The sequence below is a fragment of the Phodopus roborovskii genome, unplaced genomic scaffold (assembly GCF_943737965.1).
Source record: "Phodopus roborovskii unplaced genomic scaffold, PHOROB, whole genome shotgun sequence".
Taxonomy (NCBI): Eukaryota; Metazoa; Chordata; class Mammalia; order Rodentia; family Cricetidae; genus Phodopus; species Phodopus roborovskii.
In genome coordinates, this window is record NW_026126434.1 from 24,063,610 (window position 1) to 24,180,923 (window position 117,314).

The following is a 117,314-nucleotide window of genomic DNA, read 5'->3' on the forward strand; positions in this document are numbered from 1 at the left end:
TTGTGCCACTGTACTCCCATTCTACAGTGTTGAGACTCAAACCCAGGGCTTCACGTAAGCTAAACAGGCACCCTACCAACTGAGCCCCATCCCCAGCCACCAGCCAGTCATTTCTGCAAACATAACTGCATTATATAAAGCGAGTGTTCTGGGAGATCTTTCTGGAATGAGCACCGATGATGATGGAAGAGAGTTCTCCACTGGACCCAACCCGGGAGAGCTCCTGAAATGCTTTGGTCCTGGGTCTAGTTTGCTAGTTCTCATTTTATGCCCTAAAACCACAAGGTGGGGTGGGCAAGTAAGTGAGACTTTACAGACCCATATGTGGTGTCAGCCTTTTGTCTCCAAAGACACATGTCATAATGAGTTGATAGGTGTAGGCTTTTGTGGTCAGGTTGTTAAGGACCACTACCCATTGTTTCGTCTATTTCTCTAGGTTCCTGTCAAGGTATCAAGTGTTAAGTCACACTTGGAAATGAACTATCACAGCACCGCTTCAAGTAAATCAATCAATGAATAATAATTGGTCTTTTTTACCTTCTTCTACTTTATAAGTAGGTAAGGAAAGAGTGTTGTGTTGGGGCCATTGGCCTTCGTAGCTTCTTTGTGGGGGGGGAGGGGTGAGTGGTGGGGAGTGAGGGGGGGCTGAAGGTTGAAGTGAGGTTTTGGTGTGCCAAAGACCTAGGCTGCTGAGAGCAGTGGAGGGCTTATGCCCCATGACAAACTGTCTTCCAGCCTGGGTTCACAAGGCAAGTGCTGATCTTCAGGTTGCCATCCCAGACATTTGCTCTCAGAGGCCTTGCTGGGGGTGGGGAGCAATGTAGGACCATCATAATATTCCACCAATGGCAGTTGGGATACTTCCTAAAAGGTTAGGTTTTCTCTGAGGTAAGAAACAAGGAGAAGATTCTGGGCTTACCCGGAGCCTGTGTCCAAAGCAGCCCAAAGCAGCACACCCTTGCCAGAGCAAGGCCAGAGATCTGCGATTCCTCCTCTCCCTCCTGAGCTCAGGGTGTGCAAAGTGGCTTAGGCTCAGCCCAAGCCTTCCCTTGTCTGTGGTCAGGGGAAAAGGCTGCAATAGTGTTCTCTGAAAAGGTAATTCCGTCGTGCCAATGAGCATCCAGGGGCTTCCAGAATGTTTCACATAAAAGGAAACCTCTGGAAACTTTTGCAACAAGATGTGGGTTCATGGAGAAGCAAGCTAGCTGCAACTATTAGTCTTGGTTGTCAACCTGACACAGCTGGGAAAGAAAGGGGAGCTGCACCTGAAAAACTGTCTCCATCTGGCTGGCCTGTGGGCAAGTCTGGGCTGAACTGTCAAATTGCTAATTGATGTCAATTGCCCAGGCGGCCCATCCCTAGGCAGGTGGCCTGGGCTGCACAAGAAAGGTAGTTGAATGGGAGGCTGAGAGCAAGTAGGCAGCCTTGTCTGTGGCTCCCATTTCCATTCCTGCCCTGATGCCCTTCCTCAGTGATGGCCCGTGACCCGGAAGTCAGCCAAATAAACCCTTTCCTTCCCCCAATAGACTCCAGACAAACAGTCCCTCTACCACCTCTGGCTTCACCTGAAGCTGTACTGAACAAATATCATAAGTCACACACAGAGGGCTAGGCCACTGCAAGAATGGGGTAAGCGGCAGAGTTTAGTGCTGCGTTGGATATTTCAAAGGCCAAGCATCAGAGGCTGTAGAGATGGCTCAGCAGTTGAAAACACTTGCTGCTCTTCCAGAAGACCCAGGTTCAAGAGCCAGCACCCACATGGCAACTCACAGTGACATATTTCCTCCAACAAAGCCACACATCTACTGATATTACCACTCCTTTTGGGGCCATTTTCTTTCAAACCACTACATCTTGTCTTTAAAAAAAAAAAAAAAAAAAAAAAAAAAAAAAAAAGATAAAGAATTTTTAGTGAGCCAGACAGTGGTGGCATACACCTTTAGTCCCAGCATTTGGGAAGCAACGACAGGCAAATCTCTGAGTTCAGATACCAGCCTGGTGTACAGAGCTAGTTCCAGGACAGCCTCCAAAGCCACAGAGAAACCCTGTCTCAAAAAAACAAAAACAAAAACAAAACAAATGTTGCAGCATTTTGGCTTACCCTATTCCTATTCCCAATTCAACCTCTTGGACAGACCAAAATCCAGGCGTTGAGATCTACTGGAAGGGCAGAACAAACTCATTGTTGCCCAAAGGCCTCATCCTCAATGGCCAAGTGGTTGTCAATGTAGTCAACATTGGCAGAGTCCTACAGCCCCACAGCAGTGCCTAACTCAGACCTTGTTACTAGAAACAGCTTTTCCCTGGGGATCATCTTTTCTTTGCTTTGCTTGTTTTTCTCTAATCGTGGAACATGCGTGTGAGGTTGGAGGACAACCTCAGGCATCAGTTTCGGTCTCCCCCTTGTTTTGAGATGAGGTCTTTAGCTGTTTGCTGTGAGCTTTCCAGGGACTCTCCTGTCTCCATATCTCATTTCACCCCAGGGTTGTAGGCATGTGCTACCACACCCAACTTTATGTAGGGATCTAAACTTAGGCCCTCGTGTTTGAGGCAAGCAGTTAGTCCACAGAACTCTCCCCAGCACTTTCTGGGGAGGCAGAGGCGGGTGCATCTCTGAATTCCAGGTCAGCTTGGTCTACAGAACAAGTTCCAGGACAACTAGGGCTACTTAGTGAAACCCTGTCTCAAAAAACAAAGCCAAGATTTAGTGGAGAGACAGCAAAATAACAAATTTACTAACTCCTTAAAAGATTTGAATCTAAATTACACTCATGACACAATGTGTCTGATGTTGCTATCCACACAGGGCTAAACTATACAGTTTTTGTCTGGGGGGGGAGGGGGACTTGCACAGGTTTTAATGTCATCTATTAGAAAGGCTTTCACACATAATTCTGTTGGCTTCCCATGAGTTACAGAATGTTACATTCTAGCAAGGCCTGGATAGCTAGCTTTTCCAGGCCTTGAATGAGGAACTTATCTCAGCAAGAAAAGGCAAAAGGGACAGATAATACACAGAAAAACAAAAACAAACAAACAAAAAACCCCCCACAACTTTGTTAACTCTGTAATTGCCATTTTGGATACAAAGATACTTGATCTCTTGAAGAACTGGGGGATGGAGCAACAAATGATTACTTTCTCCTGAAAGGCCAAAGAGAAAGGAAGAATCCAATGGTACAAGCTGAGTAGGAGGCTCACTGGTGAGCCTGGTGGTGCAGGCTGAACCCACAACATCTATTTTTGAGACAGAGTGTCACTATGAATCTCTGGCTGAAATGCATAGAGATTCACATGCCTCTGCCTTCCAAGCACTGGGGTTATAGACAAGTGCACCACACCTGGCTCTAGAACCTCTGTTTTTATTTTTTATTATATGTGTGTGACTTGCCCATGTGCATGTCTGTGTGCCTGGCACCCACAAAGGCCAGAAAAGGGCACTGGATCATCTGGAACTGGAGTTACAGATGTTGAGAGTCATCAGGTAGGCCCTAGAATTGAACCCTGGTCCTCTGAAGATCAGCCAGTGCTCTTAACTACTGAGTCTCTCCAGGCCCCCACAATATATGTTTTTGTTTGTTTGTTTGGGATTTTTTGTTTTGTTTTGTTTTGAGATAGGGTTTCTCTGTATCAGAATATGTTTTTTAAAGTAAATGTGCACACACATACAAACATACACACAGACACACTTTTAAATTTTTCTATCAATGCCTAGCTAAGGACAATTGTAATATGTGAACTTCCCAGTCTTTCCCTTCCTCCTGGCATTGACAGTCCTGGAAATAGACCTCCCCTAGAATTTTAAAAGCCTGGACTGCAGCTGCTAGACTTGTCTATTTTCCCTCTGAGTAATCATATTCTTTAGCCAGAAGGAAGGAAAGGCTTGGGAGAGGGAGGAGGGCTTGAAGGCCACTCTCCAAGGAGCCATAGGGAAGTGAAAGTGAGGGACTGGGTCTCCTTTGGTCTTTCCAGGAACTTACTCAGCAGGATGAGTCTCTGGGCGTTAGGGGGAGCCCTCATAAGAGAGAAGTGGGCAGTCCTCAGTCAGGTTCAGTACCAACCCCAGAGATTGGAGAAGCAGCAGAGAGAGGCTTATCATTATATTTATGTATTTATTTACTTGCTTACCTAGTGTGTGTGTGTGTGTGTGTGTGTGTGTGTGTGTCTAAGGACAACCTGCTGGAGTCAGTTCTCCTTCCATATAGGCCCCAGAATCAAACTCAGGTTCTCAGGGTTGGTAGCAAATACTGCCAAGTTTAACATGACAATGTGTTAGGTATCTGAGTCAATGGGACTGTTTGGTGTCCTTGGCTTATTCCAGGAACAAGCTGGTATCTTATCTACTCATGTACCAAACAACACACAATTCCAGAAGCTTTTACAAGAGGTGTTGACAAAACAGCCTAACGGTTTGTCAGTTCTCTCCACTCCCAGCCTGCTGAGCATCAGCAGAGAATAGATAAGAATTATAGACAGGGGCAGAGGAGGAAGGGTAGAGAAGGGGCAGGGCCTGGGCCAGAGGAGAAGAAAACAGGGATCTCACACAGGTCTTTCTGGCAGAGAAAGTAGCCAGAAGGAAATGCACCCCAGGAAGTGTTGAGGGAACAGAAATGTCAGGCCCAGTGTGGGTCCTACCAAGATGTAATGTCAGCCCAAAAGATGCTCCTAGAGGGAGACCAGTCTCCTGAATGTCCACATGGGACCCAATGCAATGCCCCAAGCTGGGATGTTCCCTGAGAATAGAAGGACCCTAGTCATGAAAGTTAAACCTGGTTTTACTTAGACCTTTCCACGTCCATGAACCTAGAGGGTCAGTTTGGCCAAGCCAGACCAGTATCGAATGGAGACTCAGTCATAAGGGGAAGGGACTCAGCATCCTGCAGAAGCAAACACTGCTTATCTGTATCAGAAATAGGGAGCCAGGCCATAGTGGCACAGGTCTTCATTCCCAGAACTAGGGAGGCAGAGGCAGGTGAATCTCTGTGAGTTCAAGGCCACTCTGGTCTACAGAGAGAGTTCCAGGACAGCCTCCAAAGCTAGAGAAACCCTGTCTGAAAACAAACAAATGAAAACAAACAAACAAAAAACCCAGCCCATTTCAGTTAGTTTCCAGCAGGGGTATAAAGGACAGTCACACATGTTCTACTCCCTTCCTCTCCAGGATGCTTAGACAAGAAAGAAAGAATGGAAGGGAGGGAGGGAGGAAGAAAGGAAGGCAGGGAGGGGAGAGGGAGTCACAGACAGTCCTCACAAAATATGTGCATGAGCCCTAGACAAACTGCCGCTGTCAACCATGCCACAAGAGGAAGGACATGACACTTTGTCCTTACAAAGTACAGTGGGCTGCCCTCTTTCCTACTGCCTTCTGATTCCTGGAAAGAAGCCCTGGCCAGGGCCTATCAGTTTCAAAGATGAAGCAAGGCTTTCTAAAAAGGGATCAGCCATGGCCTGGAGGCCTTTGTACAACAGCTATAAGACCTTCAGCTGCCAAGGGGTGATCAGTCAATCACACAGGCACTGGGGAGAAGACAGGCCTGAGAGGCAGGGGAAGGACCCCTTGTTGGTCTCCACAAAGCTGTGGCAAACAGTGTCAGGCAGGGCACTGGTGCCGGAGGGAAAATGAGAGAGAGAGAATGCACCATGAGATCATGAGAGAGCAGCCAGTTCCCAGAGAGGGGACCGTGCTGCCACGAGGGGGTGGGTGTTCTTTTCCTGCATTTGAAGGGGGTGGAGGTGTTTGGTCTTTTCTGGGACTCCTGAGTAGGTTCCTGTCTGAGGGGGCAGGTGAGCCTCTCATTATCTTGCTGAGTAGTAAATTTTGCAGTGTGTTTTTCTAGAGACTGTCCATTTGTGTAATGCACCATGGGTCATCAACAGTCAGGCGCCAAATGTCCAAGTCCCTAAGGGTCAGTCTCTGAATAGCCTGATTCTCAAAGTGCAGGATTTTGCTTTGACTTTGGGTCTTTTGTCCCCACAGACAGGGTCCCTGGCAGTGACCTCAGCCTATTTCAAGTCTGTTTCAAGTGTCCTTGGGACTCAGTAGCTATATTTAAGGAGGGAGCAGAAGCAGACAGGCCTAGGGCAGCATGCAAACAGCCCAGCTCGTGAACCAATCGTTTCCTCAAAGGGGCAGTGTTTGGTACAGGCTACCTGCCATCCATCATCCTTCTTCAAACTTCCTCTTTCTGGCGTTTCTGCAGGGCTGCTGCCCATCCCCCCACCACTGAGGGGCTCAGCCAAGCTGGCTCCTGCTGCTCAGTCTAGAGCCAGGAGGGAGCAGGGCTATATCTTCCCCTGATACCAGTCTCAGCTTCCCAGTGTAACAGGCTCTTGCCCTCACTGTGACTCATGACTGCCTTCCCATGGGCCACATGGGAGGACCCCAGGCTGTTCAAACCACCTCCTGAATACACAGCAGGTTCGTATAGAAATAATTGCCCTCTTTGGGACCAGCTTCATCATCACCCCCTACCCCCATACAGCTCCATGGCCACTGGGCCATTAGCCAATGCCCATCACCCCGATGCCCCAGGAGGCCACCAGGAACCAAGGCACACCCTGACCCATCATCTGCCGGAGTCTAAATAATTCAGCATGTTAGTAGAGGACCAACAAATCTACAATTCAGCATGGGCCTCACCTGCAGGCAACCTTGAGCACAGCTGGCTGGTGAGCCCCCCCCCCCCACACACACACCTAATACCTCTACCTCTACAGCAGTGGGATCACTCTACCTACCTCTTCAGTGAACGGTTCAGAAGCTGACAAGCTAACGCCTAGCTTTCTGTAAATGTCCCCTTGGACTTCAGCAGCAATCTGCCACATTTGCTTTGACATGACCCGACAGACCCCATTGTCTGCCTCTCCTTTCCTCATTCCCTCATTAGCCTTAGCACCTTACAAAACTGATTTACACACCCGGATCTTCCAGAGCCTCCCCAAACTCACTCACCATGAAGACCAGGCTGGCCTCTGGGTCACAGATATTCACCTGCCTCTACCTCTGAGTACTGAGATTAAAGGTGTGTACCATAGGGCTGTAGAGATTGCTCAGTGGCTGTCAACGAGATGATGGGACAGACTTAGCAGACTTCCTAGGGGAGGCCTTGCCCTCTCAGGGGCAGATGGGAGGGAGGAGGGGAAGTGAGGGGAACAAGAGGAGAGGAGAGAGATGGAACTGGATTTGGAATGTAAATATAAATTAATAAAAAATGTTAAAAAAAAAAAAAAAAAAAAAGAGTACTGGCTACTCTTTCAGAGGTTCAATTCCCAGCAACCACATGGTGGCTCACAACTATATGTAATGAGATCTGGCACCCTCTTCTGGCATTCATGATAAATAAATAAATCTTAAAAATTAAGGTGTGATACACCCTTCCTGACACACTGACCATGTCAGGGTCACTCAGGCCAGGAAGACTGGTCCAAGACTGACTACATGTCCTAGGCACTGATGGAATTGACCGCCCTCTCCAGGGACAGCTGTCAGTGTGGCCGATGGCAGACATGTGCCATGCTCAACACTAACCATGGAGGCCAAAGACAGGGCAAGCCCCTCCTTGAGCACCAGGCTGCCATCCTGTGGTTACAGGGAGCAGAAACAAGAGGCCATGTGACCCTGATGTACAGAACTAGGGAAGGAACAGACTAAAGGGGCAGGGCTGGTCTTCAGTTGCCTCGCCCTGTCCCAGGACCCAGCTCCAAGCTCAATCATCACTTACAGGCACATGGCCCTTACGCACGGCCTGAGTCTAGGCTGGTCCAAGGTAGACTGAGCCAACTGTATACCCAGGCCCAGAATTCTCATGGGCTACTGAAAGCCCATGAGTAGGCATGTGCTCCTCAGGTCCTGAGGGCAGAGGAATCTCAACCTGCTCCTGCCAGGTGGTGACATCTTTAATCCCGGCACTCGGGAGGCAGAGGCAGGCAGCTCTCTGAGTTTGAGGCCTGCCTGGTCTACAGAGTGCCAGGACAGGCTTCAAAGCTACAGAGAAATCCTGTTGTGAAACACCAAAACAAAGCTAGGCTGGCCGTGGTGACTCACACCTTTAATCCCAGCACTCACCTGGGAGGCAGAGGCAGGTGGAGACCAGCCTGGTCTACAAGAGCTAGTTCTAGCCTCCAAAGCTTCAGAGAAACCCCTGTCTAAAAAAAGAAAGAAAAAGAAAGAAAAAGAAAAACCAGAACAAAGACAAAAAAAACGAAAACAAAAACCTGCCCCTGACAGTCTTGCTGTGGATGTTGAGGTTGCCCCATGGTTGACATTAGGATGATTCATGGCTCCCTGTAGGGATTAGGGATCCCATGGGGGTTTGGGGCTCTCTGTGGGAGCTGTGCTGCTAAGCCCAAGGCCCTGAGGGTCCCTGGGATTCTGGTCTTTGTAGTCCACCTGCTCGGGGGCACATGTTTCTGGAAGCAATGTCTGACCACCCACAGCTCCCTTGTTGTATTATTTCCCCATCTGAACTAACCTCTGAGGCTGAAGCCCACCTGAGCTGTCACAGGCCAGGAGCTGGCTCCTGAGGACATGGATTTTTTTGGGGGGGCATGGGTGTGTGTTCAGGACAGGGTTTCTGTAGCTCTGGCTATCCTGGAACTTGCTTTATAGACTAGGCTAGTCTCGAACACACTGAGATCTGTCTGCCTCTGGGATTAAGGGCATGCACCACCATGCCTGGTGACATGGGTATCTTAAAGGAAGGAGGGAGAGAGGAAAGTGTGGCACAGGCTGGAGTCGAGTGGAGATTGAGCCCTCAGCTTGTGGGGGCTGGTGCTTTTCTGTCCTACCATCTTTGTGCCCTGGCTGTCTATGCCTAGTAACACAAGGCCACATGGTTACCATTTGGCTCCTCAGGACCAGACAAGACAGGATGATCCAGGGCAGATTTGTACCCCTCCACACTAACCCAAGAGTGGGTGCCTGTGCCCGGGGGGGTGGAGAGGTTTCTGAGGCACAGCTTCTCCGTTTGCCAGGCTGGAACACTGCAGGCACCCACAAGGCTTGAGAGGGCCCCTCCTCTAGCTCCACTCTGTGCAGTCACTCAGCGCTAACGAACTTGCTTTCCAGGTACTTGCTATTCCCTGCACTTTCCACACTCCTTGCAGCTCCCAGCTCTGATTGCTCCACTATTTATAGTCCACTATTGAAGACCCAGATTACTACTGAAACACAGCCTTTAGGCTCCAGGAGAATATTGAAGACAACAATTAGCTGACCAGTTTGCTAATGAACTTCTCTCTGGTGACTTAACAGTAACTCTGCCTCCCTTTCCCACGCGATGACTGTACTTTCCTGTTCCAAGAGGCTGCTCCAAAAATATAACCTCCTTTAAATAAACTGTGCGATTGCACTTGCCTCAGGGAAGGCACATTTCTCCTCCCCCTGATCTGCCTGTCACCCAGGAAAGTAAGGTCGCTTCTCCACAAGCCTTAGAAAGCAAGCTGGGACTTCTGGGGTGGCTTTGTGTTTGCTGATGCCATGCTCACCTCCTGATGTCCCCTCACAGCCTGAGGCTGTTCCATGCTGCATGAGCAGAAAGAGAAAAGGGAGGTACAGAAACCCCTGAGTAGTGGCCCTTGCTTGCAGGGCTCTGTGCTAGGGAGCTTCTGTTAGAATTTGATTCTCAAATCCTCAAAAGACCCACAGAGGAGACAGCCTGTGCAGGGAAACTGAGGCTCAGCTCTGGGCTCCACACACTGCCCATCTGAAGGTGTCATGCAGACCAAAACCTCAGAAACCCTGTATTGAAAATCAAATAGGGGCTTTGGTGTCCAGAAGGGTACAGAAGAGGGAGTGTGGGATCTTCCTCCAGTTAAGAAGAGCCACTGAGGCCATGCTCATGGCAGGGGAGTCCCTGCATGGAGGCCTAGAGACACCAGCTACTTCACGAAGCTGTCAAGGTGAAGCCTGGATTGTCTTGGAGACATCAATAAGTTGGAGATGTCAGAGCTGTGGGATGCCTGTCAAAGAAAACTGTAGAATCAGCCCAAAAGAGAGAATACGTTGCAAGTGGCAAAGATGGAGGGGAGGGCGAGTCATCTAAGTCCTTTGCCATAGGACACAGATACAGGGTTTGGAGTTTACTCAGCTGATCCATTGTGCCCCCTCGCCTCCCTTGAAGAACAGTAATGTATATTCTATGCCATTAGGTGTAGTGAGATAGTTACTTGGTCTCCTTCTGTGGCGTTGACCCCGCCCATTGGGGGTGGAGCCATGGGCGGAAGTGACCTGTGGAAGGAGGTCTGAGAAAGAACCAGGAACGTGCTCTTGCTGGCCCAACTCGGACAGGAGAGCATCCGGTGGAACTTGCTGGTGTTCATTTGTCTAGGTTGTAAGTTATTTCTCCCTGAATAAACATCTATTCTGCCTATTTGTTTATCCTGATCCTTATTTAACCGCAATAATTGGGTGCTGGAGTATGTGATTTGCTTTTTGCTTTTATTACAGTTGGGTCTCTAGGGACATGGACTTTGGAAGACACAAAGACCATAGGGACTTTTGAAGCTGGACTGAATTGCATTTTGATATGGCTACAAGCCTTTGGAGGCCAGGGGCTGGGATGTGGTGGTTTTAATGAGAATGGCTCCCATAGGCTCATATATCTGAATGTCTAGTCCCCAGCTGGTAGACTGTTTTGGGGAGGGTTAGGAGGTGTGGTTTTGTTGGAGGAAGTGTGTCACTAGGGTGAAGGGTGAATTTTGAAGTTTCAAAAGCCCTTACTGGATTCAGCACAACCCTGAGGCCTGTGGATCAGGCTGTAAAGAGCTCAGCTACTTCTCCACCACCATGCCTGTCTACTTCCTGCCATGATGACTAACTCTCTAAAACTGTCAGGCAAGTCCCCTAATACATGCTTTCTCTTCTAAGAGTTGCTTTGGACATAGTGTCTCTTCAAAGTGAAAGAACCGTAACAAAGACTATTATTATATATAGTGATGGTTAGAGTTTTGATTTTGGAAGGTCCAATTTGTTGTTTTAAACTGACCACTAAAGAAACAAAGGATACCCATAAAGGATGACAGAGACCCTGGGAGTAAGCACTTTAGATGCAAAACCAAGAGCAGTGGTTGTGAAAGACAAAAGAGGGGCCATAAATGACATCAGAGGTTGAACCCAGGGCTTTGCACATGGTTTTGAGACAGGATCTCAAGTACTTTGGGGAAGGCCTGTCTGTCCTATCTCAGCCTCCTTGGCAACTAGGATTATAGTCACATACAATGTTTGTCTGGTATTTTATAATTGGTGCTACCACCAAACTCATTTCATATGGTTGGTGAATCTTGGATATTAGTGGTCCCCTTTTCAATGCTCTTCGATTATAATAGCAATTCAATGTATTTTAATTTCAATGTGATCAACATGAAATTATTAAATACAGTTCTGTTACTAAAAAGGAGAGAGGGGGAGAGAGAGAGAGAGGCTGTGCCTCAATAGATAAGTGAAGAATAATTAAGGAAGGCACTCTGGCCTCCACACATACACACATGCACTTGCACACATGTGTACCCACACATGTGAATACATGTCCCTTGCCTAATGTGTCCCGTGCCTAAGAAAAGACGTGTTTATGACACCATTCCAGGAAGCAGGGCCCTGGGACACCAATAGTTAGAGAGAAAAAATAGTTCCACTGAAATGGCCTCTCTGACCTTTGGCAGAATTACCTAACTCTACCTGCCCTCGGCATGCACTCTACCTCAGGGGATGGCATCTCCCAGAGGCAGGAGCATTGTCTTCAGAGTCCCTTCCCTACCCCATACTCTGCCCATCACAGGCTCCCAGGCACATTAAAACACATGAGGACCAGCTAGATGGCTCAGTGGGTAAAGGTGTTTGCCAACGAGACTTACAACCTACATTTGATACCCAGGACCCATGGCAAAAGTGAACTGACTTCTGAAAGTTGTCTGACCGCCATGTGTACACCATAGATATAACAGATACAATTAATACACACAGACACAGGCAAGTTGGTGATTCTCAAAGAAGCCAGGACAATGGACATCAAGGGCTCAGCAAAAGCCTGTTCATGCCCATTCACTCCTATCCACAGCAACACTATTCAGAACCACAAGGGGAATGAAAGGTAAGCCACTGTACTGTAGCGGGCTACGGAACTGCAGTTATACCATCTCATAAAGTAATCTTAAGAATACTTGAAGTGTGCCAGGCAGTGGTGGTGCATGCCTTTAATCCCAGCACTCAGGAGGCAGAGGCAGGTGGATTTCTGTGAATTCAAGGCGAGCCTAGTCTACAGAACAAGTTCCAGGACAGTCAGGACTGCATAGAGAAATCCTGTCTTGAAAAACCAAAGAAAACATAAACCCCGAACAAATTGGGAGTTGAGACTGCTTCCTGCTATTCTGACTGGGACAGCCCCTTCGGTGATGAATAAGTATTCCATATGACTTATTTATACATCTCAGGAGTTTTTCTCTTCAGGTACCCCATAAGAGTAGATTCGTCCTGGAGAATATTATACAATCTTTAGAAAGGGAATGGAGTTTGACACATGTCAACCTGGGTGAACCTTAAAGACCTTGTGTTCAAGTAACGACGAAACCAGGCAAAGGCCACCTATGAGATTCCAATTGTATGAGATGTCCAAGGGGCTGGAGAGATAACTCAGAGGCTAAGAGCACTAACTGCTCTTCCAAAAGTCCTGAGTTCATTCCCAGCGGCCACATGGTGGCTCACAACCATCTGTAATGATATCTGGTGCTCTCCTCTGACCTGCAGGGATACATGCAGACAGAACACTGTATACATAATAAATAAATCTTTTAAAAATGTTCAGAAGAGGACCATCCACAGAGATGGAAATCAAGTCTGTGGTTTTGGGGGCTGAGGAGAGGAATGAACATCCACTGCTGATGGGTGTGGTTCTCTTTGGTGAGAATGTCATGGTTATTCAATACTGAAAATGTGCTAACTGCACTGAAACACCAGGTGACTGTCCACTTGCAAAACTCAAATGAGAGCTTTTCTTTTTTTTTCTTTTTCTTTCTCCCCACCACCCACCAAGACAGGGTTTCTCTGTGGCTTTGGAGTCTCTCCTGGAACTTGCTCTGTAAACCAGGATGGCCTCAAACTCACTGAGATCCTCCTGCCTCTGCCTCCCGAGCGCTGGACATCCATACCATTCTTCCAGGGAGTCTCTGTCTACTGCCTAGCCTGCTGGATCTGCATCACAGTGTATGTAATTAACACCCTCCTTCTACCTCTGTCTTCCACTGCCCTTGTCACTGGCCTGTCACAGCTGTCCTGCAGGGCAGCTACTTCTGGTGAATTCTGCATTTGTGTGTCACCACAACAAAAGTGTTTAAACCTAGTAAGTGGACACTGTTGTTCTTAGACCATGCCTTCCCAATGAGAAATCACCCCCCCACACACACCCCACACACACTTGGAGATTAGGAAAGGAAAAAAAAAAGCTCTTTTATAAAATGGTTCATGTCTGACTCTGGCTAACACCCAAAGAGAATTCAATCTCAAATAAGGTTTTGCTAACTTATATACACCTGAGGTTTATGCATTTTTGTAATTTATTTTTAAATGCCATGAATAGAAGTCACCGCATGCAACAAGGCTCACATAGGAAGTTTATTTGAAGAGGAGAGAAGGAGCAGAGAAGGGAGCAGAGAGGGGGCAGAGACCTGTCCCTGGGACAAGAGTGGTGGAACAGAAAGAGAGAGAGGGAGACAGGAGGTGGGCAAGGCCCACCTTTAAAAAGCACAGGTGGTGCGCTTAGTGGCTGCAGCTGAGCATGTATCCTGTCAGGACCCCAAGGGCAGGCCAGTATAGATGCCTGAATACTAACATACATTCCACAAATGCAGTTAAATCATTTACAGGCCATGACCCCAGGTTACATTTTGAACAATTTAAACAGGGACAGGAGATTGCAAGTTTGGCCACTTAGGCAGACCAGAGATTGACACATTGACACAGTAAAGGTATTGCCAGAATTACTTAAGTTCATGATGGTGTTCATTTCTAACAGTTGTCACCGGGAGCCACTCCCCCCCACACTCCCTCTCTCCTGGACAGAATGATGCTTTTCCTGAGAGAGACACAGGGGACTTAAGGGAAGACCAGGGGTTATATATGGCTGTGACTCTACACTGTCCCCTTGAGCTGCTTGCTCATTAGAGGCATGTTCTCTGACACAGGATGGCACTGATGGCTGGCTGTAATTCAGTGTTGTCTTTCATTATGAGAATGGGGCTTAAATGGAGGTCAATCTTGATGAATAAACACTGGCAGAAACTTTCTCAGCAACCCTAAACTTCAGTTATGGTCCAGAATTTTCTTTCTCAGAATTTCTAGCAAACCGGGTTAGCTCACTACTGTCCAATCACCTAAATTCTACTTGTGTAACTTAGCATCTCCCAAGTAAGTTCCTTAGTAAAGTCTTCTTTCCTGTTTTTGAAGATGGGGTTTCTGTCTGTATAGCCCTGGCTGTCCTGGAACTCACAGAGATCCACCTGCCTCTCCTGGGATTAAAGGGGTTCCTCTGTGTTGATGGTCCCGGCTGTCTTGACACTCATTTGGTAGAACAGGCTTGCCTGAAATCACTGCACGTGTCTGCCTCCCATGTGCTGGGGTTACAGGACAGGCGTGTGATCCCAGGTGCTGAGACTGATCCAGTCCTAACATGAAACAGCTCACACAAAGATGGTGTGCGCCACCACTGCCCTGCCATCAGTAAATTCTTTATGGCATCGGTTTTACTACAAGTTTTCCCCCCTGCATCACTGTCACTTGAATGTTGCCTGCTCCGCAGAGGCTGGCCCCAGCAGAGGCTGGCCCCAGCTTGGCTGCATTGAGAAGTAGTTGAACCTTTTAGAGGAGGGTCCTAGTGGGAATTCCTCAGGTCACAGGAGGGACAGCCCTGAAGGGAACTGTGGGGCCTCAGCTTGTTTTTACATCGGGTGAACAGATAGATGAGCCTCGCTCTATGGCAGAGTAATGGAGCTGACCCCGGACTGCAACTTTCAAAGCACCCTTTCTCCTTTGTAAGTTCATTATCTTCCACACTTGTTCAAGTGACAAGTGTCAAGTAAATGGGCTGGAGTGAATCAGAGTGGGGATAACCCACCCACATACGTGTGCATGTGATCCACATCCAGGCTTCCTATGAGTGTCTGGACCTGGTTTCAAGCGCCTGAAGTGGCCTGGAAGCTGTGTATTCTGAACCTGCTCTCTGCCCACATGGAGCTCTTCACCAGCTGAATCAGCAGCACCCCCTTCTGGCCTCAGGTGGACTTTCCTACTGTGGCTGTTGTCTCCAGACAATTGCTTCCACATGGTCTCCAAGTACCAGATGCCTGCTGAAAGTTGAGCTGCAACTATTTGCAGTGATGCAGAGACGCCCATGGGAAGAAGAGGAAGGACCAAATCCCTGACTCCCTCCCTCTCCCTGTTCTTTGCTGTGAGCAAAACCTAAGAAGCCAGTGGATGAGGAAGCTGGGCTGTGTACACCGCATTTTCTAGCTTCTGTGGCTGATGCTACAACACCTAGGGCTGTGCTGGCCTGGAGGGACAGCTCAGCCAGCATTAGGCTTTCTAGAGTGTCCAACCAGAGCCCAGAGCCCACCTTTCACTCACACCTTAGGGTTTCTCTCTATAGCCCTGGCTGTCCTGGAACTCACTCTTGTAGACCAGGCTGGCCTCAGAGATCCACCTGCCTCTGCCTCCTGAGTGCTACAATTAAAGGGTTGTGCCACCACGACCAGCCCAAGGACAGCTGTTCAAACTTCTCAGAGTAAAGCAACCAGCTCACACCCACCTCCCTCTCCTGTACCTGTACCTGCTTGGCTTTCTGAATAAACCTCCAGAAATCAAAAAGGCTTCAACAGAAGGGAAACTTTAGAGTAGGAAGTGTAGGGCAGACAGGACGGGAGGCAGGCTGGGAAAGTCACATACGGCCCCGCTGCTCTGGGTGGGCACCGTATGTCTCCACTTGGATCAGGGCACTGACCTGTCATGGTGGAAACCTGGAATTGCCACCACGACTGTACCTGGTAGAGCCCCAGAAACGCCTCTCCAACCCAGTGGGCTTCCAGAGGCTCCAGGCACCACTGTGACAGGGCAGGGCTATGGTCCCTGTCTCACCCTTGTTGGGGTCTGGGCTACAGGAACCCAGAGTGGTCTCCACTTTAGTGCAGGTGTCCAGCTGGCTATTGATTCCCTTTCCTGTTTGAGCCAGTAGAAGCCTGACTTGGTCCCTGAAGCTTTCTGAGTCATACCTCCTCTATTTTGTACTCAGGCACCCCTTCAATTCCTGTCAAGTCAGAACTTGGTGAAATAGTGACTGGAAACACTGGTTAGGATCAGGGATGGGAAGGAGACTGACAGCCAGAACACAGGTAACGGGCAGCACACACTTCAGATGCTCAGAGGCACTGGCAGCCCCGTTTCCTTGGAAACCACAACCTGCATTCAAGAAACTAGAGAGGCTGGGCTGGTCTGGCTGCTGCCTCCAGAGAACGAAGCAGAACCCAGGCTGCCCGTAGATACAAATGCTGCAATTCCACCTAGGAACTTCGAGGTGACACAAGGCTTTCCCTCCACCCTGTCCCTCCCCCAGGGTGCAGGCCAAGGCTCCCTGCCAACAGTGATTTCAGCTTTGAGGGGATGACACCATGGGGAGATGCCACAGTGGGGCGTCACCTTTGGGAGAACTTTATAAGGCTGGATGGTTGTTTTGTGCACAAAATTGTGACAGTCACCTGTCTTCTTAATTCATAGATAAACAGATGGACCGGACAGCAGACAGAGGGATAAAAACATGGGGACAGAGGGATGGTGGGAGGGCAGACAGGTGGGTGATAGGAGATACACACTAGATGTTAGGAGAGGTAGTCTTTTAGCTTGTGTCCCTCTCCTGGGGACACTAATGACTCAGGAGGGGTGAAAACAGAAGGCAAAGGCATCCAGGAGGCCCATGGACCTGGTACCCCAAGAAATGACTACACTGTGTGGGCCAGGTCTCCATAGCCCAGGCTGGCCAGGAATCCCCATGTAAGATGGCCCTATGTGGGGGCCCAGGTCTGCCATTTGGCATGAGTCAAGACAGATGTGCTGGCCACCAAGCCATGACCCTCCAACCTCTGCATATTCTACTGGTGCCCATAGTTGAGAGGCTTTCAACTTTTAAAGACATTTTGGAGTTTGGCAATCTTTGGATTCCCCCCTCCCCTTTTTCTCCTGAGACAGCCATTTCTCTGTGCAGTAGTCCTGGAACTCATTTTTAGCCCAGGCTGGCCTCAAACTCACTGAGATCTACCTGTCTCTGACTCCCAAGCGCTGGGATTGAAGGTGCCCTCAACCACCACCCAGCCACTAGACTCCCCTGAGAGTGTGGTAGATGGTGTCCATGACTTTTTGTCTCATCAGCTGAAGACCTTAAGAGAAAAACCAGTGGTCCCCAGGAAGGCCTTCAGGTCCAACCCAAGCCATAAGGTCCCCTTCTTCCCGCCCTGCTGTCTCACCACAAACTATTTGATATGAAAGAACTTGGGCTGCACTGAACATGCACCTGCCTTTCCTCCATGTGTCCCACTTCATCAGTACCGTATGGCATCTGTGTACCAGGGGTGGATACACAGTACTCAGGAAGGTGTGCACAGGCTCTGTGCAGCTTTTGAAGAGGGTTTGGGGAGGGGCCTGTTTTCTGGCTGAGGTACACACTCAGAGAGGCTGACCCAAATCTACTGGTCCATCACCTCCTGAGATCAACTGGCCGAGCCAGAAGGACAGGGCAGAACAGGTGAGCCTCCACACGAGCTGCCACCTCCAGCAGGGCATGGCATTGCCCCACACTGTGAATAAAGGTACTGCTGGGCTACGCAGTCCACTCCCACGTCCCAGGGCTGTGTGCAGGTGGCCAAGCCATGGACTGACAGGTGAGGTGACAGTCTTCTTTGAAGCTGCATCCCTATGCAGGGTCCCACAGGGCACAGGGGCTGTCAACCCCAAGGCTGCTATAGAAGAGCCTGGTGGTTCTTAAAAAACTACCCTGGCAACTCACTCCTGGGTGTCCCCCCCTCCACACACACCCCACGCCCCAGCAGTGAGGACACATGCACACTACGAACTGTGTGCATCCGAGAAGCATGACTCCCTCACAGCCCAAAGTGTCCATGGGCATAAATGAGCCACTACACCAGTCTACTTACCTCAAGAAGCTCCAGCACATGCTACAGGCATGAGCCCTGAGAACATAAGTGAAACCTGCCAGATGCAGAGATATGTACTACACGATCCCAAGCACACAACACATGCAGAGCAGGGAGCTGGCAGACGCGACACAGACCAGAGGCTGCCAGCGCAGGGAGGACTGCACGCCAAAGCACACCAGGCAGGCGTAGCTGGTGTGGGGACAGAGAGCAGGCGCCCAGTTCTGAGAATATGCTAATAACTCGTGGATGACACTGAGTGGGTGGATGGTGTGCACTGTGACTGCTCTCAAAGCCATTCACAGACAGGGGATTAAAGATGACCACTTTCACAGACACCGCTGTCCTCGGGGGTGCGTGACACTGCCTGGTCTCCATCAAGAAGGAGCCAGCGTCAACAGCAGGGGACACGGTGACTCATGTCTGGAGTCAGGCAGTTATTAGAGGGAATCTGGAGGCACAGACATGTTCACAGGTGGTGCTGGCTGCACGCCTTCCCCAGGACACAGGCCGGGGACCCAGGGCCTCACTTGATAGCAGGAACTCTACTACTGAGCACTGACTTTAGCACCAAAGAAACAACACTTCCAGAGTATCACCATAGCCAGTGAATGCCCTAAGCATGGCAGCTCTTCCCTTAGAACAGTGAGCCACAATGCTCAATAGTAACTCCAGAGCAATCTGGAACACGGGCTTAAGTCACCACAACCTGCAGGAGCAGACAGATGGCTTTGGTACTGTCCTTCCTCCCATGGCCCCTCACCTGGACCCCTGTAACCCTGGCTGCCCCAGTGGTGACCCCCTGGGAAGGGAGTAGCCCGTAGTAGCAAGTCTGAGTCTACCCTGCTATGAGGAAAGAGCCCAGTTGAGTCATGCCCAGGCCCCCAGCCACAGACACATTATAGTGTCCCAGAGAAAGGTGATGGTAACAACCAGGCCTCTCTGCCATGGCCCTGTCACCTCAGTCACAGGAACCCCTGAAAACCCTCAATAGTGCAAGTTCACACACGAGATGGGAGTACATGGCCACAACCCACAGCTGCCCGGAAGGCTTTTGCATGGGTTCTCAGATGCATGTAAACACAAAAGTAGGTAGGTAAAATACACATATCACCAAGAAAGTATCACCTACCACCCCCACACTGATGTCCATACAAAGGGCAGAGGCAGGCGCGCACTGTGAGGACCCGTAGTTTATTGTGGACAAGCCCCGCCAGAGGTGACAGTACTCACACAGGTGGAGTTATTTGGTTTGTTTTTTCTTATTTGAGGAAGGGAGGGCTCTGGACTCAAACTCTAGCTCCTCTGGCCTCTGGCTAGGATCAAGCGAGGCCTCCACTGCGCACAGGACAGGTGAAGTTTTGAGTCTTGGGAGTGAGTTTCCGGTATGCAGCAGTGGCTCTGAGGCAGGGTGTTCTTGAAGGCCAGCACTAGACAGAGCCTCCTTCACTCTGCTCCTGTCCCTCCCCTACAGGAAGCTCAGAGCCTCGGCATTCGGAGGTTACAGGCGCATGCCCCAGTACCCTGCCCCAACAACCAGGTGTCTACAAGGATGGCAGGCTTAGGCCACGCACCTCACTTCTCATTTGGCAATGGCTGTTTCCTCTTCCTCGCTGGCTGCTGGACACCAGCCCCTTTTGCTCTAGCACCAGGCTTCCTCCGCTTCCCAGGAGGCCCTCTCTGGCCAGCCTTCTCATCCCTCCTCCTGCTCCTCTTCCTCTTTATCCCCGGGCTCGGATCTGCACTTGAGGTTTCTGTCTCGTTTCTCCCTGAGGACACAGTGAGGTCTGTGAACAAGCTGCTGGGACAGCCGGGTGTGCTTCATTCACCTGATTCTTTAACTGCAATGCCAGCACCAGGGACAGCACCAGCCATGGCTATTGACCATGTTGAGTGACAGTAAGCTTCATCCTGAGTGTCAGGATACTAAGGAGGGTTGAGCTCAGGAACTGATCCAAGGGCCAGGGTTTGTGCCCCAAGGCCAGCAACCCACTGTGTCAGAGCTGAAAGACATATCCAGCCGTCGTCTGAATCCAGGCCAAGGGCAGGCAGGCTGATGGAAGACACTGCCCAGCTGGGAACAATATGGATGGGCCTCAATGTGGAGATAGCTGGGTGGAGGCAGGATGACCCTTCACAGGACAGGTGTGAGGTTAGCACACGAGACTGTCAGCTCAGGGCAGGGCCACCAACAACGTACAGTGGGATCCCTTAGCCTGTAGGGCTTCCGACTGAAAAAGGGAAGACTACCAGGGTCCCCAGGCAGTCGCACGGCAGGCATTGCAGGACTTGTGTGTGAAGGGAAGCCGTAAGCAAAGGCAGGACCACAGCACGGGAGAGGGAGTGGGTGGGGCAGTCCATGCTAATCACCGCCCAGGGTCCTACCTTTCTTATTCTGTGACTGCAATGTGGGCAAACGTTTCTTTTTCTTCTTCTTCCGCTCCCGCCTCCCTTCCAGCAGCTTCTTGTAGGCCTTTTCAGGGACATCATCATCAGGGAAAGTGCCTGAGGACCAGGGTGACAGTCAGGTGCTGAGTGCATGTAGCACCTCCACTCCGCTCTCACACCAGACTCGACGTGTTTGGCAATGACCAAGCTGCTGAGACCCACACTCCAGGTCCACACAATCCAGCTCAGAAGCAGGAAAATCCAGAAAGGCGATCTGTGGCACGTGTACAGTGCCATGGTCTAGTCCTCAAACAGGCTTATGCTGTGTAGTGATGACTGATGTTGTGTAGTGTGGGGGTTCCAGGGCACTGGGGAAAACATACCACACACATGCACAATACACACGCTCTCCAAATGTGAACTTCGTCTAGAAACACTGGATGTGAGTTCAAGCCCCGCATGAAGCATCAAGGCACATTCTGGTGAATGAAGAGATGCTGGCACCACAAGCAAGACCGAACAGGATAGTTAAAGGTTGCAAGACCTCCAGGGGCCAGGAAAGGCAATGAAGTCTGAGCAGCACACACAAGCACAGAGGAGCGACTAAGTGCAATTGAGTCTGTGTGTCTACCCCTTCTCCCACCAAGACACAGACCTCTGCAGAGACCACTCATGCCCAAGGGACCGCTGGAGCTGCTCCATTCCCAAGCATGTCCTAAGGGTGTGTGTGTGTGTGTGTGTGTGTGTATGTGTGTGTGTGTGTCCGTCCGTGTGTCCGTGTATCCGTGTCCCCATCCATTTCAGTGCCCCCCAGATCCTCACCTCCAGCCAGGTCCCGCAACCTGAAAGAGAAGACAGACAATGTCAACATGCAGCTGTGGCTCTGCCAGACCACATCAGTCCTGCCTACAGTCCTCATGGGGGACAATCTCAGTGAGACACCTTCCCACCTGGCTCAGGCCACTTCACAGGACAGCACAAGGCAAAGGCAGTGGGGGCAGGGCCTCGCGGTAAGGAAATGGCTGACCACCATGACAGACAGCAGCAGGAATAAGGCCAGACCTCTTGACTCACTTCTGGATGACTTTGTAGAGGCGCTTCCTGTTCTCAGAAGGGGTGCTCTGTCTGCTGGCAAGCTTGAATAGTCTGTTAGCGACTGCCTCATAGTCGAACTGTTTCAAAAAGATGCAAGAGATACAAGGGTCAGTCAGTGTCCACACACCCGAACACACAACCCACCTCCCCGGGCTGACGAGACACTTGGTCAAAGCAGCATCCTCTGCTCAGCCACCACAACAGAGCCGACCCACTCGACACTCTTCCAGCAAGGACTGCAGACAGACCACATCACCCCTGCGCCAGGGCCACACAGTCAAAAGCTGCATCATAGTTAAGAAGGCAGCCTGCTCTCCAACTTTATTTCACTTTCTTTTTGAGACAAGGTCTTACTGTGTGCCTGGCCTAGAGCCCACCTCCGCAGTGCAAGGACTAAAGTCCTCTCTAAATACCCTACTAGCCACAGTAGATAGTTAAATGCAGACCACTAAGTCTGTGCACCCTGTTCAAAGTCAGCACCCCAATGATAAGGTCAGACCTGAGGGTGCAGTCACCTGCTCAAAGCAAAAGGAATGCCATGGGGTGCAGCAGGGATGGCTCAGCCTTGCATCAACCTCTCAGCACCTACCAAGAGCTGCCCAATTGTCCATCACCCACCCTTTCCCCAAAGCCAGCCTCCGCAAAGGCTATCTGTATATCCGTTACCATCCTCTCTACCAGAGGATGAAGGTCAACCTCATGTCCCAGACATGGATGCCTACCTGGAGCACAGGGCCAGTGTTTTCCTCATCATCCCACACTTGCTCCTTGTCTACCTCAGGGTTAGCTCTATGGGAGCCTGAAAACAAAATGGAGCCTCAACTCAAGGTACCAAACCTGATGTAAGGGTGTCCCAATACCAACACCAACACACCGAGGACCCTCTTGGTCATGCCCTGGCACAGGATGGAGAGGGCACAAACAGCTGGTCTCCAGGGAGTGCAGAGATGAGGAACAGCATCCCAAGAGAGGGACACAGAGATGAGGAACGACATCCCAGGAGAGGGGTGCAAGCTCAGTAGGCACCGTGGGCAGCAATGGCAGACCCAGGTGTCCCAGCAGTAGGGGTGGCCAGGGACACTGGAACCATGCTTAGCTCAGCTCAGGACACTGAGCTGGATTGTGTGCTAAGAACTTTGACAGCACTGCCTTTGGGAAGGAACAAAGTTGAGACAGGGCCTTGTTTAGCTCTAGCTGGCCTGATACTCCCCTTAAGGTGCAACCCTTCAAGGGTTGGCCTTGAACTGGGGCAATTCTTCTGTCTCAGCCTCCCAAGTGCTGAGATTAAAGGCATGCGCTCCCACAACACACTCAGCAGTGTCTTTAGGTGAAGGACTTCTGGACAACCATGCTGGGGACACTTTGGCAAGAAGGACGACAGTTGCAGGATGGTTTGTTGTACAGGGAATGACTGCTGAGCCACAAGCAGGCACCAATGGGACTCGCCAGGAAACTTTCAGGATGACTGGACTACCAAGGCAGGGAAGACACACATGGGATGGCCATGTATCTGCTGAGCCACAAGAAGGGGGCGCCAGCGCCGACACCAAAGCTAAAAGAGGGCACCAGCAGTGCAGAGTCCATGACCACAGCATCAAGACAAAGCTGGGCTAGAGCCAGGGCTACCAGAAGCCTGGTCCAAACCCAAAGCCCTTCAGGGGCCATTTACAAGCAGAATGTACAGTGTAGTCAGACACAGACTGACTGGAAGGCAGGGGCAGGGACGGGAAAAGGGACCACAAAGGAAACGCAACTGAAGGAGGTAGAGAATCCCAGGTGAGAGCACAGAGAGGGCTTGGGCAGGACTCAAGGTTAGGACAGCTGCCTAGTGCAGGAGACCTCAAGCTCCAGCCCAACACCACCCAGATCAGAAAGAAAACCAGAGCAGATATTGCCTGGTAAACAGGGAGGTTAAGGTGCCACCCAGGACCCAGGGAGCATTATGGCCTTAGATAGCATTCCAGAACTAAGCTGGTAGCTGGGAATCAAGTGCTAAGACAGACTTAAGAGACAAACATGTATTTTATGCCATGTTCCAAGGGACTCTGGAGAGGACGGCAGGATGCAGAACAATGAGGTATGAATCCTGGGCTCAGCCTGGGACAGGCCTGGGCTCCTCACCTGCAGGCAGCCTCCTGGGTGGTGTGTCATGCAGGTCCTGCTCACCCTCTGAGGACTCCTCATCACCATCTGATGCTTCTTCCTCCTCTTCACTCTGTGTATCCAGTTCATTCATGAGGTCTTCAATGGCCAAGGGAGCCTGCTCCACAATCGTCTCAAAGATGCTCCGAATGATCTTATGCAAAACCAGGGAGCTGAGGGTGAAGCAGAGACCAGAGCCTAATGGAATGTGTGCTCTCAGATACATGCCAACTCTCAGGGCATGGAGAGCCAAAGGCCCCTGGAGCCTGAGAGGGAAAGAGGGAAAGAGGTCAGACCCCAGGAGCGCCCACCACTCACTCCTTAGTGCGGGCTGCTATCTGGCAGAAGGGATCAATGAACTGCATATTCTGGTCTGCCGTGAGCTGTGGGAAAACAAGAGAGGTGGGAGGTGTGTTCTATGCTGGGCACACGCACCACACCACACAGCCCTCACCTGAGCCCACCTTACCTCTGCAGCGCCCACTTTGGTCAGCTCCTCCAGGAAGATCTCGAGGAAGTGGCTCTTCACCCCATTGGGAGCCTGGCTGTCGGGGTGCAGTATCTCGGTGGTGAGCAACTCCAGCAGTTGCTCAATCTGTCTGAGGAAGAGAGAGAAAAAATAGTGGTAGCCATGTGGTCACAGGCCAGCAGAGTCCCTGCTCCTTCCACAAGGGTTCTGGAGGAACTACCACCTACAAGCACAACTGACCACACACACCCAAAGGCAAAGACCAATCTGGGTCTGAGCAGCACAACAGAGGCTCCCTGGCACATGTTTGTGAGGCCACAGTTAGCACCAGAACACATGGCTCTTGGCCATATGGCATGGCCTTTCCTGTCTTCAAGACACAAATTGGAATATGGTCACCTAGATGCTCAGCAGGCTACTCCTTTCGACTAGGAAAAATGTGTCAGGTCAGAACAAACCAGAGGCCAAGAGGAATATGCACCCAACAAGGCCTGGGGGCCACAAGCCATCTACTGGCTTCCCAGGCCTTGTCATAAGGCTAGTTGGTTGACCACATGAGGAATTTGTGCAGTGGCTGTCACTCTCCCTGGCATACAGGTTAGACTAGTGATTCTCAACATGTGGGTCATGACCACCTTGGGGGTTGAACCACCCTTTCACAGGTGTCACCTAAGATCACTGGAAAACACAGATTCATAAGAGCAACAAAATTAAATTTATGAACAACAAAAATAATCTTATGGTTGGGGGAGAGTCACCAAAACATGAGGAAGCGTATTAAAGGATCACAGCATTAGGAAGGGTGAGAACTACTGGGCTAGACTGTCTAAGAACCCTGGACCTGGTATGAGCAATCTTCAGCAGCCTGGGAGCACATGAAACTCCTGTAGACCCTCCATCAACCTAAAACTGCCACATGCAAAGGGCTGCCCGGATAGCTCCACTGAACAGCCACTGACCACAGGAAGGAAAAGTGATTTACCAAGCTCCAGAGGAAAGAAAGCCAATTGTTATGGAATACTACTTTAACTAGGCAAAGAAAGATGTATTACATTTGTTTATACTGAAGAATATTACTTTAACAATATAAAGATTTGCCGGGAGGTAGTGGTGCATGTCTTTAGTCCTAGCACTCAGGAGGCAGAGGCAGACGGATCTTAGAGTTCTAGTCCAGCCTGGTCTACAGACTCCAAACCACAGAGAAAATCTGTCTTGAAAAACAAAAACAAAAACAAACAAAAAAAACAAACAAAAATAAAAAAAATGTAACAATGTGTTACATCTGCTGCCTTTGTTAATGATGTAAAGATGTGTTACATTTGTTTCTGCTGCCTTTATTAACAATGTAAAGGTGTGTTACATTGTTTCTGTTGCCTTTGTTAATCATGTAAAGATGTGTTGCTATTTCATCTTGTCTGACTAAGACACCTGATTGATCTAATAAAAAGCTGAACCACAAACAGCTAGGCAGGAGAGGGATAGGCAGGTCAGGCAGGCAGAGAAAATAAGGAGGAGGAGAAATCTAGGCTCAAGAAAAGAGAACAAAGAACAAGGGAGAAAGAGAGAACACTTCAGGAGCCAGAAGCCAAGCAGCTGCCAGCCAGCCAGTCATGGGGACAACAGGAAAGTAAGATACAGGAAAAAAAGGAAGGAAAGAAAAAAGAAAAGTAAAAAGCCCCAAAGCAAAACATAAAAAAAGAGATTAAGTTATAACAGCTAGCAAGAAATGAGTTTAAGCTAAGGTTGAGCACTCATAACTAATAACAAGTGTCTGGTTATGATTTGGGAACTGGCTAGTGGCCTAAAAGAAAACCTGATACAGCTGATGACAAGAAGAATCACAAAGCCCAATGAGAGACTAAAGACAGGCAAGCTCCAGGAAACACATATCACATGTGGCAAACACCAGAGACACTTAAGCCAGGCTGTGCCACACTAAACACACAGCATGGGTTCCTGCCAGGCCAGAGAGGGAGCAGGACCCTTCAGGGTGCTCTCCAATATTGCAACAGAAATCAAAGAACATTACTAAAACAAAATGCCATAATGAGCTCTGTGTAAGTCACTAATAACCCACAACTGAGCCCTAGAAAGACGAAGAGCCACAGGTCTTGAAGGGACTAAAAAAAGGAACTGCTCTAAACCAGAGGCAAGAGGGTCCTGAAGTAGGGAAGCTCAGAAAACCACAGCAGAGCAAGTGGGCTGGGGCCAATAGCTTTAGCCCTTACAGCAGATGTCTGATCTTGCATGGTGCTTCAAGCCCAGCTCCCTGCTTGCAGCTGCTGACAACTGGTGCTACTTTGGGTACTCAAGTATTTGAAGCCAACTTCTCTAATACAGACTTTTGCAATCCCACACAAGTTTTTCCTCTAGGCCTTTCTCCTCTTGCTGCCCTCACCACAACAGAACAGAAGAAAGAGGAAGAAGCTGGTGCAATACCACGTAGAGGCCTCTGCTGACGGACACAGCTGCACTGCTTTGCAGAACCAAAGCAACTACATGTTGGAGTTAGGATTCCTCTTCAGGTTGCTGGGCATGGTGACATAAACCTTTAATCCCAGCACTCAGGAGACAGAGGCAGATCTCTGTGAGCAGCCTGGCCTACATAGTAAGTTACAAGCCAACCACAGCTACATAGAGACACTGTCTCATAAAAATAAATAAATAAATAAATGAGCCACCGCCACCACCACAACAACAAATGGAGTTTTAGATGATGTGTAAGAGGTAGAAAAAGAGTAGAAATATTTATTACTTTAGGAAATGTTAAATGGTTGGATGGGCAGTGGTGGCACACGCCTTTAATCCCAGGGCTTGGGGGGGGGGGCAGAGGAAAAAGAATGAAACTCTAAATTCAAGGCCAGCCTGGTCTACAGAGAGTTCCAGGACAGCCAGGGCTACACAGAGAAACCCTGTCTCAAAAAACCAAAAGAAGAAGAAAGGCCTTTAGTTGTACGCCTGTTATGACCAGTGCACACAATTCTGCCTGACTTCAGACATACAGGATACTGGGATAGCACAGTTCAGAGAAGACAGCATCATCTGAACCATTTAACTTTATAACAATTCAGCACCACTGTGGCACCAAGTGACACGGAGACCACCCCCCCACACAACAATCACAAGAGAAACTCAGGATTCCTGAGATGAGCCAGAGGCTACAGGCCCCCTCCCTAACCAGCCTGTAAGATCCGACTCTCAATGTGGACCCACCTTTCTTCCCATCCCTGCGTTTTCACAACCTTCAGTGACTCTTGCAGGACCAGCCTCATGAGCTTGGACACAAAAGAAACTCATGTTAGTGAGAGGTCACTCAGCTTCCCCATGTCCCAGAAGCCTCCCATCCCAAAATGCACGCCTGGGTGGAATGCCTTGGACAGGACTGACACTGGTTGTCCTGACACTACACCCTCAGGACAAGGAGATCAAAGCTCTGCACACTTGGCCTTGTGAGCATCAGGAAGCCAGGCCCACCTGAGTGAGTGAGAACTACAAACTATAGCTGACCAGAACAGTCAGGGCAGGCGGTGGGCTCTTCCTAAGGCAGGCAGAAAACTATGAAACCAAGTCTGAAGCTGGACCTAACTCCCCAAACCTTCCTTTCCCCAAAGAGAACAGGACACAGACAAAACCCTGCTCTGAACCACTGCAACATTAGTCAAGGCTCAGCATTGTTCCCATGATGCCCCTTGACATGGCTTGATGTTTTCTGCAGTTTTCCTGCCTTTAGATCTTAACATATGTCCACTGTGGATCCAGGTCACAGTAAAGACAACCAACCACACATGGGACCTAAGAGCCTTGGTGCACAGAGCACAGCAAAGGTCTGATGTCACACCTGGGGATACTGAAGGCCTGACTCTTGTGCCTGCCCACACTAACTGTGAGAAAGTCAACCACGCTGCATGTCTCGGTCATGCATGGAGACTGGAAAGATGGCTAAGTGGTTGAGAGCACTTGCTACTCTTACAGAGGCCCCTGATTCAACTCTAAGTACCTACATGGTGGTTCACAACTATCCATAGTCCCAGAGGATCTGACGTCTTCTTCTGACCTTTGAAGGCATCAGGCATGCATGCCGTGCACATATACACAGGCCAAACCCACACACGCACACACAAAAAAAAATATACTTAAAAATACAGCTCATCTTCCTTCTGTTTCTATGGACAGGCTCCAGCACTACAGGGAAGGACATCTGATTAGTGACAAGTCTGTGGTTCTACCAGAGCATGGTTCAGCATGGAACAAGGCATGCCCACCAAACTCGGTTTTATATTCCTATGCAACTCCTTGGCAGAGAGGAGCATGACACGGAAGAAGGAAAATAGGAACCATGCCCTGAGCCAGAAGAGGATCTTCACAGCCAGGGGACTCTGTCCCCTTCCTGCCATCTGCTGGGGCCAGGGTTTACTGGCAGTCACAATGGCTGACTCCTTTAGGAGGCCTGAGGCGAGCCTCCTTCTTTGAACTCCTATTGGCCCTGAAGATGGGAAGGCTTCAAGCTACAGTAACATTGCCAAGAACATTCCAAACCAGCTCTTGCTGGCTCCTCCTCCAGGACGCAGGGTCCCTGGCTCTGTGTCTCACCATGTAGAACTTGTCCAGGCGAAGTAGGTCGATGCCCACCCACTCCCGGATCATGGTCTGCCAGAATGCCCGCAGGAACAGGTACTCTAGAGAGAGAGAGAGCATACATATCAACACCAGAGCCGAGGGGAGGGGCAGCACGCCCGCAGAAGTCTCTCGTGGGCAGCAGCCCTGCAATGCCCTGCAACTCCCTGCCTGTGCATTCATTCACAGGACTCAGAACAAAGAGTTTCCAGGCTCCACAGAGAAAACACAAAACACAGTTCACATCAAGCTGTCACTCTGTTGTCTAAACAAATGCACAAAGGGAAGCAAGGTACAGGGAAAGGCAGTGAATACTGGGATCACATCCTCCCCAGGCCTCTCTGCCCCTGCCTTGGCTTGGACTGAGGACCTCCTGACACCCAAGCTGGACTTGAGCAAGGAGTCACCAAAGTAAAACTATAGGCAGAGGCCTGGCGCTTGCCCAACTATATCCATCAGTCCTGAAGGTAACAGATGAGACAAGTACAAGATGAAGAGCTGTGCCCCCAAAATCTTAGGGTAAGCTCTAAGCACTGGGCACATTAAAACGTAGCCAGAGTAAACAGAGGGGCTGTGCTGGTGTGCGTTGGTAGCTCTGCACCTCAGCGACTCTGGTGTGACAGGAATAGGACTGGCTTTGGTATTGTACTCACGTGTCTCTGTAGTCTGAAAGGCATGGATCAGCTGGGAAATGGTCCTTCCTAGTTCTTCCTGTGAGGAAAACAGAAAGCACACCCTCAGGCCCTGAAGCACGCTGCTCTGATGCAAACACTACCAATGCCCACTCACACCTCACAAAGAACAAGCTGCCAGCTGGCTTCTATCCAGGGGCCTCCAAATTTTGCATGTCTCCTTGCTGTGAAAGGCCTACTCTTTATAGGGAAGCCATCAGACTCTCCCTATAAAACGCAGGAGTCAGTGCTGGCCTCACTAAGGCAGTGACAGCCCCAGACATCATGGCAAGACAGAAAGGAGCCTTGAGACACAGCTGTATTTCTAGCAGGAAATGGGGCCAAGCAGACACATGAATCACTCACTATCTTTCTGTCTCTCACTGCTGAGCACTACCCAGTACACTGGCTAAGATTTCAGAACCTCCCCGCTAAGAGATGGTTGTTCTAGCAGGCACAAAATATGGGTCAGGAAAGGCCCCTCCAATTGTGTAAACAATTCACAAGCTGAGAGCAGCTGTTCTAAAAGGCCTGCAGGTAAAATGCTCTTACAGGAGACCTGGATTCTGCCCTTACTTTTCACCATGTCAGTACTGCGTTTCCAACAACTTCAGCCTGCCCTGGCCTACCCTGTTTGCTACCATGTCACTAAGATGCTCTGGTCAGCCAACCATTCCTGTCCTTCCTAAGTGCTTGGACCTTCCTACCAAAGGCCCCATCCTGCCAGCCACACAGAACAAAGGACATAGCTGGGTCAATCTATCCAAGTCTCTGGCCATGTTAAAGGAGGATACACATGTGTCTGTCCATCAGTCCACCATCCATTCCTGTCCAGTTTCTAAGCTACCTTCCCATGCACTCACCTGCTGCAGAGGCTTGTCCTGCATCCACATGCAGTAAAACAGTCCTTTCCATATCTTCAGCAGCTCATCTGGGGTAAAACCACCTAAATCACAAGGGCAACAGTCAGTGCACTCAGTGGACCCTGGAACCTGCCTTGCAGAGCTGGAAGGAAGTATGACTGCCCGAATGACTCCAGAATCATATATTGTACAGGAATGGGCCCTCCCGAAAACATTCTGCAACAGAACTGCCATACCTGTGACTAGAGAAGCTTCCCCAGTTAGCTTCATGCACCAGCTAAATGACGGGTATCAGTCCCACAGGGTTAAAACTAGAACCTCAACACATTCCCATAGTTAATGCAGTGATAATTAAGCCACCTGGATTCTGCCCTTACTTTCCATCGTGAGTTGTTCTATCACACCTCAGAGATTAAACGGTTAAAGTTACTCATTCAGGCTAGCAAAGGGCACAACCTCACTCAGTGAGGCTCATCCCACAAGTTGCGGTTCTCTGGTTGCAGCATGGGAAACTGCCGTGTGGCGCTTCCTAAAACATAGGGCCGTGACCTCAGCCAAAACACTGGTCAGGTACTCTACAATTTGCATCTGTGAAAGGATGTCCAAGAGAAGCTGAAGTTGCTAGCAGGAAGTTACTGTTCGGTGACCAGAAGCATAGAAACTATTCTACAAAAGGATATTGTAGGAAGCCCAGGACACTCCGTTAAGCACACAGAACGCTGGTAATGGCCAAACAGCACGAGCGAACTACGTAGGAAAAAAAAGCGTGCACGGCCTGAGCCAGGAGAACCCAGCCCGTGGGGCCCACGCGGCGGAGGTTCCGAGCCTGCCCGCCCGCATACCTGCGGCCCGCTGCGTCCTGGCCATGATGTACTTCCGCAGCTTCCGCACCGCGCGGTCCCGCGTCACTTGCTCATTGCCCGCCAGGCGCTGCGCCAGCTGTATCTCTGGCGGGAGCGGCACTCCCGGAGCCATGATGAGATCCTTGAGACCACGCACTCAGCGCTTCCGCCGCGGCGCTCGAGTGACGATAATCGTTGCATCACACTTACGCGACAGAGCTGTGACGCCACACTGCCGCGACATGGCACTGCTAAACGTCAAACTTCCCGGACGATGCCGACGCACGCTGCTGCCCCTCGGTGGACGGAAGGCGCAACTGCAGCCTGCTGGCGAGATGGAAGCCTGGTGTCTGGCTGGGGCAGCTCTGATTCTTGGAAGGGTTAGTGCGTTGTCTTGGGCTCGCCCTCCTCTTTACTGAAAAACGTGCATAGTGCTCAGAAGGAGCAGCTCCATTACAAGAAAGTCTTGATTTGGCCCTGCCTGCCCTTAACTGAAACGCCCATCCCTGGAGAGCTGCGTGAAGCTGTCCCTTGCTCAGCATCCTGTTCCTAAACTGCAGAGAACTGTGGCCTTTACCCAAAAGGCCTTTTCCAGAGCCTAAATACATCCGGATCCCCAGGGAAGTCCACCCCTCCAAGCCTCTTGAAGAGCATGCTCTTTCCAAGGACAGAGAGAAAAGCAAGAAAGCTATCATGACCCAGGTTTGGGGCAAGGTGCAGAACACCTTGTGGGCAGGTGAATACATATACTAGAGAGGGCAGAGAGAGCGTGCAAAACTTGAGTGTGCAGCCAGGCTGTGGTGGCGTATGCCACCAGCACTTTGATCCCAGCACTTGGGAGGCAGAGGCAGAGGCTGGCAGAGCTCTATGAGTTCGAAATCAGCTTGGTCTACAAGAGCTAGTTCCAGGACAGCCTCCAAAGCCACAGAGAAACCCTGTCTTGGAAAACAAAAACAAAAAACCCTGAGTGTGCCCTGGTTCAGGAAGTGCATGAAGACAGTCATTTGGGACACAATTACAAAAGCTTCCACATATTCCAATGTCTGAAATGACAGATTAGAATACAGAATAATTGCAGATTTCTTTGGTGTGACCATGGTGTTTTCCCAAGACCACCACAAGTCTGAGGACTTGCTGGGAAGATTCACAAGACCAACATTCCCAGTTGGTTGCCATACCACAGACCAGCTAAGCATCAGAGTGACAGGCAAGGAAGGTGGCTTTATTTGGAAAAATTTAGATGCTGGAGAAGATGGAGGGACTGTTGTCCAACATCTGAAGAGGAAATGGAGCAACAGGAGGAGGAGAGGGCATATCTAAGCACTATGACAGGAACATAGACACGTCTGTACTTTCCACAGCGTCACAATTTACTGAATTGAAAAACCACACCAGTGTCATTGGCAGCAATTTCCCCAAGTCGTCCCAGCAATCTTAAACCCCTAATATTAACTGTCAGATCATGCATTACATATCACCCAGTAAATATATCTACCCATATACATACCCATATGCCAAGTCCTGCTTGACTTGGGTCCCGAAACCTGACTAGGGGTGGTGAGGAAATAAAGAAAGGATGGACACACAGACACATGTACAGAGAAGTGGAATCAGAAGAGGTGTGTGCACTCTGATAGAGATAACTACTACCATTGCAACCTGGAACCTCAGCTCATTTATTGTATACAACACAGGGAGAGGAAGTAGCTAGTCTCCGTAGGAGTCTCTGTAGATAATCAGTATCAGGCTGTAAACATCTGAGACAGAGAAGCTGTAGTGTGCTAGCTTTTGTACATGCCAGTCAGTCATTCTCACATGGACCCCCAAGGAAAGTTTTGCCTTCTAGAAGAAACTCACCTCGGGAAAGCGTTGCCACTCCCAACAAGACCACAGCTCCTAATTGTGTCACTCTGTGGTGAGATATCCACCCCACCCACACCTGTTGCACTGACCACACCCATTGAGGCATGGGAACAGGTGGGGACTAGGCCTGGGGTCCCAAACCGAAAGCATCCAGAGGCATCCTTGGGATGGGAACATTCAGCGGTCATCTGCTTCTGGTGTAAGTGATTTCTCCCCAAATAAACATCCATCAGCCAGCCTATCATTTCCCAGATTCTGATTTACCACAATTTATCTTGCACGGACCATGTCCATTGGGGTGTGGGGACAGGTGCGGGCAGGGTGGGTATGTCACTACACCACTCCCTATGGGCCAAGCATTCAAACACATCTCTATGGGGGCCATACCTATCCAAACCACCACAACAAACCTGGTCCTTCCTGTCAAATCACAAGACGCTTTTTAAGTCTACAAATCTCAAGAATAAAGATGGTTATTAGTCATTAATTGCTTTTCAACCAAGCAAATCTCAAGAACAAAGATCAGCATTTACTCAGGTCAGGCTTGCCCAGAATCAGCTGCCCAAGTACAATCCCAAGTACAATGCTTGAATGGTCTACAGTGGCTAGGTAAGAGGGGGCAGCTGCTCCCAGGATTTGCTAGCCTCTAAACTTTAGGTAATAGAAGAAACTGTATTTGTCCAATTTCTGTAGATGCCAGGGCTGAGTGATGTCAAACCGGAAGTCAGCCAAGATCCTAGCTGACTACTCAGTTTCCATGTGGCCTACTACATGGGAGGGACCCAGAGAAAGATCTTATGAAGGAAAGGAGATGTGGGTCAGAGGGATAGCTTACCTGAGATCTCTAGAATGGATCCTCATAAGACAAGTTGAGACCAGAACTGCTGGAGAGGATGGCCTGGGTAGGGTGGGTTATGCAGCTAAGTTATCTGGGATCTAACATTTGCAGCCACATGTGTGTGAAATAGAGGGATGATTTTATAGGAAAGGGAGGTAGAGGAGGCTCAAGGGATGATGGATGCTGAATTCAGGGCTCTGGGTATAGTAGGATTAGGGTGGAGTCTCCATATTTCCTATTAGGTAACCAAGCAGAGTCTCCAAAGCAGAGGACAACATCTGGATTCATGCATGAAGACATAGTAAGAGATTGAAGAGTGAATTGTGTTAACAGGCAGACTGGAGGGTTACCTACAAATCAAACACTTGTTTAAGCCAGTCATGCCTGCACATGCCTTTAGTCCCACCCAGTGGAGGCAGATGGATCCCTGTGAATTCCAGGCCTGCCTGATCTGCATAGAGAGTTCCAGGCCAACCAGAGTTATGAACTGAGACCTTGTCTCAACAAGCAAAACAAACCCTCACTTATTGAAGGAATAATCACAAGCATAGGTCAGGAAGTGTAGGAAGGTATAACCAGACTTTTCTCTCCTGCCCACCTGTTCCCAAATAACCACTCAGAGGCTTCATATCAATTATAATTATTTGGCCAATGGCTCAGGCATATTACTGGCTAGCTCTCACAATTAAATTAACCCATTCCTACTAATCTGTGTATCACCTCATGGCCATGGCTTGCTGGTAATGTGGTAATGTTCTAACATCTTACTCCTGTGGAGCTACATGGCATTCCTGACTCTGTATTCTTTTTCTTTGTATCTCTGTTTGGATTTCCCACCTGGCTCTATTCTGCCTGGTAATTGGCCAAATCTGTTTCTTTATTAACTAGTGGTAATAAAACATATTCACAGTATACAGAGAGGATCCCACATCAGGAAGGCTCCACAAAATTTCTGATAAGAAAATTTTGAATGAAATTTGTTAAGAAAAGAGTTGAGGACACTAGAAGGCACTCTGAAAGCTCTTGGGTTTTGTTGTTGTTGTTGTTTGTTGTTTGTTTGTTTTTTAATATTTAAGATAAGTTAGGGGAAGTTGTGAGGGCTTCAGAGAAAAGTTGGGTTTGTATAAATGTCCTGATTGTTAACTTTGTGTTTTCAAATACCAAAAGAGGGGACCAGACCTCATTACAGATGGTTGTGAGCCACTATGTAGTTGCTGGGAATTTAACTCAGGACCTCTAGAAGAGCCACCAGTGCTCTTAACCTCTGAGCCACCTCTCTTGCCCCAACAGACAACTTTTGTTAAGTAGTTTTGGAGCTCCAACAAGAATGCCAAGTCACATGCAGAGGTAGACCACATATTGGCTATCACATAGGGAAAAAGAGCCCAAGAGAGCTTCTGGCTTTGGAGCTGTGGCAGTCTAATGCTCCCCCTCCCAGGTGTCACTTGTTGGAATTAGGACACACAGGTGTGGCTTGCTTTTGTCTTTATGGGTTCTGCCTTCTTTGCTGACAGTTCCTCTGCAGCCACATGTCACATTCTGTATGTGGAAATATCACCTCATGTCCCATGTGGCTAGGCGCTCATGCCTAGGCCTGATGAAGATAAGGCTAAATAGTCATGATCACGGGTCTTCAGGAGAGATGGAAGCCATTATGAAAGACACTAAGGAAGAGATTCCTGGACCATGACACCCACCATCCCTGACCCCTCCACCTCCCTTCTCTATGAAATCATTCCCTTGTTTTGTTTATTATGCAAATGAAAGGCCTGGAAAAGTTAAAGGCCATGTCTAGCTGCCTCCCCTGCACACTGCTCTTCACCTCCTATGGAGGCAGGCTGCAGGGACTTGTAGATAAGTGTCCTTCCTTACCTCGGCAACTCTGAGCAGACAATTCTACTGCCTAACCCAAAGCTGGCTTTCAGTTATGGCCAGGCTCCTCACCTGATGGGGAAGTAATAAGAGATTTCTCTAAGGTGTTTTCTCTCTCTATCCCTGCCTCTCCTTCAGACCTCCTCACACTGTCTAATGTAGGCGCCTTACTCCTCTCTCCCTCTTCCCTTCTCTCCTCTCCCCTCCCCTCCCTTCTCTTCTCCTTTTTCCTTCCCCCAAAGTTTCATGCAGCCCCGGCTGGCTGCAGGTTCACTTGCCTCTGCCTCCCCAGGGCTAGGATGAAAGGTGTGTGCCACCATGTGGCCTGCTCTTACTGTAAGCAAGAGGTGGTCCCTGTCTAAAAGCAGATTCACATTTTGGTGACAGGGCCTGTGAATAAAATGGCAAACCCATGTGCCAGAGCAGACATGTTACAACTGTGAAAAACAAGGAAAAAGACTACGTCTGGGCAAGAATTTTAGCAGGACTCTCTGACATGAAAGTTCATTAACACAGCAACACAATACATAGAAAATGTACCTTAGAACAGACAGGGCTGCAACAAAAATATCCCTTAGAACAGACGTTACAGGGCTGCAGTGAAGGCCCTATTGACAGTGTGCCTGCCTTGCAAGCATGAGGACCTAAATTAGATCCCCAGTGCCATGAAAGAAAGCAGGCGTGAGGACAGGAGCCTCCAACTCCAGCCATGGGAAGGTGAAGAGAGGATTCCTAGGGTTCAAGTTAGCCAGTCCAGTCTGATCTGTAAGCATTTGGGTCATAAAACTATTTCTCAACAATAGACACCATACTCTCCTGAAGCAGGGATTCATTATTTTTTAGATAGTCTAGGTTAGCCCAAATCTCCTCATCCTGCTTTAACTATTTAAGTGCTGGAATGACAGGCCTGTGCTTCCATGCTGGTTTCTGTAGGGTGGGGGAGGGGGTCTTCTCTGTTTTGTTGTCAAACAGCCTTGGAGACACAGCCTTTGGGGTTCCTGATGAGATGGCTGTAGGAGGCGCATTGAGGCCAAGTCAGCCACAGAAAGGCATGTGCTTTTCCACACCACCAGCCTCTTCTCCCTGTGAGCTCATGCTGACACACTTCCTATCTTGCAGAATTGAGCAAAGTTTATGTGTGGGCTTGCTTGTTCTGAGTTTAGGAAGCTTTGATCTTTCAACTCTAGGCTCAACTCTCAGAAAACAGGTATGGCCAAGAGCCTGCTTGTGACAATCTTTAAGTCATCTTTTGGGCAGACTTGGTAGCAAAGGCCCATAATTAGAGCTACTCAGAGAGCTGAGGCTGGCAAATCCAAAGTCCAGGGAGTAACTGTTCAATTTCACTCAGTTCAGTTCATATGGTGAATGGGTTCAAGGCCAGCCTTGGCAACTTAAACCCTTTGCCAAAATGAAAAATAAATTAAAGAGCCTGGAGTACAGCTCACTGGAAGAGATTTTGCCTAGTGAAATAGGCAAGGAATCCAACATTTTAGCACCAGTTCTAGCATGACACCTTCTCCTCTCCTGCCTGCTTCTGTCTCTGCCCACACGGATGACACACTGACTCCTCACACACCAAGCCCTAGATAAATAGCCTTACTTGTTTTCACTGGGGCTGACCTGCCTGTTTCCACAGGTGTTCACCTCCTACTGGGAAAGTGTGGGAGCCTGCAAGGCAGTGCCAACAAAGAGCTATCTGTCTGCCGGGGAACTCCCAAAGGCGCAGGACACCAGGTCACTCTGTGGCCCAAGGCTGGCAGCGTCAGAGTCTTCAGCTATAGGCAGAAAGGCAACTATCCCCCTTTGGCACATCTCCTTTCCCGGTTCCTTCCACGTTTCTATGCTTAAAAAGAACTTGGACTGCTTATTTCTAGCTCATAGCTGCAATTCTCTCTCTCTCTCTCTCTCTCTCTCTCTCTCTCTCTCTCTCTCTCTCTCTCAAGTTTTTCAAGACAGTGTTTCTCTGTGTAACAACCCTGGCTGTACTTGCTCTGTAGACCAGGCTGGACTCAAACTCACAGAGATCCACCTGCTTCTGCCCCCGCAAGGGCTGGGATTAAAAGTGTGTGCCACCACCACCCAGCAACTGTGGTCTCTTAAAACTTGATGGTTCACACCTGCAGCCCTGGAATTCAGGATGCTGAGGCAGAAGCCTCTTGAGTTCAAGGCCAGCCTGGGCTACCCAGTGAGATTGGGCATCAAAATGAAAAACAAACAGGGGCTGGAGAGATGGTTAAAGTGCTTACCATACCAAGTGTGAGGATCTGGGTTCAGATCTCTATAACCCTCATAAATGCTGGGTGGGCATAATGGTTCTCCCAGCAGGAAGGCACAATGGGTTAGCATTGGGATTTCTTGGAGCATATTGGCTGTTTAAAGTAGCTGTGGAGCAAGCTGGCTAGTTAGACTAGCTTTGTTGCTGAGCTCTGGCTTCAATTGAGAGAGCCTGCCTCACTGAGTAAGGTGACAGCAATCTGAGGAGGATCTGGCATCTACCTTGGGCCTCTCCACATACACAGGGGCACACATACACACATGTGCCCCCACATAAATGCAAACATGCATATGTGTGTGCTTGAACATGTGAACACACAGAAGAAAAACATTAAAAGCAATATAAAATGCACCATTTCCTTCCTTAACTTACTCCTTTTGTGAGTCCTCTGCCCCCTCTGAGATGGTTCACACAGAAGGTTCCCAGCAAAGTCACTGTCTGCTTCATGCGGGTGTCCCCTGCCAGCCAACCCAGTGCAATCCCAGCATGGGAGGCAGCATGCTGACTGACCCACATATCCTCTATTCTGTAGCATTCAGGCCCCTATTTCCTATTGGTTCCCTCAATACTGAAGACAAGACAGTACACCAGCAAACCCTTAAATGATTACAACTTCTTTCTTCTTTTTCTCCCAAACTAACTTACTGAGCTTGGAATTTATTCTTTATTTTAATAAATTATTTATTATTTGTGTGTGCGCGTGCGTGTGCGCGCATGCCTGTGTGGGTCCACACATGGAATCAAACACATGGAGAAGCCCAGAATTAAAATTCAAGTGTCAAGCTGGCAAGCTGGGGGTGTTGTCCCACACCTTTAATCCCAGCACCAGGGAGGCAGAGGCAGGTGGATCTTTGTGAGTTGAAGGCCAGCCTGGTTTACAAAGGGAGTTCTAGGACAGGGCTACACAGAGAAACACTGTCTCAGAAGAAGAAGAAGGAGGAGGAGAAGGAGAAGAAGAGGAAAAGAAATTCAAGTATCATTCCTCAAAATATGTCCACCTTATTTTTTGACTGACCTACTATCCCTGAGGATTCATCTGTCTCCTTCAGTTCAATGCAGGAATGATAAGTGCCAGGCATCCTGTCTTTATTTTATTTTTAAATTATGTGTATGGGTGTTTTGCCTGTGTTTTAGTTAGAGTTTTATTGTTGTTAAGAGACACCATGACCATGGCAACTCTTTCATTTATTTTGTTCTATTTTTGGTCTTTCAAGACAGGGTTTCTTTGTGTAGCCCTAGCCGTCCTAGAACTCTCTCTGCAGACCAGGCTGGCCTCAAACTCACAAAGATCTGTCTGCCTCTGCCTCCAGAGTGCTGGAATTAAAAGTGTGCCCAACCACTGCCTAGCCCATGGCAACATTTATAAATTAACCCATTTATACTAATCTGTGTATCACTATGTGGCTGTAGCTTACCGGTGATGTCCTGGCATCTTGCCTCCCCAGGGGCTACATGGTGCCCTCCTCTGCCTTCCTTCTCCCTCTATCTTGTTTGGAATTCCTGCCTAGGTATATTTTGCCTGGCTGTTGGCTGAGACAGCTTTATTCATCAACCAATAAGAGAAACACATGGATACAGAAGACAGAAGAACATCCTACATCACCCCATAGTGATGTGAAATTTTAAAATTTCAAAGTCTGTTGTGAGATTCATGCAATATCTTAACTATAATCCCCTGTAAAATAAAAATCAAAAAGCAGATCACATACTTCCAACATATAATGGAACAGTATATATATATTACTGTTCTAATACCTTGAAGGGAGTATAGTAAGGAAACACTGAACCAAAGCAAGACCCAAAACCAGCTGGGCGAACTCCAGACTCTGCATCTCCATGTCAGATGTCAAAACCCTCTTCAGATCTCCAACTCCTTCCAGCTTTGTTGACTCCATCATACCTGTGCTGTTTCTACTCCCTGTTAACAGCTCTCCTCAGCAGATATCCCATGACTCTGGCAACTCTAACATCTCCAAAGCAACCCCGGCTTCACCTTCACAGCTTCAGACAATGGCCTCTCCAGGCCTCCATTCAGGGCCACCCCTGACACATGCCTGGCCTCAGTGGCTTTTCTTGGTCTCAGAGGGAGACTCCATAACCCCTTCTATCCTTGATTCTAAAGCCAGAACCATATGACTAAAGCTGCCAAGCTCTGTTGCTTGCCAGGGCTAGAACATGGTCGCCTGTTCAATCACATCTTCATGGGCTTTCTGGTTTTGATGGTTTTGGTCACTGCCTAAGCTTGGCTGTCCTTTTCTGACAAGGGCAAGAGGCAACCTCATTAGCCAAAATATTACAAAAATAGTCTCTAGGCTACACACAAATGCTCTTCTCTTCTGAAACCTCCAGAGCCAGGCCCTCACAGTTCAAATCACCCTCAGAACCACTATCTTTGATGCTCCTATCAGTATGGCCCATTAAGTCCCACATAAAGCATTCAATGGCTTTTCTAACCCAAAGTCTACATTCCTTCCAACAAAATCATGGTCAGGCCTATCACAACAATACCCCAGTCCCTGGTACCAACTTCTGTCTTAGTTTGGGTCTTATTGTCACCACTACAGCCTACATGTATGTCTGGCACCACTTGAATGCTTGGTGTCCACAGAGGCCAGAGGTGGGCATGGTCGGATCCCCTGGAACTAGAGTTACAGATGGTGTGAGCTACTATGTGGGTGCTGGCAACTGAACAACACCTAGAAGATGGGTTGGTGTTCTTAACTGCTGAGTCATCTCTGCGGCCCCTCATTCAGCTCTTAAACTGGGTTCTGAGGCTCAAATTCAGGTTGTGACACTTACATGGCAAGTACTTTACAATGAGCTATGCTGCAACTCCAAATTCTTCTTAATTTTTTAAGACAAGGGCTCACCAGGCTAGCTTGCTTATAGCTTGCTTAGCCTCTCAAGGGCCGGGAAAGCATGTGTGCACCGTCAGGGCCAGCTATCAAATTCCGATATTTTGGCAGATGGAAAAACACGCACCAGAGAGATTGGGACCAAAGGTCACGTTAGACCCTAAGTTAACCTGTAAACCCTACCTGTCCGAGGACCAGTTAACTTCCTGGAATAACTTCCTGGAGTTGTAGTTCTTGAAAACAAAGCCTCATGGCAAAGTATGGTGGCCTTTGGGTTTTGTCTTTATAAGCCCTGCCAACGCCAACATGTGTCTTCAGGTGCCTGTCCCAACCAAATTCTATTGTGGTTGGTATTAACCCTTTAATAAAAGCTTGCTTTAATTTGGTCAAAATGGTTCCCAGCCTGGGCTGCGTATGAGAGGCTGTACCCGGTGGTGGCCCTTACAGCCCAACAAAGCTGTTTGTCACACCATTTCATCCAGGAAGAATGGATTTCCCAGATCAGATCATGGGGGACCCCCATAGGCTCTTATTTCGTTGGGTTACCAGCACCCACAAACTCAGAACACCAGGGGAGAACTGGCTACAGTCACTCCGCGCCACTGAGTGGCGACCACCACTCCCAGACTTCCACCCCCAATTAGAGCCTATTCCGGGAAGGGGCCCGAGGTGTTCACTAGGCCGTACTCTCTGCCCACGCCCAGTCTGGGTCTCATGACTGCCTAGAACCAAGGGTGATGATATTGGAGAGAAGGAGGGTGCGGCGCCCCGCCCCGTCGCTTTGTCACGTGCCACGCTCCAGGAGGCGGAGCCGAGCCAGTTTCTTCTAGGGTCCCCGCACGGAAGGCTCCTAGCTTTCTCCGTCCTTAACTCTTGTCTTGTGACACCAGGTCCACCGCAGCCAAGATGATGTGTGGCGCGCCTTCCGCCACGCAGCCGGCTACGGCCGAGACGCAGGAGATCGCCGACAAGGTGAGCCGGTCCCGGGTCAGGTCAGCAAGAGCCAGGCCCTCGGGGACGCGGTGGCCTAAGGGAACCGGCATGCCCAAACTCGTCCGGGTCCTGCAGCAGGATTCAGGCGCGGTCCCACATGTGGCTGGGACGTGGGACTCTGGGCCTGGCTGGAGGATTCAGAAACCGGGACTGGGTCGTGTTTGCAGCTGCTTGCGTGCGAGAAGACCGCCCACCTCGTAGGAAATCGAGATCGGTGGAGGGGTGGGACGTCCCTAAAGAGTTCAGGAAGGCAGTTCACAGTGCTAGAGCCCAGGGGTAAAACCAGGCTAGTCCAAAGATGAGGCATCCTCTGACTTCAAACTAGGCATAAACAAGAGGCTCGATGAAGCACAGCCTGGGCTACAATGAAAGTCTCCTCAAAATAAAAACCTAGGGATGTATAGCTCAGTGGAAAGATGCCTCACTCCACGCCTTCGTGGGATGGGTGGGGGGAGAGTTAAGTTAGTGCCTAGATAGCCTAGTCTGCAACCAGAGAGTGGACCTGGTTGGGAGGTGCTGGTGCATGCTCAAGAGATGATTTGTGAGTCCCAGCAGCCCGTCCTGTGGCTGTTTGCAGAGAAGAGATTCTACACAGGCCAGGGAGGTTATGGGTATTAACCAGAGGAAAAGATAAACCCTTCAGCATTCCAGCCACCTCCCAAGCCCAGGGTCCTGTCCATCAAGCTGAGCTGTCCTCAGGAGGTTTGTGCTCTGATCAAAGTGGCCAGGAAGGAGTGAGTCAGCTCCATGAGACCGTGAAAATGAGGAATTGATACAGACACATTTGCTCAGCCCTCCCCTAGCAAGCCCAAGCAATCCTCTTCTGTCATAATTCTTAGCCTGGACAGAGTTACACTCCTGACACCGGACCGGGTACACTTTAAAGGGAATCCTGGCCAGGTGGCCAAGACAGGAGAATTAGAGTTTGAAGCCAGCCTGGTCGACATAGTTCCAGGCCAGCCATAGCTGCACAGTGAGACTGTGTCTCAAAAAAAGAGCTGTGTTCCCCTTTATAGGTGTGATCAACAGCTTACCATGTCTCCCGCCCTGAGGAACAAGTAGTGTTGAGGGCTGACAGGGGTAATCCTGAGAGAGGCAGGAAGCTTCTGCCTATGAATGTAAGTCCATTCCTTTTTTTCCCCCGTCCATCATCCAGGTGAAATCCCAGCTCGAAGAGAAAGAAAATCAGAAGTTCTCCGTCTTTAAAGCCATCTCCTTCAGGCAACAGGTGGTGGCTGGCATCAACTTCTTTATCAAGGTGGGTGTGAGTGTGACCTGGGAAGAACTGAGCAGTCTCAGAGTATAGCAGAGTGTTCTGCAACTTCTTCCTTTGGAGGGACAGCCTTTAAGAAGATACATGCAGGTTCTGAGACGATGGATTTTGGTACCAGGGTTCCTGGCCTTGGAGGAAGAGACAGGCATTGTTACTGGCCCAGTTGCTGGTGCCCTGTCCTGCCCGAGGTCTTCGAAGTCCGGGTTGAGCCTGGAGATGGGGCCTGACCTTTTGCTACTGGGCCCCTTTCTCTTCCTCCAGGTTGATGTTGGTGATGATAAATTTGTGCACTTGAGGGTGTTCAAAGCCCTTCCCCATGAAAACAAGCCCTTGACCCTGTCTTCCTACCAGACCAACAAAGAGCAACATGACGAGCTGAGCTTCTTCTGATTCTGCAGCCCCTTTGCCAAATACTTCATCTCTACTGTGTTTGGGACCACAAAGTAAATAGCCCTCTGTGATGGAGGGGGTGGAGTTAGGCAGCTTCTTTTGTGATTCTCAAACTGCATTGTGTTTGTTTTCTTCCAAATAATTATTTTCAGAAAGCTACACATGATCTCTCTAAATATATATGTTTTAAAGTCTATACAAACCGTCTCTTTGGTTTAGAATTTTTCCCTTTGTTTAAAAAAAAATCACAGTCACCACCAGGTGGTGGTGGCACACACACCTTTAGTCCTCACACTCAGGAGGCAGAGACATGTGGATCTCTGTGAGTTTGAGGCCAGCCAGGTCTACAGAGTGAGTTCCAGGACAGCCAGGGCTACACAGAGAAACCCTGTCTCGAAAACCAAGACAAAGAAAGAAAAATTACAGTCACAACATAGATATGCCAAGAAAAAGTAATTGTTTACTTGCTATTTTAAGTTTTTCTTATTTACTCACCAGTGTGTGTACACATATGTGAATATATACATACATGCCATGGTGTACATACGGAGGTCAGAGACAGTCTAGAGGAGTTGATTCTTTCTACTGTATGGATCCCTGGGGTAGAACTCAGCTCATAGGGATGGTAGCAAGAGTCTTTAGCCACTGAACTATTCATAAACTGGTACCAGGCTCTGGTTTAACCCCCAACATTGTAAAACACAGTTATTTATAGCTGAAATGCCCCAGCTGGTAGAGCCCCTTCTGTGACAGGCATGATCTGACCTAGCCTAGGAAAATCTTTCTGGAGTGACCAGGGTCACTAAGTCACAGCACCTAGGTAGGAGAGTCAGGTCTCACAACGTGGCATCCAACCTTCTGCGAGGCTGGTGACGGCTCACCCATGTCTCAGTCTCCTACGCAAAAAGGCTGAGCCCACCAGTTCTAGAGTGTCAGGCTGGTGGGACACATTCACATGGTGCATCACTCACCACACCACAGCTGTCAGATAGCTGCACAGCTCAGAGCACAACCTGGGCCTGTGTGTGTTCCTAAAGCGGAGGCATCCTGGCCAGTCTGGCTTTCAGACTGCCTCCAGTTAGGAAGGCCAATGGTCTCCCCAGGGGGTCGGTGTCATCCATTAGAAAGATGAGTGGCATTTCCCGAGTTCAGAGTCATGCTATAAACACATTTCTGAGGACTGCTGAGCTACAGGCAACTCCAAGGCATGTCAAGACTGTAGAGAGTGTGCAGGCACACTTATGAACCCTGGTGATAGGGCCAGTGAGGGACCAGTGATGCTCAGAGCTGGGGAGGAGGTGGTGAAGGATGAATAATGGGCTGAGCCTCCTGGACCTCATAGGACCTCAAGAATAAACCTGTAACTCAGAGGCCGATGCCTGTGTAGCATTCCAGTGCCAATTAGATCCCCAGCAGCACCAGAGACAGTAGACAGAACATGAAATAGGAAATCTCCTTTGCACCAGAGACCTGACATGTTCCTGGCCAGGAAGTTCTGTGCAAGGCAGGTAAGGCAGATGCCACCAAAGGTGTAAAAAGGGGCCAGTCTGTCATCCAACAGGAAGGGCAGTGAATCAGCAGCTGTGACACTGGAAATCCCTTCCACACCACAGTGAGTAACCAATGCAGGCAGAAGTTTAGGATAGAAGCTGTGTAAGCAGGACAGATGGAGGTCACTGTAGGACAAACACACAGGCTCTAACTGACACATGGCCTGGTGTGAACCGTGGTGGCTAAAGTGGTTTCTACAAGGTGCTCGGTTTCATCAAATGCTTCCTTCAGAGATCTTGGAGGGAGAAGCAGAGTGGAGGCTGCTGGGGAACTCTTGCCAGGGCCTGAGACACAGGGTATGCACTGTGATGGCTGCTCTAACTCGAAGGGCTCGTTGCCTCCTGGAGGAAGTGTGCAGAGGAACAGTGTCACCTCAAGCCACCCTAGTGCTCCCACTATGCTGGAAGCTGTTAAACAGAAAAGTAGGGAGGGGGTGACTGAGCTCTGTGACCTCTGATCCCATGACTAGGAGCATATGATTAGGCAGGGTGGCTCTCCTCATGGTGACCAGTAAGGCCGATGGAGCCAGGAAGGGACTAAGGAAGTCAAGTTATATACTCCAAAGGCACAGTCCCAGTGACTCCCATCCTCCAACCAGGCCCCTCCTCCTAATGGCCATCCAGCTATGAACTGGTGCCTCGATTAAGCCGTTGACAAAGTCACCCTCACATGCCGGTCACCTCACAACATGCTGTGGGACCAAGCCTCCAGTGCAAGAGCTTATGGGAACAATTCACAAACCACAATGGACAAGTCTCACAGATGTGAGAGGTGGGGAGTCTGATGGGTGTGTGAAAGGGTCCATGTTCCAGTTGAGATCAGCAGAGGAAGTCACAGGAGCTAAGGGTCTCCCACTGCCCAGGCGGCAGGCAGCAGAGTGACAGCCCTCAAGGAGAGAGCCTGACCTCAAGGCTCCCTTAGGACAATGCTAAGACATCCCTCTTGGATGATCTGTGTGTCCAGTACAGCCGGGGCTGAGGACTTGGAGGCCTAGCAAGCCCTGGTAAGGAGGCCTGAGCTTCTCACCCAATCAGGATGCTGGGTCCTTGGCCTCACCACATCCTCATTCTGGAACAGTGGGCAGACAACAAAGTCATACCCCTACTCACTGGCAGTGGATTATATCCCTTTTAGAGCCTGGAATCAAACCTTACTCGTGATTCTGATGGACCTGCCTTCCCCCAGGCTCTCCTGCCTGGGCGATGTGAACAAGTGACTCGAGATCAGCAAAGCCATTGCTTGTGACTGGGGCTATAGTAGCTTGGGCTTCTCCCAGTGCCTAAGGGTTGAGCACTGCTCCAGAGTCCGGAACATGTGTGATATCTCACCACCTCTGCCCTTGGAAGGATGATCACTGGCATGCTTGGGTGCTGTGCAGTCTGCCAGCATCACCATGTGCTGGTCCTCAGCATTTCTAACACCTTGCACCTTGCACCGAGTTCAAGTCTGGATGGGAAAGACAGGTGAAGGGTGGTGTGAGATGCCCAGCATCAGAAAGATGGGCTCTGCTGAGTGGGTACCTGTGTGGTGAGGCCAGTTTGAAAGTGCACTTTCTGTCTCCACACATGAAGCCAGCCCTTTTACAGTGTTCCTCACACTGCCCTGGAATATAGGGCATTGAGAAGGTACTAATTAGAGCATACTCCATCCTAAGAGCCTCAGGGCTTCACTCGAGATCTCAGATCTCTAGAGTTCTCATTACTGTTTTGAAGTCTGAGACCTTTGCACCCCATGCCTGTCTAGCCAACCAGAGTAGCCATGCACTCACTGGACTGGTTAAAGTCTGTAAGAGCACTAGCAGGACAGCCAGAAATGTTGGAAGAGGAGTCAGGTGGTGCTACCACACCCTCCTGCACTGTCAGCCTACGGGGCTTGGGGGGGGGTGGATACTGTTAGGTGCACTGAATGGATGAGATTAGATCCTTATTAAGGCAGTGATAACAATACATGTAATCATAATTGGATACATGTTGTGCAAGGGAAAAATTGCAGGCCTGAGGGGTGGAATCGCTCTACTCCCAGCATGTCCAGAGTCTTAATGGACTGCTTGGAGGCAGCATCACTGTTTCTGCCTGGATGTCATCAGAGTCACTGGAGAAGTAGAAGGAACTGTGGGTTCTGGGGGCCTAGACCTGGGAGCTTCCATGCATAAAGCTCAGTGGTGTTTCTACTGTGAGGCTTAGGGGGAGCCTTGAGAGCTATGGGAGGCTCAGAGCAGACAGTGAGCGCTGCCGGAAGTAGATACATCCAGCAGCCCACATGGGCGCTAGGAGCAGGGTGGGGTTTGGGGGGATGTGGATGGGGGGGGGACAGAAGCTGCTCTGGGCCACAGTTAAGTCCATCCTCCAAGAATAGCTGGGTCCAGGGCTGGAGAGATGGCTCAGAGGTTAAGAGCACTAGTTGAGCCAGGCGGTGGTGGCACACTCCTTTAACCCCAGTACTCGGGAGGCAGAGGCAGGCAGATTTCTGTGAGTTCAAAACCAGCCTGATCTACAGCAGCTAGTTCCAGGACAGTCTCCAAAGCCATAAAAAAGCACTGGCTGTTCTTCCAGAGGACCTTAGTTCAATTCCCAGCAACATGCCAGCTCACAACTGTCTATAACTCCATTTCCAGAAGATCTGACACCCTCACGCAGACATACATGTAGGCAAAATGCCAATGCACGTAAAATAAAAAAAAATAAACTTTTTTAAAAGCTGGGTCCAAGCCTGGACATGGGCACCAAGGCATATTGCCCAGAAACTGTCACAACCAAGTGCTACAATCCAATGGCTTAGAACTTACTCTCTCAAGTCCTGCTTGAGGTGCAAACTCAAGGAGTGGGCAGGGTAGAAGGTGCTGCGAAGGACCAGGGAAGCCATTTCCCATGGGTGTGTCTGCTGCACTGCGTACACACGTGGTGCTCTTGCCTCATGCCCTGGCTCTGGGCTGCCCTTCTCCATTCTCTGCCTCCCATCCCACCTCCTGGGTCTCCCAGTTTCCCTTTTATATAGACACCAGTCATCACCTGAACATCCAACCTAATCCATGTGACCACTAATTTCATCTCGACTGCCTTTCTAACTCAGGTCATGTGCACAGGCTCATGGTATCAACATGGAGACATCATTTGGGGATCTGTTTAACCCTAGGATACTGTGACAGTGAATACCAGGGTCTAAGGGGGTGTCTTCTATATCACACCCTGTCCTGAGACCTCACCTACTAGGCTCTGCTCATGCCAGCTGCCACAAAAGGCCACCCTGGGATGGGGACATCTTATCCTTCTGGCTGAAGTCTGAACAGGGGCTGCAGGCTGGTCTGGAGGGATCCAGTGAGGTCCTACACAGCTGCATCCCATATACAGCCCAGATGTATGCTCCTTCCACTCAGTGAGGGGCCTGGGGAGTGAGACTATCAGGCTGGTCACTCCAGGTGTCTTGTCCTGGTTCCGGGACTACGGTATCCCTACAGGGCCATTTTTGGAAAGAAACCATTGCTCTAGATCTCTAGGGTGGGGCCTTGACATCCCGTGGCCATGGACTTCAGTGCTCTATCACAGGTCACCTTCTTAGGACAACAGCCATGAGGTCATGTCCCAACCCTGCCTGTCCTCATCTGACTTAACTGGGATGCTTGGAAAGACCTGAATACAAAGAAACAAAAAATCCTGACAACCCTGACGTTTAAGAACAACACTGGGGACAGGAAACAGCTTTCTGGAATTCATTTTGCTTCTCTGGTTCAATCTGTATCCAGATCCTGACTTAATCTGAATGGGTGAACAGTGTGATGTCATACTGCAATAAGGAAACAGATGTGGTGCCAGACAGTCTGCCTCTCCTATTTCCCTGACTGGGGTCTGGACATAGCAGGGAGACACTCCATGTGTGGATAAAGCCACGCATGTGTGGATAAATGCAAGGCAGCGTTGATGGTTTGGGTCACCGGCTGAAGGTGATTGGTGTCAGTGACCAGCTCAGCCTGTACCTACTGGTTTCCTGTTGTAGAATATTATTTTAAGGTGTTACATTTGTTTATGCTGTGGACATTTGTTTTAATGATGCAAATATGTGTGGCATTCTTTTATGCTACTCTGTGAAGCTGTGATTTTTTTGCCTGTCTAAACCACCTGATGGTCTAATAAAGAGCTGCATGACCAATAGCAAGTCAGGAGAAAGGGTAGGCCCAGCTGGCAGGCAGAGAGAATAAATGGGGAAATCTGGGAGAAAGAGCAAGCAAGGGGAGAGAGGAAAATATTAGGGAACAGCCACCTAGTAACCCAACCAGCGCAGAGTAAGAGTGAAAGCAATATATACAGAAGGAAAAAGCTGAGGCAAAAGGAAGTTGGGATAAATTTAAGAAAACCTGGCAAGAAAAAAAAGCCATGATACGGCAAGGCATTATAAGAAAGTATAAGGCTCTGCATGGAAGCTGGGTGGTAGGCCCACCCAAACCAAAAGAACAAAGAGTCCTAAAGAATAAAGAGAACAAAGTAACAAACAAAAAACTACAGTTCCCCGAGGCCCCAATGACTGGTCTACAGAACCTTGCAGGAAGCATCAGGACAGGTCTTCTGTCCCCAAGCTCTGACCCTGGATTCCTGCTGGAAGCCTCAGGGCTGGCCCTAAGGCACCAGACAACCCCCAAGACAGAAGAGAGTGAAGGTGAGCTGGGTGCCACCATAAGTAGGACCAAGGACACACTCTCCTTTGATGGGTGTTTTAGTTGCAACCTGTTTGATCAGGAACCCCAAGGGCCAGCCTAGGGAGAAAGAATCACACAAACACATCTGCAATGAAAATATTTATTTGTGGATAATCATAGAGGTCAACAGACCAGCACAAAATAGACACAACTACACAGTGCTGACAGGTGCTCATGTCTACAGACACACTGATGGGGGACAGTACACAGGGCTGGAGGACTTGGAACAGAGACCACCTAAGCCCAGAGCACCTCCCTCCTGTACAGCAGGGGCTGTGGGCCAGCTGTGCTTTATTCTATGATTAGGAGCCTCCAAAAAGGTGTTGTCTCTGGGAAGGAATAGTAGGGTCGGGCCAGCCCCAGAGGTGGAGCCCATCTTCTGATTGGTCCAGGTTTGCAACACAAGGGTGGAATTCTGACAAGACCTATATCAGGAACTAAGTAGTTATGAAGCTTAGAGCACTCAACGGGTTACCCATGTCTCATCCTTCAAGAGCTATGTTGAATTCAAATCCATTTACAAAACTATTGACATCCAAAGGGTCTTAGGTGTTTTGTAGGAATCTACCAAGTCTGAGCTTTGAGGGAATTTGGCATTTGCCTTTCTGCTCTGTGGGGCACTAGAGGGATGTGCTAAGCCTCTGGGTCTTCTATCTGTGCAGTCACCCTCCAGAGTATACCCTCCTCATCTCAGACATGAACCAGGTCCTCAGTGAGCATGTAGCTCAGGTCACACTCAGGATGATGGCTCCTCTACTTGCCTTCATGGAATATGGCGTGGCCCAACAAGGCAGGCAGTGAGGTTTTACTCATATCTTGGTGAGTCTGTGGACTTCTAGAATGGGCAGTGAGGCATGGTCATGATTACACCCCAAGGCCTTCTGGGAGCTTACAAGCATGGAGGTTGAAGTGGTAGGCTCTGCCCCTCTTTCACCCTCCTAGCCACAGGGGGAAAGCAACCCTAGACGGCTGTTTGAGAGCTGACAGGGACAGGGTGGGGTCTCCATGGTGTAGGGAGACTTTACACCTGGAATGTATATCCTGTCACAGAAAGACCAGGAAGTGCCCACTGTGAACTAGGGGAAGAGAGTTAGCATGGGTGAGCTAAGTTCACCTGAAGTTGGTGTTTTCCAAGGTAGGTAAGACACAGGACATGGAGACTCCTGCTGAGGACATGCTCCTGACTGGCTCACATAGTGAGGAATCTTTAAATAGGAAAAAGGAAAAGTCCAGGAATAACCATGCAGTTTAAAGATATGGTTTTACTACATAGAGGCCCCCCCCCCCCCGCCGCCGCCGCCGCCTCAGCTTTTAGGGTCTCAGATAGCAGGAGTGCACCACCATACAAGACATGAATTGTCCCTTAACATGAACCAAATATTAAATACGGAAAGTGTACAACAGGAGGCAGAAATCTTCCTACCTTGGGTCCACAGGACTAGAACCAGGAAATGCCCTGCCAGCCACACCTGAAGCTGTCACAGGAAGTGTAGGAAAGGAACAGATTGGCACATGCATGCCCAGCTGTGCCTCCACTCAAGGAGGCTCCTCCATCATTCAAGGCCCTCACAAAGCGGCATCCACTCAGACTGCTGGGACCAAGTTCAGAGCCCACGGTTCTATGAAGAAACTTAAAGTGAACCTGACCTCCCAGGACTGCACCGCGGGGACACCTTTTCTGGACACCACTGGTGTGTCCTGAGTTCAGAATCCATCTGTCGCTTGCACAGACCTGGCTTTGCAGGGCCTCTCACTACAAGCAGCTGCATGGATGACTGGAGGAGGAGCACCCCAACTGGCACAGGGACAGCAATACAAGGGATATCTGGGCTGCAGCACCCTCTGGAGGACACATGGAAACTGCCTGCCACCACCAAAGCCTGTGTCCTTGCCTGTCCCCTCTCAGAGCCTGGGTAGATACCTTGCCCCAAAAGAAAGGTGCATGGAGAGGGCCAGTGCCGTGGTCAGCCCAGTAGTCACAGGGACTCTGAGAATTGCATAGGTATAGACCAGATACATGAATAAGTGGCAGTTCCAAAAATACATTCACTTCTTTCTTCTGTACTTTTCAGCGACAGACAATGTAAGGATTGAAGCACTGGGAGACAGACACTGGGGTCAGCAGGGGGCCAGGTGCACAGCAAAGGGATCAGTGCTGCACTGGCCAACCTGCCCCCTCCCGGAGGGCCCTACACCCCTCAACAGGGACAGCAGAGGGCCTGACCTCTAATACCCAGTGCTATTCTCTTATCTCAGATGGTAGTGATGACATCATACTGGGGACACAGCTAGCCTATGAGGCACACAGTCCCTTCCGTTCAATATGCCTCTTCAACACAGTGAAGCCTGGCCACTCCCAATGAGCACTAAGCAGCCTTCAAAACCAGGTTCTCCCAACTGGAAGAAAAGCACAGTGTCATTTTCACAATCACTAACATATTGCAAAAGTAAGATAGAGGCGCATGGTTATCTAACAGGACCAGGCAAGGATTTAAAAATACTCAGATGTCAGAATTTCCGCTTAGTCTTCCAGGAGGCTGAAGGAGATGGACTAGGACAGTATCAAAGGGCATCTTCAGATGAAGCAGGCAACACTGAGCTAACACAGCTTCATTTCCAAATACATCACTTCATTCCAAGGAGAGTGAGAGTAAAAGCCAGTTCTGATTTGGATACACAGGGAACAGACCTTGTGCTGCTGGCAGGCAGGCTGCAGATTTCTGTGGTAAGAACTGCTTCTGCCCAGGCCCCACGATCAAAGCACTTATTGTTTCTTAGTCACATGCCTGTGCCCCCAGTCCCCTGGGTTCCAAAGATGTGACACAGAAGGACAATTCAGAACACACCAAGTTCAGAATTTTAGGGGAAGGCCTCATGAGAGGAGAGCACTCACCCCACTGTGTAAGCAAGACAGGGTTTTCCACACAATCACTAGCTCCGGGCTACAGTAAAGTGCTATGGTTATCCTGGTGTGTTTGCACAGTGTGGTCATGCAGAGCCGGTACACATACAACCTCCATACCCGGTACTGCTCTCCCAGGGAGTTCTTCACACCTCATCACACACATACAGGCTTTCCTCAGCCCTAGGCCAGACCTTACCCTTTATTGTGAGCATGTGTGTGAAGCCAGATGTCAACATCTGGAGTCTTCCTTTATTGATCTTCCCCTTTTGATTTTGAGACATGGTCTCTCCTTACTGAACCTGGAGCTCACTCACCAGTGAGAACACTGGCTGTCAAAGAGCCCCAGGCATCTTCCTGTTTCCACCTCCCTGGTTCTGAGGTTATAGATCCACACTGCACGACCACACTGAGGCACTGGGGACTGAACTCAGGTCCTTGGGTTTGCATGGCCAGTACTTTACCCATGGGCCATCTCCTGTGCAGTCTCTACACTCTAAGTAGGAAAAGGAAGTTTTCCTCATTGCTGGAACGGTAGTGTTCCTGCTCTCTAGGGGACAGAGATGGGCATTTCCTGTGACTCGGGGAATGTTGCTTCTCCCTTCCAGGCTGCTGGCCATGGCCTTCCTTCTCCTGATCAGCAATAATAATTGGAGTCCAGAGGTCACTGGTATCAGGAGACACGTGCTAGAGAGAGCTAGCTAATCCTGGCCTGGGGTAATGATGGACACAGTAATGTTTTACATTGTATTGATTTTGTGTGTGTGTGTGTGCAGGAGCACATGTGTTCCGTGTGTGTTAGAGAGGGACAGAACAATTTACAACAATCGGTTCTCTGTTTCCACCATGTGGGGCCCTCAGGTTGCCAGGTTTGACAACCAGCAGCTTTACCTGCTGAGCCATCTTGCAGCCTGTGACCAGAAAGGTGAGACGCTCAGGACATGGGCTGCTGAGCAAGCGGGCGTGGACCGCTGCGAGTCCACGTGGACCAGCGTCTCCTCCATCTGCGGCATTTTAACTGGAAAGGGGGACACTGGACTGTGTGAAGGTAGAGTGTGACTCAGAGGCCTGCCCATGGGCTGCAGACCGGCACCACTGTAGGACATGTGCCCCTGTGGGGCCACAATGTGGTCCCCATCTCTTCAGTCTCTATTTCTCCTTAGGCTGTGACTTCTCAGAAGAGGCAAATCTCAGGAACTGAGGTATAGGGAAATGGACATGAATGCTGAGATAAAAGGAAAATCATAAGTGGACACCCCTCACAGAGGTAACTCAGATACCAAACTCTAGGACATACAGCCAGGAAAGCCACACTTGAGCAATGGAAACAGAATATGTTAGTTCCTGCAGGGGTCTAAGGGCTGCTCCTGCACCCACAGTGCCTACATGTTCTCTATAGGACCAGGACTGCCAAGGAGGCAGAGAGCTAGCCTGCCTCTTTCCCCTCAGCAGGTGGAGGGCACAAAATACAGAAATGGGAGGAGGAACCAGCAGTTAAGTATGCCACCGGGGGCAGGTGCCAGCCCTGCCTCGACTTCCCTGTCTGTCCAAACTTGTCTGCAGCAATGTACTGTCCCCAGCAGTACATGGCAGGTGCAGACCACCTGACAGTACCGCATTGCTGGGAGTGTTCCACAAGAGCCCAGTGTGGCAACCTTCCCTGAACTTCCCAAACCACCTCAGGATCAGCAGCTGACCCCTATGTGGGTCAGTTTCCCAGAAGTTGGTCCCAACTTACAGGAGATCCTGCTCACACCCAGGAGGCTTGCAGATCCCCTGGAATGTTCAGGGCCCTTAAATGATCCCTGTCACAGTGACAACATGCTCGTGTGCCTACCGAAGCTTGAGGATATAAACTCCTCACACAGTACAGCAGCTGCTTAAGTCCGACATCCCGGGAGACACACACACAGAGCAGCACAGACACACACAGAAACTCTAATGCAGGAACAAGGGTAAGACCAGAATGGCAATGAAGATATTTGGCAAAAATCCTCCAGATGCCAATGCTTAAGACCTAACCCAATTTTAAAGACAGTGCACTCACAGGCCCTGGCCCAGCTCCATCAGGGATCTGGACAGATGGCAGCCAGCAGCCAACAGAAGGGTCCATAGGCAGCAGGCCTGCCTCTTCCACCTACTTTCCACATACCTGTGAGTCAACATGAGGCAGTCAAGAGGCCCAGGGCCTTATGGGGAAAGGGGCCATGTTTCTGAGTCACATATTTCTGTGACAGCCTTGTTATTATTTTAAAAAGCCATGATGGCACATTTTCAGGTTTGTGACAGGCTGAGACCCGAACCACAGGAGGGAATACAATGTCAAGTTTCAGTCATGGCTCTAAGGCAGACGTTACAGCTCTCACAGGGATGGAAATGGAGACCCCAGCACACTGTGTCAGGGCAAGTTCATGGCTCTCACAGCACTGTGGCCTGCACGACAATCTCGGGGTCCTCGATGTCCTTTTTGCTCTGGACCATCCTCAGCTCCAGCTGAGCCGGGCTGGGCTTCTGTCCCTCTCCTGCTTGAGCTGAGGAACACAGGCAAGATTAGAGCAGGTGAGAAGCAGTCTCAGGCATCCCTCCTCCTGCCTACACTGGACCTCCGTCTTCAGAAGGTGGTCCACACTGCCACCTGCTGCCTCACTTCTAACAGGCAGCAGGATGCAGAGGCTGCAGGGAGAGCTCACCCCACCCCCAGACAAGGACTACCCCCAAAGAAGGCAGAGCAGGAGGGCAGGTACCTTTTGCACACCGGATGGTCCTCTCTAGAACGTGTTGCATGGCTGACACAGTTTTCTCACAGGCCACCTGTGTAGAGCACAAAGACACTGACTGCCTTGGTCTACCTGGGCAAGCATCACTGTCCAGAGGTCATCCCACAGGCACCAGCTGCCTTAGTCACCAGGAAGATCTGTTGACACTCATACTTAACAGTGGACACAGCTGGACCCATGGGGCTGACTGCATGACCTCCCCTAGTGAGGTCTCTGCATGAGCCTGTATCTGGAATGTCCCCCAAAGTCCATGCTAGGCCCTCTGGCTGGGTACTATTGGAGGGGATGTCAGCTCCCGGGAGTGAGGCCTGGTACAAGGTCCTGAGGTCCTTGGAAGGGGATAGTGTACTGTCCTTATCTCCTTCCTCTTTGATTCCTGGATCCCACCATGATACAGAGCAACAGGTCTTAAAGCAACAAGGTCATCTCACATGGACAGAGACCTCTGAAATCATGAGTAGAAAGAATCCATCCTTCTTTACAAATTGTCTCAGGTAGTGGAGAGAGAACCAAGCAGACATTGCCGACTAAATTAACCACTTCGGTGTGGATGGAGATAGCTCCTGGGAAGGATGGCAGCTTTTTGCTTGCTATATTATGCACTCCTGGCACACAGCAGGTACTTAACAAGAATTCCTGGAGTATATTAGTTTAAAGACTCCATAAGGGAAAGTACCGCGGCCCACCACTCTCAAGACCAGAGGCCTGGGGGACTCAGCAGGTACCCAGACTGCAGTTCTGTACATGGGTTGGCTGAACCAGGGCTTCCCCAGATAAAGCTAGGCCTTTCTTTCTCCTCTTCCCCTTGCTCCTGCAGTCCTTCCCTTCCTCCCTCCCTTCCATATTAACCTATAATCCCACAGAAAGTGCAGAGGTAGTTGTGGAGAGAAGTACACGTACAACCGACCTTCAGATTGTCTGGGTGCTTGTGTGTCCATGCCAGAAGCATAGCAGCAAACAAATCCCCAGTGCCCACGAAGACGGCATCCACTTTGCGCATTTCCATCCGGATGCGCTGTGTTACCGTGGAGCCATCAGGCTTCCCTAGGGGAGGACATAAGTCAGGTCACTGGGTCTGAGACTTCTCAGTTAGACAGCACCCTGCAGTGAGAACCTGTCAGCACAACTCGTCCATACTTCTCCTGAAGTGATAGGAAGGCCAGCACTGTCCATCCTTAGGCATGGTCATACAGATATGCTGTGGCCTCCGTCAGAGCTCTGGGACTCAATGTAGGCTGTCATGATTGCCCCCACCACTACTGTCACCACTGTCCAGAAAGGGAATGAAACACAGGACACTTACAAGCTGAAACTAGAAGGATCTTACACACTGAGGGTAGCAGGAACTGCTCTCTCTCTCTCTCTCTCTCTCTGTGTGTGTGTGTGTGTGTGTGTGTAGGGGGGCACAGGAACGTTCAGATGCTGCCCCCATACCCTTGTGCACCCAGAATGCTCACTGGAGACAGTGCCTGTCAGCCTGTGACCCAGCTCTGTGCTGGGACATTGTTCAAGCATAATTAACTCATGTGCTGTTTGCATAACCAGTCATTGAGTTTAACAGAAACCTACTCCCAAGAGACACCTGGGCCACAAAGTCAAACTCAGCCAGCCTCTGGCATAAGCCACCGGTGCAGGATAGATCAGCAGACATGAAAACCTGGTGGTCCCAGCACAGCATGGATATCTGAGCATCTGGCCAGTGGGAGTGGGTGAGCCTGTTCATGTCCCCAATGTCCGATCTGGTCTTCATCCCCTGGCTCCATAGAGACCTGTCCTGAACCTCCTTCTGTCTGATTCTCCTGAGGGACAAGTGATACCTGCCACTTGCTGACCGAGTCATAATCTACCCCATACTGAGCCCCACATATTCTCTGGGGCCTGAAAGCCATGGGCTACAGAAGCAGATGAACCCAGGGGGCATGCAAGGACAGGTGGAACAGGCACTTACGCATCCTCTGGCTGCCCAGTGCGATCAGGTAGTCAGTGCCCTGTGGGGAGGGCAGGTCAGAGCTGGTGATGACCACTGTGTCAGGACCCATGCAATGTAGCATGTCCATCACCTGCAGTAAGCAAGGGAGTGTCAGCACATCCAGCCTTGTGGGCCACCGTCCTCTGCAATCAGAGCCCAGGAGTGACCACCATGTTTGATGGCCTTCCAGAGAACCAGGAACATTGCACACACATGGCCTGTGGTCTGCCACCTGTCAGGGCCATTGAGAGTTCAGAGTCTGGAAATATGGGGAAGTCTGGGAGCCCTGGCCTAATTCCTTAGGGACTGGGTAGCCTGTCATATCCAACAACAGGAAGCAAGCTTTTCTCCAAGCTGGTTTGTAGTTCCTTTTGCTGCTTATTTCAGGCAAACATACTATATAGTTCTGGCTCATCTGAAACTGGTCTGTAGAACAGGCTGGCCTTGAACTCACAGAGATTCACCTGCCTCTGCCTCCCAAGTGCAGTCAGTGAAGATGGTGAAATTCCCTTAAACCTGATAGATATTCTGGAGAATCTGCATGCAGTGCTCACAGGGCACATTCATGGGTGCCTAATAAGTGGCTCAAGGTGGACCTAGCCACCACTGTCTGCTCACAGTGAGAAGACAACATGCATGAAGGTGGATAGGATGGTAACCTGGTGTGTGGGATTGCTTGAGTGGGGCACAGAAGATGCACACCACAAGGCTGGAGAGAGAGCCCAGCAGTTAAGAACACTCAAGGTCGGCTATCAGCACCAACTGTCCTTAACTCCAGTGCCAAAGGATGTGAGATCCTCTTCTGGCTCTGAGGACACCAGGCATAGACATGGTACACACATGTGCATACAGGAAAACCACTCACATATAAGATATAAAGAAATAGATCTTTCAGATTCCCAGCAGCCACATGGTAGCTCATAACCATCTCTAATGAGATCTGGTGCCCTTTTCTGGCCTTCAGACAAACATGCAAGCAAAACACAGTATACATAATAAATCTTAAAAAAAGAAAAAGATATGCTGCTGTCCTATAAAGGATGGTGACAGAGGGCACAGCTGTGTCATGGGGCAGCTAGGCCATGAGGTAATACTTTATACCCACAGCAAAAGGAGGTGGAGTTGTCTGGAATGGCACTTTGGTGTTCTCAATTCCAGGTCACAGAAAGGACACATGGTTGACTGAGTATAGAACTGACAAGGTACCTGTCAATGACAGACTTGCCATATCTGAGGTCAGGGCTCAGTATCCCTCAGGTGCCCATCTATTCCAGAAGATGGTTGTCAGTTTCCTTCCCCATGAACAGGGTTGTGTGTGAAGGTCTCCCTCCCAGTGAATACATGGGGCTGTGTGTGAGTGAGGGTCTCTCTCCCCTTGAACAAGGCTGTGTATGAAGGGTCTCACTCCCTGTGGACAGGGCCATGTGTAAAGGTCTCCTTACCTCCAGGGCTTCTTCCTCACTGTGGATTTTTCTGCCACTCAGCAACCTGGAACACAAATGGGAGTGGTGAGCCAGTCCTATAGTTCAGCCATCCTGGCAACTGACCTACATCACCACAATAGGCCTCACCGTTCCTACTGGCATGGCAACCTGGGGAGGCAGTGACATACAGGGAAAAATGGGGAAGGGCAAGAGTGCAACATGTTTGTTATCAGGACACTCACATGCATGGTTCCAAATTGTGGTGAATGACTTCAGTGACAGCAGTGAGAAACAGCCACCTACAAACCCAGCTGTCTCCCACCACAGTAGTCAGGTAACCAGTGTTCACAGAACTCTGATGGCCATATGACCAAGACAACGCACACACCTACTTCAGCAAGCTGACAGCACAGGCCCCTCAAAGAGGTACCATCCCTGACTTGGGATGGGCCCAGGGCTAGGGCACTCAGCTATTGAGTCTAAAGGGCATCCAAGGCTTACAGGACCCATCCCACAAAACAGAGAGGCCTGTGCCCTGCAAGTTTGGGTAACGGGCAAGTTTTTTAGAAGCTGACTCTTGAGCTAATGGGGGGGGGGTGTGGTCTGAGCTCTGACAGATCTGTGGCCTGCAGTTTCACCTGGAGGTAATCCCAGCCACATGAGCCCTCAGCTGGACAGGTATCACCTCCTCTTTCTCTTCTTGGAGCATCTTGCCAGCAGGGAGATACTGTGAGCCAACATGATCATGAACAAATAACCAGAGAGAAAGAGCACTTGTCATTGCCTTAGAGGCGATGGGAACCACTGCGGGGTATAGGGGTACATGTTTACAGGGAAAAGGGAGACATGATCAGTCTAGTGCATGTGAAGATTTCCAAGGGCCACCTAGGGACCTGAAAGAGCAGCTATTGGGGCTGCTCGGGCAATGTGAAGATGGTGCGGAGCTGTGCAGGGCTCACAGGGCGGCTGGTCCTCCTGGCTATGCAGTTACTTACTCAGCCTCGAATTGGTTGGGAGTGATGATGTCTGCCACGGGCACCACTTTGTCCCTGTACACGGGAAGGAGGTCCTGAGGAACATACTGCAGAGCACAGGAGAAAAATGAGACTCACTCTCACAGAAACAGTGGAGAAATGCTCCAAAAGCCCAAATCCTGTGGGGAGACCGGGCAATGTCACCACACCTGAGGCCGCAGGGACAGTGAAGGGCGTCAGCAAGTAAGACAAGGGCTTGGAGCAGCAGGAGAAGGTGTCAACTCACAGAACCAGAAGGGAGAATGGTAAGTAGAGAGCTAAGACACAGAACCCCATGGGATGACTAGAAGCAGCCTCAGGTCCTCAGGTCCTGCCAGCTGGGGCTGAGCCCACATGGCTGTGGTAGTCTGAGTCCAGGGCCATCTCATCTTCACCAAAGACAAGTTAGGGATCCAGCACACTCTGACCATCTCATGTTTGTTTTAAGTTATCAATTGCCACAGGCCATTATCATTTAATACAGTAGATGGCAATTAATATTATTCAAGGTGACAACCTACCAGCAACAAACTCTCTGATGGAGGAACCTCCTTTAAGCAAGGCTATACGAAACAGACTCCAGAATATCATTTACTTCTGTATGTAACTTCACATATGTGTTATTACAATCTTTCCCTAGTGGCTATGGAGAATCCCCCACTGATTATATCTAGTAGGTGCTTTTCTCCTGAATACAACCCAATTTACTGGGCATTTCTCTCTGTGGATTGTCAAGAAAGTGGCTCCTCCTTAGCTACATTGTTCAATTGATATTAATAATGTTAGCCTATACAGAGTTTTGATGAATACAATAAATACAAAGACATGTTACACAAGTCAGGGGTTATAAGCTCTACTTAAGCTGTGCTCCAAGACAGCTCTTATTTTCACAAGCTTCCAAGATAGCCATATCCTATCAACTGATATAAAACTGGTTTAGATTAGGTCAGGTGCCTTGCTAATGGTTTTCAAGATAAACTATCCCCAGAAAAGAAAAAAAAAAAAAAAAAGATCTTATTTAAAAGATCATATAACAAACGGATCTGTTGAACCAAGTTAAAAAGATGAAGCAACTTAATTACTATCCCAGGTCTGATTGATAATCAAGGACAATGATTAACTGTTTGCACAAATTCATAACCTCATGAAGTCATGGCCTTTGTTCAGGTACAGGCATGAAAAGATTCTCTAACTGGCCAGGGCTACAAAATCAAAATTGGCTTCAAAGCCCTGAGAAAAAGTTACATGTTTCCCTTTTTTATGGTCAAAGGTTACACACAGGACAGAAAATATATATTTTAAGATTTAAAACGTGACAGGGTTGTTCAGACTGGACACTAGGTCGCGTCCTCCAAAGAGAAGAAATACTACACTTATGGCTGACATTTTGCACTCAGTATTACAGAGGCCTCAAGGCAGACAGCATACTGTGAAAAAAAGGTGTGGAATCTCTCATTGGTACAGATTGGATTCATCACAAACTTACCAGGTCAAGAATTCCAGATACAGTGTTTCAGCCTAGACCTGAAGATCATGAAAAATACAGTGGGGACCCCAAGCACCCTCAAAGACTGCACATTGTTACAAGGGAAAAAGATATAGTCAAGATGCTTGGGCTACAGAAGGCACATAGCCCCCAAATTCACAAGACCATCCCTTCAGTGAATGCAAAGTTGAAAGTGCTTCAACACTTGATATGCATCCAGCCCCTGAAGCTGCCACAAAGTCTTCCCATAGAACAGACCATGTCTAGCACCGTGCCTCAAGAGCATTGCGGAATTAATTGAGAGTACAGTGGCATCTGAAGCCTGTAGAGCAGAAAGCAAAGTCCTGATGCCACACAGCTGCAGATTACAAACTGCAGTTACTGAGGAAATGGTTCTCATCAAAGTTTATTTCAAAACAAAACAAAAAAAAGATTTAAAATGCCTTTGACGTCTCTGTGCCTTGGACAGTGCTGAGTAAGGTTATCTGTGCTGGATCCCCTGCCTTGCAGCTCAAGCTCTGGGGGAACACCCCAGCTGTGCCAACACATGGCCCAGCTTTTACAGCCGCTAACCACAAAATGTTAGTTTAAAATGTTTATACACTTAGAAGGATATAGCACACAATTTCCTTATTTCTATTAGTGTCCTTAGTAGTTTAGATTTATAAGGCTACCTCTATAGACAAGATAACACAGAAGACTTCTCTTATCGAAGCTGCCTAATAATTAGGGAGTTGACTAAGAAGGTGGATAAGGAAAACCAGCAGAAGAATTAATATTGATGTGAGGTGTGGACAGGCTGACATGGCTAGTGAGGTGTCCCTTTGTCCCCTTCCTCCCTGACTGCTTCACCCCTCCTGAAACTGCACAGAGAACACCTCCCCTGCATGGAGGAGTGCTGTCCTGCAGCCAAGGGTAAATGGCTAGCCTTCTCCCTGCCAAGAGCCTCCAAACAAGCTTTTGAGAAAAACCATTTGCAACAGGAGAAACTCATAGGACATTCACCTGCAGTGCCCACAGCTGGAGCTTCATTAGACAGCTTGCCCACTGCTGACAGCCTGGCTGTGGCTGCCATGGGCCACACAGATAACCAAAGCAGGCAGAGAGGACATTCACCATGACACTTGTCCTCCACTTGTCTATATGGGGGCCACACTGCTTTACCCAAGAAGATGCCTTCTCTTAGTTCAAATCAGATGCACAGACCACTTGTCTAATAGCAGAGTGAGTGTACTCACCATGGAGCCTTCTCCATTCCATTTGTCACCCATCACAGGATCACACACTGCAGGGACACAACATCTGGTTAGCAACTGCCGTATACTCCCATGACAGACCTCCACACTGTTTGACATTCCTTTTGGTTTTTTTTTTTTTTTTTTTTGAGACAGGGTGTCACTGTATAGCACAGGCTAACACTGGACTCACAATCTTCCTGCTTAGCCTACCATGTAGCTGAGAATGCAGGCATGCACACCACACTTGCCTCCATAGCTAACTCTTGTTCTAACTGACAGTGTGTGTGCCTGTGTGTATGTACATGTATCATGTGTGCAAGTGTCCAGGAGTTCAGAAAAGGGCATGGGATCCCTTGTAATGGGATTCACAGGCAGCTATGAGCCATCAGAGTGGGTGCTTGGAACTGAACTCAAGGCTTCTGCAAGAAGAGTACACACCCTTCACTGATGACAGCTTCTCAACTTGCCCTGGCTGGCTTTGAGCTCATGACTTTGGAGCCGGGATGACCCTGAGCTTCTGACCCTCTGATTATTGGGATCACAGGTGTCTACCTACATATTCCGTTTATGTGGTTGGACCTATCAGGCCCAGGGCTTCATGTATGCTAGGCAAGCACTCTACCAACTGAGCTACACCCATAGTCTCTCAATTTTTTTAACATCACATACATAACAATTGTGCACACCAGCACCTTGCACTTCTCTGTCCAAGACAACTAGGTCCTCCTCTGGATAATTTCACACATAACTTAACATCATTCATGCCTTGTCTCAAGAACACATTACCTCAATTGACCTGGACTGGCACAGTGCCCTCCCCCTCTTGCCTGGCCGAGAGAATACTAAACCCAGGTATCACAGTATCTTCCCAGGTTAAGCACATGTCCTTTGGACATAGTCCACTGCATGCACATGCATGAACAAAGCAATGTGCTATTGGCCTTCAGGGCAGGGCCCTGTGCATACCTGGGAAACTGCTACATAGGATCTAGCCTCAGTCTGCACGCCTAGTTAACACTGCCTCCACTCTCGCTAGCACATGGACCTAGTGTTGTCTGGCAACTATAGTGCCACTCTCCATGCAGACAAACTAGATAGGGTGTGCCCTCCCCATCACCCATCCCCTAGTTTGGCCCTGCCTGGGGTATCAACACAACCTACATCTTCTTTAGAATCAGAACTCACATGTCTTGGGTACCCCAGGCCTTCATACATATTTAAACCTTCCTTTTTATGCACCCATGGGAAAAACTTCCCAACATTCCTACTGTGCCAGCCCACAGGCCTTCTTCTTAGGGGGTTAAATAACTGACCAATAAAGGCCAAGCAGAAAGTGAGATATGAGAAGACAGTTGTCTGAGCCATTCCTTCCCTGAGGATAAGAGCAGCAGGGACACAAAGTGGGGAAGGGGCATCACGGCCCAGCTCTCACCGTACACGAGCCGGGAGTTCTGCTGCTTCAGCTCCCGCACGATGTCCACCACCGTGGCCAGGAAGGACTTGTCTCTCGTGTAACCTTGGGAGGGAAATCCAGGTTTCTCTCTCAAAACAGGACACACTGACTGCCAGGGAATCTTCCATAACAAGAATCACCAAATCAAACATGCATGAGAGTGGGTGCAGGCCAGACCCTGCAGCCAGGGAATACACAAGGTCCCCAAAAGTCTGTAGTCACGGAGGGGAAGGCAGCAAGATCCCAGGTACATGAGTTTTGAGTGACAAGACTGCACAGATAATTGGCAAATTTCCCACTTTCAACAAAACATATCACTTTCAAAATTTAATTTTAAGTGTGTGTGCATGAGTGCTTACAGGTCAGAAGATGGTATCTAATCCCCTGGAGCTAGATTACAGGCAGTTATGAGCTACCATGTGTGAGCTGGGAACTGATCCTGGGTCCTCTGCAAGAGCGGTGATTTCTATTAACCACTGAGCCGTCTTTGCACCTCCTATATCTCTAATTTTTTTTTTTTTTTTAATTCAGGGGCTAGAGAGGTGGTTCAGCAATTAAGAGCACTAGCCATTAGGCCAGAGGTCCTGAGTTCAACTCCCAGCACGCACGTGGTAGCTCACAACTGTCTATAACTGTAGTCCTTAGGGATCCAATGCCCCTTTTGGGTGTGCAGATGGGCATGCAGACAAAACACCTATATACATACAAACACACAAATACATGTCTATTTATTTATTTTTGGAGACAGGGCCTTAGCTGACCTAGAACTCACAATGTAGACTAGGCTTGGCCTACAAAGCGAGTTCAAGGATAGCCAGGCCTGTTACACAGAGAAATCCTGTTTCAAAACAAAACAAAAACTAAATTGGGGGCCCCGAGTGATGGCTGACTGAGTAGGGATACTTGCTTTTATGTCTGAAAACCTAAGTTCACTCTCTGGGATCCACAGTGGAAAGTCCTCTGTACACATGCTGTGATACCACATATCACATGGACCCATAGACACACAATAAATTAATAAGTAGACTCAATATGTAGAAAATACAACCAGAAAACATAACAGCTGAACTCATGTAGCATTTCACCATAAACCCAGGGTGGCAGAACTAACTGTAAGGGTCTCTAGAAAGGGTTGGTGCCCAGTGCACACCATGACCATTCAGGAAGGAGTCAGAGACCAGGCCTGTGCTTGACCTGTCACCAGCAGACTGGGGACCCTGGGGAACCTCACCAGTGAGCACGTAGTCATACTTATTCACACTGTTCATCTTGAGACCTCCATACAGTTCATGCAGTTCCTGTGAATTCAGCACTTGGCCCTTCCAATGGGCATAGCCTGCAGGAAGAAAACAGGCTAAGCTGTGGGTGTGGGAGCCCCAGGTTTCCCTGGTGACCATCTCAGCTGATGACTGACAACCACCTACCCTCCATGAGACCAGGTGAGCTGCTCTTCTGAAGGCTGCCCTTACTTTGGCCCTGACTGGATGCTCTGGGCCCAGGGCCTCAGTGGCATCCCAATATCCTGGAAACACCCCTGTTCCTACACTGTGGGAGCTGAACAGTGGTCTCCACCCTGCCATGACTAGATTCTATCAAATCAATGCAGGGCAGCAGACACCCAGCGCCCTAGGTAACCCCGTGGAACTGTGTCCTGTAAGATGTGGATAAGGACATGTGGGCACACAGCTGTTTAATTCTATATTCAACAGAAGAATCTTAAAGCAGACCACCCAACCCAACCCCTTTCCTTAGCCCAAGGTGTTCCAGAGTGGAAACGCACACTAACATGCAGATCACCGGTTGTCAGCAGGAGGACACAGCAGCACTCCCTGTGGTTTACCTGTTCAGTCTCCCACAAAAGAAGATGCTATGACTGTTAGCTTAACAGAGAAGGAAACTGAGGCATGGAGTTTTTCCCACCAGTGGGCTCCAGAACAGTGGTCACACACATCAGCCATGGTGTGGGGTAGGCCCTACACAGAGTGGTAGTTCTGGGTTCATCTCCTGACCACAGGATGTGGCAACTACTTCCCTCGGGACCAGATTACCTGCCATGCTCACACCCACCACGACTACAACCTTGTAGTCCTACCTGTGTGGTTGGAAAACTGCACGGAGTTCACTGCATCAACTTCAAACCCTAAAACCTGCAGAGCAGAGAGAAGAGGTGTGTGAGTGCCTGTCTGTGACCCCAAGAACCCAGAGCAGGGGTCCCACCCATGGCTAGAGTCTTGACTTGAGGAGGGTGACAGATGGGACCATCCAAGTGGTATAGAACAGGGCAGGACCTGCCCAACCAGTCAGAGGTTTGCATTTCAGGGCCACTTAGAAAACTTGCCCAAAGGGCCATGGTGGCAACACCCCTCTCCCCTGCTGCTGTGCACTGAAGGGTTCACGGAGCACCCCAGAGGGACCACCTGATGAAAGTGGCCAAAGAAAGCACTGTTAGCAGCTGTCTGTGCAGACAGTGAGCTCGGCCTTGTGGGCCTTCTAACCCACCCCTGAGGGGTGAGACCCAGACCCAGCTGGGCATCTCATCTCAACCAGCCTCAACCACAACAGCTAGCAAGCTCTCCCTCCCTCCATGTGAAGAAGAGAAAGAAAGAAGGCTCCACAGCAGGGCTGAGGTCCCCAGAACAACCACATCCATCCATTGAGCAGCTTGCCACTCTGAAAGGCCTCTCACAGCCCTGGTGGGAATCATCCAGACAGGAAAATGGGCCTCCTGAGACATGCTGGGCAGAGACTGAGACTCCGTGTGGGCAGCCATTCATCCTCACCACATGAAGCAACTCACTAAACCAAATTAAAGCTATGGGATCTGTGAGCCAACTAAGAGCTGTCACTGAGTTTAAAAGCTTTTTACTTTAGATGGACAGTGATGGTGCATGCCTTTAATCCCAGCACTCAGAGGCAAAGGGAGGTGGATCTCTGAATTCGAGGATAGCTTGGTCTACAGAGTTCCAGGACAGTCAGAGCTGTTACACAGAGAATCCCTGTCTCAATGCTCCCCAATCCCTCCAAAAAAAGAATGCTTGCTGTACTGTACAATCATGCGGACCAGAGTTTAGACCCCAGAACCCACTGTCACAAGCCAGGTGTCCTGTGCACACCTATAACCAACTCCTGCTCCAGGGAGGATTGAGACAAGGTCACTGGGGCATTATGGTTTCCAGTCTGGCTGAGAAAACATGTGCCCAGGTTCAGGGAATCCCTGCCTCACAGGAACAGGCAGAGAGCAGGCAGAGTGTGAGAGCACATGTGCAGATGTGGTCATGTACTCACACAGACACAAGTAAACCAATCTCTCTCTCATACACACACACACACACACACACATGACACCTCCATATGCATACATGCACCCACACAAAGGAGAACCCTTCCTCTACAAATGAAAAGTGTTGTATATCATCATCATCATTGTTTGTTTTTGTTTTTTGGAGACAGGGATTCTCTGTATTGCTCTGGAGCCTGTCCTGGAACTAGCTCTGTAGACCAGGCTGGACTCGAATTCACAGACATCAGCCTGCCTCTGAGTGAAGGGATTAAAGTCTACCAATGCCTGGCATAGAATATAACTTTAAGTTGTGTTACATTTGTTTATGCTCTGGAACATTTGTTTAACAATGTAAAGATGTGTTGCTTTTGTCTATGCTGCATTTGCTTAAATCTGTGAAACTGTGGTTCTTTGCCTGTCTAAAACACCTGATGGTCTAATATGGAGGTGAGAAAAGATGGGCAGGGCTGGCAGGCAGAGAGAATGAATAAGCAGAAATCTGGGAGAAATAGAAGGAAAAGAGAACAAGGAGAGGAAGACAACCAAGAAGTTAGAGGGAAAGTAAGATATATAGAAGTAAGAAAAGGAAAAAGCCCAGAGGCAAAATGTAAATGGGATAATTTAAGTTAAGAAAAGCTGGCTAGAAACTAGCCAAGCTAAGGCTGGACATTTGTAAGTTATAAAAAGCCTCCGTTTGTGATTATTTGGGAGCTGGGTGGCGCCCCCCCTCCCCAAAGCCAAAAGAGTTAAAAAACAAAACAAAACAGAAAGGTTCTTTTTAAGTGAAAGGGGCAAAGGATTATTTCTAGATGGACTGGACAACCCCAAAGTCACTGACAGCTGTAACCCTCTTGACTTGGAACGTACTGATTTCTCCTGTGGCTTCTTCCATTTCCCTGTCTCCCCACACTCTACTCCAAGTCTGTCAGCTGCCCAAGGTGACAGACATCGGGCTTAAGACAAGGGAGAGTCCTCAGCCCGCTACCCAGCCCACATCTGACCATGCTCAGGGCCCTGGCAGGTCTCCCTGCCTCACCCACTTGCCTCTTTCAGGCCACTCAGACCAGGCTACCATCAGGATTATGAACTGACCCCATAGTGTCCTCCTTTCACCTCTAGTTCAGGTCCCAAACGGACTATGCCTGCACTGCTGCCGCCATCGGCACTGTTACTGTCCCCTCCTCCTGTGAGTCAGCCCACTATTTTCCAGCATCTTTCAGAAGGTTGGCCCCTCAATAGCAGCACCACTTTCTTTTTGGGGTGGTCTGCCTGCCAGAAAGATCTCCTTTGCTTCCTCAGCTCCCCAGATGTCATTCCCCATTTATCAGATTGCTGTCCCTAGAAACAGAGTTCCCCTTAGTTAGGCCCTCCATTCCCTCAGCCAAGTCTCACCTAATGTCCACTTCTAAAGCAATACCAGGCAAGGGCCACTGAGCAAAACCTTATGTAAACACATTCCACAATGCAGAATAGAAATTAAGGCCAGAAAGAGGGCCTGCCAGGGTGGGTAAAGCCAAGGGCCCAGGACTCGAGAGGAATTGGCCTAATGCCCATGACTTTGTCTACTGCGGATATATATAGAGAGGACCGCAGTCTCAAGCAGTGGTTCTCAACCTGTGCATCCAGACCCACACAGGGGTCACATATCAGATATACTACATAACAGATAGTTACATCATGATTCATAACAGTAGAAAAATTACAGATATGAAGTAGCAATGAAATAATTTTATGGTTGGGGGTCACGACAACATGAGGAAATGTGTTAAAGTGTTGCAGCATTGGGAAGGTTGAGAACACTCTAGACTCTGTTGAGACAGAGGTTGGGTGAATGGACACCTTTGCCAGAGCCTCAAGGTAAACAGAGAGAGAGAGCTAAGGACTCACTCCCTCTACATGAACTGCAGGACACCTGAACAAAAAGAGCCCTGTGAATCTGACAGCAGAGGGCAGAGACATCAGTGACCTCGGAGTGGCAGAAAACGGACTCTTTACAGCACACTGTTCTGCAGAACCTCGGGTGCAGACAAATGGGCTGTCTCACCTATAGAACTGGACGAGGCCAAGCAGCCTACGGAAAAACAGGGACACAGAGACTGAGAGCCCGGGAGATAGAGAAACAGATGCTAGAGACAATGCCCGGGTAGCATCAGGAGAGTGAATAACCTGGGGGAAAGGGATAGAGGTTCTGGGTGTTGGCCGTATGTCACACATTGTGATGCCACTGAGCTCAAGCACTTATGGTTTGAATTCATAGGCTCATCCCCCACAAAATTTAAGCCAGCATTATCGCTGAAGCAATTTAATAAAAATTAGCAGAAAGGTAAATCCAAAAAGGTAAGAGCAGCACTTTGCAGATTTGCTCTCCTATTCCAGACTTTTGTGTACCAATATAGCTTTCAGCATCTCAAATCCCTTAAAATTCTGATCAACTGTGATGAGCCAGGCTGAAAGAGATTATGACACACATCCTGGAAACCCTGCCAAGCTGTCCTACCCCAATGCTTCTGCGTATGCAGATAATTAATCCTTCAGAGCTGGTGCACACATCCAAGAAAGGAATCGCTATTTTCCGCTTCTAAATGATGGTGCTGAGCCCCTGGACTAGCATTTCCATTTTTACTGTCAAAAGTGCTGTATTAATCAGTGTCATGTGTTAGTGTCAACATTACCAGAATCCACTTCCTGAAATACATATACAAAGCTCAGCTGGGAAGACAAGGATAGGGGCCTTACTCCCAGCTGGGAGTCCCAGGCCCCGGAGGAGTCTGCTATCATTTAACACCTCTTCTCAGCTCAAATCCATTTCTGGGGGGCTATAGCTGTGACTCGGGAGATCACGCCCTGGCATCCTGGCCAGGTACTTCACCATGGACAGAGTGAGACTGGAGAGTGGAAGGCAACCTCCCACAGGTTGCAGCAGGACTCTTAGTCCCCTGGGTGGACACTCCCCAACCCCCCCCCCCCAGCTGCCTGGGTTCCCTGTTAAAGGCCTGTATGACATCAGTCCATTCTCTCCCCTTAAATGGTCTACACTGACTACGTCTCCACTGTGTGCATTCCACCTCAACCCCAGATATACTCCACTATGCCCCTCTCGAAGTCCTATATTTTAGGGTTTTCTGTTATTCTTGGTTGATGTCAAGACCCTTGACCACATGCAAAGAGCCCATCACCCCAGGCTCAGAGGTACTGGCCACTTCCTGCACTCCGAAAAGTTCTGAACACTCCACGCCTTTGCCAGCTCTCCTGTCATCTTGGAACTCGCTCTGTAGAGAGATCTACCTGCTGCTGTCTCAGGTACCAGGATTAAAGGTATGTGTCGCCACCACCAAGCAGGCTTCACTTAACTGAGAGGGCAGCAGCTTCTTTTGATCCACACTGTGGTACCCATGGTTCCATTTATCCATGGCCAAATATTGAACTGTTTGAGCGGCTGGGTTCAGAGACAAAACTCTCCACACAAACATGAGTAACTGTGAGGATTAGGTTTTGGATCCCCAGAACCCATGTTACTGCCTGTGGATGTAACAACCCTCACATACCAACACATGCATGTGCAAACATGCACCACATATCGGTCAACATGCATCTCATACCACACACATGCCAAAGAAAATTCTTTGACTTAGAGGTAGACAGATAAGAGTGAGCATATATTCACTAATAGATTTCTTTTAAGAGTATAAGTATGGGCTAGAGAGACAGCTCAGAGGTTAAGAGCACTGGCTGCTCTTCCAGACATCCTGAATTCAACCCCCAGCAACCACATGGTAGTTCACAACTACCTGTAGTGAGATATGGTGCCCTCTTCTGGTGTGCAGGTGTACATGCAGGACAGGCAGAACACTGTATACATCATAAATCTTTTTTTTTTTTAAAGAGTATAGATATTTGTCTACATGTATGCACGTGCACCATGTGCAGGCAGGCAGTGCCTATGGAGGCCAGAAGATGGCAGAAAATCCCTGGAAATGGAGTTACAGACCTTTGAGCTACCATGGGTGCTCACATGAGTGGAACCTGGTCCTCTACAACAGCAGCCAGTGCTCCTAACCACTCAGCCATCTCCCCAGCCCTGCATTCACTAATGTATTTCAGCAGGTAGGTAATGGTTACTACTCTCCTTTGCTACTGTAGTTAAGCTGTCCTGGTGTCAGGCTTATACATGCAAATCATAGATATATAGGCACAGGGCAAAACACTTAGCAATTTCTCTTACTATTTATCATATTATAAAACCTGAGAACAAATAAAAATCTGAAACAATCACCAAAGCCACCACACGTGCTGCTGGTTCACCTTCCGGCTCCAAAAAGTCCATACAACCTTAGGGGGCCACCTCTTCTCCCTGGAGTCACTCATTCTCATGTCCTGAGTCCACTAAGGACTCTCTGATCAATCCTGGCCAGCTGAATGTATTCTCTGCCTCTCCAACCAAACGCTCTATTCAAATGTGCAACTGGCCACAACATAAACAAAATTCACGCAACACACTCTATATACAGCATTCAATGTTATCTTCATTTTCGGGCATCTACCAAGAATTTTGTTGCTTTTGTTTTTTCTTTTTTTTTGGGGGGGGGGCGCAGATCGAGACAGTTTCTCTGTAGTTGTGGAGCCTGTCCTGGAATTAGCTCTTGTAGACCATGCTGGTCTTGAATTCACAGAGATCCATCTGCCTCTGCCTCCCAAGGGCTGGGATTAAAGGCGTGAGCTGCCTCCACCACCAGGCTGTTGTTTGTTTTTCAAGACAAGATTTCACTGTGTAACAGTCCTAGCTGTCCTGGAACTCACTTTGCAGACCAGGCTGGCCTTGAATCTACTGGGATCCACCTGCCTCTGCCTGTCTCTGCCTACCTAATGCTAGGATTAAAGGCTGGAACTAAAGGTGTGCACAATCACCACAGATTTTAGAACAAATTCCTTACAGATAAAGAGGACTCAGCATCCTTTTAGCCCCAAGCCCTGCTTGTTATCTCAGTACTCAGGAGGCAGAAGAATCTTGAGCTCAGGGACAGCCTGGGTTACAAAGTGAGATGAATTGAGAGAGGAGGGTAATTAAAGAAAAAGAGACAGGGCCTGGCTTTGAGGGCACACGCCTTTAATCCCAGCACTCATGAAGGCAGAAAGAGGCAGGCAAATCTCTGAGTTCCACATCAACATCAGCCTGGTCTACAGAGTTCCAGGACAGACTCCAAAGCTACACAGAGAAACCCTGTCTAGAAAAACCAAAAATAAAGAAAAAAAAAAAATAAAGAAAGCCTTGCCTTCTGGCCTCAGCTACTCCAATCCTGCACAGTACTCTTAAATCCCCACATTCCCTTGGCTTCTGAATGAAAGCTGAGCTGGCCAGATCCCAGGACTGAGCCTCCAGCAGTAAATGCACATCCACTTCAGAAGTCATGAACATCTCGGATGAGATGCATGCATGCTATCAGTACAAAAGTCAGTGGAAACCCAGCTCTAGCAGATGCAGAAAGAAGGTCTGGCTAAGTGATTAGATGACTGTGTGAGCTGGGCACTAAAGCTGGAGACAGACCCAGAGACACTGAGAGCCAACAGTGCTGAGAACCACAGCTGGCAAAGGCACCCATAGGGTATGCCTCTCAGCTGAGTATCCAGCACTAGACAGGGCTTCCTGACCTGATGTGTGAGGCTGGGGTCTGAGGAAACTGGACAGCACCATACTGTGGCAAAGTCTCTGGCTGTTCCCTGGGGTAGTTAAACCATCCCAGACATAGCCTGCTATACTTCCTCCCTCCTGCTGTTAGGGACAACACCACCTCCATATGAGTGCAAGTGACACCCAGAAAAGGGACAGCCAAACAGAAGCATGAGCTTGCCTTTCCTGCTTCCTGCTACCCATGGCTGCCAGACACAGGCTCCTCCTGTCCCTCATGCAACCTCAGGACCACCCCCACCTCCAGCAGTGATGTGTGCTATGCTGGGGTGGCTGTGTGGGCAGGTGATGAACATCTCAGGGACCCCATAACTGCCTCCATTGCTGCATCATTAAAACCTCCAGCAAAGAGACTCACACACAGCCTGAAGCCACACAGCCAGAGGAATCTGTTGAGAGCAATAGCTCAACTAAACTCCAAGTGGGGTAGAGAGACTCAGCACAACAGCAGTGGGGTGAGCTCTGGAATATTCCAGTGTGGTTCCTCCACATGCATCTAGGGACAGACAGGAGGTCAGGCCCAGCCTCACTGGTGTTTCCAGCTCTGGAGAACCAGTCCCTGGTTCTTTCACAGATGGGAATCAGCAAGCAGGCTGGACAAGCATCTTGTGACCATTGTCACCCAGAGCAACCTTACAGCCAAAGGCCCCACTTCCTTCCCACCACTGGTCACTGCTAAGCCTTACAATCCAGCCAAACCACACCCTCTGATCTCCATGGTGAACTGCTACTAGAAAGCATGCTTCCCACAAAGCATCTCCAGGTCCTGTGGTCACCCCCAGCCTGGCTCACAGCACTCACTCCAGGATTACAGTGCTAGACAGGCATAGCCAGGTTCCATGTCTAGCTGCTGAATTCTGCCTTGTTAAGCTACACAGTGAAGCCCTAAGGAGAGGGACCGTGTGCTAAACCTACTGTGACATCAACTGGCCAACCTTGCCAGCACTTGTTGCTGCCAGGTCACTCTGAGACTCAGTAACCCAGATACATGTTCACCTAGGTTCCAGATAGCTGAGATACAAGCTGGTCAGGAACTCTCTGTGTATCAACTGGCCAGCTGCTCTCATCTGGCTCAGACAGCTGGAAGTGGTTGAGTTTCTGTTGGGGAAGTGTCAAAACAGTATTCCTGACCCCAAATGAGTTGCACAATGTGGCCTTAGTTCACCCCCTGCAGGAGCTGCCCTTCCTCTGTGCCATGGTCTCTCTACCAGAGAGAATTCTGCATACTGCCCCAGGATGAGCTCCCTTTCATGCCCCAGAGAGGGTGGGGGTGGCAGGCTCTGATGAGCTGACAGACTTATGCCTAAACTAGTGACCCAAGGAGCCCAGGCCTTGATAGGAACTAGGTAGCTTCTCTGGGAATCTCAACTAGACAGCCAGCACAAGTCATAGTTGGACCATTCTTCAACACTTCATTTTCCTATCTGATGGGGAAAGATCATTGAGTCCTCTCCGTGTGCGCGCGCGCGCGCGCGCACACGCGCACACGCGCGCGCACACACACACACACACACACACACACACAGCTCAGGAAACCCAGGGAATATACTTATGTGCATGCCAGGGAATGCTCATATGTACACCTGTGCATGTATGTACACACCCTCCAGATATTGACTCTTCCCTCTTCCAGGAAGAAGTGGGTTGGAAACTAGCTGGCTGTAGTTACTCAGCATGTGTGCAAAGAACCTGGCTCTGTCCACAGCAGCATTTCACAGGAGTATCTAAGCCTAGTGTGGTAGCACATGCCTTTAATCCCAGCAATTACAGACAGAGCCAGGTGGATCTCTGTGAGCTCAAGGCCAGCCTGGTCTACAGAGGGAGTTCCAGGACAGCCAGGGCTACACAGAGAAACCCTGTCTCTGGGGATGAGCATGGGAGGAGGAGGAGTTTGGGGCACAGCTCAGTGGAAGAGCACTTGTTAAACAAGCACAAGGCCCTGGGTTGGGTACTCAGCACCACAGAAAGCAAGAAGGGAAGGCAAGCTGCTGCCTAGTAAGTGAGGAATAGGCAACAAGGCACACTGGACTTCACCCTGCCCTTCCCTCTCACCCTACAGTCTAGAGCCCAAACAGCAGAAGCCCCGCTTCACAGGCCCTCCCCCTGCTGCAGAGGTGAGTGAAAAAGCGGTGAGGGAGGGGCAGGGAGACAGGACCCTGACCCCCCACTTTCCCTTTACCCTCTTTCTGCTCTGCAAGCCTTGAAGGGTTCCACCTGGTTCCCCACCTCCCATGAAACCTTTGACCTGGGGCCAGAGACACAATCTGAAAACAGGGGGAGGGGTCTGCTGCCTCTTTCTATGACTATTTTCTCGGCTGCCTGTGGGAGACTGGGAAGGCAGGAGCTCAGAAGACATTGCAGACAGTGCCGGGGAGGCAGAGCTGAGGGTCCAGGTGTGTGGGTCTGTCTGTGCCCCATGGTTAGAGGGATCTCCACAGCTGCGGCCATGGCCACAAGTCAGGCCCAGAAACTTCCCTAGCCACTACTCTGACATGGCTGGACAGACACCTGGAAAAGGCCCAAGAGGCCTCCCCAGCCTCCTACCTGCGACCTTCTTAGAGCAGCTCTGGGACAAATCTTGGGACCCCAGCCCAAGACTCCATTCTCCCCCTTGCTAGCTTTTCTTCCCATAGTCAGCAATGGGAATGAGACTTTATGCTCTAGACTATACACACCCCACCTCCACAGAGAGAGAACAGCTCTGGACCCGAGGGCTGTTCCGCTTGGAACAGCTGCTCAGACTATAGTGCTGGCCCCAGGCCACCACAAACTCTGATGGTGCCAGCCCAGCCCCACATGTGCTCACTAAGGCTCTCCATGTTGGAGGTGTCCTCCCTACCCTTCCCATTGCTGTTCCCTGTCCAGGGCTGCAGAGCTATGTATGGTTGAGCAGCAAAATGCCAACAGGGACCCTAAAAGAGTCCCCAGGTCCTTCGGCTCCTCTCTGGAGGGAAGAAGCTAAGAAGAGCCTCCTCCTTTGAGCAGGTGGGGCACCATGTCTTCAGCTGAATTAAGAAGCTGAGCCCTTGGTGCAGTCTAGAGGACAGAGGGCCAGGGCAGCCAGGGACTCAGTGAAGGCAGAGGCTCAGCAAGGGCAAGAGGAAGAGATGCAGGACACAGGGCCTCAGAGCCCTGCACACCTCTGCCCAAGGTGAGGGGGCTGCTCGGAGCTCAACCTGACTCCACCCTCCCTGGCTGTCCCTGCCTCAGGGACTCTACCCCCTTTCCTAAGAACAGTCTCACCTCAGTCACCTTGCTACCCTCCTCTGCCCCAAAAGCTAGAGAACAACGGGTAAGAGCATGAAGCGCCAGGCCAGTGCATCTGGGTAGAACAAGAATAGGAGTTGGGGGTGGGTAGAGAATTGCTTATCAACCAATAGGAGCTCAAGTCTCAGCAACCGCCCTGTGCTTGTGAACTTGAACCCCTGTACTGTACACCCATAACCATTTGCCCTATTTTGTCTGCCAAACATGACTGTCTCAGGACAGCCCTCGGGTTGAGCTCAGGTAGTGCTCTGGGCCACCTGTCTTCCTTCCAGATCCTCCCTGCAGGTCCGTGGTAGTGAGTGAGGTGCTCCTTCCTAATGTCCCCCAGGGGTCAGGATAGTGGCTGGGCTTGAGCTGAAGGGCTACAGGAACCTACCACCTTGCTTATTGTCCAACCAAAGAGGTACAGTGAAGGACCTGGCTGGCCAGGTCAGGTCGATCTTCCTGCTGGACCAGCCAGGCAAGGACGTGCCAATCACTCTACAGTGCCTCCAGGCTCCATTCTAATACCCACTGCACCCTGGTTTTCTCCTAGGGCCACCAGGTCACAAGTAGGAAACACCATGGGTCAGAAATGATCACAGACAGCCTTGTGGGAAGAGGCTCTGGGAAGATGACAAGGCTACAGCCCTTCTAACAGGTTGCTTCCAAAGCGAAAGTCAACAAAATGATCTATCAGACAGGCCTGCAGATGGTGCAGGGTGGTTCCAGCCCCATCCCACCATATTAAAGACCACCCCAAGAGTATTAAAACCCAAAGTGTGGTCCAGAGTTCTCCTGGTTTAAGCTCAATGGGTAGGTAGAGACAGAATCTGAATTTCAGTAGGGAATGAGCAATCACAAGCCTATGTGTCTACCAAAAGGCTGTCTGAGCTTTCGAAAAGCAGGATCCTCCCAGCTCCTTATTTCATAGCCTCGGGGATCCCCCGCCCATTGCTGGCCAGTCATCCGGAAGCAGCAGGGACCCATTGCGCCCCAGCCGGGCAGGGGACTTCGTGCCACCTGCACCACCCTACTTGCAAGCTCCCCAGCATATTCCACGCCCCCGCCTGCATGCCCCCGGCTCTGTTCGTAACGCGCCCAGCTCGCAACGGGGACCCAAGGGTGGTCGCAAGAAGGATCAAGGTCATCGGTCCGGGGAAGTACGCTGCGATCCAGCAGACTCGCCAGCAGCCCGATTTACATAAGCGGTAGAGCGCGTACCTGCAGCGGGAACATGGCCGCCCGGTTGCCCACGTAGCCACGGACGACATGGCTCTGGATGGAGAGCACCCGGCACTCGCCCTCCATGCCGGGAAGACCGTGGTGGCGCGTGGTCCAAGTGGTGTCACGGAATCCGGTTACCCAGGCCGCACGCTCTGTCTCTCCTCCCGGTTGCCCTCAGCACGCGCAGGCGCTGGGTTTGGACGCGCAGCCCGCCTCCTCTGACCTCAACAGGCCGGCTGCTTAACTCGCTAGTCCCGCGCGGCGAGGGGCGGGCTGGAGGCGGTGCCACACTTAGGCCACGCCCTCCGGGGAAAGGGACTTGTGGATTTGAGCTGGCTGGGCTCCTCTATGCTGCAGCACGTGAGCGTTCCTGTTTTTTGCAAACCTGAGTCTGCCCCATCCGGCACACCTGGGACACACTCTTCAGTAGAGTACATTCATTCCACACCATTCCCCCTCATTAGCCTGTGGCGCTGATCACCCCAAGGGTGGCACTCTTGAGAACTGTTGTCCAAAGAGCTCCCTTAGAGCTCTAGAGCTGGAAGACTCTCAGAGATCCTAAGGATCCCTCCTGCCACGCCCAGCCTGAGTGGATTCCCAGATCTTGTAAGGCGCCTATCCCATTGCCTTGATATAAGCTGCTCCGGAGTTAAGCCACGTGTCCCTTCTCAATCTCCCAGCTATCTCCAGGCTCAAGTCCACCTTCTCAGAGTCACTCAGGGGCAGACTTGCTGCTGCACTGACTCTCCTCTTTTCAGCACCCACACAGTAATTCCAGTCTCTCCCGTGTTCCATCTCCTGACCCTGCCCTTTGGAGTGCCTGTGGTCACAGAGTCCAGGTTCACAGATTGGTGGCAGAGGCCAACATTGTCAAGTGTGCAGTGTCTTGGTGAGAGTCCAGGGGCACCAGCTCTGAGAAGGGAGAAAGGACTCCTGTTGCTTAGGGAACAGATCAGAAAGAGGAAGAGAGGATTGAGACTCAGTTGGTGGAGTGAGTGCCAAGGCCCTAGCTTTAACCCCAGCACCAGAAAAAGTGAACAGAAAGAGGAAACACATTGTAAGGAATGCTTGATTGGATTACTTAAATGGAGTACATTGTAGGTATAATTAATTGCTTGCTGACAATAGCTTTAACTGCACACTTGGTATGCACTAAACACACTTCATGCAACATACTGAATCTTGCCAGGAGCATACGTGTGTGTTTTTGCTTTTTGTCTGTTTTCTGTTTTTTGAGATGGTTTCTATGTGGCTTTGGAGGCTGTCCTGGAAGTAGCTCTTGTAGACCAGCCTGGTCTTGAACTCACAGAGATCCACCTGCCTCTGCCTCCCTAGTGCTGGGATTAAAGGCATGCACCACCACTGCCTGGCTCTTTTTTGCTTTATTGAGATAGGGTTTCATCATGTCTCCTGCCTGGCCCAGAACTCACAGAGATCCATCTGCATTTGAGTGCTGGGATTAAAGGTGTGCACCACAACACCTGGATATGCATGTACGAACGTATCAGATACCCTATAGGACCTGGAAATCCTTAGTCTACGCAGTCTGGCTATGGATTCCCAGGGATCTGCCTGTTTCTACTTCCCCAGTTCTAGGATTGCACATTCTAATTTCTAAGCAAGGGTTTTACTATGTAGCTCTGGCTTGTCTAGAACTTGCTGTGTAGGCCAGTTTGGTCTCAAAATCACGTTGATCTATCTACCTGTCTCTGCCACAGGAGTACTAGGATCAAAGGAGTGTGCCATCTTGCCTGGCAATGTTTTTTAAATTTACATTTTTTTAATTTACTTGGTATGTGTGTGTGGAGAGGTGGTGTGTGTGGAGAGAGGGTGTGTGTGTATGTGGAAAGGGTGTGTGTGGGGGGTGCACACACTCTATGGTGTGCACGTGGATATTCGAAGACTATGTGCAAACTTGGTTCTTTTCTTCTACCTGTGGGCTCCAAGTATCTAATCAATGACTTGGTTTTGTGGCAAGTTTTTTTGCCTATAGAATCAACCACATGATTATAAGATTTTTAAACCTTGAAGTAACCACATGTCCCAGATAATAAGATTTTTAACCCTTAACATCTGAACGATTTTGATGTGTCTTTTTGTTTACCATGCTGGGCTAAGGGAGGGTTAGCAAAAACAACTGAAGGACAGCCGGGTGTTGGTGGCCCAAGCCTTTAATCCCAGCCCTGGGGAGGCAGAAGCAGGTGGCTCTCTCTGAGTTTGAGGCCATCCTGGTCTACAGAGCTAGTTCCAGGACAGGGTCTGAAGCAATACAGAAAAACCCTGGAGGGGGATGGGGGTCGGGGTTGACTCAAGGACAGCTCTTGAATGGTCACCATTGTCACTGTTAGCTCTGAGCTCATATGTCTTTGTGTCCACAGCCCAAGGAACTGTGGGAACATGTCTATGCAGCTGCGATTTTGGTCTTCAGGAACAGATAGGCCAATGTGGAGCTCAGAGCTGAGCCCTGCTTGGTTTCCCTTCACAGGCTGTCTCCTCTGGGGATCACTTGAGGATCTGGGAATCAACTGTGAACAGAAACTCCCTGGCTCAGAGCCCTCCCAGCAAGTGCCCCTCACCATGTTTCTTTTCCCTTTCTGTTCATGCAGCATGGAGCAGCCTCAGCCCTTTGTCACCATGTGTTGAGCCTTCTCTAGAGTGTACTGCAGTATGACTCCTGGAGACCACAGACCAAATAGTGTATCCTCTCAGCTCCAAAACAGCTTCTCTTTAGCCAGGAAGTAATACCTGTCCCACCCCTTGTTTTGCCTTAGGACATTACCTAGTGGGTTGGGTTGGTTTTGGAAGCATCTCCCCATATAATTCAGAAAGGCTTCAAACTCACATCCCTGCATCAGCCTCCAAAGTTGGGCAATGATAGTCATGGGCCAAACACCTAGACATAACATTTTGTTGAGTCTGACTTTATAGTCCATTGGGTGGACTCTGACAGCCCTGGGAAGGGTCCAGCAGGGTTATGATCTTTCTGTGGCAAGTGCCTTGCCAATGGGCTGGTTACCATGGTGGCTCCAGCCTTGGCCTCCCAGCTTTCTCAGGAAGTTAGCCTAGAAAAGGCCTTTACTTTCAACTGTAGGTTAGAGAAACTTCCTGCCTCTCAACACACGAACACACACACTGCCAGCATCAGGATGTGACTCCAGGGAGTTAGAGAGGCAGCCCAGACAGTTCACAGTGGCTCTGGCTCTCAGTAACACAGGCTAGCATGTCCTGCAGGAACACACCAAGGAGCCTATCCTCTCCTAGTCAGGGCACTGAGCCAGGCACTGTGGGGACACAGTACATCCCAAGGAAGCATCATTCCCACCCAGGTCCTTCAGCTTATCAAAGAAAGTCTAGCAGCTGACTTCTCTCTCTCTCTGCATCTGGGGGTCTAGCTAGGGCTTCAGAGATCAGGATATCTCAAGATTGCAGCCATGACACTGGTTTGCAAAGCTGATGAACAGAGCCTTAGAGGGAATTTTTACTGACTCCCCAACTGAATACCTTGTCTCCTTAAATGAACCCGAGCCAAGCCAAAGTTTTGTTTAAAAGCACAATGTAGCTGAGTCTGTGGTCTCAGCACCAGGGAGGCTAAGGCTGGAGGATCTCAAGTTCAGGCCAGCCCAGGCTGCCTCGGGATCTCTTGTCTCCATAAACAAAATGAAGAAAAACAATCTCAAAGATGGAGGAAGAAAAGTAACTGGGTTTGACACTTCTGAGCCAGCAAAAGTTGCCAGAACTTGTGCTATGATCTCCTGTATCTACTAGACATGCTTGGCAGTGGGCAGAACCTATGCATGATCTCCTGCATCTACCAGACATCCTTGGGACTGGGCAGGGCACCTCTGAGGCAGGAGATCACCCAGTCCCACCAAGCTGTTGGCCATGGTGACCTGTGGCAGCTGCATTCCCTCCTGAAGAAGGTGAGTACAGACAGGCCCCACAGCGCTCTCCTGTGGCAAACACACACAGTGACAGTCACCAAGAAACACAGGAAAGACTTTCACTTTCAGGATCCGAGGGGCAGAGGCACACCAGGATGAAGGAAGGCACTGACTCCATCCAGCCTTTGCCACTTCTGGCCTTCCAGCTTTCTGGTGGGTCCTTTCCTTTTCCCATTCCTTCCCTTTTTCCTTCCTTACTTTTCTTCTTCTTTTTTTTGAGACAGGGTCTTCTCTGTGTGGCTTTGGAGCCTATTCTGGAACTCACTTTGTAGACCAGACTGGCCTTGAATCACAGAGATCTGCCTGCCTCTGCCTCCCAAGTGCTGGGATTAAAGGAATGCACCATCACCTCACAGCTTTTTCTTTCATTTCTAAAGCAGAGTCTGACCATGTAGTCTTGGCTGTCCTGTAGAACTAGCTCTATAGACCAAGCCTGACCTGAACTCACAGCCATCTGCCTGCCTCTGCCTCCTGAGTGCTGAGATTAAAGGTGTGTCCCACCACATTCTTTTCTTTTGTTAACAGGATCTCACTGTACAGCTCTGGTTAGCTAGATACTTGCTATGTTGCCAAAATTGACTTCCAACTGTGGCGATCCTCCTGCCTCATCTTCCCAAGTCCTGGGAATACAGGCATGAACCACTTGACTTGATTTACATTTTGTAAATGAGCAACCCGGGGTAGTGGTGTAGACTGATCGATTTATCAGTCATAGATTGATGTAATCTGGACAGCAGATTTGAATGCAAGCAGAAGTGGGAAGGATAGCCAAGGTCCTGGAGCCAGACTGAGGTCAGAAAGTTGGCCTTCCTTAGTCTATCTAGTGCCCCAGAAGTCAGCTCTACACACCTCTCCACAGGGACAAGTTTCCCTTGGGGAAGCCCATCATGCTGGGTCCCTGACTTCTGCAGGAGGGAGGGTGAAGCAGGTGCTGGGCCACCTGCTTTTGATGGACATAGCGCTGGCGTTCCTCCCGGGCTCAGAACATGCCTTTTGTTCCTAGGTCTCCCTGCCTTTCTGATCCCAGGCTAAAAATTGCTTCAGTTCTTCCTGGAGTTACTCATCGACTGGTGACTAATGGTTCTTTAAATCCTTTTGTTGTTTCTCAGCCTAGGGTCTTAGGAACAAAAGTTGAAGAGGTATTCAACTGGAAGTAACCAGATGGCAGCCCTGCTTAAGCTGTACTTTCCAGAGGGTGGGCAGTATTGATTGCACAGCAGTAAAGTGGCCATGGTAACTTTGGAAACACTGTATGTCACTTACCTGTCTTCCCCACATGCAATTTGCTCCCTAAGGCACTTGCATATGCTGACTTTATTCAAATTATTATGTGCTGGGCCTGGAATGGGGCAAGATTCTGATTTTTTTTTTCCAAGCCAGAGTTTCTCTGTGTAGCTTTATAGATTAGGCTGGCCTAGAACTCAGAGCTCTGCCTGCCTCTGCCCCCTGAGTGCTGGGATTAAAGGTGTGTGCCACCACCACCTTTTAAAAAGTTTGTTTATTATGTATGTACATACTGTTCTGCCTGCATGCCAGAAGAGGGTACCAGATCTCAATATAGATTGTTGTGAGCCACCATGTGGGTGCTGGGAGTTGAACCTGGGTCCTCTGGAAGAATAGACAGTGTTCTTAACCTCTGTGCCATCTTTTTAGCCCCCACAGAAGTGTTTTCAGTGATTGCTTTCTATCAACAAGCTGGGCTATGTTGAAATTCCTTGGCTCAGTGCTGCCCTACCCTCTCGAGCCTTGCCACCTCTTACCTCCCTGTTCAAATACAATCTCTCTGCCAGCTTCCCAGACACCCACCAGTCAGTTGGCTTTCTCCCACTGGCTCTGTAGACAAAGCTGGCTTTGAACTCACAGTGATCCACCTGCCTCTGCCTCCCAAGAGCTGGGATTAAAGGTGTGGGCCACCACCACTGTAAAATTAAGTTTATATTTTGTTATATTGTGTTAAATCTTTCCACTTACGATGTTTTATGCACATTATTTTTTACCATATTCTATATATGTATACTTTTCTTGTATTCAAGACATTTTGTATATTGATACAATTTGGGATATTTATCTTGCTGCCCTTTATAGTTCTACCTCTTGTCTTGACATTTATACTCTACCTCTATTTTAGGGATTTACATGTATGTATATGTATATAGTTATATTGTTTAAGTATTTGTTCCTGCTTTACTCAGGGAAGTTTTAATCAGTCTTTTAGCTAAGTTCCTGAGTATTACAGATTATCTTTTCTGTACCTATGAGATTAGTCAGATATAGATGCTTAATCTTCAATCACTTCATAGACATGCAGAACATGGCATTTAAATGTTTTAATATTAGTACTCCATTGACATGAGACACTGTTGCTCCTGACAGCACCGTGCACTTTCCCGAAAATATGTTGGACACTGTTGTTGCTCCTGCTGGAGTCCATTCTCGCCTCAGCTATGGCCTGTTGGGCAAAGAATTGCCCCCACCTTGACCACTGATTTGGACATGCAGTCCTATGTGCTTGCAGGAGATAAATATAAAAGACTGCTTGACCTTGCCAAGTCAGGGTAAGACAGCCATTCTACCTCCCTGCTGTTGTTGTGGTCTGTCAAGTTCTCTTGGCCTTAGCCAAAACTGGGTGTACCAATGTTGCTGTGAGACCTTGAGTGACTGTCCAGGTGGCGTACTGTTTCTGTCCTTGCTGCACCTTTTGGAAGTTGTCCATCCGCACTTCCTGTCTACTCTAGTATTGTTATTTTCCTTCTCAGGTCTTGATGAGGTTGAAGATTAAACTATCACAACTATTATTCTCTCTTCCTAGTTAGATATTTTAGGTACTAGACTTACGTTTTCCAGCTTAGGACAACTCTATTGTAAACTCCATTATGCCTTCACCCTAGGACTGGATATGTAGGTCATTTTGTTCTCAATTTTCCTTTTCTTAGAGCACACTTGTTATTTACTGTTTTGTATATAGTTTTGTATTAAGCCTTTTCTTTAGACTAAAAGGGGAATTGTAGTGAGATAGTCCTTCTGTGGCACTGACCACGCCCATTAGGGGGTGGAACCATGGGCGGAAGTGACCTGTGGAAAGAGGTCGGAGAGAGAGCCGGAAAAAGCTCTCTTGCTGGTGTGACTCGGACAGGAGAGCATCAGGTTGAATTTCCTGGTGTTCATCTGTCTAGGTTGTAAGTTATTTCTCCCTGAATAAACATCTATTCGGCCTATTTGTTTATCCTGATCCTTATTTAACCGCGATACACCACCTGGTGAGAAACCCTTTCTTGAATAACCTGTACAGGCTGGTTTTGTGTGTCAATTTAATACAAGCTAGAGTCAGCAGAGAGGAAGGAGCCTCAGCAAAGGATCTCCTTGAGATCCAGCTATAAGGTGTTTTCTCAATTAGTGACCAATGAGGAAGGGCCCACCTACCCCAAGGTGGGTGGTGCCATCTGTGGGCAGATAGTTCTGGGCTCTGTAAGAACACAGGTTGAGCAAGCCATGTGGAGCAAATCAGTAAGCTGCACCCCTCAATTGCCTCTGCCTGCAGGCTCCTGCCCTGTGTGAGTTCCTGTCCTGACTTTTCCTTTAGTGATGAACTGTGATGTGGAAATGTAAGCAGAATAAACCCTTTCCTCCCCAACTTACTTTTTTGTCATGGTGTTTCATCATCCTAACTAAGCCTCTAAGACTTAACCTAAAAAAAAAAAAAAAAAAGAAAAGAAAAAAGCATAACTGTGAACAGAGTGGTGGTTTTTAATGGCTTTCATTCTCACCATGCTTTAAGACTGGATATCGAAGATCAAGGTGCCTACAGAGCCAGTATGTGAACAGAAATTGTTATTTGGCTGAGAGCTCATGACTTACATGTGGTTAAAAGACCATTATTAGAAAATTATGTATTTGCCAGGTATACACATCTTTAATCCCAGTACTTAGGAGGCAAAGGCAGGCTGGTAAATCTCTGTGACTCTGAGGGCAGCCTAGTAAGTTCCAAGGCAGCCAGGGATACGTAGTGAGTCCCTGTAATAACATGACTTTGTTGATCATGCTAACAAACACCTACAACCCCAGCACTCATGAAGCTGAGGCAGGAGAATCATTAATTGAAGACCAGCACTGACTACATAGGGAGATCACAAAACAAGGCCAGGAAGGTGGCTCAGTGGGTAAAAGCACTTGCAGCTAAGACTTGAGTTCAATCCCCAGAACCTACTTGGGAGAAGGAGAGAATCAGTTCCCCCAGACTGTCCTCTGACCTCAAAAGCACGCGCAGTTTTAGCTCTAAAGTGCAAGCCCTCCTTGACTGAGAACCCCCTCATCCCACTCCTGGAATCCATCCATCCAGGGAACAGGCATGTGGGTGCCACCCAGAGATTTCCTCCTGTCTCATTCTGTCCCTGTCAGTGAGGATGCCATGCCCAGGACACACTCCTGCCTTTATCATGCCAGGATTGCTTATGGTGTCTCTTCATAGCAATGAAACCTAACAAAGACATCATCCCAGGGTAGAAGGCAGAGAAACACTAGAAAATCATGTGGATTTTTGAAACCTCAAAGCCCACCTTCAAAGGTGCACCTCCCCCAACAGGGCCACACTTACTGGTCCTTCCCAAACAGTTCACCAACAGGGAGCCACATATTTGAATATACACAACTATGGGAACTGTGCCATTCAAACCATCACAGGCTCCTTAGGTATGGCCCAGCTGAAATCCCTGGACACTGGGCATCTGTCCTACAACAGGAAATAAAGATCTGATCCCTCAGGAGCCAAGAAACTGAGAGCAAAGTGTCCCCAACCCCTACCTAGTCTAGCTGTGTTTACTATAGGGTTTGCACTTGTGGGAACCTGAGTCTTCTGTTAGGAGTATCCTGGAGTTTACAGGCCTGGTGGTTGGATCACTCCTTTCCAGTCCTCACTGCTTTTTTCTCCTTACACTTTTGGTTTGTCTGGAGTAAAGGGGTAAAGGCTGTTGGAGAAGGAGGCTGCTTCTGAAGTTTGCCCAAGAAAAAGTAAGGGCACAAGTGGCAGACCGAGGTACTGAGGGATGAGGTCATTTGCAGGGAGGATTCCTTAGACCGGAAAGAGCCCAGGGGACAACCTCAAAGGCAGGACGAGAAAGGAGCAACTGGGCAATGGTTGGTGCTGCGGACACCATGGATGTTTTTCATTCAGTAATCCTTGTCAATGATTTGTAACCTCTGACCTCTTTATCTTCCAAGTAGTACTGGTCATTGGTGACCACAGACACATGGTCATGAAATGACTTTACTGTGATGGGAGATGTCATTCTGTGTATGTTTCTCATACTGGTTTATGAATAAAGCACTGTTGGCCAATAGGAAAGCAAGATAGGCGGGACTAGGAGTCAAGGAGGAAAAAGGAAGTAGTAAGGAGGAGCCAAGATGGAGAGTCGGGAGAAAGCAGTATGCTGGCCGGCTCCCCGGTAAGAGAAATACATAGATCAGCAGAAATGGGTTAATACTTAAGGCAGAGCTAGCCGATAAGAAACAAGTACCTGGCCAACAAAATTATATCAAATACAGAGTCTCAGTGTGTTAACTGGGGCTGGCGTGGCGGCGGCGGGACAAGACTGGCGGCGGGAGGAATAACCATACTCATTACAGATGGCGCCCACGTGGCTAATAAGAACTTCCACTTAAAAGTTAACAAAAGCTTAAAAAAGGGTTTTACAAACAAAAGAACAAACACAAACAAGGTTTCTTGATAGCAGCATTTTTCTTGGTTGGACTCTGCTTTGCGAGAAACAAGCAGATTGCACGGCTCCTTTAAGGGAAGGTTCCTGACTCAGCATAAAAAAGGAGGGGGGGACCCGCACGGCTTTTAAGAAGCACTGCTAACAATTTATTAGTGTGTATCAGAGCTGGCAATAGCAGTGACTACATCTCCAAGCCGGCAGCATGCAGACCAAGGCAGTGAGCACAGCTTTCACTGCTGGCGGTAAAATAGCCGCTGCCATCTTTTGTAAACCGTGGCAGAAACAATAAAGACTTTCATTTTAGCAATGTTGTTGTTTACCTGATAAAAGACTCGTGGCTATAAAAAGATTTACAGTACAGACAGATTCACATTAAGAAAAAGTGCTAAAAGTTTACAGTGTGTTTTAAAAAATACATAGGCTTGGGAGAAAAAAAATGGTTTTAAAAAGACAGAGAGGAGCTGGGTGTGGTGGCACACGCCTTTAATCCCAGCATTGGGGAGACAGAGGCAAGCAGATTTCTGTGATTTCAAAGTAAACCTGGTATGCAGAGTGAATTCCAGGACAGAGAAACCCTGTCTCAAAAAATAAAAAATAAAAAGTAAAAGAAACGGAGTAATAATAAAGCCACGTAAAGATGAAAAGCTCAGAGAGAATCTGGTATGGTATTATATTGTTTTTGTATTGTTTGACTGCTGAGGAAACAACAACTGTTGAAGGAAATGCTGCTGGATTAATTCAATTTATATATTTTAAAAATGCTTTAACTCAAAAATTTAAGTTCAAGGACAAGTTACTGGGGAAAAGGATTTCTATTTTTGTTTCCACAGAAAATGAAAAGCTGTGGATTCCTTCCAGACTAATGTGGTTTGATCAAGCCAGACCCCCTAAAACAGAGTTGCTGGTGATTCAACATTCAAAACAGCTTGGACAAAGCAGCCTCGCAGACTACAACCAGGATTTCTGCGTCTTCTTAGGATTCCCCCATGACAGCGCCCTTTACCAGCAGGAAGTGGTTTGAAAAGAACGACGCCCAAATTCCCAACTCCTTCTTTGTGGCTTTGACACATTTCCTGGTCTGCTTGTGAACTAAAGTGCCGTCCTCGTGTAGGATGAACTCCTGATTCTCTGGGATGGTGTCACTGCAGAGATGCATGACAAGGACATCCTTCTTTTCCTCCACAGCTAAGCAGGCCTCAGGCTGGGATATATACTCGAAAAACTGGTGCTGCCCCATCCCATGACAGAGGTACAAAAGGACCTGGTGGCCATCAACTTGGTTTTTATTAGGAGGGTTATAGTCAAGGCAGTACCCTCTGAGTCCTTTGTTCTGGAGCATTCCGAAGAAGCCAGGCCTGTCCTCCGGCACATGCAGTTCTGGGTACACTGTCTCCAGGAACCACCAGAAGTTTTTATACTGGAGCTTGGCCCGAAGCTTCTTCCTGTCTGTCACATCCCCAAAAGGTTCCAGGCGGGCCCGGGGATTGCGGTGGTAGTAGAGTTCTTTAAATTCATCCATCCACACTTTCGCAGCTCGGACACTATTGGCCAGGGCCTTGCTGCGCGAATAGGGAGCTTGCTTAGGGAAAACATGGCCTACGTGAGAGCAGGGATGTGTTTCCAGAGTGCCACCACACTGCCAGATCCTAAAGGTTTTCTCCTCCCCAGACTTCCATTCCTATATCATAAGGCCCCAGATATTCAAAATATCTCTTACTCACAGCAAACAGCCCTCCAGCCATTGTTGGAGACCTGATGACATCGATAGGGGACCACATCAATTCCTGCTCTCGTTGGGGAACCACGTGCCACGTGAATATCAGCCGCCAGTCAAAACCTCCAATCTGGGGCTCCCCGGAGTTGCCCAGGTACTCGAAGGTGTTCCAGTCAATCACATCAATAACGGGGCACACCACTGCTGACTCCTTCTCATGGATCCTCTGCAGCAAAGGCTCCAGCCACCCCTCATGGCATTCACAGTGACAGTGGAAGACAGTCTCCCACAGGACAATTAGAAAATTCTGTGCCTATTATAAAAACTCGTACTGCTCTGGATGACAAACTAGTGACAGAAGTTGAATCAAACATGATAGAAGGAAATAAAAAACGTATATTTTGGCAAACAGCTATAAATAGTCATAGGCCTAGATTGATAGTTAAGATGAATAATAGACTGTTTGACGGTCTCCTGGACACAGGGGCGGATGTAACTATCATATCTAATAAATCTTGGCCTCGAAGATGGCCCCTGCATGAGGTAAATGTTCAATTCTTAGGGATTGGAACCCTGTCTCAGGTAAAACAAAGCACAAGATGGATTGAATGTATAGGACCAGAAGGACAGAGAGGAAGGTTGAGACCATATGTGGCTGATGTAATGATAAATTTATGGGGTCGTGATCTATTACAGCAATGGAATACACAGATTAACATTCCTCCAGTATTAGATAGGAACCATAAATGACCTCATGATTGTGGAAAAAATATTATTAAGTATACAAGACAGATACCAAATATCCAGGCGGTACAAAAACAGAATACAAGTGCTGAACAAACAGAGGAACCAAAAGCCCTACCTTTAAAATGGCTAACAGAGGAACCTGTCTGGGTAGGACAATGGCCTATGACCTCTGAGAAGTTAGAAGCTTTAGAAAGCCTGGTTCAGGAACAGCTAAATGCTGGACATATTGAGGAATCAACCAGCCCTTGGAATTCTCCTGTATTTGTGATCAAAAAGAAATTTGGTAAATGGAGAATGCTTACAGACCTGAGAGCCATCAATAAAGTTATCCAGCCAATGGGCTCTCTACAGCCTGGAATGCCTCTGCCTCCCAAGTACTGAAACTTCTTAGGATTCCCCCATGACAGCGCCCTTTACCAGCAGGAAGTAGTTTGAAAAGAATGACACCCAAATTCCCAAATATTGTTTATAAATGTTTGTTTTCATTTAAATGGGCTTGGTTATAAATGGTTAATGATCATAGCCAATCTCTTTTTAAAGGTAAAAAGGGGATTATGGTATAGATATGATTACTTTGTTTTGGAATGGATTTTCATTTATTGGTACAATTTAAGGTCAATCTTATGATGTGTATATTTCTCCTTTTGTTTAGGTATTGTGTTTATATAGCTTATTTAGAAATGTAATGTATAATTTAGTACAGATTATCGATAGTTACCATTAATAGTCAAAACTTATAGTGTTAGGTTTTCTAGATATGCAGAGATGTATTTGAGATAGATAGGAATTCTTCAAACCTTTCAAAGACCTACAGAATATGGCATTTAAAATGGTTTAGGGTTTTTCATGACAATGAGGCACAATTGCTCCTGGCAACACCACCTGAGTCAGAAAGGAAGATGAAGATGGACATTGAAGAAACTCGTTACAGAGTTTGCTTCCAATATGGCAAGACTAGCCATTTGGACAAGATACTGCTCTTGTCTGGACTGTTTGACTTTATGCTGTATAAACTGGACATGCAGGACCCACCGAAAAGTGACTGCTGATTGAAGATGGACATTGCTACAGAGATCCTGCTTCATGGAAGAGTCTGCCAGACAGTCTGCAGGACACAGAGGAAAGTGACTGACAAACTGCCAATACAAGAAGACAGTTTAAAGTTTCCTGCTTTGCTAAAGAGTCTGCGAAACACACTATGGCCTATGGGCTGAAGATGGAAGATTACAAAAGAACTTCGGGTGACCAGGCAGTGAGTTGTCTCTGTCATTTCTAGAGTTTATATACTATCCTTCTGTGGTCTTTAATGGAGTTGAAGACAAATAGTTATGGTTATAGTTTTCATTAGTTAGGTTTAAAGATAAGTTACATATAGGACTTTAGATTCACAAATATAGGATAGATATAGGATAGATGATAGAATAGTTTCTTTTAGTCTTGCTAAATGTTAATGGACTAAATATTGTTAACTGTGATTCTTATTTGATAACTGTTGTATAATATATTTTGCTATGCTAAGGTTAAAACCCTTCTTTTTATTTTAGACAGAAAAGAGGAGATGATGGGAGATGTCATTCTGTATATGTTTCTCATACTGGTTTATGAATAAAGCACTGTTGGCCAATAGGAAAGCAAGATAGGCGGGACTAGGAGTCAAGGAGGAAAAAGGAAGTAGTAAGGAGGAGCCAAGATGGAGAGTCGGGAGAAAGCAGTATGCTGGCCGGCTCCCCGGTAAGAGAAATACATAGATCAGCAGAAATGGGTTAATACTTAAGGCAGAGCTAGCCGATAAGAAACAAGTACCTGGCCAACAGAATTATATATAATACAGAGTCTCAGTGTGTTATTTGGGGCTGGTGCGGTGGCGGGACAAGACCAGTGGCGGCAGGTGGAAAAACCATACTCTTACATTACTGTGTCTGTGTCTCTTGTCTCTTGTAGCCCAGATTGACCCCTGGTTTGCTATGTATCCGAGGATGACCTTAAACTTCTAATTCTCTTGCCATTTCTTCCAAAATGCTGGTATTATAGGTGTGCATCATTGCTCTAGGTAAGATTCATTGTGTTACATGAAATATGTTAAGTGCATACCAAGTGTGCAGTTAAAGCTATTGTCAGCAAGCAATTAATTATTCCATTTAATTAATTTAATTAATGTACTCCATTTAATTAATCCAATCAAGCATTCCTTACAATGTGTTTCCTCTTTCTGTTCACTTTTTCTGGTGCTGGGGTTAAAGCTAGGGCCTTGGTACTCACTCCACCAACTGAGTCTCAATCCTCTCTTCCTCTTTCTGATCTGTTCCCTAAGCAATGGGAGTCCTTTCTCCTTTCTCAGAGCTGGTGCCCCTGGACTCTCACCAAGACACTGCACACTTGACAATGCTGGCCTCTGCCACCAATCTGTGAACCTGGACTCTGTGACCACAGGCGCTCCAAAGGGCAGGGTCAGGAGATGGAACACGGGAGAGACTGGAATTACTGTGTGGGTGCTGAAAAGAGGAGAGTCAGTGCAGCAGCAAGTCTGTCCCCTGAGTGACTCTGAGAAGGTGGACTTGAGCCTGGAGATAGCTGGGAGATTGAGAAGGGACACATGGCTCAGACAGATCAGACAGCCGGGCTCACAGCTGACTGGGTTCTGCCTCCCATGCAGGCCTTGTGACTGGAGGGGTCCTTCTACTCTCTAAGGGTCTTTTTGTTTTCTCTTTATTATTATACATAACAGTCCCAGTCCCCTCTCCCTCCCATGTCCCCCACCCCCACCATCCATTCCCATGTAAGGTTCTTATAGGCCAGAGTTCGGCGGGAGCTCCTTGGAACAGCAGCTCCTAGTAGTGTCACTCAGGAGGGTGCCATGAGGAATGAATGAATGAATGGATGGGGAGTGTATCCCAGTGCTGACCCGGGTCTGCAGAGAGCCTGGGAGCCCTTGGAGGGCATGCAGCACAGAGGATCCCATCAGGGTCAGTTCTGCAGGTGAGTTATCCAGAGGGGCGTGGCCGGCCCTTGACACAGCCCACCTCTGGACTGGATGCATGCCAGAGGGACCAGAAAGCTGAACCATTTGCAAGAGGTCTGGTCAGCCAGGGTCAGGGGTGGGAGGGCTAACACTATGGCCATCCCAGCATGGAGGGTGAGTGCGGGGTGCTTTCCATCCAGAGCCCTGTAGTTCACCGCTACGTGGGCAACCGGGCAGCCATATTCCCGCTGCAGGTACTTGCTACTCTGCTTACATAAATAGAAAGATTTTAGTTTGCAGAGCAAGGATGTAGGAAAGGGGCAGAAGAATAATTCTTGCAAGCAGGATATAGAAAATCATAAAAAATGGACATTGACATGGGAGGAAAAGACAGAAATTTATGAGAACAAGAAAGGTTACTGTGGTGATGGGGCTAGTGGTCATGCTAGGCTGATCCTGTTAAATAGGGCTACTTACTGAATCATCAAACCTTTGTGGAATAACTGAAGGCTCTAAATGTACAGCCAAGAGAAAAATCAGAGTATGAAAAAAGTTTCTCACAGGTCTTGGCCCACAACAAGGATATAGGCCCCCAGCCCTGGAACAAATGATTACAGATGAACAGCCCTGTTTGGTTCACACCTGGCCAACGGACAGTCTGGGGACTTTCCAAGTCATTCTATGGTTTATCCTTTGAATAAGAACAGGTCATACCTGGGTGATCACTCAAACATGAGATCATACTTTGTAATCAATCACCTTGTGCCACATGCATGTATGCTGATTGTGGTCTCTATAAAAAGAGAGCCTGAACCATTTGGGGGGTGTGCAGCTTTCCTCGAGATTGCTGTCACCAGAGTGCACTCGTTCAATAAGCACCTCTTGCCTGTTGCATCTCCTGGTTTTTCTTCCTGCTGTTTGGACAGCCATGGGTGGGGGCTCCCGGAATGAATGAAATATTGAGCTGGAAAGACTCTGCTTGGGGCCATAGTGCTGGCATCCTCATGATAGTAGACACACTGGCAGGTGATTGCTCATTCCCTGTTGAAATCCAGGATCTGTTTCTACTCACCATGTGATACTGGACCAAAGAAGCTGAGATATTCAGAGGAAGGTGCAGTCCCTGGACGCTGAGCTCCACTTTGAGTCTGATCACTCCAGGGTGCTCTGACATTTGCTGTGATGGGACTGGAACAGCCTCACTTAAGATAGGCCTGCCCCTGTCTTAAAAGACAGCACAGTTTGCTGAGTTTCGCTTTGGAAGCAACCTGTTAGAAGGGCTGTAGCCTTGTCATCTTCCCAGAGCCTCTTCCCACAAGGCTGTCTGTGATCATTTCTGACCCATGGTGTTTCCTACTTGTGACCTGGTGGCCCTAGGAGAAAACCAGGGTGCAGTGGGTATTAGAATGGAGCCTGGAGGCACTGTAGAGTGATTGGCACGTCCTTGCCTGGCTGGTCCAGCAGGAAGATCGACCTGACCTGGCCAGCCAGGTCCTTCACTGTACCTCTTTGGTTGGACAATAAGCAAGGTGGTAGGTTCCTGTAGCCCTTCAGCTCAAGCCCAGCCACTATCCTGACCCTTGGGGGACATTAGGAAGGAGCACCTCACTCACTACCACGGACCTGCAGGGAGGATCTGGAAGGAAGACAGGTGGCCCAGAGCACTACCTGAGCTCAACCCGAGGGCTGTCCTGAGACAGTCATGTTTGGCAGACAAAATAGGGCAAATGGTTATGGGTGTACAGTACAGGGGTTCAAGTTCACAAGCACAGGGCGGTTGCTGAGACTTGAGCTCCTATTGGTTGATAAGCAATTCTCTACCCACCCCCAACTCCTATTCTTGTTCTACCCAGATGCACTGGTCTGGCGCTTTATGCTCTTACCCGTTGTTCTCTAGCTTTTGGGGCAGAGGAGGGTAGCAAGGTGACTGAGGTGAGACTGTTCTTAGGAAAGGGGGTAGAGTCCCTGAGGCAGGGACAGCCAGGGAGGATGGAGTCAGGTTGAGCTCTGAGCAGCCCCCTCACCTTGGGCAGAGGTGTGCAGGGCTCTGAGGCCCTGTGTCCTGCATCTCTTCCTCTTGCCCTTGCTGAGCCTCTGCCTTCACTGAGTCCCTGGCTGCCCTGGCCCTCTGTCCTCTAGACTGCACCAAGGGCTCAGCTTCTTAATTCAGCTGAAGACATGGTGCCCCACCTGCTCAAAGGAGGAGGCTCTTCTTAGCTTCTTCCCTCCAGAGAGGAGCCGAAGGACCTGGGGACTCTTTTAGGGTCCCTGTTGGCATTTTGCTGCTCAACCATACATAGCTCTGCAGCCCTGGACAGGGAACAGCAATGGGAAGGGTAGGGAGGACACCTCCAACATGGAGAGCCTTAGTGAGCACATGTGGGGCTGGGCTGGCACCATCAGAGTTTGTGGTGGCCTGGGGCCAGCACTATAGTCTGAGCAGCTGTTCCAAGCGGAACAGCCCTCGGGTCCAGAGCTGTTCTCTCTCTCTCTCTGTGGAGGTGGGGTGTGTATAGTCTAGAGTATAAAGTCTCATTCCCATTGCTGACTATGGGAAGAAAAGCTAGCAAGGGGGAGAATGGAGTCTTGGGCTGGGGTCCCAAGATTTGTCCCAGAGCTGCTCTAAGAAGGTCGCAGGTAGGAGGCTGGGGAGGCCTCTTGGGCCTTTTCCAGGTGTCTGTCCAGCCATGTCAGAGTATGGCTAGGGAAGTTTCTGGGCCTGACTTGTGGCCGCGGCTGTGGAGATCCCTCTAACCATGGGGCACAGACAGACCCACACACCTGGACCCTCAGCTCTGCCTCCCCGGCACTGTCTGCAATGTCTTCTGAGCTCCTGCCTTCCCAGTCTCCCACAGGCAGCCGAGAAAATAGTCATAGAAAGAGGCAGCAGAACCCTCCCCATTTTCAGATTGTGTCTCTGGCCCCAGGTCAAAGGTTTCATGGGAGGTGGGGAACCAGGTGGAACCCTTCAAGGCTTGCAGAGCAGAAAGAGGGTAAAGGGAAAGTGGGGGGTCAGGGTCCTGTCTCCCTGCCCCTCCCTCACCGCTTTTTCACTCACCTCTGCAGCAGGGGAGGGCCTGTGAAGCGGGGCTTCTGCTGTTTGGGCTCTAGACTGTAGGGTGAGAGGGAAGGGCAGGGTGAAGTCCAGTGTGCCTTGTTGCCTATTCCTCACTTACTAGGCAGCAGCTTGCCTTCCCTTCTTGCTTTCTGTGGTGCTGAGTACCCAACCCAGGGCCTTGTGCTTGTTTAACAAGTGCTCTTCCACTGAGCTGTGCCCCAAACTCCTCCTCCTCCCATGCTCATCCCCAGAGACAGGGTTTCTCTGTGTAGCCCTGGCTGTCCTGGAACTCCCTCTGTAGACCAGGCTGGCCTTGAATTCACAGAGATCCACCTGGCTCTGTCTGTAATTGCTGGGATTAAAGGCGTGTGCTACCACACTAGGGTCCAATTCTCCTGTGAAATGCTGCCCCCAGCCTCACACATCAGCAGGCCAGGAAGCCCTGCTTTGAGCTGGACACTGGACTGAAAGGGAAACCCAACATATCACATGGTGTCTAACTGACCTGAAATTTAACAATCGTGCTGGGCTGGCTGACCCATGAACCCCCAGAATCATGACCAGCTCTGAAAGTGCAGGCAAGCACTATCACACTAGGCATTTTTATGCTGGACTGAACTCAAGTCTGTCCTCAAACTTGCAAGATAAGCAAGCACTTTACCAACTGCATAATTCTGAGCTCAGTATCTCTTACATTAAAATAAAGAGCTTTTAAACTCAGTGACAGCTCTTAGTTGGCTCACAGACCCCATAGCTTTAATTTGGTTTAGTGAGCCTCTTTGTGTGCTGAGGATGAATGGCTGCCCACACGGAGTCTCAGTCTCTGCCCAGCATGTCTCAGGAGGCCCATTTTCCTGTCTGGATGATTCCCTCCAGGGCTATGAGAGGCCATTCAGAGTGGCAAGCTGCTCAATGGATGGATGTGGTTGTTCTGGGGATGGGGGGCTGTTCTCCTCAGCCCTGCTGTGGAGCCTTCTTTCTTTCTCTTCTTCACATGGAGGGAGGGAGAGCTTGCTAGCTGTATGGTAGATGCTGGCTGAGATGAGATGCCCAGCTGGGTCTGGGTCTCACCCCTCAGGGGTGGGTTAGAAGGCCCACAGGGCCGAGCTCACTGTCTGCACAGACAGCTGCTAACAGTGCTTTCTTTGGCCACTTTCATCAGGTGGTCCCTCTGGGGTGCTCCGTGAACCCTTCAGTGCACAGCAGCAGGGGAGAGGGGTGTTGCCACCATGGCCCTTTGGGCAAGTTTCCTAAGTGGCCCTGAAATGCAAACCTCTGACTGGTTGGGCAGGTCCTGCCCTGTTCTATACCACTTGGATGGTCCCATCTGTCACCCTCCTCAAGTCAAGACTCTAGCCATGGGTGGGACCCCTGCTCTGGGTTCTTGGGGTCACAGACAGGCACTCACACACCTCTTCTCTCTGCCCTGCAGGTTTTGGGGTTTGAAGTTGATGCAGTGAACTCCGTGCAGTTTTCCAACCACACAGGTAGGACTACAAGGTTGTAGTCGTGGTGGGTGTGAGCATGGCAGGTAATCTGGTCCCGAGGGAAGTAGTTGCCACATCCTGTGGTCAGGAGATGAACCCAGAACTACCACTCTGTGTAGGGCCTACCCCACACCATGGCTGATGTGTGTGACCACTGTTCTGGAGCCCACTGGTGGGAAAAACTCCATGCCTCAGTTTCCTTCTCTGTTAAGCTAACAGTCATAGCATCTTCCGTTGTGGGAGACTGAACAGGTAAACCACAGGGAGTGCTGCGGTGTCCTTCTGCTGACAACCGGTGATCTGCATGTTAGTGTGCGTTTCCACTCTGGAACACCTTGGGCAAAGGAGAGCTCCATGTGGTTCTAGGCTCAGCACCAGTACCACGGGGAAGGGCCCGTGTAAGCTGCCTTTTCCTGGAGATTCCAAGACATCACTGCTTATTGCTGGCGGCAACTGTCCTTGGAAGTCCCTTGAATTGTTTGGGAGAAATGTGTTCTCCCATTGACATGACCTGTGGCCTCTGTAGTTCATGGTGAGTGGAGTCCTTCCTATTTTCTGTGTTGGCAAGAGAACAAAGCCATTCTGGTGTTTGAAATGCCTCCAAGTGCCTGTCCCGACATTGTTCCGAACACAAAGGGAACTTCAGGATCTCAAACTGTTCCAGAGTAGCCCAGCTGGTCACCAGCAGGATTCAAGACCTTAGAAATTTTAACACACTTCTCAAGTGTGATGGTTTTTAAACTGGGAAGGAAGAATTATTAGCAGCCTCAGATAGGTGCTGACAGTGGATCAGCATTATTGACAGTTGTTCAGTACCTGTGTTCTGGCATTTAAAGTTCCAGCTGGTCCAGGGCCTCCAGAGAACTGTGTGGACCCCATTGACTCTTACTGATGCCAGCATGGCATGTATTTGTGTTTAAATGAGATGGGTTGAATGCTGCACAGTGGGATTGAGTTTACTTCTGAGGACTTTGTTGTGCAGGATAGATGTCATTCTATGTTCCACCTATTGCTTGGTTGATAGGCACTGAAAACACCTGGGTATCTTAAAGTGGCTGTGTGTATGTACCTGGAAGGCGCAAGATGCTAAACCGAGAAAGTATTCATTGGTGAAATTCAGGATGTCAGTGATTGGCCTCACTTGGCATAGTGGGTGCCCAGGTGTCCTACATGTCAGATGGTGTCCCAGAGGCCTGGGGTCCTGACCATAGCAGATAAAGGGGCAGGTTGTATGTCTGGGCTAGACCTGTTTCTCATTCATGTTTTTTTTTTTTTTTTTGCTAGTATCTGACCATGACTTGTGTTGGCAGAGTTTTAGTTTGCTTATGGGAGAGAGTGAGAGTGGGTGGGGACAGTGTGAGCCTTTACCTGTCCGGAGTGTCAGCTGGTAGTAACTTAGCAAGTGGGCATTGACCACTAGAAACACATAGAAAAGACCAGAAACCAAGCTGAACTAAGGGGCAGGGCTTGGCTGGCGCTGCCCTGCACTGGGGTGTGGTAGGCTTCCCTGAACAGCTTCTATTGAGTGCAGAATTAAACAGCTGTGTGCACACATGTCCTTATCCACATCTTACAGGACACAGTTCCACGGGGTTACCTAGGGCACTGGGTGTCTGCTGCCCTGCATTGATTTGACAGAATCTAGTCATGGCAGGGTGGAGACCACTGTTCAGCTCCCACAGTGTAGGAACAGGGGTGTTTCCAGGGTATTGGGATGCCACTGAGGCCCTGGGCCCAGAGCATCCAGTCAGGGCCAAAGTAAGGGCAGCCTTCAGAAGAGCAGCTCACCTGGTCTCCTCATGGAGGGTAGGTGGTTGTCAGTCATCAGCTGAGATGGTCACCAGGGAAACCTGGGGCTCCCACACCCACAGCTTAGCCTGTTTTCTTCCTGCAGGCTATGCCCATTCGAAGGGCCAAGTGCTGAATTCACAGGAACTGCATGAACTGTATGGAGGTCTCAAGATGAACAGTGTGAATAAGTATGACTACGTGCTCACTGGTGAGGTTCCCCAGGGGCCTGGTGCAGGGTCCCCAGTCTGCTGGTGACAGGTCAAGCACAGGCCTGGTCTGACTCCTTCCTGAATGGTCATGGTGTGTACTGGGCACCAACCCTTTCTAGAGACCCTTACAGTTAGTTCTGCCACCCTGGGTTGATGGTGAAATGCTACATGAGTTCAGCTGTTATGTTTTCTGGTTGTATTTTCTACATATTGAGTCTACTTATTAATTTATTGTGTGTCTATGCGTCCATGTGGTATGTGGTATCACAGCATGTGTACAGAGGACTTTCCACTGTGGATCCCAGAGAGTGAACTTAGGTTTTCAGACATAAAGTAAGAATCCATACTCAGTCAGCTGTCACTCAGGCCCCCAATTTAGTTTTTTGTTTGTTTGTTTTGTTTTGAAACAGAATTTCTCTGTGTAACAGGCCTGGCTATCCTTGAACTCGCTTTGTAGGCCAAGCCTAGTCTACATTGTGAGTCCTAGGTCAGCTAAGGCTTCACAATGAGGCCCTGTCTCCAAAAATAAATAAATAGACATGTATTTGTGTGTTTGTATGTATATAGGTGTTTTGTCTGCATGCCCATCTGCACACCCAAAAGGGGCATTGGATCCCTAAGGACTACAGTTATAGACAGTTGTGAGCTACCACGTGCGTGCTGGGAGTTGAACTCAGGACCTCTGGCCTAATGGCTAGTGCTCTTAATTGCTGAACCACCTCTCTAGCCCCTGAATTAAAAAAAAAAAAATTAGAGATATAGGAGGTGCAAAGACGGCTCAGTGGTTAATAGAAATCACCGCTCTTGCAGAGGACCCAGGATCAGTTCCCAGCTCACACATGGTAGCTCATAACTGCCTGTAATCTAGCTCCAGGGGATTAGACACCATCTTCTGACCTGTAAGCACTCACGCACACACACTTAAAATTAAATTTTGAAAGTGATATGTTTTGTTGAAAGTGGGAAATTTGCCAATTATCTGTGCAGTCTTGTCACTCAAAACTCATGTACCTGGGATCTTGCTGCCTTCCCCTCCGTGACTACAGACTTTTGGGGACCTTGTGTATTCCCTGGCTGCAGGGTCTGGCCTGCACCCACTCTCATGCATGTTTGATTTGGTGATTCTTGTTATGGAAGATTCCCTGGCAGTCAGTGTGTCCTGTTTTGAGAGAGAAACCTGGATTTCCCTCCCAAGGTTACACGAGAGACAAGTCCTTCCTGGCCACGGTGGTGGACATCGTGCGGGAGCTGAAGCAGCAGAACTCCCGGCTCGTGTACGGTGAGAGCTGGGCCGTGATGCCCCTTCCCCACTTTGTGTCCCTGCTGCTCTTATCCTCAGGGAAGGAATGGCTCAGACAACTGTCTTCTCATATCTCACTTTCTGCTTGGCCTTTATTGGTCAGTTATTTAACCCCCTAAGAAGAAGGCCTGTGGGCTGGCACAGTAGGAATGTTGGGAAGTTTTTCCCATGGGTGCATAAAAAGGAAGGTTTAAATATGTATGAAGGCCTGGGGTACCCAAGACATGTGAGTTCTGATTCTAAAGAAGATGTAGGTTGTGTTGATACCCCAGGCAGGGCCAAACTAGGGGATGGGTGATGGGGGAGGGCACACCCTATCTAGTTTGTCTGCATGGAGAGTGGCACTATAGTTGCCAGACAACACTAGGTCCATGTGCTAGCGAGAGTGGAGGCAGTGTTAACTAGGCGTGCAGACTGAGGCTAGATCCTATGTAGCAGTTTCCCAGGTATGCACAGGGCCCTGCCCTGAAGGCCAATAGCACATTGCTTTGTTCATGCATGTGCATGCAGTGGACTATGTCCAAAGGACATGTGCTTAACCTGGGAAGATACTGTGATACCTGGGTTTAGTATTCTCTCGGCCAGGCAAGAGGGGGAGGGCACTGTGCCAGTCCAGGTCAATTGAGGTAATGTGTTCTTGAGACAAGGCATGAATGATGTTAAATTATGTGTGAAATTATCCAGAGGAGGGCCTAGTTGTCTTGGACAGAGAAGTGCAAGGTGCTGGTGTGCACAATTGTTATGTATGTGATGTTAAAAAAATTGAGAGACTATGGGTGTAGCTCAGTTGGTAGAGTGCTTGCCTAGCATACATGAAGCCCTGGGCCTGATCTGTCCAACCACATAAACGGAATATGTAGGTAGACACCTGTGATCCCAATAATCAGAGGGTCAGAAGCTCAGGGTCATCCCGGCTCCAAAGTCATGAGCTCAAAGCCAGCCAGGGCAAGTTGAGAAGCTGTCATCAGTGAAGGGTGTGTACTCTTCTTGCAGAAGCCTTGAGTTCAGTTCCAAGCACCCACTCTGATGGCTCATAGCTGCCTGTGAATCCCATTACAAGGGATCCCATGCCCTTTTCTGAACTCCTGGACACTTGCACACATGATACATGTACATACACGCAGGCACACACACTGTCAGTTAGAACAAGAGTCAGCTATGGAGGCAAGTGTGGTGTGCATGCCTGCATTCTCAGCTACATGGTAGGCTAAGCAGGAAGATTGTGAGTCCAGTGTTAGCCTGTGCTATACAGTGACACCTGTCTAAAAAAAAAAAAAAAAAAAAAAAAAAAAAAAAAAACAAAAGGAATGTCAAACAGTGTGGAGGTCTGTCATGGGAGTATATGGCAGTTGCTAACCAGATGTTGTGTCCCCGCAGTGTGTGATCCTGTGATGGGTGACAAATGGAATGGAGAAGGCTCCATGGTGAGTACACTCACTCTGCTATTAGACAAGTGGTCTGTGCATCTGATTTGAACTAAGAGAAGGCATCTTCTTGGGTAAAGCAGTGTGGCCCCCATATAGACAAGTGGAGGACAAGTGTCATGGTGAATGTCCTCTCTGCCTGCTTTGGTTATCTGTGTGGCCCATGGCAGCCACAGCCAGGCTGTCAGCAGTGGGGAAGCTGTCTAATGAAGGTCCAGCTGTGGGCACTGCAGGTGAATGTTCTATGAGTTTCTCCTGTTGCAAATGGTTTTTCTCAAAAGCTTGTTTGGAGGCTCTTGGCAGGGAGAAGGCTAGCCATTTACCCTTGGCTGCAGGACAGCACTCCTCCATGCAGGTGAGGTGTTCTCTGTGCAGTTTCAGGAGGGGTGAAGCAGTCAGGGAGGAAGGGGACAAAGGGACACCTCACTAGCCATGTCAGCCTGTCCACACCTCACATCAATATTAATTCTTCTGCTGGTTTTCCTTATCCACCTTCTTAGTCAACTCCCTAATTATTAGGCAGCTTCGATAAGAGAAGTCTTCTGTGTTATCTTGTCTATAGAGGTAGCCTTATAAATCTAAACTACTAAGGACACTAATAGAAATAAGGAAATTGTGTGCTATATCCTTCTAAGTGTATAAACATTTTAAACTAACATTTTGTGGTTAGCGGTTGTAAAAGCTGGGCCATGTGTTGGCACAGCTGGGGTGTTCCCCCAGAGCTTGAGCTGCAAGGCAGGGGATCCAGCACAGATAACCTTACTCAGCACTGTCCAAGGCACAGAGACGTTAAAGGCATTTTAAATCTTTTTTTTTTTTTTTTTTTTGATTGAAATACACTTTGATGAGAACCATTTCCTCAGTAACTGCAGTTTGTAATCTGCAGCTGTGTGGCATCAGGACTTTGCTTCCTGCTCTACAGGCTTCAGATGCCACTGTACTCTCAATTAATTCCGCAATTATCTTGAGGCACGGTGCTAGACATGGTCTGTTCTATGGGAAGACTTTGTGGCAGCTTCAGGGGCTGGATGCATATCAAGTGTTGAAGCACTTTCAACTTTGCATTCACTGAAGGGATGGTCTTGTGAATTTGGGGGCTATGTGCCTTCTGTAGCCCAAGCATCTTGACTATATCTTTTTCCCTTGTAACAATGTGCAGTCTTTGAGGGTGCTTGGGGTCCCCACTGTATTTTTCATGATCTTCAGGTCTAGGCTGAAACACTGTATCTGGAATTCTTGATCTGGTAAGTTTGTATGTTAATCATTGTCCTTGATTATCAATCAGACCTGGCATAGCAATTAAGTTGCTTCAAATTTTTACCTTGGTTCAACAGACCAGTTTGTTATATGATCTTTTAAATAAGATCTTTTTTTTTTTCTTTTCTGGGGATAGTTTATCTTGGAAACCATTAGCAAGGCACCTGACCTAATCTAAACCAGTTTTATATCAGTTGATAGGATATGGCTATCTTGGAAGCTTGTGAAAATAAGAGCTGTCTTGGAGCACAGCTTAAGTAGAGCTTATAACCCCTGACTTGTGTAACATGTCTTTGTATTTATTGTATTCATCAAAACTCTGTATAGGCTAACATTATTAATATCAATTGAACAATGCAGCTAAGGAGGAGCCACTTTCTTGACAATCCACAGAGAGAAATGCCCAGTAAATTGGGTTGTATTCAGGAGAAAAGCACCTACTAGATATAATCAGTGGGGGATTCTCCATAGCCACTAGGGAAAGATTGTAATAACACATATGTGAAGTTACAAACAGAAGTAAATGATATTCTGGAGTCTGTATTCGTATAGCCTTGCTTAAAGGAGATTCCTCCATCAGAGAGTTTGTTGCTGGTAGGTTGTCACCTTGAATATTAATTGACATCTACTGTATTAAATGATAATGGCCTGCAGCAATTGATAAAACAAACATGAGATGGTCAGAGTGTGTTGGCTCCCAAACGTGTCTTTGGTGATGATGAGATGGCCCAGGACTCACACTACCACAACCATGTGGGCCCGGGCCCAGGCCCAGCTGGCAGGACCTGAGGATCTGAAGTTGGTTCTAGTCATCCCATGCCCATGGTGCTGTGAGGACTGTGTACTTGCCCTGACACAGTGTGCTGGGGTCTCCATTTCCATCCCTGTGAGAGCTGTAACATCTGCCTTAGAGCCATGACTGAGACTTGACATTGTATTCTCTCCTGTGGTTCGGGTCTCAGCCTGTCTCAAACCTGAAAATGTGCCGTCATGTCTTTTTAAAATAATAACAAGGCTGTCACAGAAATATGTGACTCAGAAACATGGCCCCTTTCCCCATAAGGCCCTGGGCCTCCTGACTGCCTCATGTTGACTCACAGGTATGTGGAAAGTAGGTGGAAGAGGCAGGCCTGCTGCCTATGGACCCTTCTGTTGGCTGCTGGCTGCCATCTGTCCAGATCCCTGATGGAGCTGGGCCAGGGCCTGTGGGTGCACTGTCTTTAAAATTGGGTTAGGTCTTAAGCATTGGCATCTGGAGGATTTTTGCCAAACATCTTCATTGCCATTCTGGTCTTACCCTTGTTCCTGCATTAGAGTTTCTGTGTGTGTCTGTGCTGCTCTGTGTGTGTCTCCAGGGATGTCGGACTTAAGCAGCTGCTGTACTGTGTGAGGAGGTTTATATCCTCAAGCTTCGGCAGGCACACGAGCATGTTGTCACTGTGACAGGGATCATTTAAGGGCCCTGAACATTCCAGGGGATCTGCAAGCCTCCTGGGTGTGAGCAGGATCTCCTGTAAGTTGGGACCAACTTCTGGGAAACTGACCCACATAGGAGTCAGCTGCTGATCCTGAGGTGGTTTGGGAAGTTCAGGGAAGGTTGCCACACTGGGCTCTTGTGGAACACTCCCAGCAATGCGGTACTGTCAGGTGGTCTGCACCTGCCATGTACTGCTGGGGACAGTACATTGCTGCAGACAAGTTTGGACAGACAGGGAAGTCGAGGCAGGGCTGGCACCTGCCCCCGGTGGCATACTTAACTGCTGGTTCCTCCTCCCATTTCTGTATTTTGTGCCCTCCACCTGCTGAGGGGAAAGAGGCAGTCTAGCTCTCTGCCTCCTTGGCAGTCCTGGTCCTATAGAGAACATGTAGGCACTGTGGGTGCAGGGGCAGCCCTGAGACCCCTGCAGGAACTAACATGTTCTGTTTCCATTGCTCAAGTGTGGCTTTCCTGGCTGTATGTCCTAGAGTTTGGTATCTGAGTTATCGCTGTGAGGGGTGTCCACTTATGATTTTCCTTTTATCTCAGCATTCATGTCCATTTCCCTATACTTCAGTTCCTGAGATTTGCCTCTTCTGAGAAGTCACAGCCTAAGGAGAAATAGAGACTGAAGAGATGGGGACCACATTGTGGCCCCACAGGGGCACATGTCCTACAGTGGTGCCGGTCTGCAGCCCATGGGCAGGCCTCTGAGTCACACTCTACCTTCACACAGTCCAGTGTCCCCCTTTCCAGTTAAAATGCCGCAGATGGAGGAGACGCTGGTCCACGTGGACTCGCAGCGGTCCACGCCCGCTTGCTCAGCAGCCTGTGTCCTGAGCGTCTCACCTTTCTGGTCACAGGCTGCAAGATGGCTCAGCAGGTAAAGCTGCTGGTTGTCAAACCTGGCAACCTGAGGGCCCCACATGGTGGAAACAGAGAACCGATTGTTGTAAATTGTTCTGTCCCTCTCTAACACACACGGAACACATGTGCTCCTGCACACACACACACACAAAATCAATACAATGTAAAACATTACTGTGTCCATCATTACCCCAGGCCAGGATTAGCTAGCTCTCTCTAGCACGTGTCTCCTGATACCAGTGACCTCTGGACTCCAATTATTATTGCTGATCAGGAGAAGGAAGGCCATGGCCAGCAGCCTGGAAGGGAGAAGCAACATTCCCCGAGTCACAGGAAATGCCCATCTCTGTCCCCTAGAGAGCAGGAACACTACCGTTCCAGCAATGAGGAAAACTTCCTTTTCCTACTTAGAGTGTAGAGACTGCACAGGAGATGGCCCATGGGTAAAGTACTGGCCATGCAAACCCAAGGACCTGAGTTCAGTCCCCAGTGCCTCAGTGTGGTCGTGCAGTGTGGATCTATAACCTCAGAACCAGGGAGGTGGAAACAGGAAGATGCCTGGGGCTCTTTGACAGCCAGTGTTCTCACTGGTGAGTGAGCTCCAGGTTCAGTAAGGAGAGACCATGTCTCAAAATCAAAAGGGGAAGATCAATAAAGGAAGACTCCAGATGTTGACATCTGGCTTCACACACATGCTCACAATAAAGGGTAAGGTCTGGCCTAGGGCTGAGGAAAGCCTATATGTGTGTGATGAGGTGTGAAGAACTCCCTGGGAGAGCAGTACCGGGTATGGAGGTTGTATGTGTACCGGCTCTGCATGACCACACTGTGCAAACACACCAGGATAACCTTAGCACTTTACTGTAGCCCGGAGCTAGTGATTGTGTGGAAAACCCTGTCTTGCTTACACAGTGGGGTGAGTGCTCTCCTCTCATGAGGCCTTACCCTAAAATTCTGAACTTGGTGTGTTCTGAATTGTCCTTCTGTGTCACATCTTTGGAACCCAGGGGACTGGGGGCACAGGCATGTGACTAAGAAATAATAAGTGCTTTGATCGTGGGGCCTGGGCAGAAGCAGTTCTTACCACAGAAATCTGCAGCCTGCCTGCCAGCAGCACAAGGTCTGTTCCCTGTGTATCCAAATCAGAACTGGCTTTTACTCTCACTCTCCTTGGAATGAAGTGATGTATTTGGAAATGAAGCTGTGTTAGCTCAGTGTTGCCTGCTTCATCTGAAGATGCCCTTTGATACTGTCCTAGTCCATCTCCTTCAGCCTCCTGGAAGACTAAGCGGAAATTCTGACATCTGAGTATTTTTAAATCCTTGCCTGGTCCTGTTAGATAACCATGCGCCTCTATCTTACTTTTGCAATATGTTAGTGATTGTGAAAATGACACTGTGCTTTTCTTCCAGTTGGGAGAACCTGGTTTTGAAGGCTGCTTAGTGCTCATTGGGAGTGGCCAGGCTTCACTGTGTTGAAGAGGCATATTGAACGGAGGGGACTGTGTGCCTCATAGGCTAGCTGTGTCCCCAGTATGATGTCATCACTACCATCTGAGATAAGAGAATAGCACTGGGTATTAGAGGTCAGGCCCTCTGCTGTCCCTGTTGAGGGGTGTAGGGCCCTCCGGGAGGGGGCAGGTTGGCCAGTGCAGCACTGATCCCTTTGCTGTGCACCTGGCCCCCTGCTGACCCCAGTGTCTGTCTCCCAGTGCTTCAATCCTTACATTGTCTGTCGCTGAAAAGTACAGAAGAAAGAAGTGAATGTATTTTTGGAACTGCCACTTATTCATGTATCTGGTCTATACCTATGCAATTCTCAGAGTCCCTGTGACTACTGGGCTGACCACGGCACTGGCCCTCTCCATGCACCTTTCTTTTGGGGCAAGGTATCTACCCAGGCTCTGAGAGGGGACAGGCAAGGACACAGGCTTTGGTGGTGGCAGGCAGTTTCCATGTGTCCTCCAGAGGGTGCTGCAGCCCAGATATCCCTTGTATTGCTGTCCCTGTGCCAGTTGGGGTGCTCCTCCTCCAGTCATCCATGCAGCTGCTTGTAGTGAGAGGCCCTGCAAAGCCAGGTCTGTGCAAGTGACAGATGGATTCCGAACTCAGGACACACCAGTGGTGTCCAGAAAAGGTGTCCCCGCGGTGCAGTCCTGGGAGGTCAGGTTCACTGTAAGTTTCTTCATAGAACCGTGGGCTCTGAACTTGGTCCCAGCAGTCTGAGTGGATGCCGCTTTGTGAGGGCCTTGAATGATGGAGGAGCCTCCTTGAGTGGAGGCACAGCTGGGCATGTATGTGCCAATCTGTTCCTTTCCTACACTTCCTGTGACAGCTTCAGGTGTGCCTGGCAGGGCATTTCAGTCCAGTGGACCCAAGGTTTCTGCCTTCTGCTGCACACTTTCGGCCTCCACCAGTAGGGGGTGCAGTGGGAACAGGGTGGTGTCATGTGCCCAGCAGATGCTGTTTCCAGCATGTTAAAGAGCAGTCACCAAGCTGGGAGAGCTTGTCAGTTCTTTTCTAGTGTTTAGGTCTTTATGTTAGGATCCAGACTTTGGTGCTGTATGACACCTCATAGTAAATAGAGGCTCAATGTGTCCCCATTCCTTTCAGGACACCCCAGGAAGCCATGGCTTGATCAGCATGGTCAGACTACAATTTCCTTATTTTGGTGCATTCTGTAAAGTGTAAGTTTCCTTGTTGACTTTGGTTTATAATTATTGCAGCAGTTTTCCATGAAAAAATAAATTTAAAATGATTTCGTATATGCCATATTCTTCCTTCATGGTACTCTAGTGAGTTTATTTGCTTAACACAAGAATTTAATGAGTAACTTTAAATTTTATAGTATTCAATTTCTTTTTGAAAGTTTCTCAGAAAGCTGTACTGGAACTAGCTCTTGTAGACCAGGCTGGACCCAAACTCATGGAGATCTGCTTGACTCTGCCTCCCGAGGGCTTGGAGTGTGTGCCACCATCAGCCGGCTGTATTTAATGTTTTCATAATAATGGAAAATTTTGTCTGGCATTGTGGTGCATACCTATCATCTTGTATCATCTTGTACCCTACGTGCTGAAGCTGGATGATAGCTATGTAGGAATACTGCATCTTTAAACACAAACACACACACACACACACACACACACAGAGAGAGAGAGAGAGAGAGAGAGAGAGAGAGAGAGAGAGAGAGAGAGAGAGGTGGTTTCCTGATTTTTTTTTTTTCCTGGTAAACACAATTTAAAGCTTTCCCAGTATTTTAGTCAGGCAGGTGCATGTGCTCAAATTAGAAGTTTGTCTCCCCACCTATCTTTATTTTTATTTATTTATTTTTGAAACAGGGTTTCATGGAACTCACTCTGCACTGTAGACCAGGCTGGCCTTGAATTCAGAAATATCTACCTTCTCTGCCTCCTGAGTGATGGGATTAAAGGTGAGTGTCATGGCCATCATTCTCATCTCTCATCTCTTACCTACTCCTCCTGGGGCTCTGAGCTGTGGGAAACACCACTTGGGCTGATCTTCCTCATGCTGGCATCTCTTTTCTTTCCCTATCTCACTGTAGGGAGTTCTTGTCTTTCTGAGACAGGATATACATTCCAGGTGTAAAGGTCTCCTATGCCATGGGGACCCCACCATGCTCTGCCAGCTCTCAAATAGTCAGCTAGGGCTGCCTCCACCCTGAAGCTTTAGGTGGGTGGAAATATAGGGGAGGGCCTGCCACTCAGGCCTCCATGCTTGTAAGCTCCCAGAAGGCCTTGGGGGTGTAACCGGCCATGCCTCACTGCCCATCCTATAGAGTCCGCAGACTCACCAAGGCAGGCTAAGATCATGGCTACACCTCACTGCCTGCCTTGCTGGGTTTGGCCATTCTCTGTGAAGCCAGTGGAACAGCCATCATCATTAGTGTGACCAGCGTTGGTGCCATGGAAGTCTCTGAGCTACATGCTCAGCGAGGACCTGGTTCATGCCTGAGATGAGGATATAGAAGACCCAAAGGCTTAGCACATCCCTCTAGCGTCCCACAGAGCAGAAAGGCAAATGCCAAATTCCCTCAAAGCTCAGACTTGGTAGATTCCTACAAAACACTTAAGACCCTTTGGATTTTGGTAGACATTGATGTCGATAGTTTTGTAAATGGATTTGAATTCAACATAGCTCTTGACGGATGAGACATGGGTAACCCGTTGAGTGCTCTTAGCTTCATAACTACTTAGTTCCTGATATAGGTCTTGTCAGAATTCCACCCTTGTGTTGCAAACCTGGACCAATCAGAAGATGGGCTCCACCTCTGGGGCTGGCCCGACCCTACTATTCCTTCCCAGAGACAACACCTTTTTGGAGGCTCCTAATCATAGAATAAAGCACAGCTGGCCCACAGCCCCTGCTGTACAGGAGGGAGGTGCTCTGGGCTTAGGTGGTCTCTGTTCCAAGTCCTCCAGCCCTGTGTACTGTCCCCCATCAGTGTGTCTGTAGACATGAGCACCTGTCAGCACTGTGTAGTTGTGTCTATTTTGTGCTGGTCTGTTGACCTCTATGATTATCCACAAATAAATATTTTCATTGCAGATGTGTTTGTGTGATTCTTTCTCCCTAGGCTGGCCCTTGGGGTTCCTGATCAAATAGGTTGCAACTAAAACACCCATCAAAGGAGAGTGTGTCCTTGGTCCTACTTATGGTGGCACCCAGCTCACCTTCACTCTCTTCTGTCTGAAAGACCTAAAAAGTAATGTTAATGATGGACTAACCTAGAAACCAATATCTGTTCCTTGGAATTTGCTAGCTTCCTCTCACAAGGCCCTGAGATAAGAAGAATTCACACTGCCCCTCCTTTCCTGTGAGTCAACAGGTGGTAAATAGGGTCAAGAGATAGCTGTAACTCTGGTTTGCCCAGACAAGATTAATTAACACACCTGAAGCCCTAAGGTCTGCTGACCCTAATAGCGAGACCATCCGGCCTCCAAGGGTCACGTACTCAATGGACAGAGGGTCCCACCCCCTCCCTAAGCTTGTGGGTTTGCCTTTAAAAACACCTGGACCCAAGGGAGGGGGCTTCTCCCTAGCCTGCGTGCTGGAGGAGCCCGTTTGCGCAAATGTTTCCTGTTCATTAAAGCGTCTTGCGTTTTGCAGCAACTGGACTGGACATTGAGTTCTTGGGGTATCGACCGAACCTGGAAGACTCCTTATTCCGAGGGTCTTACATGTCTTGGGGGTTGTCTGGTGCCTTAGGGCCAGCCCTGAGGCTTCCAGCAGGAATCTGAGGTCACAGTTTGGGGAAAGAAGACCTGTCCTGATGCTTCCTGCAAGGTTCTGTAGACCAGTCATTGGCTGAAGGTCCAACATCTCAGTTGTTGGTGAGCTCTGGTGGTACCTGGCACCTTGACACTTGACAGTGACATCGAGTTCTGAGCTTGGGATCGTGACCATAGCTCACCTGTGCCCTTAGGTGTAAAGCGTGGATCAGTTCAGCAGTGGGTCTGAAGGCAAGGGAGGGGCTGGGAAGGAGGTCCCTGAATCCCCATTTGGTCCTTCATCACCAGAGAAGATGCAGGGCCATGCAGGAGGCTGACAGGGACAGAACAGAGACAAGCTGGTAACAAGTGTCCTGTGACCATTGCACTGCTTTCTATGAAAGGTCACCTCTGTTTATTTAAAGCCGTAGAGGCCAGGTGTATACTAAATGGGATGTCAGTGCTGGCTCCTTCTGAAGGTGCCAGGCATAGAGTGCCACCTTTTCCATGTATAAGGCTGAAACATCCTTGGCTTGAGGCCCTTCCTCCACGCTTTAGGACAGAAATGGCATCTTCCATCTCTCATGACTCACCTTCCTGCCTCCTTCTATTGTTTGACTATGGACCACTCAACCACCCAGGATCACCTACCTCTTGAGATCTTCAATTTGATCCTGACATTAGAACCTCTTGGCCATGCCAGGTACCATCTCTGGAGGTTCAGGGTATGAACATCTTTGGAGGCAGTTCTTCATGGCTTGCAATCTCAGACACGGTGGGACAGGATTGAGTCTTGAGTCTTGACTTGGTCATCGCTCCCCTCCTAGGACCTAAGTTAATAATACCAACTGAGACTCAGAGTCAATCTCACACAACTCAAGGTCTCCTCTAGTGAGGAAAGGAAGCTGGCTTCAAGCTCACTAACTCCAGGAAGTTCAAGTTGGTGTCCAGACCAGTCCATATAGGCTGAAGTGTCCAGCCAGTAGTGAGGGAGATGCTGTCCCTAGACGCTGTGCCTGGAGCAGCATATGGCCAAATCTTGTGATAGCCTTATGAGGCCTAGCAACCTACAAGTCTGGCTGGCTTACTACAAAACATGGGGACCCCTTCTCCCACTTCCCTTCCTCTTCTGTCCTGTGCCATTATATGTTGGGAACATGTAATTTGCTTTTTTATATTCATTTACAGGGGTTTACAATTAAGAGATTGCATGATTCTCAGAACAGACATTGAAATTTAGACTTTTAAATAAGTTTGAGACTGTTATAGAGTATGGGGCCTTTTAAGTTGGGCTGAATGGATTTTTTTTCATTATGGCATGGCTACAAGTCTATGGGGACCAGGGAGGACAATGCTCTTCAGCAAGACATGCAAGGCTGTGCTCTGGCATGTACACATATGCATGTACACAAGTGCACGAATACCCTCTGCACACTTATTTAATTCACTTGTTATGTGAATTAAAAACAAGAGGCAGGCTGGAGGGGTCTGAGGCTCTGCACCAGAAGCTGGGGTGGCCTGATACCTGTCTGTGCCAAACCGGGTAGGCACTTGAACTTGGACACCCACCAGGATAACGGGCACCTCTTTATCCTTAGGGGTGCAGGTGGAAGGTTCTCAAGAGGGGACTCAGAACCATCACTGATGCTGTGCCCCACACTATGGTATGCACGCAGCCCAGAAGTATAGGAAAATGTTTTTTCTCTTTGGCTCTTTTGGTGGGCTGGCCACTCAGCACCCAAACATATCACATGCAGAGTCTTATTATTAGTTATGAACATCCTGCCTTAGCTTGGCTTGTTTTCTTACCTCAAATTATCCCAACCACCTACCTCTACCCTCTGTGCTTTTACCTTTCTCTTCTGTAGATCTTACTTTCCTTCTTACTTCTTACTTCCTGACTGGATGGATGCCTAGCCCGGAAGTACTCCTTTCCTTGTTCTCTTACTATGCTTGCTTCCTTATTTCTCCTTCTATTTATCCTCTCTGCCTGCCAGCCCCACCTATCCTTGCTCCTGCCTCACTATTGGCCTTTCAGCTCTTTATTAGGACCACCAGGTGTTTTAGACAGGCAAAGAATCACAGCTTTATAGAGTTAAACAAAAGTCACAAACCTGAAAATTAAATTCCCCAACACTGAAGCTTCCTCCCTCCAACTCTTCTGTTTAGCACTTCCTTTCTCTGATGCTTGAATTGGTTTCTTTGTTTTTGTCTTTTGAGACAGGGTCTCTGTGGTTGTGGAGGCTGTCCTGGAACTAGCTCTTGTAGACCAGGCTGGTCTCGAACCAGAGATCCGCCTGCCTCTGCCTCCTGAGTGCTGGGACTAAAGGCGTGCACCACCACTGCCCCGCTATGATGCTTGAATTGGAATCCCCAAAACTTCTCTCTCATGAGGTCTGGTTCTGCAGGCTGCTGGGCACACGCCACTGGCATGATGAAGGCAGGAGTGTGTCCTGGGCATGGCATCCTCACTGACAGGGACAGAATGAGACAGGAGGAAATCTCTGGGTGGCACACACATGCCTGTTCCCTGGATGGACGGATTCCAGGGGTGGGATGAGGGGGTTCTCAGTCAAGGAGGGCTTGCACTTCAGAGCTAAAACTGTGAGTGCTTTTGAGGTCAGAGGACAGTCTGTGGGAACTGATTCTCTCCTTCTCCCAAGTGGGTTCTGGGGACTGAACCACCTTCCTGGCCTTGTTTTGTGAGTCAGGCTCTCCCTAAGTATGATTCTCAGTTTGGCATTGGTGGCACATGCCTTTAATCCTAGTACTTGGAAGGCAGAAGCAGGAGGATCTCTGCGTTTGTGAGGCAAGCCTGGTCTGAGTGAGTTCCAGGACATCCAAGGCTACATAGAAAAACCCAATCTTGAAAAACCACAGCAGCAATGACAACAACAAAGATCCTCCTGCCTCAGCATCATGAGTGCTGGGAATTATAGATGTGTGACTGCATGACCAGAAAATACATATTACTAGTTATTAATATTTTGAAACAAAGCCTTAAAGTATATCCCTGGCTGGTTTGGAACTTACTTGGTAAACCAGGCTGGCCTCAAACCCACAGAGATCTGCCTGCCTTTGTCTCCTAGGACTAAACATGTGTATACCTGGCAAATATATAATTTTTCAGTAACAGGCTTTGAATTACATATAAGGTGTCAACTATCAACCAGAAAGCAGTTCCTCCTCAGATTCATCTTGTGCAACTACTTTAGAGAGTATTTACATTCTGGGAAGACAGAAGAGTGATACACCACTTCTTTCCTAAGTTACCATGGCCACTTTACTGCTGTGCAATCAATACTGCCCACCCTCTGGAAAGTACAGCTTAAGCAGGGCTGCCATCTGGTTACTTCCAGTTGAATACCTCTTCAACTTTTGTTCCTAAGACCCTAGGCTGAGAAACAACAAAAGGATTTAAAGAACCATTAGTCACCAGTCGATGAGTAACTCCAGGAAGAACTGAAGCAATTTTTAGCCTGGGATCAGAAAGGCAGGGAGACCTAGGAACAAAAGGCATGTTCTGAGCCCGGGAGGAACGCCAGCGCTATGTCCATCAAAAGCAGGTGGCCCAGCACCTGCTTCACCCTCCCTCCTGCAGAAGTCAGGGACCCAGCATGATGGGCTTCCCCAAGGGAAACTTGTCCCTGTGGAGAGGTGTGTAGAGCTGACTTCTGGGGCACTAGATAGACTAAGGAAGGCCAACTTTCTGACCTCAGTCTGGCTCCAGGACCTTGGCTATCCTTCCCACTTCTGCTTGCATTCAAATCTGCTGTCCAGATTACATCAATGTATGACTGATAAATCAATCGATCAGTCTACACCACTACCCCGGGTTGCTCATTTACAAAATGTAAATCAAGTCAAGTGGTTCATGCCTGTATTCCCAGGACTTGGGAAGATGAGGCAGGAGGATCGCCACAGTTGGAAGTCAATTTTGGCAACATAGCAAGTATCTAGCTAACCAGAGCTGTACAGTGAGATCCTGTTAACAAAAGAAAAGAATGTGGTGGGACACACCTTTAATCTCAGCACTCAGGAGGCAGAGGCAGGCAGATGGCTGTGAGTTCAGGTCAGGCTTGGTCTATAGAGCTAGTTCTACAGGACAGCCAAGACTACATGGTCAGACTCTGCTTTAGAAATGAAAGAAAAAGCTGTGTGATGGTGCATTCCTTTAATCCCAGCACTTGGGAGGCAGAGGCAGGCAGATCTCTGTGATTCAAGGCCAGTCTGGTCTACAAAGTGAGTTCCAGAATAGGCTCCAAAGCCACACAGAGAAGACCCTGTCTCAAAAAAAAGAAAAAAAAAAGTAAGGAAGGAAAAAGGGAAGGAATGGGAAAAGGAAAGGACCCACCAGAAAGCTGGAAGGCCAGAAGTGGCAAAGGCTGGATGGAGTCAGTGCCTTCCTTCATCCTGGTGTGCCTCTGCCCCTCGGATCCTGAAAGTGAAAGTCTTTCCTGTGTTTCTTGGTGACTGTCACTGTGTGTGTTTGCCACAGGAGAGCGCTGTGGGGCCTGTCTGTACTCACCTTCTTCAGGAGGGAATGCAGCTGCCACAGGTCACCATGGCCAACAGCTTGGTGGGACTGGGTGATCTCCTGCCTCAGAGGTGCCCTGCCCAGTCCCAAGGATGTCTGGTAGATGCAGGAGATCATGCATAGGTTCTGCCCACTGCCAAGCATGTCTAGTAGATACAGGAGATCATAGCACAAGTTCTGGCAACTTTTGCTGGCTCAGAAGTGTCAAACCCAGTTACTTTTCTTCCTCCATCTTTGAGATTGTTTTTCTTCATTTTGTTTATGGAGACAAGAGATCCCGAGGCAGCCTGGGCTGGCCTGAACTTGAGATCCTCCAGCCTTAGCCTCCCTGGTGCTGAGACCACAGACTCAGCTACATTGTGCTTTTAAACAAAACTTTGGCTTGGCTCGGGTTCATTTAAGGAGAAAAGGTATTCAGTTGGGGAGTCAGTAAAAATTCCCTCTAAGGCTCTGTTCATCAGCTTTGCAAACCAGTGTCATGGCTGCAATCTTGAGATATCCTGATCTCAGTACCTTGACTAGGAGAGGATAGGCTCCTTGGTGTGTTCCTGTAGAATGTGCTGTCTTGTGTTACTGAGAGCTGCTGTGAACTGGGCTGCCTCTGCCTCTCTACTCGTGTGTGTGTGTGTGTGTGTGTGTGTGTGTGTGTTGCAGAACAGGGAGCTTCTCTTACCCAGAGTTGAAAGTAAAGAACTTTTTCTAGGCTAGCTTCCTGAGAAAGCTGGGAGGCCAGTCTGGAGCCACCATGGTAACTAGCCCATTGGTAAGGTACTTGCCACAGAGAGGTCTTGACCCTACTGAACCCTCCCCAGGGTTGCCAGAGTCCACCCAGTGGGCTACAAAGTCAGACTCAGCAAAAGGTTATGTCTAGGTGTTGTGTTGGTCCATGACTATCATTGCCAAACTTTGGAGGTTGAGGTGGGGATCTGAATTTGAAGCCTGCCTGGATGACATGGGGAGATTCTGTCAAAACCACCCCAACCCACAGGGTAATGTCCTAAGGCAAAACAGTGGTTGAGCCAGGTATTACTTCCTGACTAAAGAGAACCTATTTGGAGCTGAGAGGGATACACTATTTGGTCTGTGGTCTCCTGAACTCACGTTGCAGCCTGGGCACACTTTAAAGAAGGGTCAACACAGAGTATGGCAAAATGTGTGCCCTAGCTTACTCCATAGGGGGTCCTTCCGTACCTGTTCGTCCCTTCTATACAGCTAAGGCTGCATTTCACTACTCATACCAAGACACACAAACACAAAACCCTTAGGAATTTGTGCGTGCACGCGCGTGCATGTGTGTGTGTGGGTGTCTGGTAATTGAACTCATGGCTGCCCACAGACTAGCACTCCATCACTGAGCTACACCCAAGCCAAGAAGCTAATTTTTTTCCTCAATGTTTTTGTTTTTTCAAGACTGGAAGGGTTTCTCTGTGTTAATAGTTCTGGCTATCCTGGAATTTGCTTTGTAGACCAAGCTCGAACTCAGGTCTGCCTCTGCCTCCTAAGCTCTGGGAACAAAGGGATGTACTACCATGCCATGTCTAAATGGATGATTTTTGTCATATGAATAGTTCCTGGTTTTCAGAGTACTTTGTTTCTTGGAGGAGTCTTCCCATCTCCATACCCGCCCCCCCCCCCCAGTCCTTCCTGAGGTTGGCTGATAACTTTTCTGGGTCCCTGTTGTACATGAGTCACTTTTGTCTGGCTGTTTTTAATTGAGTTTCGATCTCACTATATCTAGACTGTGGCTGGCATGTGTTCTCTTCCTGTGGTGGGGCTAGGGAATTGTACTCGGGCCACAGGCCCCCTGCTTTAGCCACAGAGAATGGCAGTCAGCTGTCACAGGACTGCAGCAACCACCTGCCGTGCCTGAGCAAGCCCACTAGCTCTGGGGAAAAGGGACAGGCACTTGGTATGTTCTCTTTTCAAATACGAAAGGTGCCTGAAATTTCCAGACCCTGGCATCACAGTAGTTTCCACATAGGTCTATTTTTATAGATAATAATGTCAAACATTAAAGACAAATCTGAGGATAAAAACATATTTCTT

At 49.0% G+C, this 117,314-nt stretch overlaps 4 protein-coding genes and 1 long non-coding RNA gene across 6 annotated transcripts; 2 read left to right on the forward strand and 3 right to left on the reverse strand.

Moving 5' to 3' along the window:
• Positions 1-19,392: 19,392 nt before the first annotated feature.
• Rrp1 (ribosomal RNA processing 1) lies at positions 19,393-31,401 on the reverse strand. Of its 2 annotated transcripts, none has more exons than XM_051187027.1 (13): positions 31,268-31,401; positions 30,426-30,508; positions 29,545-29,602; positions 28,868-28,953; positions 27,491-27,552; positions 24,278-24,407; positions 24,127-24,191; positions 23,788-23,981; positions 22,389-22,465; positions 21,646-21,743; positions 21,394-21,413; positions 20,569-20,688; positions 19,393-19,952 (listed from the first exon to the last, which is right to left on the reverse strand). In XM_051187027.1, the coding sequence occupies exons 1-13, from the start codon at positions 31,398-31,400 to the stop codon at positions 19,759-19,761; spliced, it is 1,320 nt and encodes a 439-aa protein (XP_051042984.1). In that variant the 5' UTR covers position 31,401; the 3' UTR covers positions 19,393-19,758. The 2 variants fall into 2 exon arrangements, with proteins under 2 accessions (XP_051042984.1, XP_051042985.1); XM_051187028.1 differs by having other exon boundaries at positions 30,426-30,503; positions 31,266-31,401.
• A 10,400-nt stretch (positions 31,402-41,801) lies between these two features.
• Cstb (cystatin B) lies at positions 41,802-43,828 on the forward strand. The gene is made up of 3 exons (XM_051187031.1): positions 41,802-41,942; positions 43,120-43,221; positions 43,498-43,828. The coding sequence occupies exons 1-3, from the start codon at positions 41,877-41,879 to the stop codon at positions 43,624-43,626; spliced, it is 297 nt and encodes a 98-aa protein (XP_051042988.1). The 5' UTR covers positions 41,802-41,876; the 3' UTR covers positions 43,627-43,828.
• An 11,144-nt stretch (positions 43,829-54,972) lies between these two features.
• Pdxk (pyridoxal kinase) lies at positions 54,973-77,788 on the reverse strand. Its single transcript, XM_051187029.1, has 11 exons — positions 77,560-77,788; positions 66,219-66,273; positions 65,358-65,462; positions 64,106-64,189; positions 62,674-62,720; positions 59,932-60,017; positions 58,955-59,000; positions 57,492-57,603; positions 56,451-56,587; positions 55,511-55,577; positions 54,973-55,297 (listed from the first exon to the last, which is right to left on the reverse strand). The coding sequence occupies exons 1-11, from the start codon at positions 77,644-77,646 to the stop codon at positions 55,185-55,187; spliced, it is 939 nt and encodes a 312-aa protein (XP_051042986.1). The 5' UTR covers positions 77,647-77,788; the 3' UTR covers positions 54,973-55,184.
• A 389-nt stretch (positions 77,789-78,177) lies between these two features.
• On the reverse strand, positions 78,178-96,250 carry LOC127223901 (polypeptide N-acetylgalactosaminyltransferase 12-like). Its single transcript, XM_051186586.1, is given in 6 exon segments — positions 78,178-78,382; positions 88,261-88,866; positions 88,868-89,211; positions 94,518-94,599; positions 95,693-95,746; positions 96,198-96,250. Coding segments are annotated over 6 exon segments (1,344 nt in total).
• An 847-nt stretch (positions 96,251-97,097) lies between these two features.
• On the forward strand, positions 97,098-101,996 carry LOC127224166 (uncharacterized). The gene is made up of 4 exons (XR_007834683.1): positions 97,098-97,179; positions 99,074-99,178; positions 100,375-100,458; positions 101,857-101,996. It is a non-coding gene; the product is annotated as an uncharacterized LOC127224166 (long non-coding RNA).
• Positions 101,997-117,314: the final 15,318 nt, after the last annotated feature.

What these genes read in the sequence shown, in the direction of transcription:
- Cstb (XM_051187031.1), top strand. Translation starts at nt 41,877, where the DNA reads ATGATGTGTGGCGCGCCTTCCGCCACGCAGCCGGCTACGGCCGAGACG. An exon ending in CGCAGGAGATCGCCGACAAG is followed by an intron (nt 41,943 to 43,119) that starts GTGAGCCGGTCC and finishes TCCATCATCCAG; the next exon opens with GTGAAATCCCAGCTCGAAGA. An exon ending in GCATCAACTTCTTTATCAAG is followed by an intron (nt 43,222 to 43,497) that starts GTGGGTGTGAGT and finishes CTCTTCCTCCAG; the next exon opens with GTTGATGTTGGTGATGATAA.
- Pdxk (XM_051187029.1), bottom strand. Translation starts at nt 77,646, where the DNA reads ATGGAGGGCGAGTGCCGGGTGCTCTCCATCCAGAGCCATGTCGTCCGT. An exon ending in GTATGACTACGTGCTCACTG is followed by an intron (nt 64,190 to 65,357) that starts GTGAGGTTCCCC and finishes TTCCCTCCCAAG; the next exon opens with GTTACACGAGAGACAAGTCC. An exon ending in GGAATGGAGAAGGCTCCATG is followed by an intron (nt 60,018 to 62,673) that starts GTGAGTACACTC and finishes TGTGCTCTGCAG; the next exon opens with TATGTTCCTCAGGACCTCCT.
- Rrp1 (XM_051187027.1), bottom strand. Translation starts at nt 31,400, where the DNA reads ATGGCTCCGGGAGTGCCGCTCCCGCCAGAGATACAGCTGGCGCAGCGC. An exon ending in CTTTCAGACTACAGAGACAC is followed by an intron (nt 28,954 to 29,544) that starts GTGAGTACAATA and finishes CTCTCTCTCTAG; the next exon opens with AGTACCTGTTCCTGCGGGCA. An exon ending in ACCCAGGAGGCTGCCTGCAG is followed by an intron (nt 22,466 to 23,787) that starts GTGAGGAGCCCA and finishes TTTTGTTTTCAG; the next exon opens with GCTCCCATAGAGCTAACCCT.